Source organism: Uloborus diversus, chromosome 7, assembly GCF_026930045.1.
Source record: "Uloborus diversus isolate 005 chromosome 7, Udiv.v.3.1, whole genome shotgun sequence".
Classification (NCBI taxonomy): Eukaryota; Metazoa; Arthropoda; class Arachnida; order Araneae; family Uloboridae; genus Uloborus; species Uloborus diversus.
In genome coordinates this window covers 107458944-107583102 of record NC_072737.1, presented here as the reverse complement: position 1 = coordinate 107583102, position 124159 = coordinate 107458944, and the positions used below count along the sequence as shown (strand labels likewise).

The following is a 124159-nucleotide window of genomic DNA, read 5'->3' as shown; positions in this document are numbered from 1 at the left end:
CTACTGCATCAAACAAACCTTATTATGGAAATATCAATTACAAAATGGGCAGCAAAAGAGTATGCTAGTATACTTTAAAATCAACATACGCTGTTGCTGACCTTTTTTGTTTTATATGCTACACTGCATGCTGTGACTGGTAGGTGAGAATAGCTCTTGTCCAATGTAATTTCAATTATGGTGTTTTAATGTGCTACTATTAAATTAAGTTGTATTTGTGTGGAAAACGCCCAAGAACTGAACTGAACTGAGTAGTTAAGTTTAAATAAATTAGCCGGACTCGCGCACCTCGTAGCAGTTCTTATAGCAGTATGTAATATTCAAAATTCTGGAGATTTTATTTTCGAGAGAGTTCGTTGCCGATATCTTCATTATGTTGTGTTTATTAATTAACAAGTTTTTATTTGCAACTAACATTGTAGTTTATTGTGCTGTAATTAAATTTTTCTAAGTTAAAAATGTTCAAGTGTTTGTGTCACAATTTCTACACGAAGGAAATCTGAAGACTTCAGTACAAATGATTTCATTGCCCCGCGACTTTTGGAAGCGTTGAAGAAGTTAAATAGATGGTAAGAGTTTTTAAATTTAGAAACTTACTTTGACGCGCAACATGGCAGCCCTACCGGGACTGCAGTGAAGTTATTTGATTTGTATTTAAAAGTTAAGAACTTTGTTGAAATGTCTAAAACAAATGAAGATATTCAACCTAAAATGTCAAAAAGTGTAGAAAATTTATGTAAAAAGCGAGCTGTAATGCGAGCTGCTGTAACAAAAGCAGTAAATAAGCTAGAAACAGAATTGGCAAAGAGTGAGGTGGATGCAAACATCGTGGAAGAACTTGTAGAAATATTAACTTTAAAATTTGAAATGCTAAGCGCTGTAGATAGCGAACTAGAAGCTAATTTTGAACCGAACGAACTCGAAAAAGAAATTGAAACTTCGGAAGAATATCGCGAGAAAGTGACTGTTTGGAAGTTTCGAGCTACTAAACGAATTAATGAAATGCGTCAGAATTCGTTGGAAGTCAGTCGCATCAGCGAAAATCAAAATAGAAGCTTTGAAACAAGCAGCAACAGTACTATACGAGTTAAACTTCCGAAAACTTCCGAAATTGACTATCGCGAAGTTTTACGGAGATGTGAGTCAATGGTTAACATTCTGGAACAGTTTTGAATCTGCGATACATAAAAATGAACTTTTGAATAATGTTGACAAATTCAACTACCTAAAGGCATATTTAGGTGGAACTGCCATGAACACAGTTGAAGGATTTCCAATTACAGCTGAAAATTATGATAACGCGATAAGAGCATTGAAGGACCGATGTGCTGAAACTGACTTATTAATTAGTGCTCATATGAATAATATCATCAATATGCAACCTCTTAGAGACTCTAATGATGTTCGTGCATTTCGAAGATTTTATGACAACTGTACAACGCAAATACGGTGTTTAGAAGCATTAGGTTTGTCATCGGAAAATTACACTAGTGTATTATGCCCCCTGCTATTAAAAATCCTTCCTGCGGATTTAGTTTTAAATATAGCAAATTAGAAAGTAATACCCATTCAAATCTGACAAACTTACTTGATTTTTTGTCAAAATCTTTGATGTCGCGAGAAAGAGCAATGCATATTATGTCAGTTAACATAAATCAAATTTCCCCCAACGAGACTTTCGCGCCACATAGGCAAAACACTGTCGAAAACCGTGTTAGAAATGATTCAAGGAAGAATAGGAAACAAATCGCTACCGCGTCTGAACTGATTTCTACCGATGAGATAGAAAATCCCAGAAAAATTAAATGCGTATTTTGCGATTCATTTACCCATTTCAGTTCTGAATGTGAATCTGCCAGTAATTTATCGCTAGAAGAACGGAAAAATATCCTGATGAAAAAGGGAGCGTGTTTCAAGTGTTTAGAAATTAGGAAGCATATTTCTCGGTTTTGTAAAGCAAACGTAAATTGTAAGCATTGTAAGGGAAAACATTCTTCTTTAATGTGTTTTACTAAATATAAGCAGAAACTTAACGTAGATAAGAATGTCCCTCCTGAAAATTCCGTCCTCTCAAACCAATCTTCGTCGAATGAAGTTTATTTGCAAACTTTAATTGTGCGTATTCGAAATCAAGGTTTAGAACATTTACTGCGTGTAATTGTCGATTCAGGGTCACAAAAAAGTTACATTTCGGAATTTGCTGCAAATAAAATGGGGTTAAAGAGTTCGGGAACTGAAATTGTTAAGCATGGGCTTTTTGGAGGGATAGAAACTACAGAACAGCATAATCGTTATTCTGTGCTCTTGAGTAGTCTTGATCGGAAGCATAGTTTTCAAATTGAAGTAATGGATCAGAAGAAAATTTGCGCTTTTATTCCGAAGGCTAAGACAGGTCAGTGTATTAAAATTTTGAAGCGGGCTGGTATATTTTTGAGTGATATATCGTCAATGAGTAAAACATGTTTGTATGAAGAAAATAATAATGAAATACACATGTTGTTAGGAGCGGATATAGCGGATAAATTATACGCGAATGGAATCAGACATTTTTCGAACGGTTTAGTTGCTGTTAAAACTAAGTTGGGATGGACACTCATGGGAAAAGACTCAAATAAAGCTAACGTAGATAATTCACTGTTACTGTTATCTCTTCATGTTAATGACGCTAAAATAAATGATTTGTGGAATTTAGATTCTTTGGGAATTCTTGATCCAAGTGAGAAAATAAATAAAAAAGAAGCCCAAGAATTGGCGTTAAAGCATTTTAGAGATACAATAGGAAGGCAAGAGGATGGGAGATATATTGTTTCTTTACCGTGGGTAAAAGATCCTCATTTGCTAAATGATCATAAAAATTTGGCAGAAAAACGTTTGAAAAATACGGTAAAAAATCTTAAATATACAAGAAACTTAGGGGACTACGAAAATGTCTTTTGTGAATGGGAAACAGAGGGAATAATAGAAAAAATTCCAATTTCAGAAAATAAAACTGAAACTGCTTCTCATTATCTCCCACACAGAGCAGTAGTTAAGGAAAGTTCGACTACTAGAATTCGTCCAGTTTTTGACGGATCCGCTCATTTACCAGGAGGTTTATCTCTTAATGATTGCATCGAGAAAGGGCCTAATTTGATAGAATTGATCCCTACCATCTTGAACCGTTTCAGGATTGGAAAGTTTGGGGTGGTTGCTGATATTCGTCGAGCTTTTTTACAGATAGCTTTGCAATCAGCCGATAGGGATTTTTTGCGTTTTTTGTGGTGGGCAGAGGGCAATCCAGAAAAGACACTAATTTATCGCCACGCTCGTGTCGTTTTTGGCGTAAGTTGCAGCCCTTTTCTTCTGGCCGGTACACTTGCTTACCATCTCGATCAAGCCCCAGATGAACTTAAAGAAACTGCGCAAAAACTTAGAGATTCTCTTTATGTGGATAATTGTGTGGCTAGCGTAGACAGCGTAGCAGAATTAGAAAATTTCCGTGAACATTCTTGTAGGCTTTTATCATCCGCAAAATTTGATCTTAGAGGTTGGCAGAGTAATGCATTAATTCCTGAAATCGCTAACTTGGAAAAAAGTGAACCGGTGTCGGTTTTAGGACTTTTGTGGAACACCGCTGAAGACACGCTGTCGTGCGATGTCAGAAAAATAACAATAGATGGACCAATCACAAAAAGAACTATTTTGTCCGTTACACATCAAATTTTCGATCCGATTGGTTTTACTTGCCCAATAACTTTGATACCCAAAATAATTTTACAAGAATGTTGGAAAATCAAAGCTTCGTGGGATTCTCGGCTTCCCGATGAATTAGTGAAGCGTTTCGAAAAGTGGAAAAATGAGATTGCAAAATTGTACAGTCTAAAAATATCCCGACGTTTATCCAAATTGCCATTTACTCTTAAAGACATAACTTTACACATTTTTTGTGATGCTTGCAAGACATCTTATGCTACGTGCATATATTTTAGAGTGGAACAGGTTGGATCCCCAGTAACTTGTCATTTGATTGCCGCTAGAGCTAGAGTTGCTCCTTTAAAAAAGATTACGATTCCTCGTCTTGAACTTTTAGCTTGTTCGATTGGAGCTAGATTAGCAAACACCATCATATGCGACTTACGTCTCGAAGCCGTAAAAACTGTCTTTTGGTCAGATTCTATGGATGTGCTATTTTGGATAAAAAAGGAAGGCCCGTGGGCAACATTCGTAGAAAATCGTGTTCAAGAAATCAGAAGACTGACAAAAATTGAACAGTGGAGATTCGTACCAGGAGTAATGAACGTAGCTGACATTCCGTCCCGAGGATGTACCTTAGGAAAGCTATTGCGTACGGAATGGCTGTGCGGACCGGACTGGTTGAAGAGATCTGCCGAATATTGGCCGAAAGACGAATTTCTGCCTGCCATGGAAGTAGTGAACGCAGAAAAGAAGAAAGTTATAATCACAGCTACTAACTCCGAAGATAAGGGAAAATACTACTACAGATATTCTTCTTACGTTAAACTACTACGAATCACCGCGTGGATTTACAGATTTGTAGAAAATTGTAAAAAATCCAAAAAAGATAGACGATTTGGTATTCTTGACAGTAAAGAGCTTCAAAAGGCTGAACAAGTAATTTTAAAGCAAATTCAATCAGAAGCTTTTGGAAGAAATCCTGACGCAAGATTAAGATCGATCAATACAATCGTAGGCGACGATGCCTTGATTCGAGTGAAAACGAAGATATTTTTTAGAGATGATGACATGCATTTTCGGCTTCCAGTTGTACTTCCCTCCGAACACCCGGTTGTCCTTAGTCTCATTCGGTGGAAACATAAAGAGTTAGGACATTGTGGCGTACAACTGCTTATGTCAGCGCTTCGAGAAAAGTACTGGATTTTGAAGAGCCGGAAAACCATTAAGAAGGCAATCAAGTCCTGTATTGTGTGTCGAAGATTCAACTCTAAACCGCCCGAAGTTCAGGAAAGTGTTTTACCGGAAAATCGTGTAAAAGATGCATCAGTTTTCGAAATTCTAGGAATAGATCTAGCAGGACCCTTGATCCTCAAAGATAACTCAAAAGTTTGGATTTTGATTTTCACCTGTGCTGTTTTTAGAGCTGTTCATGTTGAGATGTTGACTTCAGTGTCTACAGATAACTTTCTTTTGGGGTTGAGGAGATTCATCGCGAGAAGAGGCAGACCGTCAATTATCTATTCCGATAACGGAAAGAACTTCGTTGGCGCAAAAAACCAATTAAGCAAGATTGATTGGAAAAAGATTCAAGATGAAACTACTGCTTCTTCTATTGCTTGGATTTTTATCCCCCCTTCTGCTCCCTGGTGGGGAGGATTTTGGGAAAGGTTAGTAGGAGTTTTGAAGAGAATTTTAAGAAAAGTTTTGGGTCAAACATCGTTGGATTATGAAGAGATGTTAACAGTCCTCTGCGACTGTGAGAGTATCATAAATTCGCGACCGTTGACTTACGTTAGTGATGACGTTCAAGATCTTACCCCGATTACACCTTCTATGTTTTTGCAAGAGATTAGAGAAATCGGTGTTCCAGACTTAGATGTGCTGGATCATCAGAAATTAAATAAACGTCACGCGTATACACAGAAAATACGAAAAGATCTCCGTTCGAGATTTCGAGTGGAATATCTCGGACAGTTGCGACCACCTGTGACTAATAGAAATAATTCTCCAGTTCTAAAAGTTGGTGACTTAGTTATCGTGTGGACAGATAACTGTAAAAGAATTGACTGGCCACTCGGAAGAGTTCTAGAAGTGTTCACAAGTAAGGATGGATGTGTGCGAGTTGCTAAAGTCAAGACAAAAACGGGTGTCTTCATTCGTCCTGTTAAAAAGTTGTGTTCTCTGGAGTTGGGAGCGGTGTCATCTTGTGAGCTTCAAAAGTTAAAACCCCCTCCTGTGACTGTTCTTGAGGATTTGTGTTGCACCACCCACCACCAGTTCATCACCTAGCCTGACAGCATTGAAGTTGAGTTCCGGAGTCCCGAGCCCTGAACTCAAGGTGGGGAGTGTGGAAAACGCCCAAGAACTGAACTGAACTGAGTAGTTAAGTTTAAATAAATTAGCCGGACTCGCGCACCTCGTAGCAGTTCTTATAGCAGTATGTAATATTCAAAATTCTGGAGATTTTATTTTCGAGAGAGTTCGTTGCCGATATCTTCATTATGTTGTGTTTATTAATTAACAAGTTTTTATTTGCAACTAACATTGTAGTTTATTGTGCTGTAATTAAATTTTTCTAAGTTAAAAATGTTCAAGTGTTTGTGTCACAATTTCTACACGAAGGAAATCTGAAGACTTCAGTACAAATGATTTCATTGCCCCGCGACTTTTGGAAGCGTTGAAGAAGTTAAATAGATGGTAAGAGTTTTTAAATTTAGAAACTTACTTTGACGCGCAACAATTTGTTTGCGTAATGTAATGATTAGGATATCTTGATATTGTTTGCTGTTTTGGTAAAAAAAACTCCATTAACGAATGAAATTACTTGTTTTCAGTTGCATGTTTCACTCTTTAAAGCCGATGAATTTCATTGGAAATTAAGAACAACAATTTTAAGTGCCACCTCAAGCAGGGCAAGATAGCATTAAAACTATTTGCAAACTCAAATAATATCTTTAAAATTTTCTGCAAAAAACCACTGTACTTCTCCCAAGTCTTATATTGTGGGCCAATGCAAGAATATCAAGTTGAAAGTGAATAGAGTTCCGCAATGAGTCCAGCATGTTATTATTAATTGAGGGAAAACTCGAAATTTGCATCCAACATTTGTTGCTTATCATAAAAGTGTAGTAACTAGTGTTACATAAATTTGTTTCAAATATAACAATTGTCTGTAAACTTTAAAAATGTTTCTGTCAACGACGTTCACCTGTTCGTCTATACCAGCATTTCTTAATTTCTTTGATCAGTGTAACATTTTAAACGCTCATTTTTTCATAGAACCCTCAGCTTTTTTTAATAGTTTGCAGTAGCGTATGGTTTTGTTTGAGAGAGAGCCCAGGTTCTTATCTCAAAGAGACTGTCCCATTAACTATTTGTCGTTAAATTGATCATTAAATAGACTTCATTATAGACCATGGTAATTATGGACTTAAATTGGTCCTCGTTAATGTTAAAAATGCGCTTTCAACTGCCATAGATACTGGGAGAGTGGCTAGTATTAATAGTAGAATATTTGAAATTTAGTTCAAAAATCGTAATTTTAGGCAATATTTGATAATGATGCAGGAAAGGGAATTTGAAATGTCATTCCATAAGTTTTCAACATTGAAGTCACTTTTAAACTATCTTTGGTGATAGGGGTCAGTTGCTTCTTCCAGAATTTTTTCAAAATTGAAGTGTTTAAAAGCAGTGGTGTTCCCATTGGGTATACTCCATACATGGCGTATACTCTCAAACATTTTTTAGAAATATAGCGTATACCCTCAAGCTTCAAAATTTTTCATATAAATGACATGTTATGTAGTATATGATCTCCATGCACATATTATGCATAACTGATTACTAGGAGTATACCCTCAGACAGACTTGGATAAAATGAAAAGCTTTCTGCGAACACAAATCCTAACTGGAAAATTTTCCTCAAATAATTATTTTGCCTAACTCACCCTTGAATAGAAAATTAAATTTATTTTATATTCAAATATAAAAGAGACAATAAAAAAAGGCTTTAAATCATTTATTTTATTTATTTATTTATTTATTTATTTTTTTGCAATAACATATACAGTCGGACCTTCATATATAGAAATAGCAAATTTCCGGAAAAAAAATTCGATATATAGAAATTTCGATACATAGAAACGATCTTATTTTATCATAAAAATCTCTTAAAACATTAAAATTAAAGCTAATTTTCGTGCATGAAACCCAATTTCTAATGTAATACGAGCATCGGATTAAACGAAAGTTAATAACTGGAAAATTAACAGAAATTACATTTTTGTGCATTCATACATCTTCATTCTTCGGCAGTTCAACTTGATTCGCAACAAGAGGGGATTTTCGTTTTGACAATGTAATCGAGAGAAAAGTAAAAAATCAATCTACTTAACTTGAATGATTTTACAGAAGCTAAAAAGACTAAGAAAGATAATCAACAGACAAAAAGAATAACTTGAAACTGATTTTACAGTGTTATTGGTTACAACTTAGATTTGAAATAAACTTGAGGGAATTTAAGAACTCCAGAACGGAACAACGATCTATCTACACACCCCTCAAACCATGATTTCTTATGAGTTTCTTAGCAACCTTTAGTAAACATAATTTTCTCCCGTAACCTTCATTTTTCAATGAGACAAACAATCTAAAGTGGAAAAAAAAAAATCTACGAATGTCTCGAAATTTTTTTTTCGATATATAGAGATTTTTTCGATATATAGAAACAATTTTTCTATGTAATGAACATAGAAATTTGCTGGGATTTCGATATATAGAAAATTTCGATATGTGGAAGTTCGATATATGGAGGCTCGACTGTAGTTTGCTTATTTCTCACCAACTGAAGAAAACTACCAAAACCATTTTTTTTTACACATGTGCTTTAAAAGGCTCTTTTGGAGAAAGACTTTAACAGAAAGAAACTCTAGGATTTTCTTAAAAAATCCCTTTAAAAAAAATTGTTTTTTTTTTTTTTTTTCTTCTTTTTTATATCAACGTTAGCAGTTTGAAAAAAAATTTCTGCAGAGCCAAATATTTTCTGCGAACGCCGTTCGCGCGTTCGTCTATATTATGCAAGACTGCCCTCAGAAAAATTGATGAGAACATCACTGTTTAAAAGTCAGAAAGAGGTGCTTTATGCCTGATCTTGGAAAAATTTCGAAGTTGAATCTTAAAGGCACAATTTCAAGCGACAAATAAATTATTCCTATAGTGGCTAACCCTGATGGGTAAAACAGCTAGTTTAGTATACGAAAATAAAAGGAAAGTTGTTTTTAATTTTGGGAAAGTGTTTTTATCGATTTTTTAAGTGACAAGTTTGAAAGATGTGGAATGAAAACATATAAGTTTCATGGAACCCCTGAGGGAACTTCATGGAACCCTGTGGTTCCGGGGAACACAATTTCAGAAACCTGGTTTGGGTCTAACCAAATTATCCAAAACTCTTTTATATCAAACCTCATTTTCCTTGAGTTTTACTTAGGTATTGTTTAATACACTTGATAATTCTGATTATAGGAAAATAGACTGATAATGAAATCAATGAGTTAGATGAAGAGTGCCACTCGATGATTAGCCAGATTCTACAAACGCTCAAATGAGAAATGCATTGAGTGCTGAAACATACTCTCAGTGGCAGATAAAAGGGGAAGGTCATGGGCCTCATGACCCCCCCCCCCTAAACTGTCCATATTGTGTTCAAACACTGAATAAAATGTAAACGATATCAGTTGTCTTTTCAATTCATTAAATATTCTTGAAATTTCCCTTTTCAGTGCTTCTGATATTAATTTGCAACGTTTAGGCTGATTAGGAGCTCTATTTCTGACCGATTTCATGCTTTTTATCAATACCAATGCATTTGAAGAAATTTTTCGTGCCCAAAACTGTAGATCGTTCTCCGTAAAATGGTAATCTGTATAAACCCCTGCATAGACTACAGCAATATTCTGATGACATAAAAAACTATGAGTAATTTATAAAGGAGTTTCTGAAAAATTCTAGACAACATTTGATGATTTTTTAAAAATTATGTTTGTTTTTAATATTTTACAGGTAATATTCTAAACATAAGATGAGCTTCCTCATTTTATTTTGAAAAACTAGTGTTAAATCTTAAAAAGGCAATTGATTTAAAATGTGAATTTTAGTGATTTCATGATACGTTTCATATTAATCGGTTATTTTTCCAAGTCATTGTCTAAGTAATTGCATTAAGTGGAGACTACTGTATGTGTATACGTGTACACTAACATGCATCTTGTTTTGTGATTTATAAATGACAGAAGAGTAGGGGAGAGGGGGGCACATGTGAACAAAAATGACATTTTTCTATATTTTTCATTATTGATTTGAGATAGAAAAGAAAAAGATGCTAAATAAGATAAATCAAACATTTGCTAATATTTTCATGCAGTTATCCCCCTTCTACAAGAGGAAATTAAAAGCTAAAAATTAATTCTAAAATATGTTACATTTTGTTCACATCTGCCCCGGTGGGGGGGCAGTTGTAAACACACCTGGGGCACAAGTGAACAGATACATAAATGGTATAAAATGCACCTAAGCATATCTTTAAGTACTCTTTATTACACATTAATAAACACAATGAAAATATAAATATTGAGTACATAATAAATTAACTTGATTCAACGAACATTATAGACTTCAAGTTTTACAGAAAAAGAAACTTAAGAAGCAGCTCGATATGTGCTACCTAAAATTGTATGTGGGGGTAATTTTAGCAGAATATGATCAGTGTTTACCATCGATGTATCATCTGTTTCAGGAAATACAAAGGTTTCATTCTTCTGCTTCCTCATGAATTTAACATTTACTTCATCACTCTCCATTTTCTCGATACGGCCAACATAGTGAATTTTTGTCTTTTTTGTAGTGAATTCTACGAGGACAAAGTCATTCACAGCTAAATTTTCTGGTGCAAGGTTGACTTCAGCACAAATTTCTTGATGGCTACTCTCTTCAAAGCTAATGTTGGACTCTGAGTCATTGACTACAACCTTTGACTGCTCCTTTTTCAACAGTTCAGCAAGTTCTAACTTTCTTTTCTTTGCAGCTCTTTCACATTTTATCTTCATTTTCTCTGCCTTTTCTTCCATAGCTTTGACAACAGTGTCTTTTTCGGGGGTGTCTGTCAAAATTCTTGATTTTCTTTTTTGACGCTGCTTACTTTTCCCTAGAGTAGAATCGTGAAATTCTATTCTAGGCAATGGTCTAACACATTCTGGGGTAGGACTTGAATGTGAATTGCAGCTGGTGGACGCATCCTCAGGATTAACTGGCATTAAGCTTGTTATTTGAATTGGGATGAAATCAGCGCCAGTAAAAGCAAGCCGAGATAACGGCCAAATTCCTGGTTTAGAAAAGCCTGATTTAATATTTTTGGATGTAAAGGCTGCTGGGAAAGCTGGTGAAGAACACTGACCAATTTCATATATAGTTATTCTTTTTCCTGGGTGTAATGTCAACCAGTCATTGAAAGAAGTTTTCAGTGCAGATTTAAAGGGGCCATAAACACCTACATCCAAAGGCTGTAAGCGATGTGAACAATGAGGGGGGAATGTAAGGAGTACTATTCCATTCTCACAACAAAATAATATTATATCCAAACTGATATGACTTTCATGATTATCAAGTAGAAGCAAAACAGGATTTGCTGCGGTACAGCGGGAGTACTTTTAGAAGTGTTTTACAACTTCTAGGAAGATATCTGAACCCTAAGCTTTCTGATGGTGCTCAATTTAAGAAAATATCTTTGTATCTTTTTCTTGGGAATACAAAAACAGGAGCTACAGTGTTTCCCATTGTATTAACTATACCACAAAATGATACAAGTTCACCTCTCTCGCCTGAAACATTTTGTCCAACTTGTTTCTCTCCACAAATTGCGATCACTTTTGGAGCCTCCAACACAGTCGCGCTACAGCTGATACTAACTTCAATTATTAAAATTTTTAATTATTCAATGTTTCTTAATTAGCCTAATCAAATAAAAAAATTAAACAATTTTTGAAATTGAAATAACTAAAAAAAAACAATATGGGGCACATATAAACAGTTCACAACTGCCCCTACATAGTGTGTTCACATGTGCCCCATATAACAACTTAAGCCTAATCTGATGAAAAACAATATTTCTTTCAAATTTTTTTAAAAAAATCGAGTACAAAAACTTACTTTATAAATCCCACTTCAAAATGAATAAAGTTCAAATCACAATAAAGATAGTGTTGAATGTGTTTTTACTCTGAGAACTGGAACATGAAAGTTTACTGGCACCTCCCAAAACAGAAGTTATTATGATAACTAAAAAACAAAATGGTTGAGATCTTTGAAATTTCAGGCAGTATACAGTACTACTGCTGCCATCAACATGAATTTTTTTCAGATTTTTTTCCTCATGTTATCTGGGTAAAATATGGTTTGTTCACATCTGCCCCATGTTTACATGTGCCCCCTCTCCCCTACTGTATACTGCCTGAAATTTCAAAGATCTCAACCATTTTGTTTTTTGTTGTTTATCATAATAACTTCTGTTTTGGGAGGCGCCAGTAAACTTTCATGTTCCAGTTCTCAGAGTAAAAACACATTCAACACTATCTTTATTGTGATTTGAACTTTATTCATTTTGAAGTGGGATTAATAAAGGAAGTTTTTGTACTCGATTATTTTTAAAAAAATTTGAAAGAAATATTGTTTTTCATCAGATTAGGCTTAAGTTGTTATATGGGGCACATGTGAACACACTATGTAGGGGCAGGTGTGAACTGTTTACATGTGCCCCATATTGTTTTTTTTTAGTTATTTCAATTTCAAAAATTGTTTAATTTTTTTATTTGATTAGGCTAATTAAGAAACATTGAATAATTAAAAATTTTAATAATTGAAGTTAGTATCAGCTGTAGCGCGACTGTGTTGGAGGCTCCAAAAGTGATCGCAATTTGTGGAGAGAAACAAGTTGGACAAAATGTTTCAGGCGAGAGAGGTGAACTTGTATCATTTTGTGGTATAGTTAATACAATGGGAAACACTGTAGCTCCTGTTTTTGTATTCCCAAGAAAAAGATACAAAGATATTTTTTTAAATGGAGCACCATCAGAAAGCTTAGGGTTCAGATATCTTCCTAGAAGTTGTAAAACACTTCTAAAAGTACTCCCGCTGTACCGCAGCAAATCCTGTTTTGCTTCTACTTGATAATCATGAAAGTCATATCAGTTTGGATATAATATTATTTTGTTGTGAGAATGGAATAGTACTCCTTACATTCCCCCCTCATTGTTCACATCGCTTACAGCCTTTGGATGTAGGTGTTTATGGCCCCTTTAAATCTGCACTGAAAACTTCTTTCAATGACTGGTTGACATTACACCCAGGAAAAAGAATAACTATATATGAAATTGGTCAGTGTTCTTCACCAGCTTTCCCAGCAGCCTTTACATCCAAAAATATTAAATCAGGCTTTTCTAAACCAGGAATTTGGCCGTTATCTCGGCTTGCTTTTACTGGCGCTGATTTCATCCCAATTCAAATAACAAGCTTAATGCCAGTTAATCCTGAGGATGCGTCCACCAGCTGCAATTCACATTCAAGTCCTACCCCAGAATGTGTTAGACCATTGCCTAGAATAGAATTTCACGATTCTACTCTAGGGAAAAGTAAGCAGCGTCAAAAAAGAAAATCAAGAATTTTGACAGACACCCCCGAAAAAGACACTGTTGTCAAAGCTATGGAAGAAAAGGCAGAGAAAATGAAGATAAAATGTGAAAGAGCTGCAAAGAAAAGAAAGTTAGAACTTGCTGAACTGTTGAAAAAGGAGCAGTCAAAGGTTGTAGTCAATGACTCAGAGTCCAACATTAGCTTTGAAGAGAGTAGCCATCAAGAAATTTGTGCTGAAGTCAACCTTGCACCAGAAAATTTAGCTATGAATGACTTTGTCCTCGTAGAATTCACTACAAAAAAGACAAAAATTCACTATGTTGGCCGTATCGAGAAAATGGAGAGTGATGAAGTAAATGTTAAATTCATGAGGAAGCAGAAGAATGAAACCTTTGTATTTCCAGAAACAGATGATACATCGATGGTAAACACTGATCATATTCTGCTAAAATTACCCCCACCTACAATTTTAGGTAGCACATATCGAGCTGCTTCTTAAGTTTCTTTTTCTGTAAAACTTGAAGTCTATAATGTTCGTTGAATCAAGTTAATTTATTATGTACTCAATATTTATATTTTCATTGTGTTTATTAATGTGTAATAAAGAGTACTTAAAGATATGCTTAGGTGCATTTTATACCATTTATGTATCTGTTCACTTGTGCCCCAGGTGTGTTTACAACTGCTCCCCCACCGGGGCAGATGTGAACAAAATGTAACATATTTTAGAATTAATTTTTAGCTTTTAATATCCTCTTGTAGAAGGGGGATAACTGCATGAAAATATTAGCAAATGTTTGATTTATCTTATTTAGCATCTTTTTCTTTTCTATCTCAAATCAATAATGAAAAATATAGAAAAATGTCATTTTTGTTCACATGTGCCCCCCTCTCCCCTACTACTGCTGCCATCAACATGAATTTTTTTCAGATTTTTTTCCTCATGTTATCTGGGTAAAATATGGTTTGTTCACATCTGCCCCATGTTTACATGTGCCCCCCTCTCCCCTACTATGCATTTCAAAATTGAATTGATGAACTGGTATTTGAAAACTCCAAGCTTTTTTTATTATATGCTATACATAAACATATATAACTGAGCTCCAATTATCCCAACTTCAAATTACCGATTCGCTTTAAGAATTTGAGCAAAAAATTTCAAGGAGTTTATTAAAGCACTTGTTACAATTCACAAAATAATGATTTTGACGAGGCATGCAATATCCTGCCATTCTGGAAAGCACTTGTTGGTACGCTTAGCATAAAAAGCCCTGCCTTTCTACTGGATTAATTGAAAACTCTTTTTTTTTTTTCTTCCCATTTTCAACATTCATACAGTATTGATTAAAATATACCCCCTTTTTCAGAAACGTCTAGTTATCTGAAAGGGGTCCCTTCCCAATCAATTCTGATAATTGGAGATTCTCTCCAATTTTTAAAAAATTAAAATGAAGTGTCCTATAATGTTGCGACCCCACCTTTTGAGGTCACGACCCACAGGTTGGGAACCCCTGTTTTAAATAAAGTATATGTCCTTATTTATTGTATCAAACACTTTAAACATAGCATATTTCTAATTACTAGAAAAGTTTCAAAGAAATCTTGACTATAAAATCAAAATATAATATTGTAAAATGTAAAGGATGGTACAGTTTTAACTTTAAGTAAAACTTGGTTTGCTACAACGTGCATAGTAACGAATTGGTTGTCCAGCAGATGTGTCCTTGGTTACACTAAAAGTATATTTAAGGGTGCTAGCTTTACATCTAAGTGATAGAAATCTGGCTTTTGAAAATATCCAAAGATGGAAGCAGGACTAAGAAAATTACTCTTGCCGAGGGAAAAAAATTAGGTGGTTAGTGGATTAATTTGAGAGTTAATACATGTCACAGGTTCATTTTCAGATATAATTGCAAAATGAAATGAAAGCAAATTCGTCTATGAGAATAACTGGGCAAACTATCAAATAGCTGGTATTTTTTGCTAAATAAACAATGTGCAATGCTGGCATACATTCAAGTACACTGCGGTGTGCAGGTAAAGGGTAGTAACTGCAAATTTTTCAGTTTTTTGCATTTTTGTCCATTATCTACAAGCTCGCTTACTTGGTTTCCGATGAAAAAAACACCTAATTCCAACAATTTCCTATTGTTTGTATTGAATCCACCACACATTCCTTCAAATGTCTCGAAAACTCATTTCTGCAGATACTGCCGTTTACCTGCACACGGCAGTACAGTAGTTTATGTACCTGGGTTCAATTTATGGGTTGTTTTGTTTAATCGGTACTTGCATTAATTTGGATTAAAGAGGTTCTACTGTTTAAAGCCATAAATAAAGGGTGGCAAAATATTTAACATCAGCGACTTAACAATAAACTTCTGAAGAAGTTGAATATTGACTTAACAGCTAATTTTTGTAGAAGTTGGGGATGTGGAAATGATTTTCGCTGTTTCTTAAAATGCTGCTCTCGCTCATTTTCATTCAATTGAAAGTATATTGACTTTCAAGAAAAATAAACAGCAATAGATTGAATTTGTCTTGGGGCAAAGGTCCCAGCTTGTTCCCCCATGATCCGGCACTTCTGTATGTATATTCATATAGAAGTGGATGTTTAGGGGCGTAGTTCCCCTACTTTTTTAATATTTCATTAACTAGCATCCCCCACCTTTTTCCAGGACTATTAAATGCAGGAATCAAAATATGATTTTAACGGAATTTCACCAAACTTTTCAAGTTTTGTTTTGCACAAACATTAATTAATATTTCCATTTAAAAGAGTAAAATGTGTTACATTTTTTTTTTTTTTTTATTAGGACATTGTGAATCCTTAACTATCTCCCCAGTCAGATCAGCAGAGTAGGTTCGTCATTGAGAGGTTTGGCTATTGCATTGTGTGTTGTTTGTGCCCCTACCCTAATGTGACCAGACGTCCCGCTTTTTGTCTCACTGTCCCTCCAAAGTGTCCCGCTTTGTCGAAAAAGTCCCGCTTTTTTTGTTTAAATTCCGTCACACAAGAAATATAACATACAATCTAGATTTTTTAAATGCGTTTTCGATTTTTTGCTGTGAGCAAACGTAAGAATGCCATGTAAAATGTTATTCTTTAATGATTAATACGCTGAACTACCTCCATCATGATTTGGATTGAAGAGGAGGAGCTGTTCTTTATTGGTACATTTGAGTTATTTCTTGGCATTTTTCTGTTGCTTAAAATATTAAGCCTGTGGGGAAAAAAAAACAACTCTACTCCCCCCCTCCCGTCATGTGTCCTGATTTTTAGCTTCAAAAATCTGGTCATATTTCCGTACCCTCTGTTAAAAATTTGTCACTCGACTGCATGACATGCAAGTCAAATATCCATTTTTTACCAAAACTTCTTTTATTTTTATTTGCTGCGAAGAAGATAAGTGAGATGATAGTACACATTAGTACAGCACTGAGTACTTGGTATATACTCGGTACTCGGACCAATTTTGACTCTTTATTCTGCCAATATCAAGTAGTTAAAATTTAATATGAGTATGTCTGAAAACAATGAGAGTTTCAATTGCAGAAAAGTATTCAACTATAGTTACTGCTACTTTAATCATAGAATCTGGATATTTTGTGTAGGGATTATCAACCAGCAAATGAACACCATCCAGTGAATAAACACCTCAGACGTTTTGTAAAAAAAAAATAAGGTTTTAAAACTTTTTTTAAGTGAATTGGCAGAAGTAAATTTCTTTTACCCATCTCCAGAAAGAAAAAGATCTTAACAGTTTTTGTTCTTTGGTACTCTGGTTGACAAAACAATGCTGCGTTTGTCCACTGGTTGGGGTGTTCATTCTCTGGATCGGAATTTTTTTTTCTCTCCCCCCCCCCCGAAAAAAAAACCTTGATGCAGAAGCATAAAAATTCTCACATTTTTAAAAAAAAAATAAATACATCATTTGATGCGATTTTATTGTCAGGGTGGCTAATACATTGCAATTCCGTTACATTGAACTTTAAAGGACCCTAAATAGTATTCGTTGTAATGGAATTCTAGTAATAAGGACTGCAAATGTATTTTGTTGAAATGATTATTTCATTGTAGTGGCATTCGTTGTAACGGAATTTCACGGCACTACATTTTTTACAAAATATAAATACATCATTTGATATGATTTTTCTGTCATGTGGCTAATACAGTGAAATCCCATTACATTAAACTTTAAAGGACCCAAAATAATATTGGTTGTATGGGTAATTTTGTTTTTATTGAATTCTAGTAATGTAATGGCAATTAAATGAGGACTGAAAATGTATTTTGTTGAAAAGAGTATTTCATTGTAGTGGTATTCGTTTCACTGTACGACAATTTTTAACAATGCTATGGATTTTTCAAAATTAAAATTCGTTTAAGTGTTCATTCACTGATCCGTCTACCCTATGTTACGGCCAGAGCCCTCGATTGGCCAGTTCAAGTTTAAAATAAGCTTATATAAGAAGATTTTACCTTTCGTATGAAACTTTTTTTTATAAATTATTTCACGACATATCTACTGATGGGAAAATTATAAAACAAAACAATTACATCTGTGAAATTTATTGAAAGCCTGTAGGTATATATTGTACTTTTATATATAAAGTAATGTTGAATGAACATTACATATTTGATTGAGATTGAGATGAAGTTTGGAAACTTAGCAATTACAGGTTGAAAAAAATAAATAAATAGAAACACTAAATGGTAGCATTTTTCAAAAGTTGGCTGAATCATTTATCACTTCAACTGCATCAAGTCAATAAAGTCACTATTTCTTATCTTTCATTCAAATTTAGCAGTATTGTTTTCATTTGCATCACCGTCCATTCATAGTTTTTTTAATGCAAGTTTCACAAATACATAGTAACCAGCTTTTGTGGCTGGATAATCAGTTCTTCTTCTAGGTCTTCACAATTATTTTGAATTTCATGATAAACATTTCTTGGTCAGAGTTGCTTTTCATTATAAAATAATCACCCTTAGGAGAGGACCTGCTTATCTTTGCAAAATACCATTGCAGTACGTACTTTAGGCTAAACTGCACGAAAAAAATTTCAATGAACATGAAAAAAATAATTAAAATTAACCAAGAAACATAGAAAAATGTGTTCTTGGATCCGCTAAAAATTATTTTGAGTTAAGTTCTAAGACACAGAAAAAAGTTCCACGAAGTTCAAATTTATGCAAAACCATCAATCATTGTGATGAAATGTGACATGATCAGTGTTACATATTTTCTAATCCACCAGTAAGTTCATTGTACCATTCTTCCCAACTATTTTAATACTTTCGCGACTGATTCGAAAGTGACATCTGAAGTCTGTATTCAGCATTTCAGGAAATTTTCTCGCAGTAGCCCTGAACTCTGGGGACGTCAGTTCTTCTGCTTGATGCATGTATAATTACAATTTCATCCTCAGTCGATAAGCTTTCTTCAGAATCGCTATTATCTTCTAGTAATTACAGCGCTATCAACATAACCTAATTTCCCTTCGATGTCCGCCATGTTGTTTTCACCCAAGTGGCCCAAGCGCTGTCCAGAGCACAACTGCTCGGGCTCTGCCCCTTACGATTTTTATGACGTCATGGCTCGGACACTTGGTCGCCTCGTGCCGTTACTCTGAACGCACCCTATAGTTCGGTACAATCCAAACGGTTGCGAGTTCAAGTCGTACTTAACTGTTAAAAAAAATGAAATGAAGGAAAAAGCTCTAAAAACTTGGTAGTGAAATAAATTATTGCAAAATAACCAATTTTATAGTTTTAATCAGTCTTATTAAGATTTTAAAGATGAGTATAAGCATTGAACAGCCGTTCCTAAAAGTAAAAATTAAGCTAAGAGGTTTTGGCAACAGTTTTCGCCATGTGCTTTCAAAACAATTTTAATGTTTACACTTTTGCTTTGTGAAAAGTCTTGAACGTTAATGATTTAAAAGGTTTTTCTTTCAATTTAACTTCACCAAAATGGTAAATATATGTGTTAGTAACAGTGTCGTTGTTGTTCGTGAAAATTATAGCTGTTCTTTTATTTATTTACTCAAGTTTTGCGTAAATGGAGGTCGATGTTTCAAACCAGTGTTACATTCTTCTTCTCTATCTTGAGGTATATGCTTCACTCTAACCCAGTGGCTTCACCTCTATTGCTCTAAAAATTGTCCCGTTTCTACTAGAAACACAAATGGAAGGACGGGCTTCAGTAAACAGATAATTCGACAAAACAATAAAGAACGAGAGGCTGAGAGCAGAGGGCAAGGAAAATACAAAATAAAGAACAAAGCTTAACCCCAACTAGGGGAAAGCCTACGCAGGAGAACACCAAACGGGAAAGGAAATTACGAATTAATAGTCTTGAGCAAATCTATGAGAAGGGACATAAGCGGCGAGAAGCATGAGCGGCCGAGAAAACAAGAGAAAAGGACAAGGGGACACATCCCATACAGGCACGAATTCTGTCTCTTTCCTTAATAAATTTATTGCAGACTAGGATGGCATGATCTACTGTGTCAGGAGTTTTACAAGTTAAGAACAGAGGGGAGTTACTATGTTTGATACGGTGCTGGTTGAATTGAGTGAGAGTGGTACGGGTCTGAGCTCTTGATAGCAGGACATCTTCATATCGATTTTTTGTTAAATTGTGTTTGCTGTTTCCTTGACCATTTAAGTGGCTGTATCCGGTAGAGTATTTTGATCTATTCCAGGAGGTTTTAGCTTTATCTCTGTATTTTTGTTTCAGATTTTGTATAATGTCTTCAGGGACCATCAAATGGAGAATGATATTTTCCCCGTGTCCCATGCTAGCCAATCTGTCTGCCGTTTCATTTGCTTTGATACCTACATGAGCAGGGGTTCAAGCAAATTCGAGTAGATGACCGTTAGAAGTGTAATTGGCTATACTTTTTATAATCATCGTGATGATATGGGGAGACTTATTGTTCGCTCTTTTGAGGGCAGAAAGGACGGACAGACTGTCGGAGCAGAACACTATCTTTGGTCCTGTGTTTCCGAAACCAACAACGGCGAACCAAAGAGCGAGCCCTTCAGCGGTAAAGATAGAGTTCATGTTTGATATTTTCCCCTTTATATTTTCGTTTGAACTCGAATTGTGGACCCCTATTGCTGTAGAGTATTGAGTTTCAGATGCATCAGTTGCAATAATATGGCAGTGTTTCCAGTGGGTGGCACTGTAGTCGTCGAAAGCTCTGCTAATTAAATCCCTTGGAATGTCTTCTTTTTGGAAAGGAAGAGACTTGAGGGAAATTGTAGTTCTGTTTGGATTAATATTTGAAGAAACACAAATAGGTATGCATTGACTGGGATAGATGTTTAAGTCGGTCAATAAATTTTTTTTCCGAATTCCTAAAGGAGTTTTTTCTGATATGGTAGGGATTTTTTTAATCTCATAAGAGAAAAGCATTTTCCTGATTGGCGAGAGCTTGCCCAAGGCGACTTGTCTGATAAAAAACATCTCAGATTTAAGATCATGTGCTTGGCTACAGGAAGTCTCATTTGCTTCTCTATGCAGGATAGGGATAGGGGTGAATTTTGGAAGACCAGTACCTACTCGTAGAGCAGCATGGTATATTATTTCAATTTTATTTTTATTTGTCTGGGAAGAGGATAAGTAGCTGACTGCTAAAATTAATCTTGCTCTTGATGCAACTGTTTGTAATGTTTAGAAGATCTTTTGTTCTTGCTCCCCATCTGTTCGAGGCAACAACTTTTAGAATGTTGGTATATTTAAAGACTTTTGGGTTAAATAATTTATGTGTGATTTGAAGGTGAGGTTATTAAAATAGATGCCTAATATTCTGATATCTTCCCTCCATTCGATGGTATCTTGTTTTATAGATAACTTTCGATCTGTTCTTACTTTTACTTGAAAAATTAACTGCCACACATTTCTCCGGTACAATCGTCATGTGCCCAGTTTTACACCAGGAATAAACTTTATTTAGCAAATTTTGAATATCATTAAGTGTGTTGTCAATGTCCACACCTGAGCCTAAGAGAAAAATATCATCGGCGTAAGTGATTATTTTTACATTTTTAAGATATAGGAGGCAAAGATCTTTAATGTAAATTTGGAAAAGAAACAGGCTCAATACTGCACCTTGGGGGATTTCTCTTTGTGATGTAATTTTAGTTGAGAAATGTTCTCTCCATCTGACCTGGGCAGTTCTGTGGCTGATGAAATTGTGAATCCATTGTGCGGTTTTGCCTTGTATTCCGTTTTGTAGCAATTTCCATATTAGACCGTCGTGCCAAATTGCATCATAGGCTCCCTTGAGATCCAATGCGACAAGGAAAGTGAACCGACCTTCATTTCTTGCTCGGAACAACTCATGATGGTTTTCTGCCAAAATCACGTTGCAGCCCCTAAATGGTATAAAGCCGTATTGATTGGGAGGGAAAAGATTCTGTTGAATACTATGGTTTGTCAGCCTGGTTAAGATCATGCGTTCGACAGTTTTAGCAAGAGTAGATGTGGGTGAAATTGGTCTGTATGAGTTAATATCTTCTTTATGCTTCCCTTTTTTGTGAATTGGAACTATATAAGTGTTTTTGAAGGAATTTGGGATCTCTCCGTTGTTCCAGAGATGGTTAATCGTATTAAGAATTTTATTCAGGTTAGCTGCTGAAATACTTTATAATGGTTTTGCAGAAATTTTATCTGGTCCGGGGGCAGAATTCCTGTTTTTATTGATAGCATCCTTTAGATCCAGTAAATTACCGCACATTAGCCAGGGCTAAAGCAGAAATACGTGAAATACACCGCCAGCTCAGTCATTTCCAGCCGAGGACTGCAGTTTCGTGCTTATTAGCACTCATCAGCCCGGCATAGGAAAGTGACTGAGCTGGAGATGGAAAAACCTCTTATGGAAGCCAAAAGTGCGAAACAAACTGGTAGCTAATATAGAATTAGCAGACCAGACGAGTGACCGAAGCAATGGTTCGGTTCAACTCGAAGATTGAACGCGAGGCAAGGTATATTCAGTAAATTACCGCCACTCGTCTGGTCTGCTAATTCTATATTAGCTGCCAGTTTGTTTCGCACTCTTGGCTTTCATAAGAGGTTTTTCCATCTCCAGCTCAGTCACTTTCCTATGCCGGGCTGATGAGTGCTAATAAGCACGAAACTGCAGTCCTCGGCTGGAAATGACTGATCTGGTGGTGTATTTCACGTATCCTTTAGATCTTTTAAAGTGAAGGGCGCATCTAAATCAGTTTCCACTGAGATCTAGGGGAATAAATGCGTTGATTTTTGATGCATAGAAAATTTACCGAGCGCATTCGCTTGGGCAATATGTGTATGTAGCTCTCCCGCAGGCGTACTAAGAATAAAGTGAGATTTTGTATCTTCATACGTTCCGTTATTAAGACTCTTTGGAATTTTATATATGCTGTGGTTTTCCTTTGCTATGTTCATGGTCTTATTCCAAAAATTTCTTCTTAAGCAATTACATAATCTTCTCAATTTTGCCCCTATTTGTTTGTATTTTTTCCATGCATCACGGTCCAGAGAGTTTCTAGAAAGTCGATGATATTTTCTTTTTTGGCCAAGGAGAAAGTTGCATTCCCTGTTCCAACAGGGATTATTGCCACTTGTTTTTATATGTTCAATCTTGCTGTTTTTAAAAAGGGTTTTTTCTATGGTATTATTAAATTCTTTAATATTAATGTTGTTGGCATCATTAAGGTATTTGTTTAAGTCGAAGTTGAAATTCTTCCAGTTAATTTTCCATCTATTTTGGTAATGACTCCCAAAATGTGGAATATTTATTTTGATAGGGTGATGGTCGCTGTCAAAGGTATCTGAAATTACTTCGTATTAGTGATGTGGATCGGGTAAATACCCAGTGGGTAGGTAAATATTTTTTGGGTATTTATCCAAGGCCTGGGTAAATACCCAAAAACTGGGTATTTTACAAAAAAATGCAAAAAGCGAGTCTGAATTTTTTTTTTAAATCTAAGTATGAAATAACTGGTAAAACTGATACAGTAAAGCCTCTAAAGTTGACCACCCTTGTAAGTTGACCACCCGTCTATGTTGACCACTTTTGTCAGGAACGGAATTAGTCCTATCTCATATAATGAAGGAAAACCTCTGTAACTTGACCACCTCTCTATTAGTGATGGGCATAATCGAGATCTTTTGATAATCGAGATCTCGGGAATCGAGTACTTCTGATAATCGAGTGATTGATAATCGAGAACTTTTCAAGTCGATCACTCGAGTGATTGATAATTGAGATCTTTTGAAATCAAGAACTCGAGCGATTGATTATCCATAGCGCAGCCTGCGAAACTGAAATTTTTAGAAGTGAATTTTGAGAGATTTTTAAATCTCATTTCGGGAGTTGGGGGGAGCTCTTTCTAGACGGATGCCCCGTAACATTTGATAGGGTGCGCCATATCGCCCAGCGAAAGGGGGTGGGGGGATACCCTTAACTTTTGGAACAGTTGAATTCCCGAGTTGTTTTGGCAGGGTTACGCTCGAAATAGGAATGTGCCATTAAGTCTATCGATTATGGGTATAGTAAGGGGCGAACCCTCCTGGCTTTTAGAAGTTATTGTATTCGGGGCATTCTAAGGTATTTTTGACATTTATGTAGAGTCCGTAACGTGACCTTTTTTGCCATAACTTTTTAGTTTACTGTTTGATTAGCATATTATTTTATTTTGATCTTTTCCTACCAACACACCAGCTCAAATTAAAATAATTTGCAAATCAAATGGTAAATTAAAAAGTTATGGCAAAAAAAGGTCACGTTACGGACTCTACATAATTTTAAAAATACCGTGGAATGCCCCATTCATTGCTTGTCAACACTACTTACAGCTTATCAGAAACTAGGAGCTCGGCATTTGGACGACCCGGCTTGGAGTAGTATAAACTTTTATAAGTTTATGTTTGGCGGCTAAAAAACTGGCAACGGGCCCTTGACTCTTGGTGGCCTTCAGGGGATTCCCCGGAGTGATTGAAATGATACGCTATCACCCCCTCACCCTTCCATCTCAATTTGTGTAACGGGTTGATTTCTCGATTTTCAATTTTTTTACATTCATTTTGAGTGATTTATTCGAACGACTATGCATTTAAAGTAATGATTCTCAGATATCACGTGATTATTTCGAACGGTTTCGATCTCTCAAACATGAAGTTAATAATGTAAACAAGTAGGGGAATCGTTGCTCTGCGCAAAAGGACTCATTTATTCTTGTTTATTGCTTTTGCTTTTTTGTGTGTGTGTTCTTGTTAGTAGAATTATATTAATCTGACTGGTACATGAGGTGGGAGGGTAAAATATTTCTGGCTGCGTTTTCCAGAAGATTGGGATTCCCGGCGCATTGAAAGTTACAAGTGTGGCTTGAAGTGCATTGAAGTTCATGATTTTTTTTTTCTTTCTTGATTCGCTCTTTTTTATTTTTCATTCGCTGACTTAAATATGTAATTAAAAGTGCAGGGAGTGAAGTTGAAATGTTTCTGAATGCATTAAAAAGAAATATTTAAGATTGTCGTGTGGGATTAGTTTTAACTTCCACTCTTTGACCCATTTTTTTTAATAAAAATTATATTTTATACAGATTATTGTTTTTGTTTTTTTTTAATTCCACACGCAAGATATTTGTGACTTCTTGTGTGCATAGCATTTATTTTTGCGTGTGTAGTTGAATTTAAATGTTTTTCTTGTTTTACTCGCTTCTGTTTATGTCATATTCCTTATATTTTTAATGTCATATTCCTTATATTTTCACAAATGTTGATTAGTATATTATTTACTCAACTTAAAAATTTGGAGTCAATTAACGTGCTGATTTTATGAGTTTTTTTTTTTTTCTTGTAAAGTGTGTTGAGGCAAAACTACTGAAAATGCTTTGGCTCGCGACAATCCATTTCGGAATTTAAGGTTTCGTAGCTGCGCTTCATTTTCCGTGCGCTGGTCCTCAAAAAGGACAAATTGATTACCAAGTTTCTCTGAAAAGCAGATTACGTATTGGATTTTCAAATTATCCGAGACGCTCGATAACCGAACATTCGACAACAAGCAATATATTATACAAGGGTTCCCACGAGAGGGAGGGCGGGGGGGGGGGGGGGCTGGGAGGATCCATGGCGTAGACCGCGCAATTGAAGTTTTGAAGAGGAGAGGATAACTTATAAGAGGGTTTTCGTCTTATTTTAGGGTGCTCTAGTTCTGGGGGTTCTTCGTCGCATTTGAGGGTTGATTGTCATCGCCGGGGGGGGGGGGGATGGGCACCACTGCATTATAAACACATTGGGTTAAAACGTTTCCCAAACGTTTTGACATGGTTGTCACAGCGTTAACAATTGTTTTAAAACCTTTATCTCAACGAAGTGTGCTCTCTGAGTAACCCCATCCGAAAAAAATAAAAGCGCTTTAGAAGCAATTATTTGATTCTGAAACTTTATAGAATGACAGAGGTGTTCGTCTGTTCCTGTGAGCAATGGCGCGCCTCTTATGACAATTCCATCTCCCCCTCCTCCTTAGAAACAATGATCCGAAAAAGAGCTAAGACCACCTTAAATTCTAAATTACACAGTTTGTGCAATACTAGTTCAATATATTTTTAAGTTTAACAACTCTCAAGTTTAAACCTGCTAGTGTCGCCCAAAGACCCGCCCATATTTTCATCATCACTCACTTTTTAATAAAAATTGTACATATTTAATCTTAATAACTGTCAAGTTCAAAACAGTATGGAAAGCATTTCTCTACCCTTTGTTTCAAGATTTCACCGCCGAATCACACCAGGGGCAGATACAGAAAACCGTTATGGGGGGGGGGGTCGTGTTGAAGAAAGTCCCCCCCCACCCCCATGAACGAAATTCCCGTTTTCGATACGAAAAATGTCTGAACATGTTTGGGACTCAATAAAAAGCATCAAATCGATCAGGAATAAGGCACCTAATTGGAGATAAACGTTGCAAATTAATTTCATGAGCAATGAAACGAAGTAGTAGTTCAAATATTTACATTGAAAAACTATTCATGAAATGAAAAGATACTGTCATCGTTTACATTTTATGCATGAAGTGTTTGAACACTATGTGTACAGATACTGTAGGTTTAGGGTGGGACGGAGGGGGGTCGTGACCCCCATGACCCTCCCGTTGTATCCGCCAGTCACACAATGCATGCCCCTCCAAAAATCCGCTCATATGATAATTAACAATTTTCGTTCGAAAAATATCGTTCGATTATTATGAAATCTCTCAATTATCGAAAATTCGACGCCAAAAATTCAACTATAACCCCATTCGAATAAAGCAAGCGAAAAGCAATCATTCGATTTTAAAATCATTCCAAATAAGAGCGAAGGCACAACACCTATGAAGCTCTTCCCCAAGAGCAATACCCCCAAAAGAGACAAAATCTCCTAAAAATTACAATTCCACAGTTTTGTGTCAAAACTTATTTGCACCCATAGGAAGGAATTACAGTTAGAAATTACAGAAGTAAAACTTGTTTTATTAAGAAATAAATAAATACCTTTGTGCCGAGAAGTAACATGAAATAACAAACGTTTTGTAACCCAAATATACAGAGTACTGCAGAAACATTGTTTTGGAGTTTTAAGGTGCTCTTTTTTCAACAAAATAGTAAGCTTTTGCATGTAAGGGGCCATTCATTAGTTACGTAAGGATGATTTTGGCAATTTTTGACCCTCCTCCCCCCATGTAAGGGTACGGAAGATTTTTCAAACCCCTCCCCCTATTCTTACGTAAGATTCCATTTCGTTTTCCAAAATAATAAAATAACGAGTCTAACATCACTGGAATCGAAATTAAATTTACTATTATTAAACTTTTTTGTGTAATTAAATATTTACTAGAAAGTAAAAATTTAGACTGAATGTTTTTTCGACATTTTTTTTTGTATATGATGCGATACTAATTAAAAATAAAACATGCCATGCATAGTGCGATTCTTTTATTATGTTTAACATTATTCATTCTTTGTAAAACAAATTAAAAACAGCTTATCCTAATACGTTATTTATTTTCCAGACGCAAATGAAATGTGTATAATCCCTGTCAAATCACTTGACCACGCAATTTCAAATGTAAAACATCGACTTGGAAAATATTGCAAAAGAATGGGTTTGAACCCCCCCCCCCAAATATATAGATATTTTTCCAACCCCCTCCCCCTTAGGACCCTTACGTAATTAATGAATGTTCCCTAAAGACATCCAGTAATGTCCCTACATCAACAATCTCACTATTTTGCGTTGAAAAAAAAAGGATTCCTTGAAACCCCGAAACACGTGTCTGCAGTAATGTGTATATTTGGACTCTAAAACGTTTGTTAACACCTGTTACACTTGTTCATTACCTAATGGTATAGTCGAAGGTGGACATAAGGGGGAAGACGTCCCCTCAGGTTTTCAACTTAAGTATTCCGCTTTTTACCTGAAATGTAATTTTAATTTTAATGCCTCTCAAGTTAGAACCTTATTAGTGCCCCCAACCTTCACTTCCACCAAACATATCATTAGACTACCAAAGCATCCCAAGAGAGACAATTATTTGATAATAACACCATTTAGATCGCAAGGGTATCTATTCCTCAAGTGTGCTGGCACACCTTTTAAAATCAGGACCCCCCCCCCCCCCCCAAGATGGATATTCCCTAAAAAGACTAACGTCCACTAAGAATTTCAATGGCGTAGTCTGTGCCATGACCCACCTCCCCTGTGGGCACCTCAGCGCAGCCCGTCACTCACTCCAAATTTTTCTGGGTGAAGGGTTCAATGCAAATTTTTTCGGAAGACAACAAAAACCATGCGCATTCATAAGTAAAATCATTAACTTTTCAAAGCCAGCCCTCTGACCCCCTAAATGGCGGATAAGCCCCTGCAATTGAAACACTTCAGAAGCAGGGGTATCCACCCGCCCTGAGGTCAAGGGCACCCCCCTCAATATCGCAGAGACCTCCTCCCCCCCTAAAAAAAGAAAAAAATACCCCTCAAAGCACCCTCTCCCCTTAAGAAGGATATTCCCTAAAAAAGGCTAACATCCATTAAGAATTTCAGTGGCGCAGTCTGCACTATGAACCACCTTTCCTGTGGGCACCTCAGCGCAGCCCGTCAGTCACTCCAAATTTTTCTGGGGGAAGGGTTCAATGCAAATTTTTTCGGAAGACAACAAAAACCATGCCCATTCATAAGTAAAATCATTAACTTTTCAAAGCCAGCCCTCTGACCTCCTAAATGACGGATCCGCCCCTGCAACTGAAACACTTCAGAAGCAGGGGTACCCCCCCTGAGGTCAAAGACGCACCCCCCTCAATATCGCAGAGTGCCCCAAGAAATGAAAAATACCCCTTAAAACACCGCGCCTAAAAATGGCACAGGCTACGCCATGACCCCCCCCCTCCCTTTCTAGGTGGGCATCCTTATTAGAAGTCAATTATACTGAGAGGTTCATTCGATTATCAAATCGGTCGAAAAATACATTGTTGGAGTGATTGACATCTCGAGAACTCAACATCTCGAGAACTCAAGATCTCGAGAAGTTCAAAGCGAGAACTCGAGCAGTTGATCGCTCGAGCATTCGGAAAGTGACAATCGAGAACTCGAGCAGTTGATCGCTCGATTACTCGGAAAGTGATATTCGAGAACTCGAGCAGTCCATCGTTCGAGAACTCGGAAAATGATAATCGAGAACTCGGGAAGTTCATCGCTCGAGAACTCGAAAAGTGGTAATCGAGAACTCGAGAAGTTCATCGCTCGAGAACTCGTGGTAATCGAGTTCTCGAATGATCTTGAATAATCGAGTGATTCGATTATGAGAACTCCATTATGCCCATGACTACTCTCTATCTTGACCACTAATGTTCGCAAAATTTGGTTAGGAGTATTGTAAAAAACCCTTTGTAAGTTGACCACTTGGTGTTTTTTTTTTTTTTAACTTTCTTCAGCAAATTATTTTATTTCATTATTTATTTATTTTTTATTATTATTATTTTTCATATCTTTCTAAGAATGTTTTTAATGCTTTGATGACGGAACAGTATTTTACTAACTAAACAGCAGCATAAAGCTTAACGTTGCTCTTTATTCTCCAAACTTGTTTTTCATTTGTTGTTCTATTTCAGATAGCTTTTTGTACTCTGTTCAATGAAAACAGGTGTCAGTAGTAAAGTTCAAAGTCTTTTCTTTCAGTTGCAATTGTTGTGACAACACAGGAACTGTGCTAAAAAGAGAAGGCCTGGATCTATACTTTTTGATTCCCCTGCAACAAAATATGTAGGGCCTATACCTACAGGCCAGCAGTATCTGTTAGTAAAGTGAATAAGTCTTAGTACTAGTTTTTTTTTTTTCTATTTTTTCTTCAATTTCTAAGGTCGTTAGCCCTTTAAAGACGCGGGCCTCTCGCACTGCGGGTACGCAGATCTGGGTTAGCTAATGAGTAAAGTTACATGTTTCTGGTGCAAGGGATTAAGAGATAGGACATTATGATTTTGCCTTTATGAACTGGGAGAGTCGAGCTTGTTGCTCTTTGTGCTATAAGTTTTACATAAAAAGGCTTCAAAAAGAAAATTAGCTGAACTTGAAATTAATAAAAAGTATGAAATATTAAAATTAACTGAAAATGGGAAAAACCAGAGAATATTAGCTGGCATATAAGGAATTTCTAAAACTAAAGTGTCTAATATAGTTAAAAACAAGGAAAAACTAACAAAATTATTTGAATAGTATTTTTAATTGTTTCACTTTTAATAATATTAAACAATGAAAATGAGTTGAACAGAAAGAGTAAGGGTGAATTCCTCAAAAAATGAATACATAGTGCAAGTAATGACAAAAAAAAAAAAAAAAAGTATTACCGCCCTTTATAAGTTGACCACCTGTCTAAGTTGACCGCCAAAGTACTGCACCACGAGTGGTCAACTTACACAGGTTTCACTGTACATGCATATGTATTACACAGTTTATAATATTTTTTTATTGGAAGACTTGATGAAATTATGGAAGAAACATATTGTGAACCAAAGAATCTTTCTTTTCAATGTCATAATTGGACAAGTATAAGCAATTCAATGATGAACTTCAGGATTTCAAAATCACAATCTAGGTTAGTCATATCCAAAATGAAAAAAAATTAAGCATGAGGGATGCTTGGAAGAATTTACTGAGAAGTTATTAAGACTATGATGTTATCTATTTATTTATTTTATTGCTGTTTAAGTGGTAACATGGCAAATATAGAAACAATTTTCACATTAATAAGCAAAAAGAAAATATACAAAATATTGTTTTCTGTTGCCTTGCTCATTTGCATTTGCTCCCCAGTATTTCATGATGAAAATTTATTCAAACTATTTTTAATACACTTAGTGATGTTGGGTGGGAAGGTAAATATTTTTTTGGGTATTTATCCTAAGGCAGGGTAAACCCCCTAGTAATTGCGCATTTTGCCAAAAAAAAACTTTAGGTGGTATCAAAAGGTGATGATTTTCTTTTTAAAACATAAACTAAAATGAAAGATTAAAAATATAAAAATTCGTATATTATAATTTCTTTAATTAAAGGCGTAATGAAATCTTACCAAAAAAAACTGTCAGAATTTAGAATAAACTATTCTAAAACTTAAATAGGATAGCAGGATAATTTAATTTTTATGGGGTAAAGCAAAGGGATATAAGTTTAATTTTGTCACATAGATGGCACTAGCACAACTTTTCGTTGATTTTTCATAATATCATGCTTTCTCGGATGACTTTTCATCCAGAAGCTCACATTTCTTTGCATTGAAAAAGGTGTTCCTTGTAACACCAAAACACGTGTCTGCAATATTTTGCAATTTTTGTGCTTTATGACGTTGGATAACTGATTTTTTGAATCTTCAGCACAAAGGTATTTATTTGTTATCATGCTACTGGTTAGTTTTGGCTTCGAGTTGTAATCAGTTTGTCCAAAGCCTCCTAAATATTAAATGCCTATCACATTTGCTTTAAAAGTGATCCTCTGCCGGTACACAAACAACGCTACTACCTGACGGCAATACATGTGTTGCTATGACGATGGATCCAAACAATTCAAATCAAATTGTTAATTGGTTAATTTTAAAATTTAAATTTAGAAGTTAACCAATTGTTTTCTCAGCTTTTAATTTCTAATGCTTTCAACCTTCGATAGTTGGCAGTACCCAGAAGACCAAAAATATGCTTACTGGGATCATTTTGCTCTATGTTAAAAGGGAGAACGCAATAGGCATTTAGTATTTAGGAGGCATTAGGTTCACTTACTTTCTATTTGTACTGGTAAAACTTTAAATTTTGCTTTGAAAAGTGAAAAACAAAAAAGAAAAATGGGGACATTGATTAGGCATATCCAACACATTTAATTAATGATTGTGAATATATTAGATTACTAAGTTGTTTCACATAATAATTCTTTAAATATGTGATCAAAAATACAATTTTTGGGCAAAAAATTTATTTTGTATATGGTTGGTTATATACATATAGTGAAATACAGACAGAAAAGTATTTTGGTTGAATATAAATTTTTGAAATAAATACCCAGGTAGATACCCATTTTGGGTATTTACCCGGGTATATACCAGGGTATTTACCCCTAAAAATAAATACCCCAGTATTTTACATCACTACTTCGTATGAAAGGTGGTTGTAAAGGTCCAATGATGTGATTGTTAAGTCCAGAAGAGCAGGTTTATTGTTGTTTGAGTAATAAGTGGGAGTGCTACAGTTCAAAAGAGCCAGGTTGTTGTTAATTATCTAGTCGATTACTGTTTCAACATCCCGAGAGTCATTATTACTGCCAAGGGAGGTGTGGTGAATATTGAAGTCCCCCATTGTTAAAGATGGAGGGATCAAATATTATTGAAAGGCAGAGAGCCAGTTTTTATTCCATGAACCGGATGGAGAGTAAATATTAAAAAATTTTAGGTTTTTTTTCTTTATAAAAAATTTCAATTCCGAGTACTTCAATATTGGATATAGGTAGGGTGATATTGATAATTTTAGCAGAATATTTTGCATTGACAGTGGTAATTAACCCGCCCCCAGGACAGTTTCCCCTATCCTTATGAAAGATGATATTTTCTTTTAGATTAAAATTAATTTGATTATTTAAAAAAGTTTCTTGAAAGGCGATAGCATCAGCGTCCAAAAAAAAATTCTGTGTTAAGCCAGGTGCGCTTGTTAGTGATGCTTCTAGCATTCCACTGTAAGAAGTAGCAACCTGCCATGGGAAAACAGGACGAAAAAAGAAATAAGCACAAGCGCACCAGAAAGCGGCTGAGAGAACTAACATTCCACAAGAGCAGACACAGCAGGGACCGGCCCGAGGGCCTTGTGATCCATCTGATTTTCATCTTCCAAACAAGCCGTGTCTCCACTTTGCCTCTTAAAGGCGTTTCAGTCCATCTTGGAGTCCGTGTTTTGAAAGGATATTTTTTTTATTACCAGAGTTGGTAACTAGATTTTGTAGCATTTTCGCCACGTTGGTGTTTATTTGAAGTATACAATTTTTCATCACCATTTCAATTGATGTTTGTAGCTGGCTGATTTGGCTGATGAATTCAGCCCTGATTTTGGATTCGAATTTTTCCATTCTTTCTTGAATGGCTTTGTCCATAACCTCTTTGGTTACAAATTTATTTTCCTCGCCCTTAGCAGTAATCTTAGCATAAGTGGTATTGTTGCTTTTAATTCTTCCTCTAGCTTCACTTAAACTTAAGTGATTGACACATTTGAATTCCATGATTTCAGCTTCTTTTATCCTCTTTGAGCATAGATTGAAGTTGGCTGGATGTGCATTTTCGCAATTGATACATTTTGGAGGGAAAGTACATATCTCTTTGTGTCTTTCGCCGCAATTTATGCACTTACTTACCTCTGTGCATTTGCTGGTGATATGGAAGAAAGAGAAACAGTTGCTACACTGTCTTGGCTTATCAATGAATAGAGATACTTTTTTTCTCATCATGAACAATTTTACATACTCAGGCACTTTGTGCCCAATGATTGTGATTAATATCATTTCTGTCGGTATCTGCCCCTGAGGGGTATTTTTTTGAAATCGACGTGCTTCCAATATGATAATTTTATTTTCAAGTTCCAGTTCAGATGTCAGGTCAGTTAGTCCTATGTCATTATTGATGTCCCTAAGGAGGAAGCGTGAGGTGTAGTTTTCAAGGATTAGATGGGCTAGGACTTTTATATTAAGTATGGTGGTTATGGATGTGATTTCTTTAGCACATTCAAAACTATCAGTGATAATCAAAAGGCTATCTGTTCTGGTGAAGTTGATACTAGTTATCTCATTGGAGCATTTAATTTTTGCCATTAATTCAGCCTTGATAAGCTTCGGTTTGTTACGGGGAATTTTTTCTGTGTCGATACCCGATAAAAATATGGGGAACATAGTGAGACCATTTTCAAATGCTGTTTTTACAATGTCCTCATTTGGTACTTCTTTAGTGTACTTGTGAGGCTCCATGAGGATGGGAGAGCATGCATAAAAAAGGAGAAAGCAAGCAAAAGACTCCTTACCTAGGAGACGAAAACATGAAGCGGCAAACTCACCACCGAAAAGAGACTTGCTTGCTCCCCTTAGCAAGTAGAAAATTCATTCGTGAGAAACAATCCTGTACTCAAGAACTGCAAAGCCAATAGGAGAGAAAGGCCAGGGCTGAGCAGAGTCTAAAACATTATAGGCGGACATACAACGAGACCACCTCGCTCAGCAGCCAATCGACTAACGAAATTTCCGAGTTAGGCCTAACTCGAACGCATTCCAAAGTCCAGAGTGTTATATAACCAAATGAACTAGTAGACAAAATCCGAAAACCAAAAGAAAATGGAGCAAGGAAGTACACTCGCACTCCTAAAACCTAATTCACGTAACTTTCTCACTCATTTTTGCTCCTCACCAAGACCACTGCACCTCCAACACTGAATCCAATTCCGTGTTACATTAATTCTTAATTACACAATGTTTAAGAAATGAGAAGTGAAATGTTTAGATATAACATTAAAGATGCTAATATATAATGAGCGTCCTACTTTCTAAGATTTTGTAAGAACTTTTAAAACTGTTTATGGATGCAAAAAAAAATTGCTCAAAGTGGATCGTTTTTTCCTACAAAACCTTTTTTTTAATTTTTTTTACTGCAATTTAGTTTTAATCCCATTGGCTACTAAGTCCAAAACCAGACCCCTTTCTCTGTCTCCATTTTCCTCCACAAAACGAAAATTTCGAAGGGCTTTTTGGAGATAGGTTTCCAAAGCCAAAAATTGTAATACAGGGCAGGCTTCTAAAGGGGGGAGGAGGTTCCCTAAAAGAGGGATGCAGTCTAAATAATCAGATTTACACAACCTTAAGTGTAATGTCACATTTTCCTCACTCATACTCATGAAGAAAAAGGAATATGCAACAAGCATATAAGTACAAATACAAACTAATTTACCACTGTACAGTTGTAAATAAGTTTGTTGAACTGTAATTTTTTACCACTGTGCAGTTGTGTTTCTTTGTGAATATTATAGTGAGAAAAGTTCTAATACAATACTCTGATGTAGTGAGCATTCATTTTTCGTCTAATTAACCCCTTTTTTTTGAGATGCATTTGAATGTAATAAATTTTGAGTCCTGGTTTCATTGTATTGTCTGAATTTTATTAGTATACAGTGAAATTCCTGTTACTACGAATATCATTTTTTGCCCCCTCAAGTTCGCTGTAACAATATTTTACTTTTAAAAGATATTGTAAGGGAAGGTGGAACACTTTTTAGATAATGATTTTTAGAAATTTTATTTTCAAACCAGTTTCACCAAACTTAGCTGAACATGCAATTTAGATATTTTTGCTTCAATTAAAATTTATTTTACTCCATTATTTCATCAAATTAAATTTTCATTAAAAAATTAAAAATTCATCACAACGTCCCAACCTGCCCCACTTGGTGGGGCACCTTGGGACACCACAATAATCCTGATAATTATCATCTTAAATAATGGAAATCTTATTACTTGTAACTAGTGATGTGGATCGGGTAAATACCCAGTGGGTAGGTAAATATTTTTTGGGTATTTACCCGGGTATTTACCCAAGGCCTGGGTAAATACCCAAAAACTGGGTATTTTACAAAAAATGCAAAAAAGTGAATGGGATTTTTTTTTTAAATCTAAATTTGAAATAATTGGTAAAACTGATATATACATATGTATTACACAGTTTATAATATTTTTTATTGAAAGACTTGATGAAATCATGAAAGAAACATATTGTGAACCAAAGAATCTTTCTTTTCAATGTCATAATTGGAGAAGTATAAGCAATTCATTATGAACTTCAGGATTTCAAAATCACAATCTAGGTTAGTCATATCCAAAATGAAAAAAAAAAAAAAGGAAGCATGAGGGATGTTTGGAAGAATAAACTGAGAAGTTATTAAGACTATGGTGTTATTTATTTTATTGATATTTAAGTGATAACATGGAAAATATAGAAACAGTTTTCACATTAATAAGCAAAAAAAAAAAGCAAAATATTCTATTCTGTTGCCTTGCTCATTTGCATTTGCTCCCCTGTAGGGTGGGAAGGTAAATATTTTTTTGGGTATTTATCCAAAGGCAGGGTAAATCCCCTAGTAATTGCACATTTTGAAAAAAATTTTTAGGTAGTATTAAAAGGTGACTATTTTCTTTTTTAAACATAAACCCTAAAATAAAAGATTAAAAATTTTAAATGAATTTTAAATGTTTATGTATATTATGTGTGCGTGTGTGTGTGTGATACAAAATACACCTGAACAATTGAACTAAGTGTGGTGCAAGGGCGGATCCAGAAAATGTTCAAGGAGGGGGCGATTGTTTTCACTCTTTACTCTTTAGAACTTCAATTTCTAAAAATTTTCGAAGGAGTGCATTGAATTCCTCGTTTACCTATCCCTAATATCATCTATCGTCTAAAATTGAGATTTCGGAACTTCAATTTCAAAAATATTCCTGTAGAAAGTTCGTGCCCCTATCCCCAGAGTAATAAGAGATGTGCTACCATTGCGCTTTAAAGACTTCAATTCCGGAAGAATTCCTGGAAAGAGTTCCCTTTCTTCTAACACCATCGAATATTATGTAAAATTACGGTTTTGAAACTTCAGTATTGAAAATATACATGAAGAAATTTCCTGTCTCTCGGCTCAAAGAGGGGGCGATCGCCCCCATCGCCCCTCCCTTGTATCCGTCCGTGGTGTGGAGGAAATTTCTGCATAAGATATAGGTAAATAAATAGTAATAATAAATTGAGCGACATTTTGTTACATTTTGATGTCATGCCGGGACATATTACTGGGTTATAAAAGACTAGGACCTTAAAAAATTGATGTTTGCTTTTTTTTTGTAACCAGTTAAGCTTTTTACTTTTTGATGAATGGCTTTTTATATCTGAAATTTGGCTATCAACATTGATAAGGCATATCCAACACAATTAATGTGAATATCATATTAGATTGCTAAGCTGTTTCACACAATAATTCTTTAAATATGTGATCAAAATACAATTTTTGGGCAAAAATTTATTGTTTTGTATATGGTTGGTTGTATATATACATAATGGAGGACATACAGAAAAGTATTAGTTGAATATAAATTTTTGAAATAAATACCCGGGTATTTACCCATTTTGGGTATTTACCCGGGTATATACCCTGGGTATTTACCCCTAAAAATATATACCCGGGTATTTTACATCACTACTTGTAACATTTTCTGCTGCTGTTTCAACTACAGAGACATCAACAGCAGCGAAATCCTATTTTTTTTCTAGATCTCACCATTTCTGTTATTTTAGTACTTTACTTAGAAAGAAAAATCAATTTTTTGTAAAACAGTAGCAATTTTCTCAATTTTAGTGCATTTAAACTCATGATATTTATTAAGTACGATGAAATTGACCTTTTTCTGCACTGTACATTGGCAGAGCAGCTTGGGATAGTGTCCCAACCTGCCCTCACCACTGTGTGTCCCAATCTGCCCCACTTAGATTGTTATTATATATTGACTTTTTAAAAGTTAGATGTAGCAGCACAATACATTTTTTAACCTTTAAATTATTATGAAAGGATATTTCATTTCCTACTTAAGGGTAATTCCACAATATTCACATGTTACGTACGGGACATTTCACATCAAAAGATAATAGTAGTTTTTTCATTGACAACAATTAAAGTAGGTACTTTGTAACTATTTTTTATGCATTATATACAACTTCAACTAGGTGTCTAAAATATCTTTTTATTTTAGCTATTTGTTATTTTTTAAAAAAATAATAAAGTTTTGTTACGTACGGGACATCACAATATTTTTTTTTTTAAACCTTCAGTCAATTGGACTTTGCTCTGAATTTATCAAATATTTTTACAAATAAATATAGTGAGTGAAAGCAGAAATATACCTGCTAACAATTACCTCTTTAGTTATTTCTGAAAAATGTCTCATTAATTAATAAAACTAATTATTTTTGTTACGTACAGGACAAGGCTGTTTGTTACGTACAGGACAAATGAATTGAGATCTCAGTTCTATGAAGAATTTTTATCTAAAATGAGCATAAATCTTGTGAACTTAATAAATTTATTATTTAACTAGTTTAAATAAAAATAAATAAAATTTTCTTGAATATTTTAATTGTTTTTCTGTTTAAATTAATAAATTCTAGTCTACATTTGAAAAAGAAGAAACATTAAAAAATAAACCAGTACATTTACACAGTATAAATTACTGCAGATCTGAAACATTTTTTTATATTAGTCCTAAGACATTAATAATGTGTTCAATCATTTTGACCTCTTCTACTGGTAATGAAAAATGTCCGCGGCTATTAATTGGACTAGGTGCATTTCTAAGTTTTGCCAAAATAATTTTTTTAAAGATTCTATCCTTTTCTGGAACTTGTGGCCAGAAAAATTTGTTGTGTCCCGCAGGTTTCATGAAGGATACATACAAATACTGGTTGTCTATATCTTCTACCACCCCTGGCCACCAATTATCATCATATAAGACTGACACCCAGTCTGACTTTTCAATTAACACAGAAACGCTCTGTGCAACTGATCTAGATTCTACCGGAACCAAAATTTTGATTTCTTCATCAGAATTTTTTTTATGGGAAAAAGAAGAATTTATCCAAATGCCAAGAATGTCTGAGCTAATTAGTTGGGCGAAATGAATTTGGTGAATTCCCGATATTGAGGTGGCCATTTCCCACTTTTCACGTAAACCATTCTTTACAATGCACCTTTGAATATCATCTTCACTTATGTATTTGATATTTATATGGGGTGTCTCCTTTTTGGCAGCTTCAAAAAATTCCATTGCTGTATTTATTATATATTGCTTCCGTAATATGCCGTGCCAAATGCCCCTAAACCATCCACTGCACCTTTTCCATGTGCAGTTCCAAAAAAGTTCCAGTCTGCTGAAACACCATAATAATGCATGCGGAGCATTAAATTTTGCATATTATATCTGTTTTTAAATTGCGCCCCACAGCCATCGGACCAGAAATGAATATGACTAAATGTCAGGGTCCGTTTAATATCTTCAATTATTGTATAATTGAAAGCAAATACTGCATCCTTAGTGTGGTTTAAATCATCAGAAACAACATAGTTTTTATGTTCCAGCTCCAGAGTTTCGCTGTTTTTATAGTATATAATACACGTGAATATAGTTACTTGGGATGAGTTCCAATGAGCTGCCATAATCTCCCCTTGTTGCTTCAAAGTAAAATTTTCAGCAAAGTCTTCATGAATAATTATATTTTGAGCTTTAAGATTTTCTTTTATATATTTGAATGCTGCTTTTGGGCAGTATAAACATGCATGGCAAAAGGTTTTAAAAGGCTAACCAGTTCTTCTTTTGCCTGGAGTAAGTCACAAACAACTAGTTCTTTTTTCATTTTTCCTTCAATTCGCTTCCATTGATAAAATTGGATATCCATTTCTTTGTCCAAGTTATCACAATTTATTGTCTTGCTTGTCCAAGAGTCCACACTACATTCTTTGCAATTTCTACTGCAACAATTTAATGATTTGCTGTCATTTAAGTTGAAGCAGCATATTGTTTCTTTCACTGCAGTTTCTGCATTAGTTGGTAATTTTATTGAGGCAATTTTATTGAGACCTTCTAACAGCATCTCAACATTTTCATGTTGCATGCACATACAAACTTCGTGATCTCTCTGGGATACTGGAAATACTTCAGCAAGACGAAGTTCCGCAAATGTACTAAACCCTATGGATAAATTGGCTTCTTCTTTAAACAGTTGATGTGCTTCCTTTAGTTTCATCATTAATATTCGTTTTTGATACTTGGTTCTTTTGCCTGAAACAAGGTCTTTTACAGAAACGTATTCTTTTTTTCCTGGCAAGATTCTACTTATGGAATCTTGTCTGTAAAAATCTATCACTTCCTGTTTTTGGTTTTTGGTAAGTGCATCTGTCCTTTTTTTTCTAACATCCTTCTCTTTATTAACTCCCTCAAGACATTTAATATTAATTTCCTTTGAAAGTACCTTAATTTTTCCTGGTGACAAATTTTTTATAACATTTTTAAGAATTGGTATTTGTTTGGTTGGTGTTGATGGTAATACACTTTTGGCACGCTTTAAAGCTTTACCTAAAACTTGTGGTGTCATCCTCATAGAATTTGAAGGTTGTTCTTCATGTACAGTCATATTTTAACATCTCTTGCTTCTTTCTTTTTTTTTTTTTTGAGCTCTTTGTGTTCTTTTTCTTTCAGTTTCATATTTCCTTTGTTGATAAAATTCTTTTTTAGTCATAGTGGCCTTTTTCTTCTCCCTGTATCTTCTAATTCTTTCCCTTTCTTTGATTTTATCAGCCAAACAGTTATCTACATCATTTTTTCTTTTCAGTCTGTGTTTTCTAACTCTCTCTTTGGAAGTAGGAGCCATAATTAACTTTTATAAATTATAATTATTCTAATATACTTTATATTAAAATCAAAAATATAATCAAAATGTATTTAAATACCTATTGTGTAATAAATAATCATACATATATAACTTTTTGAAGTTAAATGACTGATCAGTTATGATTCCTAAGTTTCTTTTCCAATTTTTCAAGCATTCTATATTCCAACCAATGGTAGCTCTAGTTAACCACATGTGTTCATTTATACACTGGTTATAGCTGGTTCTGCCATCTATGAAGCAATGTTCCAAAATATATCTAAAAATTATATTTTATCCAAATTTGAAATTAAAATTCTGCTTTTTGTCCCGTACATAACACACTTTTAATTATTATCTCCTGGTTCTAAATTAACAGTTAGAACATTTTAATTGAATAAACTAAGAAGTTGGTTCAATAGTTGAAGAGAAAACAAAAAACTGTTTTGTTGTCATCAGTATTATTGGTAATAAGATTAAAAATAAGCTTAAAATTGTTACACACCGGACAAAAAGAAAAAAAATATTGAAAATTTATAACTAAACATTTTTTAAATATGTTTCTTATTACTTCATTTAATGCTACTATTGTAGAGGTTTAATAAATTATAGGAACTTTGAATTAAAATAAAATATTTTTTGAGTTATGGTTAAAAATAAAATGTCCCATATGTAACAGACTTTTCAACAAGTCCATAATAAAAGCTCAGTAAGTTTTTTGGGGGTAAAAATAATGATATTATTTTAATAAAATTTAAATGTAGAGATTTTAAGCTTTAAAATAATGTATAACACTTCAGTAAAAGTTAAAAAAAATTTTTTGAAGCTCTGAAGCCAAATACTGTGGAATGACCCTTAAAAATTTTAAGAATGAAACCACCTGTTATTGTAACTCCAAACCTTTCAAAACAAAGAAAATTATATTAGTCTTTTCCTGTCCATGTGAGAAATTCCTAAGTACACTGAAGAAAAGATCCTGTTGTCACCGATGATGTCCGAAGAGCAGACACGCTACTTTTTCGTGGAAACGCAGATTTCCGCTTTTTTCACCTTCAATTTCATTATTCCTGAGAATGATGCAGATTTGCATTAATACTTTCATAGGGGGAGGGAGGAAGGGCATTTTTTTCTGAGTAATGAAAAAAAAACTCTTTAAACAAAAGTTTGATTGTATTTATGACTGTGGGTCCATTACCATCTGAAGTTTCTAAAATCTTTGAAAAAATAAAATTGGGAAAAAATTGAATTTGAAAGAATCAATGTAAAAAAAATATAAAAACAATATTATTTGAGCTCCCTGTTTAAAAGTATATTAATTACTCTCAAATGTTAATTTTTAATGTTTTATTTTTATGTGTAAAGTTCAGGTTTTTTCTTCATCAAGTATAGCATGTCTGTAAGAGAACTAATTTCTGTTTACAAAATTAAAGCTGAAATTTATGGTGTCCCAAGGTAGGCCATATCCCAAGGTGCCCACTTTTCCCTACTGCTTCACCAGCCATTGAGAAAATCAGAATGATTGAAGTTATTTTAATGAGTTATTGATAAACAATTTGACGCTTAAATTGAGCAGAAATAGAATTAAACCTTAGATCTGGGACAAACTAAAATCTTAATCAATCTTATCTTTATAAGCAAAAAAAGGACTGGCTTTTATTGTAATGCAAGAATTACTCTAATGTACTGTTGAAAGAAAAAACTTTTTTTTTTCAAAACATAATTCTTTTCAAGTTTTTTTTTTTTTTTTTTTTTTTTTTGTGTGTGTGTCTTCTAGCTGTGTTAAATTCTATCTGACTTATATTTGTTGAATTGATAGCTACAATGAACTTTGCTTTAACTACTAGAACATAACACGAACAAACACAAAGACATAATGCTTTAAGCAATTTTTGTATTTGATAATTTATTTAAAAAGATCCACTATGTAATGTATAGTGGGCTGCAAAATGGCATAGCAGAGTACATAAGGATTATGCTATTTGGTAATTTTTGATTTTGTTTCTTGACTTAAAATGAAGTTGAAATTAAATTCCCAGATGCATTCCTTATCCGTACAAAACTTGGCATATGACTTCCATGGGTTAAGCCAACTGTACCTTGCAATGTTACTATTGATAAAATTTCTGATTTCTAGAAATTGAGGAAGAATTTCCTCAATTCTCTTAAAGAAGTGAAGCATGATTTTAGATTCCTTCAGGTGCACAACAAAGGGCCTCCTTACAACTTAACTACTTTTGGATTCCTGTATTTTAAATTTTTACCGTTTCCTTTTTTGCAATTTTTGATATTTTTTCTACCTAATTCATAAAATAAAAAGGATTATATTTGAAATAGGTATGCATAATTCAGAATTATTTATTTAGCTTAAAAATTTTAAATATTACGTAATACCTACTCTTTCTTATCTTTTCTAACTGGCACATTCAATTTTTAAAAAAATAATGACAAAATTAAATAGGAATTTTTTTTAGCTGGGTACAAAATGCTCATTTTGTTCACTGATAAATATAGTCTTAATTTATATGAGAAAATATGAATAATACAGTCACAATATTAAATGTTTGATAAACATCCACTCTTCAATTTACAACACTTTTTTTTTCTTGGGGGTAATAGGACATTCATGATTTTACTGCATCTTTGAATCACCAATTGACTAAACCAGACAACAAAAATTTATTTCAGAATGCATTGCTAGGGTCATAATTTATGTTATACATTTTTTAATACCAATTTTTGTTCATGTTGTAGCTAAGAAGACAAGCCAGATTAAGGCGTGAATTTTTATATGGAAAGTCTGTAGAACATAAACAAGCTGCAATTCTAGAAAAGAAAAAGCAAGTTAAAAAGTCACTTGAAGGCATGTAATTCTATTGTTTTGAACAAAGTGCTTATTAAAAGATCGTTTTGCTCATTTTTTTCTGTGTATGTGTGCATTGATCCGTATCCATAAGTTTATAAACATATTTATATAATCTATACATATATCTACATTTTTTTTCCATTTTTCAGAAAATAAGGTGTTACCTACAACAGTTAGAAATCAAGCACTAAGATTCCAAGATTCATTAGAGTGGGATGATAATACTGAAGGTAATTACCGGAAACTAATATTATTTACTGCTGCAAGCAGTGCATTTTTAGTTCTCCAATTTTTTTTTAACTCTTTATTTTGTATTAAATCATTTATCTTTTGTTTCATTTGTTTTTAACTTTTTTCAAAAGTGATATTTATTGCAATTATATTTCTTTTTTTTGTTGGTTTTCAAGAGGTTGGTGTTAAAAATCTGTTTATGTTCTCATGGCACAGTTCAATCTAAATGTTAAAATGTCACTGCAGCCTTTGAATGGCATTACTGCGCTATTGCTATATTTTTTCTAGTTCTGCCTTAGCCCTGTTTTAGGGACGGTTAACTTACTGTTTAATAACCCAAGCTTTGCCTTCAATTCATAGGCAGCTTGTGTGTGTGGGGGGGGGGGATGCGCCCTCACTTTCAAAAGTAAAAGGGGCCTCCCCTCTCACTTTTCAGAGTTAAGAATTTAAAATTGATTGAAAAAGATTTTTGTAAGGTGGATTCATTTTTTACCCGACTTCACGTGTGCGACGCAAAGGAGGGTAATGTGTTTACTAGTCTATGTATGTACGTCTGTTCCTATGTGGCGTTCTAGGGGCTAAATGCCTTGGTCAATTTTGGTAATTCTTACATCAATCGATTTGTCTTAACCTTGGAAGTGTCACTAAACACATGACAGTAATCAAAATTCACCATATCAACAAGCAGTTGCCATATTTTGTCAGTTTGGGATCGGCGCACGTTTGATGTTGCACACTGTGTCTCACGCTACTTGCGTGTGACAAATGCAGGTAGTTTTCGCTGCCTGAATCTTTTTGTTTACTAAGTCTACTAATTGGGATCTCGGTGGCCGAGTGGTCAAAGCGATTGCTTCTCCCGCTTAAGGTGGTGGGTCAAGACACCCTCGCTCCGGATATACTTTCCCTTCTTTCTGATGTAAATTCTTTCATATGTTCTTTATTTGTATTCTGTACTGTAATAAAAAGTTTATTATGGGTAACGAAGGCAAGACACTCAGATTGTAGTCCTCATCAAAATAAACCCATGCAATAAGCACCAAAAGAAAGTCGACTAATTCAGTTTTCATCTCTAACATGTTGCATTTGTTTTTGCCTTGATTCGAGGGACTGAGTTTCGCGACGTGTACTTTCTCGACAGGCTTTTTTAGTTTTGCAAGAAAGATTTGACTGACGGGACATTTCAGATTTCGCGTCATCATGAGTTATACAGACTGTTTATATAGCTGTGCTGTGGTTGACTTAAGTTCATGCATTTTTGCCGAAGGTCAAGCACATGTAGCTTTAAGCGGAGTTAGGTCCCTAGAGATACTATTATCAGTAGTTTAGACCATCGCAAGTTACTTAATAGGCCTCACGATACAAACAAACTCTCTTAATGAAATGACAAGATTGCGAAATGTACCGTATCATAATCATAATAACTATACAATGAAAATTAACTAAAAAGTGTCAAATAAAAAATTATTAAATGAAACCAAAAAACTTTTCTGCTTGAAAACCAAAAAAACTAAAAAGAAAAATGTATAAGCCCAGTAGTTTGGAATGTTATTAAGTACTACTGGGCACATTCCTTTCTGATTCAAGGAACCCTGTAAAATTTGAATGGGCCCCGACTGTTGATCCTTCTTTTCTGCTTTTGAATTTATGATTTGTCTTATCTGTGTAGAGTAATAAAACTATTTCAACAGTGTAGTTATTCAGTAGTACTTAATAACATTCTAAACTACTGGGCTTATACATTTTTCTTCTTAGTTTTTTTGGTTTTTACGCAGTTGGGTTTTTTGTTTTTATTTAATAATTTTTTATTTATCAAAGTAAAAACAAAAAATTCCAAAGAAGGTGGTCCTCTGTCCTGATTTTTAAGGTCGTATTCCTCATTTTTTTGGGGTCATAAAATCAGAAATGTTAAAAGCCATTAATGTAACCTGATTCTTTAAAATTTTTTAAAAAAAAAACAGCTTTTGGCACCATGCCCCCTAATGCTACGCACTTTTTTATTGTACCAGTCGCCTACTACCTAATGGTGTGCTTCAATTGACAGTTGGAACCACACCATTGCTGTGAACTCTCATTGGGGGATGTGCTAAATTAGCTATAGCTGCAAATTTGTTGGCATGTAAGGATGAAACTGCAGTCTCTAGGTTTTTTGGGGTCATAAAATCAGAAATGTTAAAAGCCATTAATGTAACCTGATTCTTTAAAAAATTTTTTTTAATTTCAGCTTTTGGCACCATGCCCCCTAATGCTACGCACTTTTTTATTGTACCAGTCGCCTACTACCTAATGGTGTGCTTCAATTGACAGTCGGAACCACACCATTGCTGTGAACTCTCATTGGGGGATGTGCTAAATTAGCTATAGCTGCAAATTTGTTGGCATGTAAGTTTGAAACTGCAGTCTCTAGGTGGCATCACTGGGCTGCCTTTGCTCAGTTTTGCTTTATTTCTGGTTTAGGGGCGATAACTTACTGCGTAATACTCAAACTTTGCCTTCAATTGATGAGTTGAACCGCCCCATTGCTGAAGACTCACTGGTGGGCTAAATTAGCTTTAGCTGCAAATTTGTTGACATGTAAAGATGAAACTGCAGTCTCTGGGTGGCATCATCAGGCTGCCTTTGCTCAGTTTTGCTTTAGCCCTGGTTTAGGGGCGATAACTTACTGCGTAATACTCAAACTTTGCCTTCAATTGATGAGTTGAACCGCCCCATTGCTGAAGATTCACTGGTGGGCTAAATTAGCTTTAGCTGCAAATTTGTTGACATGTAAAGATGAAACTGCAGTCTCTGGGTGGCGTCATCAGGCTGCCTTTGCTGAGTTCTGCTTCAGCCCTGGTTTAGGGGTGGTAACTTACTGTGCAATACTTAAACTTTGGCTTCAGTTGATGAGTTGAATCACATCATTGCTGAAGACTCACTGGTAGGCTAAATACCCTTTTGCTACAGATTTGTTGGTGCTCTCAGCTTCTGTTTGGAAAATAATTTCCATTTATTTTTGACTTTATTCTTGAGTTTAATCATTTAGAATCTGTTGGCTTGTTGAAGGTAATGCTTGGACTTTTATTTTCTTTAAATGACTCCTACAGTTCTTCTAATGCTCGTAGAAACTTCGAACAGACTTCTTACTCAAAAAACTTTAAACTTTCAAATGATCTAAAACTTAAAAATGTGAATGAAATATTTCTCTCGCATATTATCAAATTTATGTGGAAAATCGGCTTAAAATTGGTATAGAAAAAGAACAAAATCGAATTTTCAAAAAATTACTTCAAGGTGTGTATCTCTATGCCACGAGCTGATTTTGTGCCAAATTTCATGAAAATCCGCCAATTGGTCTAGATGCTATGCCTGTAACAGATATCCAAAGGTCCAGACTTTAAGCTTTATTAGTAGTGAAGATTTTGTTTCACTGTTGTTGCTCAGGCAAACTTTGTTGCTGAAGAGAAGAAAAGCTCAGATTTTCTTTCTGATAATATGCTTTTTGTTCTTACCAGGAAACATCACAATCAAGGAAATTCAAAAAAATTCCAAATTGGTGGCATTCGAAAGTGCATTGGAAAACATGTTTCTGGCACTGAAACTACGTGCCCTCGTGACCACGTTATCGAAATATGATGTCTTAAAAATTGCCGAAATTTTTAGTAAAGTCGCCAAATTTAGCGAGTTTTGTTCAGAAATGGAAGGTACGGCGCGAATTCAACATCTGCATCTGACAAGACATTTCACTTCCATATTTGGTCACCACCAAAGCGCGTGAGAAATATCGCATTAATTCTTTACTCGGGGTGACTACCATGGCGCGGGGTGTCGTGGCACAGACTGCGGCATTGAAATTTTTAGGGGCTTGTGTTTCGGGATATTAACGTGCAACTGTATAGGGGAAAACGCCACAGCCCGAAATATTTGTTTTATTTTATTGTAAAAACAATGGAATTTTTTGTTATTCTTAAGACTGTCTGTTAAAAAACTGATGTTTAAAACTTTTATGCTTCTGCGGGTGAAATATTTCCACTGAAAGAGTTTATTCGATGATGAAACTGTTTTGAAAAAAATATGATAACCGTAGAGAAACGGTAAACACACTTTAAAGTCTTTTTTTTTTTAAAGTCGTAAATCTGAAGTCTTCAACAGTATCTAAATACGAAGAAAACGACATTTTAAAAGATTTCAAACCATGTTCTCAAATTAAAAAAAAAACAATTTCTGTCAGTTATTTCCAGTGTGTTTTTCGTTATGTGTATCGTTTTCAAGTTATGTGTAAACCCTCTAACAAGTCAAATAAAAAAATAAAACTGTATTAATGTTTATTTTGCTCGTATTTGAATTCCCTTTTAACGTGAAACATAATTGGTAAAAGTGACTTCAGTATTTTTAAAAATGACTAAATAACATGCAATATGATGTGCATTTACGTTATAGCGACTGTCAGTTGCAGTGACAGACTTTTTCGAACTACAGGGGTTGTTGTAATGAACGTCGACTGTAAAATTTTTGATAAGAATCTGTTATGAAGTAATTTCCGACATCGTTAGTTTTGCTGTGCAAATTTTTGACATTTACTATCCGTTGTTTTCCTTTTTTTTAATTATTATTTTTTTCGATTTTAAATTAAACATTTTCGCTTGCAGTGGTCAGACAATAAAACTTCATGAATGATAATAACTTTTGAAAAAATAAATAAGAGCTGGGATACTACAATCCATGATCATGTTCTTTCAACATCAAAAACTATCCATTTTATTTTCAATATATAAGCTTTAATAAGCATGTTTTTTTTACTTATTCATATTAATTCTCGTACATAATTATTAATTACTTACAACACATTTCATTACAAGAGTACAAACTTAAATTAGTTAAGTAAAACACACTTGAAATGCACTTAAATTCTGAAATGCATTATTATCACGATTACAAAGTTAAATCCTACGTTCAATTTCGTTTTAAAGTTGTAGCTCCTCTAGATAAAGCTCTCTAGTTTCCATTTCACAGGCTTCATAGTTACTTTTTAATTTTACCCACACAAGTAAAGGGTTAATTCGAAACATCGTTTACGCGCTTTGCAGATGACCAGAAATGGAAATGAGAGTCTTGCTAGACGCAGGCGATGAAATCACGTGGTATTTTCCATTTCTTGCCAAGTCTTTAAATTTGGCGAATTTTCGTTAGATTTCGACAGACTTTGACCCCCCATATCTCAAAAACAAAAGGACGAGGGCACACAATATTTGGGTCAAATTTTTTTCTAAAGATACTCTTTGGAATGCGACCATTTTTAACATTTTTCATGATTACTGAACTCGTGATGTTTCCTGGTTAGTAAGGAAAGTTTTCGTGCTCTGCATAATAGTTTTAATGTGTGGTATGTAAAAGAACTAAGTTCTTTCGTTCATACCAAATTTAATTTTGGATCAGTGGGGCTGTTGTATGTTTTAGTTCCCAGTTTTTGTTTGTATGTTTTAATGAACCAAAATTTCAGAGATTAGAATTTGCTCCTTAAAACATGATTTCGATACAATATCATATCCAATGCTTGATTTGCATTATTTTGAAGTCTCATATAACACGGTTTCGATATATCACAAAACAAGTTTTGATACAACATGGACCTGATTTATGTTATGTACAATGATTAATTAATTTAAAAAATAAGTTTGAAAAATTTTTTTAAAAATTTTCGTATGACTCGGTTTTGATACTACTCGGTGAGAATTAACTGTGTTATATGGAGGACACCTGTACTGTACAATATTCAGCACCACACTAAAGGTTAAGATTCAGAAAATTTCTAAGTGACCAGTGGCCACTAGACCCAAAAAACACTGTCGCCGAGTGTTGAAGTACAAAATGAGAGAGGAGTTTTTACTACTTTCATGAAAAACAAATAAATAGAACTTTATAGAATTACATTTTAAAAGCTATAAACATGCATTTTTTTTCCAAACTAAATAGATAAATAAATCCAGCCGTGGATCTGCATACCCGCAGACCCTGCAATGCGGCAGTGACCACATCCTTAAGGGGGCCAACAGCTCAAGAAATTGAAGACAAAATTAAACAAACCCACACTATGCTTATTAACGTTACAACTAGATACTGCCGGCCTCTGGGGAGGGGCCCTTGAGATTTTGTTGCAAGGGACCCAAAGTTTATAGATCCGGCCAGAATAAATCAATGAAAAGTCGGCAGAAAACTGCATTTCAGATGAAATTTACAAAAAATACAATTTTGCTGATAAAATTTCACTTTTCCAAAAAATAACTAATTTAAAAAAAAAGAAAAAACATAATTTTTGGCCCTTTTTATGTTATTTTCAGTAGTTTGCACTGAGATAGGCACCCAATTCTGTTTTTGAAAACATAGACAGTTAAATAATCTGGTCTGCTTCCATCTTGCGAATGACCAAACGTGGCGACTACGCGAAAAATTTAACATATGAAAGTAATTTTAATAATTAAAACCCCCTCAAAAAACAATTTAGATGAAAGAATCAGTTTCTAGCTCATTAGCGTCAAAGCAATATGGATAAATAATATTCTGAAGATCAAATTTGAAAGAAAAAAAATTTCATTTTTCAAGAAAATAACTAATTATCCAGGAAAAAAAAATGGCACATTTTGCTTAATGTTCAATAGTTTCGCATTGTGTTGCAATAGACATCCAATTCTATTTTTAGAAACTTAGGCACTTAAAGAATCTTGTCTACTTCCATCTTAGTAGTGACCAAATATGGCAACTGCACTAAAAATTAAGATTTAGCATTTTGAATTTGTAGTATAAAAATAATTATAAAATGTAAAATCCTCATTAAACATCAATTTAATTGAACTGTTACAGCTTTTAGCACATTAGCCTCCAATGCAATAAGGATAAGATGAAACTTTAAATATAAAATTTTTCATTTATCAACAAAACTTTTAAATAATAAAAAAACAAATATATAAATAAATAAAATGCTTTACAGCACATTTTGTGTTATTTTCATTAGTTTTCATTTGAATAAACATTAAATTCTGCTTTGTTTTTGCAAACTTAAGTACTTTGCTTACTTCCATTTTGTGAGTGACCAAATATGGCGTGTATGTTTCACACATAACTGTATTGCCGTTCTGGTTAAAAACGATCTCCCTTGATGTGTTTATCCTTCGGTGTATGCTTCCAAAGTGATTTATTTTCCTCCACCCTCTTGAATTTGTGCATAATTCCTGTTCATCCCAAGATTTTTTTACTAGGAACAATAGGAGGAGGGGGGGGGAATGGCGACTGAGGACGTTTTTTTAGGTTTCCGCTTTTTCAAACTAGGTCTCCACATGGAGAGTGGCGACTGTGAATCTTGACCTTTACACCACACCTACCACGATCCATTTCACTTCTTATCAGGAGTCAACAAGACAGTCCTCCGCCCTCCAGGGCCGCTGAGAGCTCAACCCGGGCCTCGGGGCAAAATAGTGACTTGCGGCCCCCCCCCCCCTCCAACCACTAAAAAAAATCTTGTTGATTGCCCTCCCCTCTTAATGTGCCTTCAACACCGCAACATCTGCTTCATAGTAATCTTAGGCAGCATACCTTGAGTCAGTGTGCAGTGGAGGACCAGAATCGTATTTGGCAGTTTTCTTCGTAAAAAGTATAAAAAAAGCTGGTTAAATAAGAAAGGTTAACCACTATAAATGTTAATCAAACACATCGACACAAGTTAATCAATTTATTTTCATATATAAATGACAAGAGAGAGAAAGGGTCTACATTTTTGTTACGAGGGAAGGGGGAGACTGTCATTACTAGTATCGTACAATCAAATTTAGAGAATTGCGTTAAGCGGGGAAAGAGAAATAACCATATAAACCTACTGTCATAAGGTCCTCCTCCCCCGGAAAATGTTTGAAACTATAGTTCTAAAATTGCAGTTTACACAAACACTGGTAATGTTCGGAGGAGGAGAGGTTCAGGGACTTAATGAAGGGTTAAAACTCGTAGAATCTGCTTTTGAAATTTTTCGAAATTGAAGTCCTAAAAGTGAAGTGTTTGAAGATTTTTAACCAGAGGGGAAGGGGGGGAGAGAGGAGGAGGATCAGGGATGCTCTCTAGTTTTTAAAAAAGAGAAATGAATATCCTAAAAATGCTAAGTTGCAAACCATCTTTGTTAAAGTTTTGGAAACAGCAGAGGTTCGAGCAACCTTTCCCTGTACAAAATTTTAATTATAGGTCCAAAAAACATAGTTATAAGCCTTCTTTGTAAACATTAGGGGAAAGGTTTGGATTCAAAGGCCCTCCGCCGTAAGTTTTTCAGGATTGAAAATTCAAAAATGAAATCTTAGACGAGTTTTTATTATGTGGAGGCAGAAAGGATTGGAAGTATTCTCAAGGAATTTTTTGGAAATTTATGTTCCAAAAACAGAATAGTAAATTATCTTTGATGAGAAGGAGAAAAGTTCGAGAACCTTCCCTAGAATTTCTTTTGAAATTTAAATCCTAAAAACGAAGTTTTATATAATCTTTAATTATGTGAAGAGGACAATAAGCACACTTCTGAAATTGTTTTCTGATTTTGAAATACTTAAAACCCATTTTTCGGCAATTTTTGATGAAGTTAGGAGATGGGATGGGATTTAGGACTCTTTCTGGGGGGGGAGCAGTCCCAAAATTAAGTCCTAAAAATGCAATTACAAGACATCTTTCAGAATAAGAGCTGGGATCTGGGGTTAGAGAATCTTTCACAGAAATTATTCGAAATTGAAGTTCCAAAAACGGAATCTTAGACGATTTTATATGATGTTAGAGGGAGGTGAATTTGGCACTCTTTCGAGGAAATTTGTAGGGATGGATGTCCCTAAACCAAAATAAAAGATTTTCTTAGAGGATGTTGTGGGATCAGGTACTCTGGTCATGCTGTAATATAATAGCTTTTCCTTGGATTCAACACCACGCCCAAGTATTGATACTACTCTAAAATGTTATTTTCCCCCATGTATTTTAATTTTTAAACTATGCTTTGACATATTTTTAAATGTAGGGATAATGTCACGACCCCATAAGAAATGTTTGGGGGTCAGGACCCAATGTTTAGGAACCCCTACCTTGATGTCACCCAACCGTGTTCCGGGCCCAGGGAAAAGGAGGAAAGCGTGCGCTGTTTGTCATGGTGTTCCCACTACTGGTCGTTTTCCTTCCCAATTCCCCCCTGTGCAAGACAGCCCCATTAGGAACTGGTTCACAAGCACTTGATGTTGTGAATATGCATATGTTGAATAATGGGTTAAAATGTTAAATCAGAGATGTTTTTGCTCTTCCAATACCAAATAGAAGGTCAGTTAGCAGCATATACTCTGAAAAAAAATTTTTCTCTTTGAGGAGGCACCCGGGCCCCCTCTCGGGCTAGGGCCTGGGGATTTTGGCGCTGCTGCCCCCTCTCGGCGGCTTTGCCACCCTCTAGCTTCTAGTTTTTGTTCTCTTCACTTTATAAGTGCAAAATGATGCCTTGTATGTAATGGGTCTCATAAACCCCAAGTTAACTTATTTGCTTTTTCAGCTGAAAGAAAATCGGTCTTCACGCAACAAATTTTCTGAAGAGTAACTAAGGGATGTTTAAATCTTGTTTTATACGAACCAACAATACATCCTAATGGTTTTGATTTTAAAAGTAAATCAAGGCAAAATTTTCAAATACAGTAAACTCTCGATTATCCGCTGGTCTTTTCAATTTTTTTTCTTAATGGTCATTAAATGTTTTTAAAAACTTCTGATTATAATGTTCCTTTTTAGCTTTTAACATATATTTTTCATATTCAATGTTATTAGATGCTATGTAGCAATGTTTTTAGCTATAATTTTAATGTATTTGTTAGTGTTATTCATATTTTTTAGCTATTGTATACTCTAGTATTGTTTTTTTTAACCTATTGTTCGGATTATCCGCGTTTTTCACTTATCCAGCTGTTACCGTGCCAACCTATTCCATGGATGATCAGGAGTTTACTGTATATTGCTATGTTTTCAACATTAAAAGCTTTGTGAGATTCAGGATTCCAAATTTTCTTGGTGTTCTGGTTGTCTCTATCAATGAGGTTGCCATAACCAATTCATCAATACATTGCACTTGATTCTTATCTTCTGTCATTGTTCTACTTATTTTATTTATTTATTTTTTTTCCTCATGCTCAGATGTCACAACTCATGAAGATAATGAATATCGCTGGGCAGGAGTGGAGGATCCAAAAATTGTAATCACTACTAGTCATGATCCCAGTGTGAAGTTGAAACAGTTTGCTAAAGTAAGTCTTTATTTTCAGTAATAAGGAAAAAAACATTCATTTCGATTAAACACATATTTTGAAATAAACAGTTACATGGCTATGAATTTTAAAATGGGACTATCTCCTTTTTTTTCTGTTCATCAAGGACTCAATTTCAAATTTTAATTGCAGTGAAGACTACCTCCACTGCTACTTGCTACTTTCGTAAAGGAAAAAAGTAGTTTTTTTTTTTAAAAAGCTATCTCAACCTCTTGTTTTATTTTCACTTTTGCATTTCATATCTTGCTTGATTTTTCCTTAACTGTATCAAAATTTTGAACAGTTGCTTAAAATACCTAACCTTCTAAAATTTCATGATCCTTTCAAATCCTATTGTCGTGCATTTGTTACTTACATCTGTTAAATGTAGGCGTCAAACTAAAATTTTTAGTTCCAAAATATGACTAACGACTGTTTATTTCTAACAGTGGCATAATGCCTTAGGTTTACCATGTAGAGAGACCCAGTGACAAAAATTACTTTATTAAAAAGAAATTGCTAAAAAGCTTTATGTTTGTTTTAATGCTATAGTATCAGCCAAGTAAAAAAAAGGAACCTGATGTTTCAATCTGTTAGTCATAAGTCAGGGCTTCGCAACCGGTGTGCCGCGATAAGGAAACCGGTGTGGCGCAGTATTTTTGTAGGTAGAAAAAGAAAGAGCATTGATGTATTTTATTTTAAAGATATGACCAAATAGCGTTTGTATCGTTCCATAACTTCTCAACTCACCCTGTGGATCATGTGCAATAATACATACCCAAGAAGGGGAGAGGGGAGGATTTGCTGCCCCACCTCTTTTAAACTTCTCGTGATCCTATTACTTTCAAATTTTGAAAATGGATTCTAATTTTCACGAAACCAACTAACTATACAGAATTTTTTACAAATCTTTCGCAAACGGGAGTATATTGCCAACTCTCCCAGGCAGGGATCGTGCCTTCCCGCCCAGAATTTGTTTTCTTAACTTTTGTTTTCCTCTTTTCCAGTTCTGATACTAATTTCATTGGTATACGCCCAAAATGTCGCGGGATAAAATGTCGCGGCCCAAAATGTCACCGGTCTACAATGTCGCTGGCCCACAATGTCGCCGGCCCAAAATGTTGCCAGTCCAAAATGTCGGCGGGCCAAAATGTCGCCGGCCCAAAATGTCGCCGGTCCAAAATGTCGCGGGTCCACAATGTCGCCGTCCCAAAATGTCGCCGTCCCAAAATGTCGCCGGTCCAAAATGTCGCCGGCCCAAAATGTCGCCAGTCCAAAATGTCGACGGCCTAAAATTCGCTAGTGTACGAAAAATTTAAATGTACGTCGATGCTTTCCAGCATAAAAGTTGCGAAAGAATATTAATTGCCTTTCAAAGTAAGTTCCTTCAAAAATGCCAAACATTTTCTCCTGTCTTAATTCGTAAACATCAGATTAATTCCAGAAAATTAATAGTTTTCAGAAAAACATACGTTTTTCTGTATACTATAACAAACGTAAACATGTGAAAGGCTGCTGCAACGGAATTCTCTTTCTCGTTTAATCTGATTAATAATAATACTCAAGATGTAACATAAAGGATCAGGATGTAACGCAAGGATTCAGACAAAAAATTGGTATGGAAGTAAAACTAAACTGTTCTAAACGTGAATGAAAGAATAGTGAGGCGCAATTTGAATATGGCGAGAGAATAGGCGGTTTGTATTTTTTGGCGTAATGAAGTAAAAACAAATAACTCCTTCACTCTAGCATATTATTACGGTAGCGACAGGTCAGTCATTTAGGGGATCAGGCGGAATGGCCCTCGACTTTGAATTTTTTTTTATATACAAGTGGGAGTGGTTTTTATAGCAATCCTATGAAATTTACATTGGTTATACATACGCCCGTTATAATCCCTCTCCCCTTTCACTGGAAAAATTCGAAATCACGGGCCAGGGTGGAAATAAAGTAGAAAAGTATCTTAATGAAATTTAATTTTCTCATAGATTTATCAACATTACCCTAAGAACTGTAAAAAAAAAAAAAACCTACGTTTTCAGTGAGATATACGTTGGTTAAAGTAAGATCAAAACTGCCGTGGGAACTCCCATCTCTTATGAGTAAAATTCTGAAATTACGTCGAAATGTTCACCGTCAAATCTTTTGAAATCAATGAAACCCGTAACTGCTAAAACAGGTGTCTTTCACTCAGATTTTTGAAAAACGACTCTACGCGATGACAAATATTTTCAATTCTCAACATTCATGAAATTTATATATTCGATAGAACATCAAGGGACAATTTCAGAACAGCTATTTTATTGAAGGTTTTCAAGAGGATACTTTCATGCATGCGAAGTAGCGCTTGTCAGCTAATCACATTTTCCAATTTTAAATAGAAAAGAAAAAATTTCATAATGTAGGGTGAAATAACTGATATCAATGAGATTGAAATACACAGCCAGCTCAGACAATTCCAGCCGAGGACTGCAGTTTCGTGCTTATCAGCACTCATCAGCCCGGCATAGGAAACTGACTGAGCTGGAGATGGAAAACCTCTTAAGGAAGCCAAGAGTGCCAAACAAACTGGTAGCTAATATAGAATTAGCAGACCAGCCGAGTGACCGAAGCAATGGTTCGGTTCAACTCGAAAATTGATGGCAAGATGGCTAATGGGCGGTAATTTACTGAATATCAATGTGATTATTCAGATCAATTTTGACCTAGACTTATTTTTAAAATGGGTTTCAAAAAGTAATAGTTCCAGCTCAATATAGCTTGGTAATTCAGAAAGAAAAGAATATTGATAATAATAATAATAAACAAATAAGTTTTTCTCTCTCAGAAAAATTTGCTGTTTTAATTAGTGAATTTTTACTACGCAAATTATATAAGAATGCAAACTCAGTTTTTATTTAACACTCACGCTATTTAAAGTGCTACAAAAATGAGAGGAATACACGCCTAATTTAAATTTTATTGATATCATGCTCAACCTCTCATATATAAATTCAGTATATTTTTCATTGTTTATTTAATTACACTGACTCACGTAAACGATTACGAAACTCAACTTAGAACGAAAATAAGGCTTGTTTTCGTTTAATTTCACTTGTATACTACATTTTTGTATGAATCCTCGCATTACTTCTTGAGATATAGCAGTCACATAAAACGATAAAAATTATTCTGTGATCCATTCTTTTGGGATGACTGAAGCCAAAAATAAATGAGCAACTCGCCCTTTAATATATACCTGTAGACCAAATTTTGTCTTAACCCTTGTACAGTAGACCCTCGTTTTACGCGGGGGTTATGTTCCACGGAAATGCTGCGTAATTTGAGACCTAATATTAGTGTCAAAATAGGAATTAGGAAAAATACTTCATTCTAGTGATGACTAATTGTGTAATAAGTTTAATGTGTACTTATATCAATTTTTATGCACAATATGCATAAAGAAAACAAACTAATTTCGTGTTCTGTTTATGAAGAAGAGCTGACTATGATAGTTTTTTGGTAGTCATTAAGAATTTTTCCTCCAATTCTTTGCTTAGCATTAACTCATCCATGATCACTTGCGTCATTTCCATGATAGAATCTTCTTTCACTAACAAATCAGAAAGATCATTCCTATTGTCTACGGATGGTTCGAAAATTTTCAATGTGAGCGTTTTTGGTTGTGTGTCACCGGAGTCGGTATCCGCGTTGGTTTTGACCTCCTTTGTCACTCCTAAAAGCTCTTCTTCCAGTGAGTTCTGAACTGTGTGAGTTTAATCACTTTACTTCTGATGGAAAAAGCTCTGGAACCAATCGCATAAAATGTCTCCAAGGACCCAAGTTCGATTATTAGCACGCCAAAATGCAGTTAGTTACGTGTAATCTGCAATCTTTAGGAGCTTGGGTTTTGAAAGAGAGGAAAATGTTACCTGTTTGCATTGCCGCATCTGCGTAAAACCGAAACTCATCCGCGTAAATAAAATAAAGGTGTCAAATCTTCAACCGCGTATAATCGAAACCACGTAAAATAAACCTACTGAAAACGAGGGTCTACTGTATTACTTTTTGAGATATATCAATCACAGATAATAAAAAAGAAAGGAAAAAACATTCGATTGCTCCACCCTCTGGTGTTATTGAGCCCAAAATCTGTCCCCCTGCTGCTTCCTAACATTTTATTTGATTCCATTCATCATTTTTTGAGCAATGACAGTCACGCATATCGATGAAAACGTTCAGTTACTGAACTATCTTGAACGAATTGACGCAAAAAGCCACGCAGCCCTAAATCATATATGGGTACTTGAGGGTATCGTTCAAATTCTTACTACAGGTTTTGACGTAGAATGGCCCCAAAAAAATCGGTCACATACAAACGCACACTATTCTTGAAGAAAAGTTTAAAATAATTTAGCGAACATCAGAACTGAACGCCGTCAGAAGGTTTTACAGTTGGTAGATAGCGAGTCACAAGAAATAAGATAACGTAACGCTTGTATTCTATTTGTTTGCTGAAAAACAGCCGAGAGTTGCGAATCAAAACGGAATAATCTTTTTAGAATTTATCATGAAACTCAGTTAGTCCAGTCCCATTTTTAACGAAGACATTCATTAAAGGCAGTAACCATTTTTTCTGCAAATTTGGTGTTAAACATCATTTTGTACATTTAAATTTTTCTTACCAACTGAATAAACGAATTTTGGATCTACGACATTTTGGACAGGCGACATTTTGGCCTGACGACATTTTGGACAGGCGACGTTTTAGCCCGGCGACATTTTGGATCAGCAATATTTTGGCCCGGCGACATTTTGGACCGACGACATTTTGACCGCCGACATTTTGGACCGCCGACATTTTGGGCCGGCGACATTTTGGACAGGCGACATTTTGGCCCGGCGACATTTTGGAACGGCGACATTTTGTCCCGCGACATTTCGGTGGCGACATTTTGACCCCAAACCATTTCATTTTATCCTAGTTTCTCAAGGCTCGGTTCTGAGACTTAGCAAACTAGCTAGACTTAGCTTTGGCTTAAGTCGTGAAAATTGTGAATTTCATAAAATTGAGCCACTCAATTCTCGCCTTTTCTCCGGATACTTTGTGAAGAACTATGGGCAGATCACTACTCCCAAATTCTTCATACAGAGATTTGCTGGCTTTCATATGGTAAGGTACCAACAAGAATTTTTGAATTGAGGGACGAGGTACGACAGTTTTTGATTTTAAAAAACGAAATGCAGTACGCCAGTTTGTTGCAAAGCAAATATTGGCTGGCAAAACTAGCTTACATGGCTGACATTTTTATACACCTTAATGAATTGAATCGGAAAACAAGGACAAGGAAAGAATTTGGGTTACATGTATGGACAAGCTAAATGGGTTCAAATCAAAAATTCAGCTGTGGAGAGGAGGAGTAGATGGTAACTCATTGGACATGTTCAAACAGACCTTCAACATGGTATGTGAAGGAAATAGTATGGAAGAAAAGCTGCTTAATGTAGTGGCAGGGCATTTAATCATACTTCAGGACAAGCACTATTTCAAGAATACTGACATAGAACAGTAAGACTGGATTCGCGATCCATTCTCTTCATCTCGAATGCATTAAAGACTTTTCTTTGAAGGCGCGAGAAGAATTTATGGACCTCAAGAGTGACAATATTCTTAAACTTAAGTTGAGCGAAGTGCCTCTGGACTAATTTTGGTTGCTGGTTAAAAATGAGTATCCCACTATCTCTTGTGTTGCTATTGATGTGCTGCTATCATTTTCAACTACATATCTTTGCGAACTCAGCTTCTCAGCCCTCACACTTATAAAAAACAGCAAGAGATCATCTCTAAAGAGCCTGGATCAAGAACTTCGGTAGCTCTTTCCAGCATAGAGCTGAACATCAAACGTCTTTGCTCCTCAAGGCAGACTCGTGTATCTCATTAGTGTCAAACGGAAGTTAGGTGCTAGGTTTTAATTTCTTGCTTGCTTCTTTCTTGGAACATTATTTGATAAATCGTTTAACTGCAGTGTGCACTTTAATGACATGTTTGACAGAAATGCTTTGAAATATATGAAGCATAATTTTCTGTTAAGCCTGATAAGGGTAGTTTTGTTGTTTATTATCAACCTCAATACATTTGACATATTTCTACTTTTTGAATAAATTTAAATGCACTAAGTTAGTTATAATTCAGGGGTCTGGCCAGAGGATATTTGGGTCCGTTAACGGACCCTTCACAAAAATCCGATCAACCAAAACGGACCTTTCACAAAATCCCGATCAAACAAAACGGACCTTTCACAAAATCCCGATTAAACCAAACGGACCCTTCACAAAATTCTGATAAACAAGATCGGATCTGTCAAATTGTTTATTGAAAGAGCAAATCTGAAAGCAAAATAACGCATATTTCTGTGTATAAACCGATAATTTTTGGAACCTTTTTTTAAGTAAAATTAGAGGGATCAGCTTATACAAAATCGGCTAATTTTGAAAAAAAAAAAAAAAAAATCGGCACTCTTGGGATGCTCCTGCAAGCGATAAATAATTGCTACTGCCAAATAAATATAATGGTTGTTTGTTTTATCACAGCTAATTAGCAGCGGTGTTTTTGTAAACTTTTCTGAAAAGGCATTGGTAAGCATTTTTCTCCCGCTCATGATTTAATAAACAATAATAATATATATCTGCGAAATGAACTTAGAACTGCAAAGGGATAGTAAGGGTGAGGAAAAAATATGATTGCTTCAGATAGTGTTACCAACTTCAAAATTATCACCACTTAGCGTCTGGCGTTGAACCTTTATAATGACTTGATTAGAAAATATTCTCATCATTTTGCCAGCTTGTCAATATTTGCGTTTTTACGGTGCAGTGCGATGTTTAATTGTTATTTTGTGAGAAAATTATATGGGTTTTGATTTTTCGATGCTGAAAAGGATGATTAACTTTAAATAAACTCTTTTGATTACAGTTTTTTTTTCTTTAGATGTCTACATTTTGAAAAATGCAATCTTTTAACATCCGATATGAGAATCATATTTTGTTCTTTTTTCAAGCTAACTTTGCTTTATTAGGATTCAAATAAGTGAAAAGTCTCTTTATTTCTGTTAGAATTCTCATTTCAAGTTTTTAAAGCAAAATTCCATTTTCTGTTATGAGTCAAAAATTAAAATGCTAAATAGATGGTTGATTTTATTTTATTTTTTGGGTCAACTGTGTCCACAGATATTAATGATATGTTTATCATAGGACTCTAAAATGCAATTTTAAAATAATTTTATCAAAAATATTTCTTTTACAAGCCGTTTTTATACTTTTGATGCCTTCACTTTGAGATTTGCGATCTCTTTGCATCCGCTATGGGAATCCGATTTTTCGAATTTTTAATGATTATTACGCTTTGTTAAGAGGTAAACAATTGAAATATCTTTTTATTTTTGTTAAAATCACGGAATTTATAAGTTTTAAACGAAATTCTGTGCTTTTTAAGAGTGTCTTGGGTCAAAAAGTTCAATGCTGAACCCTATTCTGAATTTTATTTTATTTATTTATATTTTTGTTATACAATTATTTTAAGTAGTTTACAGAAATATATCTAGTATAATTTAACATAATGCAAAATGGTATATAAATATTGATACTTGAAAGAGCGATGCCCCCCCCCCCTGCCAAATATCAGAAAAAAAATCCAGAATGATTTTCTCGAAGTAGAAGAAGAAAACACTCAACGTTAAGTTTAATTGATGCAGTTTGTGCCATCTCTAAATTCTAAAATTTCGTTTGAACAAAAAAATTTTTTTTTTTGCAAAATTTTTTGATTTTTCACAAAATTAATTCATTTTTCACAAAATTATTTGATTTTTCACAAAAAACGGACCCTGTGAAAAATCCTGGACAGACCCCTGTAATTGTTTTATTCATATGAAAAAAGTCCCCCCTACCTCCACGTCATTTTATCAGTGAATGATAAAAAGATTTCTATGTTACCATTGCGAAATTAAGTTCGGTGTGCCCCATTGATCTAGAATTTTCTTAAGTGTGCCGCAAAATGAAGAAGGTTGAGAAGCACTGTCATAAATATTTCTGAAGCAAAAATTTTAGATAGATAAAAAATTCCTCGAGTTGGTCACTATTTTAGACTGCAAACAATAGCTTCTTTAGCCTTTATAAGAGAAACTTGCTCCAGATACAAAACATTACAAATATAGGGAAATTTAAGTTAAAGACAATCAGTTTTATTAGACATAGGTTTTTAAATGTGAGAATTGCACACACAAATTTTTCGTACCTGAGGAAAGGAGTTCAGGAAGTCCTTAAAAATTTTCCACTAGATACTTTACAAACCTTGAAAAGTTCTTAAAAACTTTTGTGACCTCCGAGTAGGAGTCCTGTAGATAAGTATGTATGTATAAAGTTATCGAAAGTTTGAAAAATGCTCCTGAGTAAAATTGTATGCTCTTGTTTTTCTCCATTGTTCTAAGCAGCTTTATACAGTATGAAAAGTAGTTATATTTTTTTAGAGGAAGATAACACTAAAAGCAAAGTTTATTTTGCATGCTTAAACCATGAAATATGATTTTGATTAGTGTGTTTCATGTTTCCATTAGGAATTAAGGCTTGTTTTTCCTAATGCACAACGTTTGAACAGAGGAAACTATGACTTAAAGCATTTAATTGATGCTTGTAGAGCTAATGATGTCACAGATTTCATAATTGTCCATGAAACTAGAGGAAAACCAGGTAAAATCTTTGTTTTTTAAAGTGATAATTTTTTGCATTTTTAAGATTATTTTTTAAAAAATACATCTATTTTGTAATTTTGCTTCTAAAAAACTGCACATAATGCAATAAATTCATGTGTTGATGTAACAAAAATGTAATATATTTCTTAAAGAGAAATAGTTATTTCATTTCAACAAATTATGCATTGCATTAATCTTCTGTAAATTTGTTCTTAGTGTCTTGCTTTTTTTTTGAGCAATCACGATTGCTTATTCCTTTCATTTGACTGTTTTTGATGTCCTATCATATTTCCCACCGCCACCCTCCACAGCATCACCGTCGACCGGGTCCTCACGATGCTGCACCTCTAGCGAAAACCGTCTCCAGGTTTCGTCAATATCCTACACTTACACGCATAAATACACGCACCTACACACATATACATATATACACCTGCACACATACACACACAAACACACACACATACTCACATACACACAACTACCCACACACTCATGCCTGCACACAGACACAAACACGTATGCCTACACGCACATACACATACCCCCACACACACATACACACAACTGCCCACACACTCATGCTTGCACACAGACACAAACACACATGCCTACACACACACACACACACACATACCCTCCACACACAAACACACACGCTTACATATACACACACTTGTGATTGCGAAAAACATAATTTGAATTCAAGATGACAAAATTCAAATTAATTTTTTTTTTTTTTTTGCGGCAATGTTTAGACTCTTCCCATTTGTTGTGTTGACATTATTTTCCATTTATTTGTCTGCTAATACTTTTCAAAGATTTGATTGTAACTGTCAACTTGAACGGTGAAGGTGAAGTTGTTGCCAAATGTAAGGAAGGTTACACCTTATGTAATGTTTATTAAGCAATAACTAGCAGCAGTCTTTGACTAGCTGTTTAAGTTTCATGCCATTAATTTCATTTAAAATTTTTCTTGCTTTAAAAATGAATACATTCCCAAATCGTTGTAAATACAAGCTCAAGGAAATAAATAAAAAATTTTATTTTTTGACAAAATTTTAAAATTTTGCTCTGTTTGTTTACTCTACTGTTTTTTTTTTTTTTTTTTTTTTTTTTTTTTAAGACAGTTTTGTAAATTAAGAATATCTCTTAATCTTGTGGCAAAGAACACTAAAAAATGTTTTTTATTTTTTACCTTTGTTAATGGAGTTAAAGTACTGTACATTTCCATAAAGCTACATGTTTTAAACTGCATCAGTAATAATTATTTCCAATGAAAATGTGCTTTTTATTTTTTTTAAATTTATTTAAATGATTAAAAATCATAACCAATTACTCCAACAGCATGTAACGGTATAATTGTTTCAACAAAAATAATGAATAAGGGAAAAACTCCAAAAATATTTTAGGGAAAACGTTCATGCTTCATCTGTGAGTTAATAACTTTGAATTGAATCAATAATAAAATGCCAAAAAATGCCCTACTGAATTTAAATTTACTACTGTGAAATTTTGAATGTAAATTATTCATGGGGCTAATTAAACTATCCCCCCCCCCCTTTCCAACCTTTCTCGTTTTTTTAAAGGATATTTTTATACGTATAAACTCTCCCACTGCTACGGAATTTACTTTGTTTCTTTGGAAAATTGTCCAGTTAATTCAAAGTAAATAAATATTTAAAATATATTGAAAATACCAACACTGAAATAGTTTAAATTTTATAACTTAATTTGTAAGTTTTTTTTATAATTACAGTGAAGCATCATTAGATGTTTCTCTTTTATACATTTTTATCAATTATGTATTTTTTAAATTGGTCCCTGCAGAGTCGAATACACATTAACCCAAAGGTTCCCAAAATACAGACCTCCGCGAACCCCCCCCCCCCCCCACCCCCTTCCCTGGTGCATGCGCTAAAAAAAGAAAAAGAAAACAAATTTTTGACACAGTTATAGGGTTTGTACGCTCCAGGAAAACCTGGAATTGTCAGGAAAATAACATAGTTAAAAATGTCAGGGAAATTTCCAATTTTGCCCCCGAAATTTTTTTTTCCAATTTTTTCCCAGGGAATTTTGTACCATGAGATGTAATCTTCGTTCTATCGATGTTTGCTGAAAAAAATTGTAGAACTTTTGAGGCAAAATGACGCTGGCAATTTAAAAAAAAAAAAAATGGCAACACAAAAAAAACTTCCGCGGACGCCATTTTTGCCCATCAATAGTTTCCAAGAAAAAAAATTCCTGAGGGTGAACAGGAATTATGCACAAACTCAAAGGGGAGAAAAAAATTTACTGTTTCAGAAGCACAAGCCTGTGGATGGTAGGGTCGATCGGGAAAGTCTTTTTTTTTTTTGTCGAAAAGTCTTTTCAGCTATGGGTGAAACATGGTAGCCATTTTTGGTTATTCACAAGATGGAAGTAGACACAATCCTTAAATGCTTAAGTTTCCAAAAACAAAGCAGAATTAAATGTTTTCTTTTACTGCAAACTAAAGAAAATAACACAAAATGTGCTGCAATTTTTTTTTTATTTATTTATTTAAATTTTGTTTTAAACATGTAATTTTCTTGAGAAATAAAAAATTTTGTTTTCAAATCTTAATCTTATCCTCATTGCCTTGGACGTAAATGTGCTAAAAACTTTTCAACTGAATTGTAGTTTCACAAAGATTTATTATTTTTAAATTGTTTTCATGCTTCAATAATTCAAAAAATTATTTCTTAATTTTTATCGTAACTGCCATATTTGGTCATTCCCAGTATGGCAGTACATAAAACTTTTTAAGTGCCTAAGTTTGCGAGAAATGGCATTGGATGTTTATTGTAATGCAAAATATTGATAACAACACAAAATGTGCCCTTTTTCTGGATAATTAATAATTATTTTCTGGAAAAATGCAAAATTTTTATCTCCAGAACATTTTTTCATTCTAAATGATTTAGACGCTTATGTGCTAAAAATTGACTATTTTGTCTTAATTGTAGTTTTTTAAGGATTATTAGTTATTTATAACTACTTTTATGCTACAAAGTCAAAAGTCTACTTATTATATTAATTTTTTTACTTAGTCACCATCTTTGGTCTTTTGCAAGATGGAAGTAGACATAAATTTACAAAAACATTATTGGATGTTTATCTCAATGTAAACTACTGAAAGTAAATGTGCAGTTAATTATGAATTTTTGAAAATTAATTATTTTCTAGAAAAGAAAATTTTTTATTTTAATGTAAACATCCTTTATGCAAAAGAAAAAAAACTGATAATTATTTGCATCGGCCTATGATTGACGGATGTTGATTTTTGTTATTATGCACTATATGATATGCCCATCGATGCAACAAGTTAATCATATTATACTGAAAAATAGCTTTTTACTTTGCTCAATATGTTTTGTGTTACATACTAATAAGAAAAAAAAAAGAATTGTAAATCTAAAGCAGAGAAAGATTGCTGCACAATTACAGCAATATGCTAATATGCATGACATGTGGCATCAAAAATAAGTGTAAAGTACTTTGTTTTCAACAAGTAGTAAACAAATGAAAGTAATTTTAAACAAAATGTTTTTTTTTTAAACTTAAATTGTGAGAAATTTTTTTTAAAAAAATCCCAAGATTCTTTTTTATATCTACAAGTGGAAAAGTTTCAGTTCTTACGCATTGCTACTTTAAACAATCTTGATTATTTTGAAAAATATTGTTGCTTGAACTTAATTTTGAATGAAGCAAGTAACCTGGAATTTCCTAAAAAATAACCTGGAAAACCTGGAAAAGTCAGGGAATTTATTTTAACCACAAGTGTATGAACCCTGTCAGTTAAATCTTTTTTTTTTTTTTTTTTTTTTTGCTAGTATATTTTTCAGAGCTTTTGTATTGATGTGAACTTGGTACTTGGTCATGTAAATGAAATTAATTAATGTGTAGTGTGCTTTATTTCTAAGGGGAGGGGGCTGTTGCATTCTGCATAGACTTAAGCAAGAACTTTTTTATTCTACATAAATGTGCTTTCTTTATTAATTAAAATATCGTTACTCGGCCTTCAACCTCAATTAAATTTAACAATTTAGCTGGATAGCACCGCAGACCCCTAGCATGGACTCATGGACCCCCAGAGGCCCCGCAGACCACAGTTTGGGAAACTCTGCATTTACCTATACCTAATATACATTTTTTCATTTGTACGCTTTTTTCATACATATATCATGTTGGTCAGTGAGTATTACCGATGACTGGGTGGTCATTCTCGGACAGTTTGTACGAATAATAATTTTTAGTGAAAGAAATTAGAAATATCAAAATTTTTATATACAGTCGGGCTCTGATTTAACAAACCTCTATTTAATGAATTTTACGATTTAGCGATTTTTTCCCCTGAATAAAATGAAGACAAACCCCCCCTATTTAATGAATAATAAACCCCAAAGGAACAAATTATTTGAACAGCCGATTTTTTTTTTTTAATTTGAGTTAGGACATACTGGATTGTTTTCCAAATGACATATCCATATTGTCCTAAGCAGAAAATTTTTTTTATTGGAATCTGCAATTTTTTACAGGCAAGGAGCAACCAACAAATAGCGATTCTGATGCAGAAAGCGAAAATGAAACTCCCATTAAAACTTACTTTTTCAAATGCCTTACATGGCCTGGAAACTAAAAACGTCTCATGCTTCATGCAGCAGGCTGTAAATGACACAGTATTTTCTTCTCTCCATAAAGTCGAAAGAGTACTATTTCAAGTCAAGTATCAAAGAAATTGTCAAACATCTACTACTCAATACTTTAAAATTTCAAATTAACTAGTGTGTAATAGTTCGCGGAATTCTGAACTAAAATTGTACACTTTCTTATTTTGGATATTTATGCACAGTTGCTTATTAAGGCTTTCAGATAAAGTAAGTGTATTTTTTCTTTTCACACCCCGATATTACAAATAACACCAATTTAACATATAAAAGTTTCGATCCTGATGAATTTGTTGAAACAAGGTCCAACTGTAGTATTAAAATTCATTTAGCTTTGCAGGTTAAGTTGCATTCTCCTCCATTCTAACTTGTTTTTTTTTTTGTTTTATTCTTTTTAGAGCTCTAATTATATCCCTTACATAAGGTTCTGTAGTATTTATTAATTCACAGAGCAAGGTTATTGTGAAAAATAATTTTAGAGCAATCTGCTCATGTGCAGTGTTTTTCTAAGCAAACTATTCTTGTTTCATGTCCTAACCTTTTTCTCAATTACAGACAGTCTTATCATCAGCCATTTACCCCATGGACCAACAGCACGTTTTACAATTGTAAATACCATCATGAGACATGATATTAAGGATGTTGAAACAATGCCTCAGGAATATCCTCATCTCATATTCCATAATTTCAAAACTAAACTGGGCCAAAGGGTAAGCATGTTAATGCATTATATTGTGGGAAGTTATTTTGCTTTTATTATACAGGGATGAAATTTTTTTGCGAATTCACAATTTTCCAATTTTTGTATTTTTTCCATTTCTTGGCCAAGCGTTTTCAAGCAATTGATCGTGATCTTCCGAACTTTCCATCCCGTCAGGTTTTTGCTGACTCACATGTTCTTTCTGAGGTAGAAAGAAGAGAGGAGCTTCGTTCCGTGAGTGGGGCAAAGCAAGCATGAGTGGTGACATAGCAAGCATCGGCTTTTATGTGTTTTCGAAATCCGATTACATCCACTACCATAACACTCTCTCATTTCTGTCTACTATGCCATCCCACCATTTAGACATTTATAACTTTTTGTACACTATTATTTTCAACCCTTCTAGTATTTTATTTTTTGCTGAAAACTTATATACGCATGGTTTTGTTTGAGACCCTCACCTCCCTTCTGCCCCAACCTTCCCAATTGGAAATTTTGATGAGGCAAACATTCTTTCATTGGTAGAAAGAAGGAAAAAAACTTGCTGGTGGGGAGAGGGAAATGCTGGAAAGTGACGGTGCAATCAAATCGAATCCCAAACGTTAGATGTAGCTTTTGAAATTCGATTGCATCTGCTTCTTGAACACTCTCATTTTTACCTGCTATGCCATTCTACTGCTTAGACATTAATCCCTTTTTGTAGACTATTATTTTCAACCCTTCTTACATATATATTTTTTCCTGAAGACTACCACCACCTCATCAGTCAACATCATTCGTCAAATTTAGTTTTAATGCTTACCAGGCTTACCAGAGATATAGCTCTTGAAGATTTTAATGATTTCTAATTTATTTTAATTGTATTAGTGCTATTTTATTATAAAAAACATTTAAATGTAGGAAATTTAAGATATGTATACTCATCAAGCATGACATAGTGTTTAAAGATGTTCTATTGCTTTTAAAATATTTTTTATGCTAGTACTTAACATGACCATCAAAGCTCAGAAACAGTGTTAGATAAGTTTTAGTTTTTTTTAAAATTGATTTTTGCAATGTACCCAGCTGCTTCACAAAATTTCAAAATGCTTCTCAAAATCACCACAAATGCTCCTCAAATTGTGTCTTCAAGGTTGGCAACACTGATAATGTCATTTTGTAATTATGGTGTCTAATGATTCAGCTTTGAGTGTTTAATTATAAGGAGAAGTTTTATAGCATTAGACGACACATTATAAAATTTTAATTTCACCTTATTTGTGTGCTGTGGGAAACTGAAAGTGGTAAATGGAATTGAAATATCTGTTAAATAAATGCAAGCTTATTTTATTAACATGCTAACATTTCTACAAGTAAAAAAGAATAAAACAAATTTTTTTCTATTAATATTTAAAAGACAGCATAGTATCAATATATATAATTTTGCCTAATATTTTTAAAAAATCGAAATTTTAAGCAGCGCAATGTTTTTTCTTTTTCATCCCTGATTATGTAACTGAAATATAGCTGGCACTGTCAGCTGCTTACTTTTGGAATACACATATTGTGGTCTGTCCATTATTTTTTAAAATTACTTGAATGAATAATTCTTTTTTCAGGTTGTCAACATTTTAAAGCATTTATTTCCTGTACCTAAGGATGAAAGCAAACGTGTAGTCACATGTATAAACCATGAAGATTTCATATTATTTAGGTAAAACCACTTAGAATATTCTTTATTTGAAAATGCACATTTCTTATTCAATTAGATCAGATGCGTTTTTTACAAGCTTCTTAATCAGGGTTCGTACGCTCCGGGAATTCCGGGAAAACCGGGAATTGTCAGGGAAAATTACACTGTCAAAAATGTCAGGGAAAAGTCAGGGAGTTTTCAAATTTTGTCCTCCAAAATTTTTTTTCCTTTTTTTTCCCAAGGAATTAAGTACCATGAGATCTAGTCTTCGTTTTTAATGTGATTTCACGAAAAAAATTGTAAATTTTTATCTAAACTGACGCTGGCACTTAAAAACAGCAATAGAAAAATGAACGTTTTTTTTTCACAACGAAAAATGCACCAAAAGAAGGGAAGATTTTCTTGCATGGAGTCAGTGTGGGGAACGCATTTCTTTCTACTGCCTAAAGGTTTAGATGGGTTGCCACAACATTCTGTTCGTTTCAGGGTTCGTACGCTCCGGAAAAACTTGGAATTATCAGGGAAAATGACAAAGTCAAAAATATTAGGGAATTTTCCAAATGTGTCCCCAAAATTTTTCTTTTCCCAATTTTTTCCCAGGGAATTTTGTTTTATGAGATCTAATCTTCATTTTTATCGATGTATTTAAAACAAATTGTAACAATTTTAAAGCAATGAAAAAAGTGGCGACCCAAAAAATCTTCAGCAGCCGCCATTTTTGACTCTCAGTAGTTCCCAAGGAAAAAAAAATCAGGTGAACAGGAATTATGCACAAACTCAACAGGAGAGAAGACAATTTACTGCTTCGGAAGCACAACCTGTAGATGGGAGGGTCAATCGGGGAAAATCGTTTTTTTTTTTTTTTTTTTTTTTTTGATCGGAAAATCATTTCAGCTACGTGTGAAACGTAGTCGCCATCTTTGGTCATTCACAAGATGGAAGTAGATACGATCCTAAAATGCCTAAGTTTCTAAAAGCAAAGCAGAATTGGATGTTTTCTTTAATTGAAAACTGATGAAAGTAACAAAAAATGGTCTGCAAATTGTTTTTCTATTATTATTATTATTTAAAATAATTTTCTTGAGAAATGAAAAATTTGTTCTTAAAACAGAAGGATAAGATTATATCCTCACTGCCTTGGACGCAAATGTGATAAAAACTTTTCAATGAATTGTAGTTTCATGAAGATTTATTATTTTTTAATTGTCTTCATGCGACAAATTAAAAAAGTTATTTATTATTTTTGGGCATAGCCGCCATATTTGGTCATTCCCAAGATGGAAGTACACAAAACTTTCTAAGTGCCTAAGTTCCCGAAAAGGGCATTGGATGTTAATTGCAATGCAAACTATTGAAAACAACACAAATTGTGCTTTTTTTTTCGGATAATTTGTAATTATTTTCTGGAAAAATACAAAATTTAATCTTCATAACATTTTTTGTTTTAATTGATTTAGACTCTTATGTGCTAAATACTGACTATTTTGCTTTTATTGTAGTTTTTAAGGATTATTAATTATTTATTACTACTTTTATACTACAAATCCAAATTATTTTAAATTTTTCACTTTGTCGCCATATTTGATCGTTTTCGCAATGGAAGTAGACTTAAACTTCCAGAAACAGAATTGGATGTTTATATCAATATGAACTATTGAAAATAACATTAAATGTGCAAAAAGTTATGAATTTTTGTTAATTAACTATTACTTTCTGGAGAAGAAAATTTGAAATTTTAATGTAAGCGTCCTTTAATATGTGAAAAAAAAAAAAAAAAAAAGATTATTGGCATTGGCCTATGATCGGCGGATGTTGATTTTTGTTACTATGCATTACATGGTATGCCGATCGATGCAATGAAGTTAATCATATATATACTGAAATTTAGTTTTGCATTTTGCTCAATATGTTTTGTGTAACCTACTAATGAGAAAATAAAAGAAGTATTGTAAACCAAAAGTGGATGCTAAAAGATTGCTGCAGGACTACAGCAAAACGCTATAATATTACGCGTGACATCAAAGAAACGCTAAAATAAGGTGAAAGTACTCTGTTTTCAACAAATAGTAAACAAATTAAAACAATTTTGAACAAAATGTTTAAAAAAAACTTAAAATTTTGACAGAGAAAACTAAGGAAAAAAATTCCAAGGTTTTTTTTTTTTTTTTAAATCTAAGTTTCAGTTCTTCTGCATTGCTACTTTAAACAATTTTAATTATTTTGAAAATATTACTATTTAAACTTAAATTTTGAATGAAGCGAGTAACCTGGAATTTTCTAAAAAACAACCTGGAAAACCTGGAAAAGTCAGGGAACTTTTTTTAACCAAAAGTGTATGAACCCTGTTAATTATAATTTAGCATTATTTATAAAGCTATTTTGAATGTACTTCTATGCAGGGGAGCCCTTGAGGGGGGTTCATAGCACAGACCACACCAATAAAATTGTTATGGTGGCATGTGTTTTGAGGGTTGTTCTTGGAAAAAGCTCTAATATTTGGAGGGAGAGTGTGCCATCACTCTTGGGGGAAGTGCGGGCGCTGCTTTTAACTTCTGAATTTGTAGTTTAAATATGGGGAAATCATTTTTTTTAAAACTTTTTAGCATATCAAATGTGCATTAAAACTTGATGAGGACTCAGCTTATGACTGATGAGTTGCTTGCTAATGTAAAGAGCTTCAAAAAAAAGTATGGAGAAAGTTGGGAAAATTTATAGAATGTCATAAAAACCAAAAATGTAATTTGTGATGTCTTACTGCCATTGATTACTGAAGAGAACATAGTCAAAAACTTAATTAAATAACATGACCTAATCATTTATGTTTTGTTTTTAGAAATGATGCACTATGTTTTTAAATGTTGTTATTTCTGGCACTATAAATATTTCTAGTGTGAATATTAAAGTGTTTTGATATTTATTTTAATATTCATAGAAACAATTTTAGGTTTGTTAAGATACTCTTTGTCTTGTTGCTCTTTTTAGCCTACTTTCCCAGTAAAAGTCAGAAAAAGAAGAAAAAAGCATGAAAGAAGGCTTAATGCATCCTAAAAATATCGCAAAAAACAAAAAAAAAGTCAAAAATAAATAAAATAATTAAATAAATAACGAAAAATTAAAAATTGGAAAGTAGGGTATTGAGATGGGGAAAAATGTCTGTCGGTCTGTCTGTCTGTCCCCCCCCCCCCTAATAACTTCTGAATGAATAGTCCAATTCTAACTTTTTTTTGTTCGAAAGATCTCGGCGAGGACACCTCATTCCCATATTTCACTTTTTGATTTGAACTATTTTTTGTTCAATTTTGAACAGTTCAAAACGGGGAAATTCAAGGCAATTCCGAACTGTGAGGCGAATTTACTTGAAACAAACTTTGTAGGAAAAAGCGTTTGATGAAAAACTTGTATATAAAATATCTTTTTGATTTGAACAATTTTCCGTTCAATTTTGAACAGTTCAAATCCCTTAACATTAACTCCTATGGGGAAACTGAAAGTCAATGTAGATTCGGTACTTGAAGGTGGATTTACTTCAAACAAATTTTGTTGGAAATAGCTCTTGACGCCAAACTCCAGACTTCAACTCCGAGAATTTAGGGGCACTTTGACTCCGACTCCTGTGCCCGACAATTAATCGGACTCCGACTCCCCGACTTCGACTCTGACTTCGTAGCTTTGGCAAAAATTTATACACGGAGGACAAATGACCGACTCAGATTTTTGGATATTCGACTCTGACTCCTTTACCCCAAAATGAGGCCGACTTCGACTCCGCAGCTATTGACTGTGAAATAATTATTGTTGATTCGACTTGTTTTTATTTTTACACTAAAGTTTTAATTTAGGTATTCAATTTTCGGCGAATAAACTCGAAGTCATTTATGCTTCTACATAAAGATATGCGCAGACTATTTTTTTTTTTTTTTGACAATGAAAATTATTTCTTTAAGTTGACATTTTATTGTTTTTATTTATTCTGGTAAGTGCATTAATTCATTTAAAAAATAGTTTTTGGCAACATGGGACAAAGAAACGATTTTTTTTATATGATGTATTTATTTTAATGAGATTATTAATTTTAATCATTATTTTTTCGTTTTGAAAGCCGTGAAAGAATTTTTTAATGGAAAAAAGTGTATTAGCTGCTTTATTTTATTACTAGAAATCAGCTTAAAGTATTTTAAAAATATGTTTGAAAAAATTTGGGATTTTAGCTATTTTTGAGAATATTGATCAGGTAGTATGGGTATACGGGAAAGTAGGCTCGTCTAGTACTAGACAGAACTTCTTGTTAAACTTTTAATTTATACGCATGCTGAATTTGTTGATAAAAGTTAACTCTCAATGGTTACAGAATACAAACATTGTGACTAATACCAAAATGTTTATTTCTAAAGAAAATTTTGATTTTGATATTTATGATTTTTTATCTGTTTAAATTATTTTAATGAATTTTTGTTGTTGCAATTAAGTAATATATTGTGCGTTTATGCTAGTTTACACCATAATATGAATATTAGTTATGTCAGTTTTTTCTGCTTAAGTTGTGGTTCACATTTAAAGTAAGGTTTTAATTTAAAGACGTGTATGAGGTGCAATATATAAAAAATAATGTTCCATTTGTTTTTTTTAACAAACATTTGCTTTTTGTTTTATATATAATCAAAATCTTGTTCTGAAGGGGTTTTTTTTTTTTTTTTTTTTTTTTCTTTAAAGCATTAAAAGGTACTTGTTAGCAGTTTACTGTAAAAATTTTGCCTCACATTTTTTTTTAAATTTATTTTAAAGAAAATTAAGTTATCTTTTTTATTTTACAAAAAAAATATTAGTTTAGCAGCTGTGGTTGTTCTTTGTTTGTGGTTAAAATTTCAATAAAAATGTTTGAATTTCAAAAATGTTTTTCTTTTATCAGGCACCATCAGTATTACAAAGAAGATAATAAAGTTCTCTTACGTGAATTGGGTCCAAGATTTGAACTGAAGTGTAAGTTGGTCCAGTTTTTTAAGTTGAAAATTCTTAAAAATGGTTCTTTAAAGTCGATTTTAAAGCAATATTCATTTTTATTGAAATGCATTCAGTCAAACCAAAATGATTTATTTTAAATAAATCATTAATCTCTCCAAATTACTGACAAAGCACTTTGTCAATGAATCTTCACTAACATCAAAATATGATGAAGATTCAGCCGTTATGAATACTTAAAAAAGGTCTATTTAAAATACTTAAACATAGATAATTATACAAAAAAAAGATTAGTATTAAAATTTTATAGGAATGGAGATTTGATGTTACTTGGAAGTCAATTAACTCATTTTAGAAAAATGCTTTGCAATAATAAATGTTGATCTACTATTCTAGTTGCAAATGCTCAGGATTTTTAGTAGCGAAAGTCATTTTGGTACCTTTCACAAGATGTAGGATCAGTTGAAAGAGGTTTCCCTCGCAAAAAGAAAGATACTGACATAAGAAAGATCATCTTAAAGCATTGACACTATAATGAGAATTTTAAGGTTAATAAGATGCTGCAATTGGGAAAGCAATAATCCATATTGCTACAATTTATCTTGGTGCTAAATACAAAAAGCAATGAAAAAATCTCATTGAGATGCATAATAATCAGAGGCAAAAGAAAAGGTTGGTGTACGTTCAAAAAAAGAAAAAATAGTGAAACTTAAAGAAAAAATTAATTCCGCTCAGATTGATTCATGTAGGCAGTTAAGGCATAGAAAATGGCCTCAAACATAAATATATATAAAATAAAAACTTCGCTAACTCTTATTGATGCTGGTAATAAAAATATTAAATTTGCAAAAGATGAAATGCAGAAAAAGGTTAGGCAAAGGCTATTCTAAAATATAAATAATCAATGATTGTAAATAGTTGTATTAAATATAAATAGATGTCAGATTGTTTAAATTTATTTTAAAATATTTTTTGTTCATAAGTGAACTTTTTTTTCTTATTACATTATTCTTTCAGGAACAGGAAACTCATTCTAACTCTAACTTTTACTTGGGTTTTTAGACTGTATACCGTATGATTCATTGAAATCATTGATAATAATTGGTGCAAAAATAATTAGATTATATAAACTATGTATTGTTTATTTTTTCACAGCAAAATTATTCATAAAACATGTCCTATATTTTTCGGGGGAAATGTCCTATATATTACAAATTGACCACTTCTACCTCCTGTATTCATAAACATCCTCTGGCCAAAATTTAATACTCAAGGGAACTCAGTACTGCTATAGTAATGTAGTGTGTTTGAATGTTTATAGCCATTATGTAACTTGAAATCTGGATAGTCAATAAAATTTTTTCTTCTTCTTGAGTTAAAAACATTAAACATTTTTTCAAAAGCAAAAACAGCATTATAAGATAAAAGCTCAAGAAAGCGTACCTCTCTTTGTACCCCAACGCGTCTGCAATTGTAATCATAATTTGTCCATGCTTAACCTTGTCATAATGTTTTAAACATTTCCCACAAAGTTAAATGTTTTAACTGTACTTATGAAGTTATGGCAAATGCCTCTTGCATGTACATTTCAAAAAAAAAAAAAAAAAGTGATGTGCTATAAAAAAGATAAGAAATTAATCATTGTTTAAAAGTTTTCAAAATTAATGTATAGAACTGATTTTTTCGTTGACGGTTGTTCTCAAAAACACATGCATTAAAAGAAAAATATATTTGTGGATAGTTCTCTTTCATGCTAATATAATAAATGTTTAGAACATAATAAAAAATGATTAAGCTTTATTATTTTCCCTTTAATGTGTAAGAAGTTTTCTCACACACATTTTATGCAATCATATTTTTCAATACCAATTCTGAAAAGTGTGCAATGTGTAAACAGTCCTTTTGAAATGTTTAGTCCTCATTGTTTTAGATTTCTTGTGAGAAAAATTTCACACTATGTTTGAACATTTTCCAAAAATTGGAATGATTGAACTCGAGGATACATAAATGTCACTTCATGATTTGAAAAGCATGTGTCAATAAATGATGACAATAGTGCTATATGAAGTGCATACAATGAATGATGTTTGTAAAGTAAAGGATCATAATGAAGAAATCAGTGAAAATGAGGAGGAAGACTATATTCAATGTTGAGAAATTGTTTTATGTTGTTAAAAGAATTATTCAAGTTAACACCTTGCAGTTTAAAGGATTGAAGTTCTTACATGCTTCACTCATCTACCTAAATGATAATTTTTTTCAGAGAACAATGATTGCTCTATAGTTTTTGTGAATGTAGCTTTGGGTACAAAAGAGGCCAATTTTCTTGCTTTGTCTCACAAATTTTAATCAAAACGTTTATATTTCTCCTTACTACCAAACGGAACGACCTTGAGGGGCACAGATCTGGAAGAAATTCTGTTTTTAGGCCAATTTGCTTTAGATATGAACAGAGGTAAAGCGATTTGACTGCATAGGCCCTAGTTCCACTGTAACAGGGGTCCAAAGTTGCAAGTTGAGTTCAGAAAAGCAATGGTGTTTCATTTGAAATAAAATTTTTTTTAAAACCTTTTCTTGCAATTGCATTGCAGTATGAGCCAACTGAATGCATTGACAATATATGTTATCCCCCCCCCCCCCCGTCCGGGAGAGGCTCATTGTACAGACGAGATTCTGAATATTTTGGGAGGGTAGTTTCTATATTAAAGTTTCAAATCCCAGTGAAACCCCCATTGCAATTCTGCAGTCCTGGAACTCAATCTAGTTCATACGGCAAAACTTGAGGGCCATGAATCTGAATAAACTTCTGGATTTGGGTCAGTTTGTGCTAGATATGAGCACAGGTAAAATATTTTAAGTGCATAGGCTTAAGTTTAACAGCATGAAGGGGGTCTGAATTTGCTCGTTTGGCTCCAGAACTGTGATAATGTTTCCCGTGGAATTTGAAGCTTTGACACAATATTTGCTCTCCTAACATTATTTGCATGTCTTGTTAGTACAATGAAGGAGAAAGGGAATTTATTCTATATTGTGAACGCATTCAGTAGGGTGATACTTCAAGAAAATGGTAAAAAGTTTAATTACAAAGGAAAAATCATTGCTTTTCTGAGCTGAACGAGCAACTTTGGACCCCCGTTGCAATCGAACCAGGCCTATGCAGTCAAACCCCTTAACTTGGATTCATATCTAAAGCAAATTCACCTAAATCAAGAATTTTGTCCAGATCCGTGACCCTCAAGGGCGTGCTGTTTGGTAGTTAGCCAAGACTATGAGCACTACTAATTAACTATTGCAAAAGTTTAGTATTTATGTCTTGTATGCGATACAAAATGGTTATAAATACTGATAAATGAGAAAGTCTTCAAATCAAATGTTGTTGTTAACAGCCAAATACTTCCTGATTTGACTGCATGCAAACAACTTTGCAATTTCATCAGTTCGTATAAAATTATTACTAATAAATTCTTTTTTCATCGTCTATTTTGAAATTACTGCTGAATGTTAAAAAATGCTCAGAAAATAATAAACTATGAAAGCTCTCCATGAGATCTGAAAGCAACAATATATTTCTGCATTAAAATATACTAAAAGTGAACTTGTTCATATAATTATATTCCATTTTTTAGCCTACTTTCCCAGTAAAAGTCAGAGAAAGAAGAAAAAAAGCATGAAAGAAGGCTTAATGCATCTTAAAAATAATGCAAAAAATAAAAAAAGTCATAAATAATAAAATAATTAAATAAAAATCAAAAAATTAAAAATTGGTAAATAGGATATTGAGATGGGGAAAATGTTTATCTGTCTGCCCCCCCCCCCCCCCAATAACTTTTGAAAGAATAGTCAGATTCAAACAATTTGTTTTTGTTAAGAAGGTCTCGGAGAGACCAGTTCATTCCCACATTTAATTTTTTTATTTGAACAGTTCAAAAAAACTTAACATTAGCACCCTACGGGTAAAGTTCAAGGCAAATATAAATGCTGTACTAAAGAGGCGAATTCGCTTCAAACCAACTTTGCAGAAAAGTTTTTGAAGAGCATGTATGGAAAATATCTTTTTGAGTTGAACAATTTCCGTTCAATTTCGGACAGTTCAAATCCCTTAACATTAGCGCCTACGGCGAAACTAAAAGTCAATATAGATCTCGAACTTAAAGGCAGATTTACTTCAAACAAATTTTATTGGAAATTGCTCTAAATATTTAATTTCTAGTTTTTTCTAGTTAATGATTAATAAGATTAAATTCAAAAATAACTACAGTCAGAACTCCAAATATCGAAGTAGCAAATTGCCAAAAAAAAAAAGGTATATGATTATGGTTGCATTCTTTTAGAAAAGTATCCTTCAAAGTCTTGCTGAACAGTCAAGTCTGCAGACAAGTCTTTCTTTCTTCGATGGTTTAGAAATGTGTGCAGATTCTCATATAAACTAAGCAGATTTAGGAGTGTGGGGAAACCACCAACTAAAAGAAATAATTAAACATTTTTTTACAGGACAGGTCACAGCTTAAATGTGGGATTAGTGATCATAGCTGAACTTCTTTTTCTATTAACCTTAATTTTCGTGAGGTTAACAGTCTAATATTGAATAATAATTTTCAATACAATTTTTAAAATATGTAGATTTATAGCGATTTTTTCAAAAAAGAGAAACAGTTTTGCCAACGTAATGAGTATGGATTCTTGCTGAAAATTTTTCTATGAGGAAGTGTGCTAAATGGAGGTTTGACTATTTATTTTCAAATTAAATTTTGTGAATATGTATGCTGAGAGGAAATCAATTAAGTATTTATTTATAAAATTACTTTAAATTTTTTTTTTTTTTTCAGTGTATGAAATTAAATTGGGCACTTTGGATCAGGATGCAGTTGCCGATGTCGAATGGTCTCTACGTCCGTACACAAACACAGCAAGGAAACAAAGATTTCTTAGTAAAGATGCTTTGTAAATTCAGTCTTTTGCACATTGATGATTCAAAATTTTAATAATATTGTTGTTTATAAGGTTGTGTTTATTATTTTAATATGTGTTTTGTATGTTTCCATATGCACTAGTGATATTCAAACTTTTAAAAAATACTTTAAAGTACTTCCAAATTGTACTGAGTTTATATGTAAGTGGTAGAATTTGGGAAAATCATACATTTTTTTAAATTTTAGTCATTAGTTCTTCAATTACGTAACTAAATTAAAATTTTCCATTTAATCAGATTTTCACTTTTGTTATCCTCCTATTGAGCCCATAGTCGCTATATGTAATTATGGAGCATAATAGTACACAAAAACATTTGTTTTGTTTTTTATCAAGCGCATTGTGTTTATGACTTTTGCATACCATAACAAATTTTAGACTAACATGGAACTCTGCATCTTTTTTTTTTTTTTTTTCTGAAGTGAAAACTCATTCCCATAATAGCAAAGTGATAGTTCATGAATCAATGCATCGTCCGTATTCTAAAACTTATGTTCCGCCAAACTGCCGTCTACATTTGAATACGTGCAATAATCTAAAAGGTTTGTTAACACAAAGTACCAGAAGAGTACTATTATAGTGGAAAAAATAAAAATGAACTAAGAAAACTAATAAAATTTTTAATATAATTCTCATACCTTTAAATACAAAATGCATAGAAAAATACATTAATCATAAAAACAAGCATGATCCCGATGTCAAAAAACTTTATAGCACATTGTCAAGATTTAGCAATTTAAAGTTATATTACATAGATTTGTGTTAAATGTAGAGAAGCATAAATATTTTAAGTGGAATTGAATTGCAATAATGGATTATATTTAACATATTTGAAGAGTTTTACCACATAAATATATGTGCAAAAGAAGTATTTAATTTACACATAAAAGTTTTAACAGATCACAAATACCCACTTGCACAAAATAAAACTATTCAAAGCTTTTGTTAAGTTTCAGTACAATAAATTAATATGGGACTTTTTATTCTTCAGCAGTTTCTGGATGAGCATTTTGTTTTGATATTCATCTATAAGTAGCAAGTCCCTTTATATGGACAGTTATATACAGTATAACCTCAATTTAACGATTGTCAAAGTGCTGAAAAAGGTTATTGTTAAATCGAGGAGCATAGAATGCTGCCAAATCTGAACCAGTAAAATGTTATTTTAGTTGAGGAAATCGTCAAATTGAAATTATGCAATAATTAATTCAAAACTAAAGCTCTAGGTTGTCAAAAAGCCTGCACACCATCTACAAACAATACTAAGCATTGCATTAAAAAATTAAAAGTTAAGTATTGGTAATATAAAGGAACCAAAAATTAAGTAATTTTACAAGTAGGGGAATGTGTGGCAAAGTGAAATGGTGAAATATTTATTCTGCTTTTAGTGCTAGCTATCTAGTAATATTTTAACTACATAGTAACACAGATGTAACTGTTAGATGTGATATAGTAACATTCACTGTTTTACTCACTTAACTATAACCAGTCAAGAAAACATTACCTCTGAAAATCAAAAAAATATGATAGCATAAGTAATGTTCAAAAATTGATGATCTTACTGTATTATTTTGTTGTAAGTCAAAAATTATTTTTATTATCAAATGATAAAGTTCTTGTAATTGACATTTGAAATATTAATTGAGACCTTCTAGTATTCGGTGCAGTATTTATTTAGTTAATATTAAGCTGATCTGCATTTTAAATATATTGTACAATTAGACAAGTACAAGCAGGGCAAAGTGATTCTTATTTATTCATTCATTCACTCTTTTACTCACTCATTTATTTGTCCACATAAGTATTAATTAATGCATTTAATTAATTTTTTTTCAGCATATTTTCATTTAGTCATTCAACTTTTTATTTACTGAATAGAATCATTTGATTAAAAATAACTTTTATAATGGAATAGAAAATATTTCATTACAAAAATATTTAATTTTTCACTTTGCCCCATGAAAAAAAAAGAACATTTTCTACCGGTTTTTGGAGGTACAAAGTACTGCTAAAAATAAAGTTTCAGGGTAAGTTTTATTATAAAATATATTGTTCTTGCTTTATGTACTTTAATCTTCAGAAAAAATTTGCAATGTGTTCATTTTGAAAAAGCTCAGTCTCCTTAACTGTTTAACTTTGCCTCACATTCCCCTACTACTAAGTATTTTTCCTGTTGCTAATGATATTTAATTTTAAACATTTTTGAAAGGAATCCAGAGATTTTTTCCTGTATTGTAGCATAAAAAACCAAAGTTCCGCTCTGCGCTCAAATCAACTTATACAACATTTTTAGAAGTACGAGGTTTGTCTGGAAAATACGTATAAATAAGTTGGGGTGACGTATCACAGTGCTCAGTTTGATTCAGCGCGCTCTTCGTGTTAGTAGGAGGGTGTGGCTGCTTGTTTAAAGTTACCCTTTTTCACCTGCCGTCGGCATGGATCTCTCTCGAATTGAAGAACAGTGCATCAACATCAAGTTTCTTGAGAAGTTAGGCAAGAATGGCTGTGAGATTTTTGAGTGTTTGAAACAAGTTTACGGAGACAATTCCCTGGCGGAACCAACTGTGAACAAGTGGTTAAAAAGGTTCCAGGAAGGTTGAGAAGATGTGAAGGGAGACCCTTGCCCAGGATGCTGCTCGAGCAATCGAGTTCTGATGAAAAATGTTAAGTGAATTTGAGCTTGTGTTCTTAAAGACCATAGATTGACATGTAGCTGATGAACTGTCAATCCTCAAAGCAATTGTTCACAAAATTCTGACACAAAAACTTGAAATGAAGAAATTGTACACGAAAATCTTACCGAAGCTCAATCACTATGACAGACCTCCCGATTTAGCCTCTTGTGAATTCTTCCTGTTCCCGAAATGCAAAATGGTGCTTCGGGGGTGGCACTTGGGAGATTTGGAAGCCATCAAGGCAGAAACGACACAACAACTGAACAACATCACAACTGAAAACTTTCAGAACTGTTATCAACAGTAGAAATAGCATTGGCAAAAGTGCATCTTAGGGAGAGTACTTTGAAGGAGACCATATTGCAATGCCTGAATAATTGTAAATAAAGTTATTCAACTTTTATACGTATTTTACGAACAGATCTCTTATAACAGTGCAAGAAATATTATAATGCACAATTTTATTAAAAATATGACAAATTATTTTGAGCTCTAAATATTTTCATCCCGGCTGCTGCATTAAGTAAAATCATACAATGTCCTAATCAATACTTAACTACATTATGCAAATTTAAAATCCTCAAAGGGCATTTGATACCATTTATTTCAAATTATCTTAATGTCGTACAAATACATACTGCAGTCATAATTTAATGCTTTAAAAAACATTCAGAAACATTCTATTGATTAGATATGTTCATGATCATTCAATCCTTTGCGCTTAAAGACATTATTCAATTTTCAGCACAAATTCATTTCATTTAATCAAAATTTATATTTTCTGAAAGAATTGAAATAAGTTAATCTCAGGGAATTACTAAAAAGCTTTAGTGTTCCCTCGGAAGGGAGATCCAAGTGGTATGTTAGAATTACCATGTCCCTTTCGAAGGACCAAGGAGCGTAAAGTGTAGAACAGCATGAATGTAAGAAATTATTAAAATAAACCTTACAAAATTCCAAAAGTAACATTCATACCTCCTTAAGAGATCGGATATAAAATAACATATAAGGGAGAAAAAAACTTTTACCAAACAGTTTTGGTTACCAAAAATTTAGTTTAAAAAAAAATAAGTTTCAATGTCTATTAGTATATTACAACCTTGTGTTTCTAATGAAAATTTTTTGAAAAAACCCAAGTAGCAACTTACATTTTAAAACAACTCTTGCAATTATTAATTTTTGTAAACATAAAGGAAAAAACAAAGATTAATTTAGGTCAATAGTTAATACATTAAACAATTTCATCAATAAAGTTATATAAAGCACTCTAAATAGCAATTCTTTTGAAAACTAACAAAAAGCATTTTAATTCAATTGAACAATTAAGTACTGGAAAATTAAAAATCAACAAAATACAAGGAACAGTAGTATTTTAAAATGTTATTAAAAGAAAAATATGGCAAAATGAACTGGTAAATAGTTAAAACGTATGGCACTATTTTGTTAAAACATATGCAATTTAACTATGTTAATACGATCACGGTTAATACGAAATCATGACTAAAATGAACATTTTGTTAATTAAGTTTGGTTTATTATTGAACTACATTAAAAATCACAGATATTATGGAGAAGGAAAAAAAAGTTTCGGTTAAGATGAACAAACTTCTGATCTCTTCATGGAAAAATTTCCTTATTGAACCAACATGCGTTGGATTGCATTGGGCTCCGGACTGATTGGGGTGGGCTATTGTTAGAACCAAGGCATTTTTCTCCGCCTATTGCTGTTCTGAGAATAAAAGAGTAAACTCATACTGTTGCTGTTTTTCCTTGTGAAAAGGTAGGTATGCGCACGGTGTACTTAGGAATAAAACAGTCAATCTTTTCATTTGGGTATTGCTCCACCTATTCCTGTCCCTTTCTCATTTAACTTTTAGTTCAATGCCCTTTCCATGCTCCATTATCACCTTTCTTCGCGAATATAGGTTCTTCAGTTATTCCTAATACAATTTAGCACAATAAAAATGTAAATGCTTATCTTACATATTTTATTCTCCCCTAGAACATCAATAAAAAGCAGGTTATTTCATGTCGTAACTTAGCTTATCTTTTCTGGTTCATGAAAGAAAAAAATCCGTAGTATTTATTCTGACAGTCTATGATTTTTATAAATTCAACTCTGCTTTTTTCCAGTAACTCCTTAAAAAACAATGGTGGGCAGCATAAAAAGAAAAGCACTATCAGCTTGTGAAATGTTTGACACATAAATGACTAGCAGTGTATTACGTTATATAACTTACAGATATACATTATTTCTTCCCCATTTTAGATATTCACGTTTGTTATGAATAATGATTAATATGAATAAATTCGTGTTGTATTAACCAAGTTGAACTGTATTTGAAATATATATTACAGTAACTAATACATTTTTATACACATGCTTTTACTTATATATTTGTTAATATCATAACTGAGATTGCAATCCTATTAAATGCAAACATATTTAAGACAACAATCAGATTTTGATCACATAAAATCAGTCATTATTAAAATAACTAAATACTTTCCATCATTCCTACCAAAAAAAAAAAATCATTTAAGTGATTGGAGACTTCCTTTTACTTTGAGAAAAAGTAATTGCTTCTACAACTTAAAAAAATTAATTTAAATAATTTAAAACATATATATATTCTTTTATGAACATAAACTAAAAACTAAATTAAATACATATGAATTGTTCTTTAATTTTGTTCAAAGAATTCATCTAATGTCGTGACTTAGGTCAGAAAATTTCGTGTCAAGACAATGAACTCTTTTTACATCAGATCTTGTTCCAAACTGGTTGATATTTTCATGAAAACACAAATTTTAACAAAGCTTTTAATTATTACTGTTATATCATTTAATTTAAATTTTTTATGCGAGTTTCTGCATTTTTTTGTGTAGTGGTAAAATTAGACATTATTCTTCTTATTATTATTTTTAATTAAAACTACTCCAGTGAAACCTAGCTTAGTGAGCATTTAAAATTTTGGCACTTATGCAGGTCATCTAACATTATTTACCCATTGCAAAATTACTTTTAAAAATGTTACTCATTTTGTTGTGACATTTGTCTTAGCATTGTATAAAATTAATATTAAATTTACATAAAAAGGTTGAAATGCAGTTATTTAAAAATAAAATCAACAATTTCTTATAACAACTGGAAAATTAGTTAGAACCAAAGGCGCCTCCAACTTTACCTTTTTGGCTGGGGGAAATTCTCTGTGTACATAATGTAAGTCCGACTTTTGCTAAAGGTTATAATATACGAGCATGCACACATAGCAAGAGACATGAGGAGTTAAAGAAAAAATTGTAATATTGTAATAATGACTCGGAATCTGCTTTCTGAATCATCAGACAAAAATTGCCGAATAAAGATGTTTTTTGGAAGGTCAAATGACCTCAAATGTGGGCGCCTCTGGTTGGAACAATATGGCTAAAATTTATCACACAAACAAAACAAGATAAATCAAGTTTTTTTAATAGGAAACTTGATTGACAAGTATTCAGTAAAAAAGGATAACATAAATAGGAACATTTTTATAGCATAAAATTAAAGAAATACTGCAAAGAAAATGAAGTAATATTTAGTCTTACTTCTCAATTACTCATTCAACTAAGCGAAAGTGGGGAGTTTTTGTTTAACTTCAAAGTTTACTTGCTAATAGCAATATTAAGTTGATAAGTAAATGCCTTATTTAAACAACTAATATTGCCTCAAAACTTTGCTCTGGTAAGACATTCAGCTTGGATAAGCTCTAGTTAACTTATTAAAAAAATGTAACATTTTAATATAATTTCAAAAATTCATTTTTGATCAGAACAATTCCTAAAGAACTTTTCTTCACAATATTCAAACAAAACCCCATGCAAAGAGAAACCACAAATGAATGATTTTAAAAATTTAAGTAACCACCATAACCCTAAATCCACACCAACATCCATCCTTACACCAAGTAAAATGTTGCACTAAGGAAGTGTTTAAGGCACTGTTGTTGAAAGTGATTGATCTGTGGAGGGAAAAAAACATATAAACATTTTTTTTTTTTTTTTTTGCATCAAAATTTACGAAATTGTTCTCAAATCAAAGCTTATCAATACAGAGGGGATAAATTATACATTTAAATGAAAAAAAAATTAATGCTTACATTAAAAACTAGTTTTAAAACATCTTATAAACATAGAAAAGCACATTTAAGTATGCATTCAATGCTGCATTTAACCTTTTGATATTTTCATTTTTAATGAAAATAAGAAACAAACAACCATTCATTTTGCAGCTTAAGGCATAATTTTAAATTTATTCGGTCAGACCACGCTAATAGATTACCCTACATATAAGGTCACTTTTTTGCAATCCTCGGTTCATTGAATAGAAATTCTATGTTAGCATTATCTGATATATGTGAGGCATTAAATAGGGGAAAGTGGGGACCTTGGGATACTTTTCATATTTTAATTTTTAACATCAATTATTTAAATCAAATTTTAAACCTAAAAGTCACATTAAAATACCTCAACATATTTCTATGCAATGTATTTTTTTTTTTTTAATTCACAGTTAGAAAATAAAATATGGCCAGCTATTTAAAGTAAAAGTTCCAAGCTGTCCCAAGGTACAACATCCTATTGTACCTTGGGGCTCATCCTGTTGTACTATGGGAAAACCTTCCTGATTCAGGAAACAGCCATATATTTAAACCAATTTTGTGCCAAAAAACAAAACCAAAAAGAAAAAAAAAATCTAATTTGAATTCTGAAACTTTGAATTCAAATTATGTTTTTCGCAATCACGAGTTGCGACAAGACCCTACTCATTAGAGTTATTGTTTCTAGAAATGGCTCCCCCCCCCAAGCATGTCCCTCCTCCTGGGTGGTTATGTGTGTATAGTTGTGTGTGTGTAGGCTTAAGTGTGTGCACGTAGGCCTGTGTATGTGTGTAAAGGCGCTCACGCGTTGGCGAGTGTGTATGAGCATGCGTGTGAAGGACATGGACGCCACCACCCAGCAGAAGTGGATTCCGGGGGACAGTGCTCAGGAATAGAGCAGCCACGCCGGTGGGCGGTGGTGCTGCTGGTCCAAGCTGAAAAATAATCCCAACGTCAAGGACTGTCAAATGAGAACAATAAGCAATCGTGATTGCTCAAAAAATTTGAATTTTGACATCTTGAATTCAAATTATGTTTTTCGCAATCACGAGTGTGTGTATGTAGGCATGTGTGTGTTTGTGTGTGGGGGGTATGTGTATGTGGGCATGTGTGTTTGTGTCTGTGTGCTGTCATAAAAGTGTGGGTAGTTGTGTGTATGAATGTGTGTGCGTGGGGGTGGGGTATGTGTGTGTAGGCATATGTGTTTGTGTCTGTGTGCAGGCATGAATGTGTGAGTAGTTGTGTTATGTGTGTGTAGGTGTATGTGTTTGTGTGTGTGTGTGTGTGTGCGTGCATGCATGTGTATGTATACGCGTGTGTGTAGGACATTGATGCACCTTGGAGACGACTTTCGCTATAGGAGCAGCATCGTGAGGACCCGGTCGACGGTGAGGGTGCGGTGGGAAAATAAAATGATAGGACATCACAAAACAGTCAAATGAGAACAATAAGCAATCGTGATTGCTCAAAAAAATTTTTTTTTTCATGGTAGTAAATTAAATCATGAATAATGAATTATTTCCCAACATTAAATGTGTTAAAAAGACTACATAAGATTAGAATATTGTTCCATGTTCCTAAACATATCTTAATTATTAAGAACCATGCATATGTTTTACCTTGAAACGTGTCCCTAAGGTACAATATGTTTGGCTGTCCCAAGATATGATCACCACATGATTTAAGGAAACCCAAAATAATGGTCAATCTAGATGCACTACCATTATTTTCTCGTAACCAAAATATTTAAAATACTTCTCTTTTATTATTAAACACTTTTATTATACTTGGCCTCATTGTCACGGAAAAAATCTGAGGCCTGCTTTTGCTTATATCTCAACATCTAGACCACTTAGAGACTTCTGAATTTCACTAAATGATTTGTTTAATCTTAAGGTACAACTTAACGCTAAAACATTCAATTCTAAAATAAAATAATTATTTCAGTTAGGATGGGAAACAGCAAATTTCATGTAATTTCCCCATTAAATGCTTAAATATGAAACCCATTGTTACAAATTTTGTTGTTTCACAACAGCAATATATAGTAATCATAATAAAAATTTTGAATCAAGGCTTCTCTGGAGCAAGCATGAAGTTTATCCACTAGCATTGCTTTCTTAAGATTTTCATCCTCATCTATGCCAATAATCAACTAGTATGTTGTGGCCATCACGAAACTTTCTTCTATATTTTTCCTTTTTCTGATCCCTCCCCATGCTTGACGAGGAAGCAATATTCCTAACAAAAACAAAATGACACGTGCAAAAACTTGACGACCATCCCAATGTCTGAATTATTGTGAAAACAAAACAAAGAGCGAAAATTGAAAGTTACTTTAAAAGCCTTACTTGAATTAATTACAAATATTTTATTTATTAACAAACATAAGATGGCAACAGTTAAAAATTTTAAATCATTGAGATAATATTTCCGATCATTTTCATACAATTAAAATCACGAGAAATACGCAGACGACAATCTATTACGATTTATCTTTCTTATTGTTGCATTAATAAAACTATTTTTATTCGCAAAAAAAAAAAAAAAAAATCAACACCTCTTGGAGCGATTGGAGTAAAAATTGAAAAAAGCCTGTTTATGTATGGATTCACATATATTCCAAATTTCAACCAGAACGTAGCATTACTTCTTGAGATAGGGCACTCACAATAGAAAAAAAGAACGGGCGATTGCGCTACCCCCCTTTTTAGCTGTTGACACCAAAATAAAATCAGCTCTTATACCCACTAAGGGCTACTTGTCAAAAAATTTTTGTTTGATTCCGTTCGTTATTTCTTGAGATACAGCAGTCACAATTGACGACAAAAAACGTTCTATAACTCAACCCCCGTTTGAGCTATTGACACCAAAATTGAATCAGCACCTGCTCCTGTTAGGGGCAACATATGGGCCAAATTTTGTTTGATTCCGCCGGTTACTTCCTGAGGAATAGCAAGCACGCGTAACTCAAAAAACGTCCCATTGCTCCACCCCCCTTGGAGGAATTCATGCCAAAAACCAATGGGCACAAGTTCACATAGGGGCACATATGTGTACCAAATTTCGTTCAATTTCATGCGGTAGTTTTTGCTGTAGAGCGGCCACAAAAAACTGGTCACACACAGACGTGACACACATACGCACACACAGACAGACAGACATTTTCCAAAAATAGTCGAAATGGACTCAGCACACCTCAAAACGTTCGAATCCGTCGAAATTCGAAAATTTGCACGAATCCAATACTTTCTTCTATATATTAGATATAGAAGAAAGTAAAAACGGGGCTAAGACACATATTAGGATCTTTATCACGAGTTACTTGTATGTTGTGAAACATGAATTAGTTTTGCAAACCTTTAAATTTAAATGGTTATAATTAAATTAGCATACAAACAAATCCAAGAGGGGAACAAAGATTAATTTTCAGTATCAAATGCTTAAAGCTTTAGACACGTATGTAGTTATTTTTCCTTTTAGTATGAAGCATTTATATGAAAAAAAGGTGAAATTTCGTGATGGTAACATCATTCTATTTCTGAAGTACATTTACCCTCAAAAGAACAACGTAATTTTTTACAAAGATACTAATCACTTTTCAAAATGCACTCAAAAGGACAAAATAACTTTTCTGAGTCAGAAAGGACAATATTTAAGTATTCCTGTAGTTTTCAATTATTCCAAGAAAATGACTCCACAAACGAGGAAAAGTGTGGCTCAAATCATTTTAAACCAAACTTTCCCAGAAAAATATGTATGTTTCTACACTCAAATTTAAGACAGAAGGTTAGATAATGATAGGAAATTCTGACTTGAGCCGCACTTTTCCTCCTTTGTGGAGTCATTTTCTAGAAATAATTGAAAACTACAGGAATACTTAAATACTGCAAAAAAGCTATTTTGTTCTTTTGAGTGCATTATGAAAAGTGCTTAGTATTTTTTTTTTTTTTTAATTATGTCATAACAAAATGAAATTCAGTTCATTAGTTTTACAAAAACAGAAAATGAAATAAAAATAAAGAACATATTTACTTAGGAGTGATAAAATTTTCTTTCTCAGAAAATTGTCAATTTTGCTCATTTGATGTTTTTTACTAATGGCACCATTTAGTGGTGAAGGTTTCTATTAGAGATTACAAAAACATGGCTGCTAAAAATAGATTCTTAGAAATTAGCAGTTTCCCAAGGTACAAATGTCGCAAGGTATAACATTCTCCCCTAATGTTCTCGCTCATTAGGTTACTTTTGTCAGAGTTTGATTTATTAATTTCAGTATTACACAGATTCAATTTCAAGAATTAGCCATGGTAATCTTTCAACTACAAAAGGTCATTTCACCAGGGGGTGATAGTGGATTCAAGTAAAATTTTCTGAAGACTGGAATTTTGAGAAACTGGGGAAGCTAGAGCCCTCCCCCTCCCCCCTGTAAATTTCCCCTCCCAAATTTTTAAGTTTAAGGCCCAGCAGTTGGGGTAGAGAAGTTGACACCTTGTCCTGAGTATTAACTTCTGAAAGGGGTGCCTTCTTTCTGTCTTTATCATTGAAATTCTATGTAAAAACTTGAAGATGGTTAAGGGCACCAGTTTCAAGATTTGTCCTGCCTGAGAAAAATTGAAGCCTACTACATCACTAAATAGGACAAGTACATCAAGAGAAATCAAGGTGCTACACCTTCATTGCACTCTAAATCAAAATGAGTTCTTCTGACTTTTGGAGTCAACTTTGTAGGAATTGAAAGAAAAAGTAAGAGTTTTCAATTTTACTTGTGAGTTTTCATTCTTTTTGCTATCAAATTTAAATTTTTTTTTTAAAAAAAACTTGGAGTTGAAAGAATGAACTTCAAGATATAGAGGATAATTAACATTAAATTGGAGACAATGGGGTCTGGACCTTATAAAAAAAAATAGAGTTACAGTAATATTCCAATCATCATGAATTGACTGTATTTGTATTATATTTTGATATTTACTGTTTTGTGCATAAATAATTAAACAAAATGCACTTACCAAAATTTAACTATGTTACGCATCTGCTACATTTCTGTTTTGTATTCGACTAGTTTTCACTCCTATTGTTTCCACATGAAATCCAATTTTCTGAAGGTTTTCAATAGAAAGCATTTTTCTTCCATCAAATAGAAATGCTGGTTTAAACATGCTGTCATATATTTTTTTGTAATCTAATCCCTGTAACGGCAAAGAAATATTTAAACGTGGAGACTTCACAAATAAAAAAAATAATTAATACAACTGCTTCCTAACTACAGTAAGCAAAGAAAGTGATGTATGATATCAAAAGTTATTGTAATGAGGATAGAATATGAAAAAAATTTAGTATTTGAGACCATAAATATCTAAACCTTTCTATATCATTAAAATATAAATTATTAGGTTATCATTTTTCTCTCTATATAGCTACATTATTAGGTATTAGGGCATTTCATAGCACCAAGAGCAGTTGAATAACATAAGTTTCTGAGAATTTGGTATTTCAGTCTAAAGTATCCTGAGTTTTTGTAGGAAAAATTTAAACTGATAATATGAAGGTTAAAAAACATAAAAGTCTAATTTATGTAAAAGGAGATGGTTTAGTAGATGTTCATGTTATTGCAGTTCAAGATTTCGATTTATAAAAACTAGGATATTTTGCATGCATTGACAGATTTATACTGTTTTCAAGAGAGCATTCCAAGATTAAAAATCAAACACTAGCAATGGCGGCGAGTATTTTAAAGGTGATATTCAAAGAAAAGTTTTTTTTTTTAAATCTTTTTTTTCCTCTCAAAATAATTTCGGGAATCATGAAGAGTAATACCTATTATTGTCTTGAAAGTAATGACTTAATTTTTATAACCATTAGAACAATTTTTATATGATTTTATACTGCAAAAGTAATATATTTTATACATTACAAAATGCTTTTATTACACTGAAAAACAATTAAATTGGAGCACTTAATACAAATTGGTATGTTTTCAAGAAATGTAACAAGTAAATTAGCAAAGCAATGAAGTATACAAAAGGAGATAGAGCTGATAACCTAAACTGGCTGATATAAAGATACAAACTGGTTTTCTATAGGAAAAGGAAAAAAAAAACATTCAACATATATAAAATTGCATCATACCAGAAATTCATCCCATTCTGTACAAAGTACAATTGCATGAGTATTAACAGCTGCACTGTATGGATCAGTACATACTGTCACCTGCTGATCCACTAAAGAGAAAAATATCTTGATTAGGAAAAAAAAGAAACAATACAATTGAAAGTAGTAAATAAAAAATAACAACAATCAACAGCAAAAAAAGAGAGAGAGACATTTAATCTATTTTAACATAACTGTTCATAAAACTTGATTGTAAATAACTAGGGGAAAAACAGTTTTCAAGAAATTCCACAGTTCAGATTTCAAAAGATCATTATAGGTTTTGATAAACAAGAAAAAATAAGCCATTTTTTTCCTTTCCATTTTTTAAATGTTAACTAAATTTTAAGATAGTTTTATCTTTTCTATTATGAAATCTCTTCAGTCATGATGCAATATCTGCAACTTTTTAAGTTTTCTGAAATTCCTTAATTTTTAAGCGTCAAGACATTTTCTAATAATTTGAAACTTTCTGAAGCATATATTAGGTTAAAATTTTGTTATTGTTAAGGATTAATTTAATGTTTTATCTAGACAAATGATTAAAATTCATGCCTGAAATTCTCACACAACAAGTATTATGTACAGGGATGTGAAAAGAGGGGGGGAGAGCGAGAAGGGACATCTGTTGGCTTAGGCCCAAGCCTGAAGGGGGCCCAATATTTTAAAAACTTGGCTTGAAAGATAGAGGTAAACAAAATAGGGAGGGTGCGGAAAAGTTATTTGACGGGCCCCAAAATTTCTCTGCAAGCCCCTGATTATGTTTCACATAAACCTATAGTTGGGGCAAACCTAACCTAGCAGCATTGTGAAGGCTACACAGATCCTAGTCATGGCATTACAAGGCTAGGTTTGTCCCAACTATAGAATACTTATCTATCAATTACGTAGATATTGATTTTGAAATTTTATAACATTTGAAAATTCTATTTTCAAAGTTATTCCTCAACTTATTATGAAAACATGAAAAAATTACCTAAATTTTGTTCCCCCTCCCCCATTTAGAAAGAAATACTAGCGCAATGTCAAGTATAAATTGCAACTACAATAACATTTTTGTTTCAATGACAAATATTGAATAGATATGAAATGATTATTAATTAATAACTTTACATCACATCGTTTACACAAAAAAGGGGTATTTATTATAGCAAACTTTGGCTTCTTAAAATTTAATTTAAAAATCCATTTTATTTGAATTTCTGAACAGTATATTTTCTTGGCTGTTTTTTACTTTCATAATATAAAATTTCCTTATTTTTTTAATAGTTACACAGCATTTTCACTTTTTCAGAAAAAAAATTTAGTTTGAGTGTTAGAGATAAAAATGTAGTAAATTCAAAATTTTCTTCCCAATAGTTGATATAAAAAGCCACTGACCTTTAAAACAATCTTCAATTCCTTCAGAATAGGTTAAATCACTGAAACAGTATTTTTAAAAACATGGATTACTTTAAAAGGCAAAGCAGGTTACATTTTTTTTACATCCATTATCATCTGCATTACTTTACAGAAATGACATAATACAGAATGTATGTCTTATTTAAAATAAAACCAAATAAATAACTTTTGCTTTTATTTTTAAATTGACAAATAATTATGTACTTATTGTTCAACTGTATCACGCAATATTTGGAAACTGACATTTTCAAATAATAATAACAATTATAAAAATAAATAAACGAAAAGATAAAGAAATAAGAATAATAATAAAATAAAAATATATAATTATATTAAATAACTGTTGGTCCTCAATGAGTTGCAACAATGTTAGATGTGTACTTCAAAGACCGACTGGAAGGACAACTATTACACCAGCTCAGATCTTCGGTAATCACCCCTTTTGTGACCGGTTAATTTCAAGGATGTCAGGGTAGATTTTTCTTGACAGTTTTCCTCTGTTTCAATTGTACCCAAATTGAACTGGGTAGTTTTCCTCTTACGAGAATCATACAAATGCTTAAAGCTTTTTGAAAAGCCCATTTTTTTTTTCTTTTCCTTTGGTATTTGTTTTTTAAATATTTATTGCATAAAACATTTTGCTTAGATCGTCAACAGACAGCTCAAAAAATATGGTGTTGCAGTGAATTAGCTATGTTAATGTAATAAACCAAACTCTGAATAATATACTGAAACTGGATCATCATTTAAGCACTAATTTTTGTGCACTTAGAATTCCTAACCAGAAGATACTTACATCCTAATCTGCTGTTCTGGCACTTTAGGATCATACACATGTAAATTTGCACCTTCTTCCAATAAATGCTTGCAAATATAAATAGCTGGGGACTCCCTATAGTCAATAAATATAGTGTGTAAAAATACTATTTCATTCAAATTTAAAAACTAAACATTTAATTAACAAAATTACCTTGTATCTCCAGTATCTTTTTTAAATGCAAAACCAAACACAGCAATGTTTTTCCCGGCCACTGTATTGAACAATTTTTCGGTTATTCTACGAGCAAATCTAGTTCTTTGGAAGTTATTCATTTCAATAACCTATTTAACAAGTTAAAAATTTGTTCAAAATAATATGGTGCTTATTTTTAAAAATTAAGAGAACATATTGTCGATGACAATTATTTATTGAGAAATATTAACAAATGGCAGGTTAAACACGACAAAACATAGTTAACAAGAATGAATATAAGTTAATGCTACTGACTAATAAACTGAGACAATAATACTTAAATTTTATTTGAAAATCAAATTTAGTCCCTTTTCTCCATAGAGATGAAAAAATTTCCAGAAATTTTGAAGCTGTAGAAAAAAAGGTTCTTTTCCCTTTTTTACTTTCTTCTATATCTAATATATAGAAGAAAGTATTGGATTCGTGCAAATTTTCGAATTTCGAATTTTGACGGATTCGAACGTTTTGAGGTGTGCTGAGTCCATTTCGACCATTTTTGGAAAATGTCTGTCTGTCTGTGTGTGTGTATGTATGTGTGTGTGTCACGTCTGTGTGTGACCAGTTTTTTGTGGCCGCTCTACAGCAAAAACTACCGCATGAAATCGAACGAAATTTAGTACACATATGTGCCGCTATGTGAACTTGTGCCCATTGGTTTTTGGCGCGAATCCCTCCAAGGGGGGTGGAGCAATGGGACGTTTTTTGAGTTACGCGTGCTTGCTATTCCTCAGGAAGTAACTGGCGGAATCAAACAAAATTTGGTCCATATGTTGCCATTAACAGGAGCAGGTGCTGATTCAATTTTGGTGTCAATAACTCAAACGGGGGTTGAGCTATAGAACGTTTTTTGTCGTCAATTGTGACTGCTGTATCTCAAGAAATAATGAACGGAATGAAAGAAAAATTTATCGGCAAGTAGCCCTTAGTGGGTATAAGAGCTGATTTTATTTTGGTGTCAACAGCTAAAAAGGGGGTAGCGCAATCACCCGTTCTTTTTTTCCATTGTGAGTGCCCTATCTCAAGAAGTAATGCTGCGTTCTGGTTGAAATTTGGAATATATGTGAATCCATATGTAAACAGACTTCGGTTCAATTTGGACGCCAATCGCTCCAAGAGGTGTTGATTTATTTATTTATTTTTTTTTTGCGAATAAAAATAGCTTTATTAATGCAACAATAAGAAAGATAAATCGTAATAGATTGTCGTCTGCGTATTTCTCGTGATTTTAATTGTATGGAAATGATCGGAAATTTTATCTCAATGATTTAAAATGTTTAACTGTTGCCATCTTATGTTTGTTAATAAATAAAATATTTGTAATTAATTTAAGCAAGGCTTTTAAAGTAACTTTCATTTTTCGCTTTTTGCTTTGCTTTTGCAATAATTCAGACATTGGAATGGTCGTCAAGTCTTTTCATGTGAAATTTTGTTTTTGTTGGGAATATTGCTTCCTCATCAAGCATGGGGAGGGATCAGAAAAAAAAGAAAAATATAGAAGAAAGTTTCGTGATGGCCACAACATACTAGTTTTTTCTTGAAAAAGTGGAAAAATTGATTTTTAATGAATTAAAATAAAGTTTGTGATGGTTATATTTTCTAACTTTTCTATAAAAAAGCCTTTCTCTTTTCTAACAACCAATAGATTGCAAAGCTCAAAACATCAAAAATTATTCAAATTAGTCAAACCATTATTTGACAGTTAATTTTGAGTAAGGTATGACTTATATAAGTTTCTAAATGGCTTCTTTTCTTTTTTTTTTTTTTTTTTTTTTGTAAATTGTGAGAATTTGAACAGAAAGTTCTGTTGTCTCTAAAAAGTAAGTAATATGCATTTAGAAACATCTGTACAGATACACACACACACATTAAATGTAAATACAGTGAAGCACCGTTTATATGTTTCTCTTTTATACGTTTTAATCAATTATACATTTTTAAAGTTGGTCCCTGCGAAGTCTAATACACATTAACCTATACCTATTATACGTTTTTTCGTTTGTGTGCTTTTTTCATATAGTCCCTTCAAAAATGTAAAAACGGTGCTTCACTGTGTAAAATTTTAACTTGAATATTTCCACTAATTGATGTACATCCAAGTCTGTTATTATGCAGTTGATAGGGACCACATAAAAAAATGCGTTAAAAAAATGAATCGAAACTTAACGAGTAGGGGAGAGGAGGGAGGATTGGGACACTTTTCACATAAATGATTTTTATTCATAATCCTCTACTTATTCATTAATGCAAAAGCTCACACAATAAACTTGCATATTATAACTACATTTTAAAAATATACACAATGTTTAAACATTTTATTATTTTCACACTTGACTAATTACAAATTTCAAGAATTTCGTCCCATTCCTCCCTCCTGGGAGGGAGGAGTGGGACATGGGACACATTTGAAAATTACAGAAAAATTAGCGAGTGTTATAATTAGAAAGGTCCACATTAAAAGAAAAACAAGACTGTGCTCTACTGGTCAAACCAACCAATTGTGGTGGCGGTAATTTCATGATAATATTTGTTTTATCTATAATGCTACAGTCATCCTGTTGAGAAAAATTAAAATTTCATGTCCTTTCTCATAAATTTTGCATTGTAGCTTTCAGTATCATAAATGCTCTCCACCCTTGCAACATAGTTAGGAGGGGGAGTTAGCAATTTGCTTATTTTTGCTGACAATGGAAGGGGGGATGTTTGAGTGATGCTTACGTAAGACATTTTCAAAAATCTTAAATTGTAAAAAAAAAACTAGAAATCAATTTCAAATGGCTAAGTTCTTTTAAAATTGTGATCTAAGAGTTTTTCTTAAATAAGGAAATTAAACAAGCATTTTTTTAAAAATTAAGTCTCAATTTTTTTAAATTGAATTTTTACTGTTAAGAAAAGTGGGGGGGGGGTGCTATTAGCTTATGTTATTATTAAGGGGGTTTGCGATTTGCATATTTCTGCTGACAAGGGGGAGGAGAGGTCAAAAATTGATAAAAACATGCTTACGTAATATTTGAACAGCCCCTTCACAGAAGGGACATATTTATGGGGCATGTCCCATTCCTCCCTCTTCGGAGTGTCCCATTCCTCCCTATACACACTGCTTCTAAAAAATAACTTGTCGCATAAACCATGCTGGTTTTTAGGCTTAATTAAATTGCAGATAAGCATACATTATATACTTAAGATTACAACGATAATATATTATGTTAGTTTTACAAATTACATAAATAATGAAATAAAACTAAAAATAGATTAGAAACTTATTTTGGAGGTGAGAAATTTAACTTTTTCCAACTATTAACTGAAACTTCCTGCTGGATAAAATGCAAGTATGAAACAAAAGAAGCTATAAACAGGCCCTCTAGTGGTCAAACAGACAATAAAATAAAGTGATTTATTTTGCCATAATTTTAGCTGTCCCACTCCTCCCACTGTCCCATTCCTCCCTCCTCTCCCCTAGCTATAAAAAGTTGTTTTTGCAACAGTTTAAAAATATGTTTTTATGAGGTGGATAGGGACCGCATAAAAAAGTCTTACATAAAAAATAACACAAAAAGTTCTCTTGAAACGAAATCAAAATAAACCAAATAATGATAATTTTGCTGAATAGTCAAACAAAATTTCCCGAATAAGGAACTTTTTGGGAGGTCACAGTGATTTCACATTGGGATGTCCCTGTCGTCACTTGAAGATACTCCCTTGCGCTCGTTTTATAAATAATTTCCCCAATGGAGTCCAATCTGAGTGTAATTTTCATTTACCGCATGAAAACAGGTTTGGGTGTAATTGATATAATTCTGTTATTTGCATGCATTTACAGCTTTGGCGAGAAAAGTAGTACATATTTACATTGGTGAACAAGTGCATTAAATTACCCCAGTATCAAAACCCGTATTTTCATGTGAACTAGTGAATAGAAAAAATATTTAAAAAAAAAACTTTGGATTGTAAATATTAAACTTCTAAATACATATTTTATGTAAATAATTTCAAAATTTTCAATTTTTCCCCCCAAGTAGAAATAAACCTCTCTGGAGGAAAAAAGGCAAAATAAAGAAATATATGGGTTTTTTCAGGCAGTTTCTATCTTTACTCATGCATATGAGAAGTATTTAAGCAAGACCAGTTTTTGCAAATTGAATTGCTATTCAAATAATGAGACTGATTTTAGATTTCAAGAACTATTTTAGATCCAATGTCTTTAGTCTAAGGCATTGGATATATTAAATGCTCTCATTTATTTAACAAAATATAACTTATTATCTGCCTCTTCATTGTATTTATATTCTGAATTTTTAGTTCATGAGCCTAATTATCCACTTAATAATGCATTGTTGTTCTTTTACTCTGTACTTGAGACTTCCACAGCTGAAGAGATGAGTTTCAAGAAGCTTCCTCACATATTTATTTTTGACTTTTATTTTATTTTGAGAAATTATGTTTTTTTTTTTTTTTTGCACTTTACTTTTTTTTATCTGCTTGCTTTTTGACACTTAATGCTTCTTTGTTTTCATTTTATAACAACTTGTATGTTTTCTTTACTTAACATATTGCTGCTTTGCACATTTTTGGGTTAAAGATACAGTAACCCCTCGGTATATCGCGCCTCATTATATTGCTCATTCGGATATACCACGCTTCTCCTCTATCCTCTGAAAAATTAAACGTAACCAAAGTTCATTCTAAATTTGAGATCCACTTGACATTTTATTTCTCAGGAAAATTCTTTACTTCCTCATTTAGCTCATAAAGAGGTCAGAGATACATTTCATTTTTCTGACTTTGTTGCATCTTTAGTTATAAAATAGTTTATTCTTATTTCACCGTTGGAATATTACAAATTGTTTTTTATCCTTTTAAAAAGGGCAAATGGTACGATAATTTTTTTTTTGTTGCTTTTATTCAAAAGTTCGTCCTGATGTAAGAATAATATTTATTGTTGACGCAAATATCAGTTGCGTGAATGTTTGTTAAATTTTTAGTTTTAAAGACCTCGGTTATATCACGTTTTTAGATACTGTAGAAGCAGGTGACTATGGTACAGTTTTAGGACATTTCTGGTTGTAATTACTCAACATTCATTCAAAAAAAAAAATGAAATTTCGTTATTACTATATTTTAGGACCTTGGCTTTTGATTTTGACCCTGAAATAATTTGAAACTTTACCCACACCCCCTCTAGAGCAGTTTTTCTTTGTACTATTCTTACCCTCTCATTGCGGGTGAGAATGGTACAGCACATCATTCAACGTTTTCATATAAGTTTTGGTGGTTTATATCATACTCTATCTCTCTTACATTTTAACGGGAGAGTTGTAGATGTAAGTTATGCTGAAATTGAATTTTGGAAAGTCAGGTACATCATAGAATCAAGATCAAACAAAGGCTGTATTTTCTTCATAATTTTTGAAGATGGATACCAAATCTTATCTTTTTCAGGCCACTGCCAAAACTTTCCTCGCTTCAACATTGTTAAAACTTCAAACTCACTAGCATCTACACACATGATTTTCCCTGGGTCCTTTTTCCCCTGAAAACCCACTGCAACCTCCAAAATTTCGACTAATTACTGTACCACACGCACCTCCAAATTGTAAACTTTACACATTTATAACTACAGCAACATCAAAATATTTTATTTTTGAATGAAAATTGGAGGTAACTTTTTTTATGTAATATGAAAGCGAAAGTACTTACGAAATTGTGATTCCTTCTGCACTTAAAGTCCACCAACATGAATTTCCGAGCTATCTACAAACACATAGCACCAGCTGCTCACAACAAATAAAATCATAATCATCAGGTTATTCGTCTGGCGGGCTGTTTTCGCAGTGACAATAACTCTCTCATCACCAGAGAAGGTTGCACAATAGTTCCAATTGAAACTGAGCTAGCCCAGAATGCACTACAAACGCTTATTACATTAAAAATGAGGCTTGTATCATTCTCACCCTCCAAACCATTCTCACCCGCTTTTACGGTATATCGCGCTTTTTTATTATCTCCCGATAAGCAGGATATAACAAGGGGCTACTGTATTTTGATTCCTATTTGGTTTTTATTAGTATTAGAGAATTCTATCCAATTTATTTAGAGGTTATCAAAACATATTTTGGCGGTTCATACATTTGTGCATACATATTCCCGAATGGTATTACTGAAAGAATTAAAATGAAATTTGAGTGAGAGAAAAAAGTTACACAAATGCAATTCTCCCATTTTTCTTCAAACAAGGAACTAAAAACGAACAAACCTGATGCCAAAATGCTGCCACAGCTGGTAAATTAAGGCATTCAGATAAGTAGACAATGTTTAAAACATCTTTTTGGAAGCAGCTCCCTCCAAAACCTGTTATACAAACATAAAGAATCAAATCAAAACCAGAATTAAATTCAAAGCATCGAAGTTGATCAACAAATTATATCGTTAATCTTTTTCATTACTTAAAAAAAGCTGTTAATAAATGAATTTATTGAAAACCAATTTAACATGTTAATGAAACATATTTTGTTTCAGATTCAAAATATAAATTTCATTAGTTTTTTCAAAAAAAAAAAAAAAAGAGTTTGGCCTTTTTTTTTTACTAAAGTAACTTGAGCAAATTCAATAATTATGTTAAAATTTTCTACTTACTTTTACTCATATGAACATAGAAGTACTTTTTTAAATTATCTAACATACATGAAATTCTGACTTGCTTCTCAAACTACATAAAAAATTAAGAAGACTTGGCGATCGAAAAGCAATGACTTAGATGAAAAGTAAATGCTTTTAATAGTTGTTCAACAACTGTATTTGCAATTTACATATATATATATATATATATATGATAAACTAAATGCAAACTTTTTAAATTCAATAAAAGTTTCTGTTTCAATATCTTGGGAAATATTTTATGTAGTACAAAGCAGAGCAAAGACTAACAGTGCCCACTCATTTCATGCTAACATACTCAAAAGTAAAAATTGATTGGAACACAGAAATATTTCTTAAAGCTTATTTTTTATAGAATCTGAAAGTCACTGTTTTAAAATTTATAGAGCTATTGCAGTTCCCATTGCAAATTTCTATTGTGCATGCAGTTTTTGCTTACTGTCTAGTACAGTGTTTCATAAATTGTGTTCCGTGGAACCCCAGGGTTCCATGGAGATCAATCAAGGGTTTCACTTTCTTTATTTAAAGGCAAAATAGTCACTATTGAAATAAGTCCTCAGAGAAGCATCCAATCAGTACTTTCCGAATAGGCAGCAAAGGAAACGTCAAAATGAATTGCGGATTAAAAACTCAATTACTGTCATTCTATGACCTGCGACTATGCGACTATGCTAGTACCAGAACAAAAATACCAAAATTTTATTGAAATGACATCTAATTAAAATTTAAAAAATGTGCTATTTTTTGATGACAATATTTGGAATATAGAATTTAGAATATTTGGTTATTTGGAATATTTTTTTATAGCAACAAGTAAGCCATTTCTGAATGCTGCATTCAAACTATACTATTAAGATTAACCAGGAGTTCCTTGAAAATATGAATAATTTAAAAGGGTTCCACTTAACCAAGAAATTAATAAAATGCTAGACTAGTCAATTGTAAAAATAGAATGTTCAACAGAATAAAGATTTAAAAAAAAAATTATCTACCAAGCCACAAAATCTTAACACTGAGTTTTCTTGAAATGCTTGTTAAATAGTTCAGTTTAAGATGTTCAATTAAATGTAATATATCTAGCAAGCAAAAAATGTTTTCCATTTTTCTTATAACTTTAAAAGCTAACAATGTAAATAAATATCTTTTGAAACATTGCTAAAGCGAAAGAACTAGCTTTAAAAAAACATTTATTGTTTTGAATTAACAATGTATGAGTAGCTCACCAACACTTGCAGTAAGGAACTTTGGTCCTATCCTACTGTCAGTACCTATTCCATGCGCAACTTCAGTGATGTCTGCTCCAGTAGCTTCGCATATTGCAGAAATTGAATTTATAGCAGATATTCTTTGAGCTAAGAAAGCATTAGCAGCCTGAAAATATACAAAAGTTTGCTGTGTTTCTATTTAAAAATATGTTGCAGGTAAGTGATGCTACATTTAAAAAATGAGGATTACTAATATTTATGAAGAACAATAAGGTTAATACGTACAAGCATATCTTTAAATAGAAAACTTAAAATCATGCAATACATTTTGCTTATAACTTGAAATTAAAAAAACATCATAACACAAAATAAACAAAGTTGAATAAATACTTTTTTTTTTTTCATTTTTCTTAACAAAATAAACAGTTGTGCATGATCATGAATTGAAGTGCAGTTCATACAAATTTGAAAACAGTGATAATGTTCAACAAAGCATTAGTTTGAAAAAAGAAAGAAACTAGTTGAAGATAGTAATAGATATTTTTTTTTTTTTTTTTGTAATTCATTTTTGTATTTTTTTGTAATATAATTGTGTTTGTTGTTTGTTCATTAAAGACGTAACAAAAGCTGCTTGGAACTTTAGTTGACACTACTTAGAATAAGCACAGAATTCTTTTACAAAAATATCATCAGTTTTCCTTCAGCATTTAAAAATGATAAATAAAAGAAAAATATTCTGGCTGAGCCAGAAACTAGAAACAGAATGAATCTATTAGTATAGACAAACCAGTACTGAAAAATTGCTTTAGGAAAATAATATAGAAAACATATAGGCATAAGTAACAAATAAATCTCCCATATCAGGGCTCATTAAATTCGATTTTGTTTCATTCGAACGAATTCTATCTACCAGTATGCAGGCCCACTTCGCCAAGCCTGATTGACCCCATCGTGCAAATGTCTTTTCAGCGCCTTTATGCAGTGGTGTTCGAGAAAATTTAGTTACGACTTGGAGTGAGGTTTTGTAGTCAAATATAATGTAGAAAAAATTGGTTTGAAATTTAGTTTATTTAAAAAAAACGTGTAAATATTTAATTTTGGAATACAGTGTACGCTTCTCAAAGTCATTTCAAGTTCAGTAGCTGATCTAATACGTTTTGGAAAAAGAAAATATTCTAATTTTTAAGATAATGCTGCTCTAAATATATCTCTAATTTCTAATTGATAAATAACTGTTCAAACTTTTATGCCGCTCAAAGCATGACAACATAATACTGATTATATTTTTTAATTACAGCATAATAATGTAGATGATATACCACCTTTGAAACTGAAATTTAAATTATTTTTCTTGCAAAATAAGTAAAATTCTGAAAGTACGGAATCGTTAAAAAGGCATTGCATTTAATATCTAAAGCAAATACATTGTCCAAAGCTTTTTTTTTTTCAATATAATGCACAAATAGTTTAAGAAAAGGCTGGAGGAGGACAGAGAATCAGGTAATTATGGTCAAGTCGTTACTTTACCGAACTGAAAAGTTAACCTAAATGTTACGCACGAGCAAATAATAAGTATGCAATTGTGTTTACCATATTTTTAGGTATGATAACATGGAGCAATCGAATTGCCACGAACAATAGTTGAAAATCACAAAAATATGTATTGCACAAATTATAATTCAACATATTCACCACAAGCAGTGGTGTAGCCAAGAATGGATCCAGGGAGTTGGGACCCTTCCCGAAATGAGTAAGAAACTTCAAAAATGGAAAATATCAATTTTTTACACGTTTTTCTCCAGAACAGTACAAAAAAAAAAAAACCTTGCATTTAAGTGAATATAGTTCTATATATTTTCTCTACTTCTTATATAATGCAAGGATCAATCAAATTTTTAATCATACACTTTTTCCTCATTTTTTCATAAAAAAAAGGTAATGATTTCACAAAAAAATGATATTACGGCTAAAGGCACAAAAGAAATTTCTGGCTTTGCGATCGGTCGATACAATTGACTGTATTCAACTTCATCAAATTCTGTTAGAGCTGAATGAGCCCCTAATGTTGTTTTGTATTGTTTTTTTACCAGCTTTAACAGCTATGAAATTTATTATTTTAAATTAATGTATTTTAGCATTAAAAGTGTATTAAAGTGTAATGATACAAAGAGACATTGAATACTTTTGTCAACACCCCATATTTAATAACAGTATTTATCATTTAAATTTAGTAGTGAAATAGCTACATCAACTTTTTAAACAGAAACATGTTGTCCTGCATAAGCACATAACATTTCACTACAATCACTGCATTTCAGATTAAAAAATACATCGTTGCTTGAAAAACATAGTGACAACTCAAAAGATACAGAGAATGAAATTTTTAATTGATAATGCTTTGAAAAATTGATGTTTTATATGGAATAAACCAATAAGTCGTAGCTAGCAAAGTTGCCGGTGGATAGCAACTTTGATTAAAACCTAATTTGACATAAATTTGATTAAAATTTGTAGGAGCCCTAAAAGGCTAACGAAAAAACTGCATGAAAAAAACAAAAATAATAGTAGTAACCATTTTTAAGGGGCATTACAAAAATTAGGAACTGTTACATATGAAAGAACAACAGATTACAAATCCCAACAATTTAAAAAAAAATGGTCTCCTGAAAAAGTTGCTTTTTTGTGTTGATTCTTTTTAAGCTGCGATATTTAGAAAATGAACATGTTCTTTACAAACTACTGCTTTCATAAAAATGCCAAATCAAAAACAAAGCACCTTACCAGCTTTGTTAACTCAGAAGACCATGTGTTCATGGTCAAAATCTTTTCTTCGGGAATCCAATGCTTGTAAATACAACACAATTTTTGAACTGCTTCTCTTCCCTCCTCTGTCTGTTCACCACCAATAAGAATGCGATCTGGATGGAGCAAATCATTGATGGCAGATCCTTCTGCTAAAAACTCTGGATTTGATAAAACCTAAGCAAAAACGTTCTAATTATTGAAAAAAAGGAAAAAAGCATTTGAATATTGTTGATGCAAGAGTCTCAGTGATGCATAATACAACGGAACTATTTTTTGATATAATGTGCCTTAGGTTCAAATTCAATGTTTTTAATTTTGCTCTTTGAAAAGAAACAGTGATGCAGTTAAGGGAAAGATGGCATTCCAACTTGTTAATATTAGTTCACTTTTTAAATCAATACCTTTCAGTTCAACTGATCCTTATATTAGAATCTGCAAGTATACTCCCACTTTTCCCCAGAACTACAAAAGTACAAGAAACTCTCAGTTGAAATTGGACATTTAGAATAAGATACCAAGTTTTGTAAGACTGCTCCAAAAACATTCAAAATTGCTAGCCAATATTGTTTTAGAAGCAGGAGTCATAATCTTATTTCTGTGACATTATGTAAGAAAAATAACGACAACATCTAATATTCCACTTCTCTTAAGTACATGAATAGAGTTTTTAGGGAAAAGCTAGATGGAATTCGTGACATCACTGACAGAGAGAGGAAGTATTTGGGGTAGGGGACTATTTGGCATCTAAGTATTAAAGTTGGTAACATTCCAGGCAAATAGTGTTTTCTGATTTTTCTTTCTTATTTGAAGTATCACTGCAGTTAAGGCATTAATTTTATAATATCATACTCAATTTTGATAATAAAAATTAGACCACCACCAAGAAAAAAAAAGCTGATAATTTAAATTATTTTTACGTTACTTTATTTTTCTTGCATAAACCTCGAAAAACCAATAGAAATTACACAAATCTAACAGTAGGTAGAAGTGATGTTCTAATCATTTTTTCTGAGGGTATACTCTCAGTAATTCATTATGCACAATATGTGTATGCCTATGTGCGATCATACACATAACATGTCCAGGTAACCCAAGGGTGATAGAGTTCCAAATTTTCCAAGGAGAAGAAAAAACTGGTAAAATTCAAGCTTCATATTTTCCTTATGTTTTGAAAATTAACTACCATTGTACTCACTATTCCTCTTGATCGTCTAAAGATATGCAATTGATATAGTACTCCTTGCGTATTTCTAAAAGGCGTTTATTTATTACTAGTGGTACCTGCATGGCTTTCCCCGTAGCAGAAAATTAAAAGGTCATTTGGTTCGCCGGTACGCACAAATAATAGATGATGAATTTCTCGCCAATATGCTATGCTAATTTGCTTGCCCCTGTTATGGTAATTTGCTCGTCCACGTTATGGTAATTTGCTTGCCCACGTTATGAAAATTTGCTCAATAAAATATTCTTAAAATTGGGATAGAAAAAGAACAAAATAGGAATAACCCTGGTAGGTAGTTAGTTAGTTAGTTACGCATCTTCTCATGAAATGCATGTGTGAGATTATATATCTCCAACCTATTGGCCAAAATATTAGAGAAAAAAATCATTCCTCAATTTGAACTATATGAAAATCAACAATATGCTTACTGATTGTAAACGATGACTTACTTGGAAGGAAACGCCTGGTTTTGTGTTTGCTTTGAGAATATTATTTATGCTTTCTGCTGCTCGAACTGGCACAGTACTCTTTTCAACAACAATTTTGCTACTCTTGGCTACTTCAGCAATACGTCTACCAGCTGCTTCTATATAACGCAAATCCGCTGCTCTCCCCTTTATAGAAGAATGAAATAAATAGAAAAATATTTTTTTATATACTTGGAAAAAAATCCAAGCTAATATTCATTTAAAATATATGTCTGGTATATTACTTAAGCTTTATATTTTATGACTAAACTACTTTTGAATAATTATTTTAAAAGATAACATATAAAAACCAAGTTTATTAATTATAAAAAAATAAAAAAAAAGAATTTAAATTTTTTGGAAATTGTTAAAGCAGTGAAAAGAGATGAGTATCAAACTTAATGAAATTTGAAAGGACTATTTATATCATAAACATATCAGTGACTGAATTTCCTAAGAGCTTCCCTATGAACATGTATTTGACCCCTAGAGCAAAAAGGGCGGTATCTGCAGAAATAGGTTTTTTGAGTTGGTTGAAAGAAGGCATTTTGGATTTCATACTAACAATAGGAAAATTTTAAAATTTGATGCTTTTTTTGTGATTTATTTTCAGCCGAAACCAAATAAGCAAGCTCTAACAATAAAGCTAAAATACAACAGATGACAAAAATGCAAAAAAAATATAAAATGAAAAATTTGTAGATAACAACATTTGACCTTTCCAAGACAGTATTGTCAAGAATACTTTTAATTCATTCCCTATTCTAGAGCAAAAGAAGAATACAAATTTAACGAACTTTATAATTCTACGTTTCAATCCATAACTTTGATGTACAGGTGCAAATTTCCATTTTTTTAACAAAAAAAAAATTTTTTTTTAAGTGCAGATTTTATGTTTGCAATGCTTTTTTCTGCTACCTTCATGATTATTAAATCCTATCCCTTTTTAAAGGCTTCATATAGGTAACAAAAGACATTGTTAAGAGAAGATATGCAAGGCATCTGTATGTTGCCAAGATCAAATCTCATACATCCAGGGTCGCCGAGAGGCAAGGCGGGTCCCTTGTCAGCTTGGTCTCTGGGTCCCTCTTCCCCCATAAAACTTGTTAAATTTATACTACAGTCGTCCCTCGCTACTTCGCGCTTCGACTTTCGCGGCTTCACTACATCGCGGTTTTTTTCCAGTTTTTTTTCAAATATAGTAGTTCACCTTTTTTATGCACTGTGTAACTTTTTTTCTACAAAAGAATAACAAAGTATATGTCTTTTAAGTAAAAGGTCTGAGGGGCTAATTGTACTAGTTGAGGGAGTGGAGGTATAAAATCGCCTAAGCAAGTGTAGGGATTCGCTATCTCATTTAAACCATTAAGCACTAACTGGAAAGTATAAATCACTGTATTATTACTAGGGGATAAATACATCTGTAAATGGTGTTTAACAATGTACTTGTTTTTTAAATTGTATACGTAAATGTAGAGGAAGAACGGGGGCTCCTACGGTCACTAACAGGCAATTGATTCATCATCGAACAAGTTGAGGTTTTTCATAGACTAGTAGTAGTGTGTAAGTACTGCGTGTGTGTGTAGTTTATTTACCAATAATTGGCATCTATTACGTCTAACATATCTATTTTTCTCATATTTTGTGCAATATACTAAGTAATACAAATGTAATGGTGGCTAAGGGTGCTGTTTTATGTCTAGGGGGCTCTAACTATGATAAAAACCTATTTAAATTGCCATAAGTAAGTTTTCAGCACTCTAATTAGAAAAATATATACAGAATCCGACTTCGTGGAAATTCAGTTATTGCGGTAAAGTCTGGAACGAATTAATCGCAATAAACGAGGGTTGACTGTACTCCAATTCCAAGGGCCCCCTTCTCAAGGTATGGGCCTTTAGTTTTTGACTAGACTGAAATGGCCTCTTGTCAACCTTGCATATACCCCTTTAATGGTACATGTTTCTGAAAAAAAAAAAAGAAGTTGCAAAGAGGGTTATATAACATTAGATGCATCCAGGCTCAGATCAAGAGGGGAGGTTACTAGGGTCATGACCCCCTTAAACAACAAAATATAGCCTACATCTGCATTTTGGGGATTTATACTTTGAAAACTTCGCTCCAAACCTCTTCCCAGTAAGCAAAATATCTTGCCTCAGCATTGCATAAAGGTTGACATGCAAGAAAAATCATCTTGCATTAATGCTGCCTCAATGTTGTTATGTTACTCCCTTTATGCTGTCAGCAGGCTGCCACAATATTGTCTGACAAGGTGTATGCAGCATAATATCAGGAAAATATCAAGGTAGGCTGCTTTTGTAATATTGCATACATATTGATATAACAGGATAATATCAAGATGTTGTCATGACAGCATGAAATCAAGATGTATGCAAGATGATCTTGCTTTTGTAATCTTGCATACGTATTGATATGACAGGATAATATCAAGATGTTGTCATGACAGCATGAAATCAAGGTCTAGGCAAGATGATCTTGCTTTTGTAATATTGCATACGTATTGATATGACAGGAAAATGTCAGGATACATTGACATGACAGTATGAAATCAGCACGTTTTCAAGGTGTTTTATCCATTTATTTATTTGTGTTATTTTCACTTTAAACTGGAGACATTTCATTCTTTAATTATTTCTGTTATTCTTCAAGATAGTTTTCTAGCCTGAGAATATTTTCTTAAAGCTGACATCTGATTGAAAATTCATATAAAGGTATTAATAGTACTCGCAATTTAATTTAAAAAATGAAAGTTTCTTCGTTTTGCGTAATACTCGACTTATTTTTTAAATTCATGCTTCTAATTGTATTATAAAGACATAAAATGCCTAGTTAGGAATAATTGCGGAAGTTTTTATAGCATATTTAAGAGTAAAGATAGCAAAATAATAAATAAATAAATAAATAAATACAATAAAGTACATTTTCAAATGGATGTCAGCATTGAAAATATCCCATGGACAAAACATATGAATTTATCTTAAAGAATAACATAAATAACCATTAAATAAAATTAATCTTACGTGAGATTGAAGTGATAATACGAAATTCTGGGCTTCATGTCCTTTGTTTCAAAGTCTAGGGACGAAAAAAGTTATTTTCGGCCATTTCTAACATTGATTGCGCATCGTTTGCGATATGACTTGTTTAGTACTATATTAATAAACAAATGCAGTTATGAGTCATTCATAAGTTTTTCCTAAAACAATATTATTCCCCACTAATAACTAAGCAACCAACTTAACGAAGCCTAAAAGAATGCAACGCCACGTGCAACTCCTCTGAACCGACTGAATCAAAGGTCGAAGCAAGAAGATGTGCCAGCAATGCAAGGGACGCTGGGTAGAAAGAACTGTGCGCATGCTCAAGATCAAGTATCAACGAAGGTCCACCTGTTCTATTGTGTACTAATTACCTTGACGGCGACAGCATGAAATCAATATCATCTTGACGGCGTCAACATGTATGCAATGTTGTTATTGTAAGGTAATATCAATATTGATATTTTAAGATGTATGCAATGTTGCATACGTGTTGTTATTGTAATATTGCTTTTTAATCTTTATGCAAGCTTTATGCAGTATGAAGCAGGTCAATATTGACGCCGTCAGTATAATATCAAGATCTGTCAAGGTTGATGCAATAAATTTTGCTAGTAGGGTTATTAGTGCTCGAAAATAGCCCTTTCAATCCCTTCCGAAACCAAAAGCTGCATCGGCCCTTGCCTAAATCTGAATTTTGGGGATTTATATTTTGCAAACTTTGCTCCAGACCTCTTATCAGTGCTCAAAAATCACCTTTCAACCCCTTCTGAAACCAAAAGCTGGATCCGCTCTTAGATGCATCAAGTAAAAGTTAATTTAATAAAATTCCAAGAAAAACTCTACAATATGTTTTACTTAATTTCAGGACAAATCTATCCAAGAATGATGAATACATTGTGAATGAATCATTGAGCAGAATTTCAACTTAAAATACTTTACCGAATAAATCAGCTATTAGAAAAGATTTTTTTAAACTGAACGTGAGTCACCTACCTTCCCAAAACCAAAAGTTTTAGTCGGAGTATTGACAGAGATAAAAATCAAATCGGCTTCTTTAATTGCAGTATCAACATCGGTTGTGAAAAACAAATTACGACCTCGGCACTGCTTGACGACTTCATCTAAACCTGGCTATAAGAACAAAGAAATAAATTATAAAAAAAATAACCAAGAATTTCAATGCACAACTGACATACTGTCATATCAGAGCAACAGTAGGATATCCTACTATTATTCCTGGGGTTAGATTTTTTACTGTTCCTCTGAGGCAACAATGTATGTGAGCGTGTTGGAGTCATAAACATCATTTACTGCACTTAAATGCTTCTCATACCATATATGGTCATGTTCTAGCTCAGATTCAGTTTCCCTTAAAAAGTACCTACTTAACAATAATTTTCCCTCTAGACTTAAGCCAGCCTCCCTCTGTGATGTAAAGGCCGATAATGCTTGGTTAATTGCAATCTGTTTCTCCTATATAGATCACATGATCAAGGGATAACTACCTGCCATCTTTGATGACATTCTCCACATAAATACAGCTGCACAACTAAAAAAGAGAGTTAAGAGATAGTTCCATGTTGAAGGCTATGTGAAAATGAAGATGTTGTTGATAACCTAGCTCTGTTTCCTTCCTGCGTCACAGCCAGGGCTGGATACAGACTGCGGTTTTAAGGAGGGGGGGGGGGGCTGAGCTGAAAAAAAAAACCCGTTCCCAAATGAACCTAAGGTTTTGGGTATAAAAGATTTCCAAAAATGCTTAAGTGCCAATAAAGAGCGACAAATTGGCCAGGAGTAAGGCACCTTATATAGCATAATAAATGTTACAAAAGCAATGAAAAGATGTAGTATTTTAAATATTTACTTTCAAAAAATAGAAAATGAAATGAAAAGACTGCTTAAATCGTTTACATTTTATTCATAAAGTGTTTGAATACAATGTGGACCAATATTATAGTCGACGATTGAAAGGGAGGGGGAGGTCAGGATCCCTTTGACACCCTCCCTCCCATTATCCGCCACTGATCACAGCATAACACTTCAAAATGTAAGAATCAATTTTTGTAATAAGAACTGAAAGGCGGTTCATACACATATACATACATATGGCAAAGTTATTGGGATTGTAGAGAACGAAGAACAAATAAAACAGCTGTAAGAGGATTTAGATAACATCACAAAGTGTGCAGAGAAGTGGGGTATAGCAGTTAATATTGGGAAATGTCAAGTGCTACATTTAAGTAATGGAAATAAGTGCACATTATTATTTACAGGGTTCAGTCAGTAGTCAGGCAGAAAATGTTATTGATCTGGTTGAATTAATAAATCAGGACTTCAAGTTCAGTCAACAATGCAGTATTGTAAGTAAGAAGGCCAATATAATGCTTGGGTGTATCAATAGATTTATTTTAAACAAATTTGAGAAGATTCTTCTGTATTCCTTATATAGGTGGTTGATAAGACTTTATTTGGAGTATGCTGCTCAATTCTGGCCTAACTATCACAAGAAAGATATTTCTTTATTGGAATTCATTTTTAAGGGGCTCTGAAAAATGCATAACAATAACCCACCAGACCTGTAAAACTGCCACCGCAATACCGCATGAAGATTAAATATGCGAGTATCACATTAGAAATTGCTTATGTAAGTTCTAAGTATCAAGTCAAAAAAGGTACATTATGCATTAACAAAGAGCACATGATAAATACATACACACAGTGGCACACACAAGGAGAATCCAAGGGCCCAGAGAGACCTCTCCTATCACCCTTAAGTTTTTCTGATGAACTATAATGCTATGTATGTAAGTCAATGAAGTTTTGTTTGAAATATGCTTTTTGAACTATTTTGAAATGCAAAGACTGAAAAGCAATGATAATCGAATAAATAAAAAAGAGCTACTTGGATTTTTTCTCCTTGTAATTTTTGAAAAACTCAGTTGGTCTTCCCTTATTAACCTAGGTTTATTTATTAACCTAGGTTACATGAAATAATTCCAAGCAATAGTAACATTAATTTCAGACTTAACAAAGGGAATAATAATATGTTTTCCATTTTCTTCCCATGCAAAATCGAACTGTATGAGATCATAAATTTTTCTATAATGATGATTTTGCCTCATTGTTTTTATTTTTAATTATGGAAAAAAAATGTATTCATTCTTGTGTTTAATCTTTTTCTTTCTTGTGCTTAATAGTGTTGAGTATTTATCTTTAATACATTAATTTATTAACTAATGCTAAATAATTATTCAATATATATTTTCAAATGTTTTTTGCTCCCGACAATTGATAAAATCAAAAAAACTTATTTGAATGCGTGTTGGAATGATATGAGAATGGTGGACTTTTGATCTTGGATCCTTACTTTGAAAAATTCCTGTGTGTGCCACTGTACATACACAGGGACAGACTGGGTATCACTAGAGGGCTCCAACCTTGACCTCCAAAGGGCTCAAAAAAAGGTGAAAAAAAAAAAAAAGAAAGAAAACAATGGCACACATGTTTACGAGTTTGAAGAAAAGAAAAAAAAAACGAAGTGAAGTCGCACAGGTTTGTGAGCACAAATATATATATATATATATATATATATATATATATATATATATATATATATATATATAAGGAAGTTGGCCAAAAAAGTAAAAAAAAATTTAAAAAAATTCTAATTTAAAAAGTTTGGAAATTTGCACCAAAAAATAAAATAAATAAAAGAAAAAGTAAAATAAATAAAAAATGGTGTTCGGACTTGAGGGCACATCGCCCGCGAGCCAGTCCGCCCCTGCACACACACACATGTATATAGTTTCAAAGTTACCTCATAAACAGGGAGTCTGTCAGAATTCCAAGCTTGTATTCTACTTTCACTTTTATCCGTAACAACTACTTTAATATCAGGGCATTTCAATGCAATGACACTACAAGTTGGCCCTCCTACATAACCAGCACCAATACAGCAAATTTTTAACACCATTTTCAGACTAATAGATAAGGAAAATTCCACAGACAATCCTAAAAATTAAATGAATGAACAAAACATAGAACTTTGAATGTGTTACATACAAATTTTACATAAGTTGGATCTAAAATTCACTTCAAAATGAAAAAAAAAAAAAAAAGAAAGCAAAGCACTAGTTGTGAAAACTCTCATATATAATACCCATGGGTCGGAGTGTTTTCTTTCTTTTTAATAAACATTAATTTCTATTCTAATATTTCCAAACATTTTTTAGTCTAAGGGTGCAAAAATGAAGTGGACTTTGAAACAATAACACTAATGAGCAAAAAGAAAAAAAAAAGAGAGAAAAGAAATATATATAGCCTGGAGCAAAGGAGAGCCAGAGGGAACATGATTCAGTTAATTAAATTCATCAAAATGAAAAATGGTAATGGGTTAAACTTCTGCTTGGAAAGCAGAATAAGGGGTTATTGTTTTTAACTATACAAATCTCAGGCTAACTTGGAAATTAGGAAAAAGTATTACTTTAGTAGGGTTGCAGGCCCTTGAAACTAGTGATGTGCCGGACCGTTAAAAAAGTAGATCCGCGGATACGGATTATTAGTGTCAAGATCCGTGGATACGGATACAGATCTCAAATTGTTTTTACCCAAATCAACTACCCAAGTGTAGAATTTGCTACGGTAGGTATTCCCGTTAGGGTAATGGCACTGTTTCTTCAAAAAATGTCATCTACAGCGAAAATATAATCAAGACTAATTTACTCTTTAAAGAAATCTCCGTTAAAATTGAAGGGGAGTAAGCTTATTTCTAGATAGCTTTTGGTAGATGTAGGATACAGGAGCAAGGATGTAAAGCTGCTTCTGGACAGGCTAGAAATCATTTTTCGCATTTTATTTCAGCATAAATGCAGCGCTGACCCATTCCACCCGACTTACCCCTACTGACGAAATAGCAGAGCTGGGAACACCTTTACAAACAGTGAATAGAGAATTTAGTCTCACTTTTTTGAAGGATGCAAAGAAAAACCAAAAGGAAGAATAACATAACAACAATAACAAAAAACATTAAGTTAAAAATTAAAAAAAAAAAAACATATCCCAGAAGGCCGATCTTATATTGAGATGAATTTCGTGGGTCAGAACACACATTGCTGCAAATATAAACTGACAGCAGATAGAAATTTTTAATCATTGAGCTTTTTCTCCTTATCTTCCAACAATGAAATCGCTACCAGTCACGTGTATAAAGGTTTAGAATAGCATTTAAAATTTACTTAACAAGATTATAACTCTTACTGTATATAACTTGAGAGTTCCAAATAAATATAAAATGCAGAAAACTTCGTTTTTTTCAATTAGGGCCAATATTTTTACGTATGAGTAGCTTTTACTACAATAATTGTAAAATAAGTTAAGTCGGTTTTTAATTAATATCTCCAGTAATTAAAGTTCTACAAAAACGAGGCCAAGCTAAGAACACTTTCGAGCAAATCACCTTTTGAACGAAAATAGCAACTATCAAAATCGGTTCATCTCTTTAGGAGCTACGATGCCACAAAAATGCACACTTTTAAAACTTATTACCCCTTTCTTTTTGCGACGGGGGGTAGAAATTGGCTTCGGAAATGATCCCTTATAATTTAAATAGGGAATAAAACCTAATTTAAACGGAATAAGAGTGTTTTATTCAAATACTTAAAAATTTTTAGAATAGAAAAGATCCATTTAAGATCTGCCAAAATAGTAACGGATCTTTATTTTTCCCTCGGATATCCGGAACATCACTACTTGAAACAGCTTACTGGAAGAGGTGGTAATGAGCAATGGGGTTGAAAGCTTTAAGAGGGCTATTGATCTTCATTGGGGACTAATAAACTGGCTAGGACCAGCCCAGCTGAGCCTAGAGCTCATTGCTGATCGACACATTTGTATTTGTTTATGTTTTCTTATTTAAATATTGATTTAGATATTTAAATGCATTTTTCCTTTGAGAAAATCATCTAAAATGTAAGGGACCAATACTGATTAAAACAAATTGAATGAAAGACTCAAATGATGATTGTTTTTTGTCCAAACGAGATTTTTCTTGAATGACAGTAAAATATATCGCCAGCTCAGTCAATTCCAGCCGAGGACGGCAGTTTCGTGCTTATTAGCACTCATCAGCCCGGCATAGCTGGAGGTGGAAAACCTCTTAAGGAAGCCCAGAGTGCCAAACAAACTGGTAGCTAATGCAGAATTATCACTGACTAGATGAGTGACTGAAGCAATGAGTCGGTTCAACTTGAAGATTGAAGGCAAGGCAGGTATATTCAGTAAGTTACCGCCTTATAGCCAGGGCTAAGGCAATTCCAGACGAGGACTGCAGTTTCGTGCTTATTAGCACTCATCAGCCCTGCATAGGAGAAACTGAGCTAGAGGTGGAAAACCTCTTTAGGAAGCCAAGAGTGCCAAACAAACTGGTAGTTAATGCAGAATTAGCACTGACCAGTCGAGTGACCGAAGCAATGGGTCGGTTCAACTCGCAGATTGTAGGCAAGGCAGGTATATTCAGTAAAGACGGGGACTGAGACACCGGGATTTTGCCTAAAATACGGGACTGTCTTGGTCAAACCGGGACGTCTGGCAAGCCTATGTATGTGTATGCTCTTATTTATTTATTTTTAAGTAGCGAAGTAGCGACTACATTTCAAACGTAGTTTGTAGTTGTAGTTGAAGACATTTGTAATAAAGTTGTTGTAGTTTGCTACAAAAAAATACATAGTTTTTCCAACCACTGACTTATATCAATAATAAAAAGATTCAATCAACTTCCTTTTGAACAAAAATCCTGAATTTAAATCAGAACGAAATTTAAAAAACACTGATTGTCATCGATATAAAATTAAAGCAAAATAGCCCCTTGTGATAAAAATCTTTGAAACTGCTTACATTCCTCTAATATTTGAATCTCTCAAGCAAAATATATCAGAGAAAACTGCAGACATACTGCAGTGTCTTCAATTTACCTTTTAGTCTGCAGAATGATAATGCATACAAAAAAAAAAAAAACAGCACTAGAAAAATATTACATATAAAGGCTTTGCAGTACGAACTCTGCAGTGCACAAGAAAAGAAAGATGTTTTTGCACTTATGAATAGACTGTAGGATACAAACAAGAGGCAATCGGATCAGCTGCCGGGAAAAAATATATGAATATTATAATCATTTGAATACAGAACAATTTATTAATTCCATCAATTAAACCATTTCAATATCATATCCTTCAGCTGACTTTATGATGACCACAAATTATTGAAAGAACAATGCGTCGTGAGTATGTATATAATTGTATTTGAAATACAAGGCCATTACTTGCAAATTTTAATTTCCAGCAACTAATGAGATGCCGCCAGCAAGCTACAAACGTCAAAATTCCTTAGCAGACAGATTGCATGTATTTCTCTCGGTTACAGCTAACTATTACTTTAAAACTAATTACAAAAGATAACCAGAATTGTTCTCAACACACTACTAAAAGCTGCAAAAAAATATTTGTATGATTAGAAAATGCGGTCGAAACTACATTTGTATATTGAAAACACTTTTTACGAGCTTTATTTCAGGTTAAAAAATATATCAAAAATAAACTGTAACTGTAATGTTAAAGAAAAATATAAACATTGTGGACCGAAGTGACTCCGCTGCCGGCTGCCCGGACTCGAAAAATATAAACATTTCTTATGCTGCCGGCCGGTGATGTCATCTTATTCCTATACCCCCTATTTGCCGCTCAAGAATGGGATCGTCCAGCGTCCAACGTGCAACGTGGGTAATGGTCAGGTATGTTCTTTTGTTTTAACGCATTAATTGCTTATCTTTAATTATGCCTTTTTTGATTTCAGAATAAAAAGCTTCAACACTTTCTTTGCTGACTTAATTTGGGTGAGAAATCAATTTCTGAAATTTGTATTGTTAAAATATTCTTTATTTCCAGGTTACCCTCATCCCGATGTAACGAATACTGTGAAGTAAGAATTGCAATTCAAAAGAAAGAATCAAAATTTAAAGTGATACGAAGTAAGTCATTTTAATTCCTCTCATTAGCATCTCAAACGAAATTAATATGTGTAGAAAAAGTGTAAGATTTAGTAGTATCTGCATTTTAATGGCAGCCAATCCATATGAATTGTCTCGATATTATTGTTTTAATTATGTGTTTTAATAAGGAGAAATTTAAAATCCTGTAACCTAGGCGTGTGTGTTACTTTATAGACATTGTAGCTAATTAAACAAATTTTTTTAATTGGAATATTTGGGGGGGGGGGAATAATTTTGGAATGTGAGTTATGTAGTATGAACAATCGTGTGTACGTTATTAATTATTTTATCCTTGTTTTAATCATAATCCTTTACTTATGCTACCTTAATTTACTAAAATGTCGTTGGCTATAAAAAGCAAGTCTTCCTGAACATATGTGTATATATTTTATTGAAAAATACCTTTGATCTGTTAATAATATTTTCTATTCAATTTGTTTCTCTTGCTGTATTTTATAAATTATTCAACCTTCTTTAATGAGAAATTTGCTGCATTCTGTGAATAGTGATGTCATTTTGTAACTAATCTTGTACCTTGGATGTGCTCTTTTATGTACATTTGGCTAGTGCTGTTTGTTATGAAAATCAAGTCTCAGAAAATTGCTTTAGCAAAAGAATAATGTAATACAGAGGGTAAAGCAACTGGAAAAGTGAAATAAATAAAACAACCGGAAGTGAAAAGGATAAATTTTAGAAAGGGGGGATTTGTTTTCTGATAGTAACAGGTAGACAGACGTTACTTTTACAGACGTCCTAAAAAAACTTTTCAGTGGTTAGTCACATGTAAATGTTTATGGAAATGAAGTTGCTAATGGACTGGCCCATGAGGGGAGCCGAGGGGTTTCTCCTCGTAAAGGGTGCCTTTCTTCTTCAGAAATTGCAACCAGAGTCAAGCAAAATATCAGCTCCGCTTAGAGACGGGCTCCTGCACATGGGTAAAAAGCAACCCACCCTGTTTTTGCTTTACTTATGGCAATCAGCTGGGAAGATCAAATGGTACTAGCCTTACTACGAAGCGCACACAGTCAAGCACAGCAACATGTGGCAGGTATCAAAGGACCCTAAAATATGTACTGTGAACCCTTGATTATATAATGCAATGTATTGCTTCAAAATTATGTTTCTATGCTAGTTTATGTTGCTTTTATTTATAGGTGAAGTATGTTTTTTGTTCAGGAATCCAAATTTTTACTGAATAATTATATTATTTACTGAATTGAAAAACACCTTTGTTTTGTCCAACGTGCAATGTGGGTAGCGGCAAGGTACCTTCTTTTGTTTTAATGCATTAATTACTTATCTTTTATTATGCCTTTTATGATATCAGAAAAAAAAAACTTCATTGCTCTCTTTGCTGACTTGATTTAGGTGAGGAATCAATTTCTGGAATTTGTTTTGTTAAAATATTCTTTATTTCCAGGTACCGTTCCTGCCCGAACGACAGAAGTAAGAAATTGCTATTGGCAATTCAAGAAAGAATCAAAATGTAAAGTAATTCGAAGTAAGTTATTTTAATTACTTGCATTAACATCTCAAACAAATTTAATATGTGTAGAAAAAGTGAACTATTTAGTATCTGCATTTAAATAGAAGCCGATTTATATGAATTGTCTCAATTATTGTTTAATTATGTGTTTCAATGAAGAGAAATTTAAGATCCTGTAGCCTCTGTGTGTGCTACTTTATAGACATTACAGCTTAATGATAAATTTTCTTAATTGGAATATTTCTGTGGGAAATAATTTTGAAATGTGAATTATGTAGTATGAACGTTGAACAATTATGTGTAGTACATTAGTAATTAGTTTATCTTATGTGTAGTACATTAGTAATTAGTTTATCTTATGTGTAGTACATTAGTAATTACTTATGCTATATTAATTTACTAAAATGTCATTGATTATAAAAAGCAAGTCTTGCTGAAATTATGTGTATTTATTGTATTGAAATGTACTGTTGCTCTGTTAATGCTCTTTTCTATTCAATTTCTTAAGCGAAAGAATAATGAAAACTGAAATCAAAGTTCTGCAACATAAATGCAACTGGTATAGTGAAATAAATGAAACAAGGTTTGTTTTCTGATAGTGAGAGATACAAAAAACCTGATTGAACAAATTAAGAAACCATGTGTGTGTTTTTTTTTTCTTAATTATAAATTTTGACTTAATAGTGAATGCTTTTTTTCCTCTCCATGTTCCTGAAATACGTTTTTTGTGTCCTCTCCAAACTGAATGAAACACAGCAGGGGGATTTGGTTTCATTTTAGTTGCCATTTCCTCTGCTTGTTTTTTTCAGTGTTTTCTCATCCATGGATCGAGGTATTTTCTCTTGTTACCATCCATTCGTATATCGCTGCAATACCTCTGGGGGTGCTCGGCTCCTGGTCTGGATCAAAAAACGGCATTCTTCGGTGCTCTAAACTGTGGCACTTGGACCTTGGATTGTCATGTAATGTATTGCTTCAAAATTATATGCTCTGTGTTTCTAGTTTATATTTCTGTGTTGCTTTTATTTATTTTTGGAAAATGTTGTATGTTAAGATAATCAGGTTTCACTGAATGATATTTATATTGTTTATTGAATTCTCTAATACCTATGTTATGTTGCTATTCTTTTCGTTCTAATTTCTGTTGGTATATTTTATAAACTGCAGGTCTTTCAAGTATGGAGACAAGTAGCTCCAAGAGTTGCTTTTAACTCTAGTAAGAGGATCAGATTGAAAATTTGCAGAAACAGTAGTTAGGTACATATTGCTGAAAACTGCCTTAGCAGAAGAATCAACTGAAATCAAAGTTCTGCAACACAAGTACAGTGAAACCCCTCCTAACGGACACCCCTCTTATGCGGACAATTTTTAATTCCCCAGTTCCAATGCAAATAACATTATTAAACCCCTGTTCTGCGGACACCTCTCTACTGCGGACAAAAAAAAATTGTCCCGATAGTGTCCATATTAGAGGGATTTTACTGTACAACTGGTATCATCAAATAAAACAATTTCAAGAGAAGATAATGGATTGTTTTTATTTTAAAGGGTTTGTGTTATCTCATAGTGAGAGATACAAAAAACCTGATTGAACAAATTACGAAACCAAGTGTGTGTTTTTTTCTTGATTATAAATGTTGATTTATATTGAATGCTTTTTTTCCTCTCCAGGTTCCTGAAGTACGTTTTTTGTGTCCTCTCCAAACTGAATGAAACACAGCAGGGGGATTTGGTTTCATTTTAGTTGCCATTTCCTCTGCTTGTTTTTTTCAGTGTTTTCTCATCCATGGATCGAGGTATTTTCTCTTGTTACCATCCATTCGTATATCGCTGCAATACATCTGGGGGTGCTCGGCTCCTGGTCTGGATCAAAAAACGGCATTCTTCGGTGCCCTAAACTGTGGCACTTGGACCTTGGATTGTCATGTAATGTATTGCTTCAAAATTATATGCTGTGTTTCTAGTTTATATTTCTGTGTTGCTTTTATTTATTTTTGGAAAATGTTGTATGTTAAGAAAATCAGGTTTCACTGAATGATATTTATATTGTTTATTGAATTCCCTAATACCTTTGTTATGTTGCTATTCTTTTCGTTCTAATTTCTGTTGGTATATTTTATAAACTGCAGGTCTTTCAAGTATAGAGACAAGTAGCTCCAAGAGTTGATTTTTACTCTAGTAAGAGGATCAGATTGAAAATTTGCAGAAACAGTAGTTAGGTACATATTTTGCTGAAAACTGCCTTAGCAGAAGAATCAACTGAAGTTCTGCAACACAACTACAACTGGTATCATCAAATAAAACAATTTCAAGAGAAGAGAATGGATTGTTTTTATTTTAAAGGGTTTGTGTTATCTCATAGTGAGAGATACAAAAAACCCGATTGAACAAATTACGAAACCAAGTGTGTGTTTTTTCTTGATTATGACCCGTCATTCCGATGTAATGACTGAAGTAAGAAATTGATATTTGCAATTCAAGAATGAACCAGAATTTAAAGTTATTCGATGTAAGTCATTTTAATTGCTCTTATTAACATCTCAAACGAAATTAATATGTGTAAAAAGTGAAATATTTAGTAGTATCTGCATTTTAATGGAAGTCAATCCGTATGAATTGTCTCCATAATATTATTGTTTAATTATGTGTTTTAATAAGGAGAAATTTAAAATCCTGTAACCTACTTGTGTGTGTTACTTTATAGACATCGCAGCTTAATTAAACAAATTTTTTAATTGGAATATTTCTGGGGGAAATAGTTTTGAAATGTGAATTATATAGTATGAACAATTGTGTGTACATTAGTAATTATTTTATCCTTGTTTTAATACATAATCTTTACTTGTGCTACCTTAATTTACTAAAATGTCATTGATTATAAAAAGCAATTCTTCCTGAATACATGTGTATTTATTTTATTGGAAAATACATTTGTTCTGTTAATACTCTTTTCTTTTCAATTTGTTTCTCTTGCTGTATTTTGTAAATTCTTCAACTTTCTTTAATGAGAAATTTGCTGTATTCTGTGAATAGTGATGTCATTTTGTAACGGATCTTAAATGTGCTGTTTTTATATACATTTGGCTAGTGCTGTATGTTATGAAAATCTTTCTGATAGTAACAGGTAGACAGACATTACTTTTACAGACGTCCTAAAATTACTTTTCAGTGGATACCGTCACATGTAAATGTTTATGGAAATGAAGTTGCTGATGGACTGGCACATGAGGGGAGCCAAGGGGTTTCTCCTCGTAAAGGGTGCCTTTCTTCTTCAGAAAGTGCAACCCGAGTCAAACAAAATATCAGCTCCACTGGGGACTCAAGCACAGCAACATGTAGCAGGTCTCAAAGGGCCCTAAACCATATACAGTGGACCCTTGATTATAAAATGTAGTGTATTGCATCAAAATTGTATGATTCTTTGCTAGTTTGTGTTGCAACTACAGATCTTTCGAATCAAGTTTAAATTTTAGAATAGAAAAAAGTGGCTCAAAGAAGTGTTTCTAGGTCTAGGAAGAGTATCAGATTAAAAATTTGCAAAAGCATGAGTTAGGTGCAAATTACTGAAATTTTCTTAAGTAAAAGAATAATTGAAATCAAAGTAATGCAACATAATTCAACTGGTATAATGAAATAAATAAAACAACTGGAAGTGAAGAGAATGATTTTGTTTAAGGGTTTGTTTTCTGACATATATATTAGCAGATAAAAAAATATTTTATTGAAAAAGTTCTGTTTGTAAAAATTAAGATCAACTATACGTTATTGATTTGTATTTATCATGTATTTTAACTTAAAAATGAATGCTTTTTTCTACCCTCTAGGTTCCTGAAATTTGTGTCCGCTCAAAACTGAATGACACGTAGTGGAGAGACTTGGTTTCATTTTAGCTACCATTTCCTCTGCTTGTGTTTTTCAGTGCTTCCTCGTCGACGTATATTTTGTTGGTGCTATACATTCTTCTATTCTCTACCCCAGGGGTGCGCGGCTCTCGGTCTGGATCAAGGAACAGTGGTCTTCAGGGCCCTAAACCATGTACAGTGGACCCTTGACTACAAAATGTAATGCATTGCTTCAAAATTGTATCCTTCTATGCTAGTTTATGGTGCTGTGTTGCTTTCTTTTATAGGTGAAGTAAATTTTTTGTTCAGGAATCCAAGGTTTTACTGAATAATAATTATATTATTTACTGAATTGCATAACACCTTTGTTTTGTTGATATTGTTTCCATTCTAATTGCTCTTTGTGTATTTTTCAAACTACAGATCTTTCGAATCAATATTAAATTTTAGAAAAGGTTTGTTTTCTGATATTAGCAGATAAAAAACTATTTTAATGCAAAAACTACAAAAAAAATATTCTGGTTGAATAAATTAAGATCAACTATATGTTATTGATTTATATTTATTATATATTTTAACTGAAAAATGAATGCTTTCTTTT

General features: G+C 33.0%; 2 protein-coding genes across 3 annotated transcripts; one reads left to right on the top strand and one right to left on the bottom strand.

Annotated features, from left to right (window-relative positions):
- The first annotated feature begins 19175 nt into the window (after window positions 1-19175).
- LOC129225900 (U3 small nucleolar ribonucleoprotein protein IMP4-like) lies at window positions 19176-79382 on the top strand. Of its 2 annotated transcripts, none has more exons than XM_054860433.1 (9): window positions 19176-19333; window positions 43086-43194; window positions 43347-43427; window positions 53584-53693; window positions 62282-62414; window positions 67660-67814; window positions 69403-69497; window positions 74383-74453; window positions 79259-79382. In XM_054860433.1, the coding sequence occupies exons 1-9, from the start codon at window positions 19331-19333 to the stop codon at window positions 79375-79377; spliced, it is 876 nt and encodes a 291-aa protein (XP_054716408.1). In that variant the 5' UTR covers window positions 19176-19330; the 3' UTR covers window positions 79378-79382. The 2 variants fall into 2 exon arrangements, with proteins under 2 accessions (XP_054716408.1, XP_054716407.1); XM_054860432.1 differs by lacking the exon at window positions 19176-19333 and adding an exon at window positions 19364-19469.
- A 5374-nt stretch (window positions 79383-84756) lies between these two features.
- On the bottom strand, window positions 84757-117544 carry LOC129227060 (UDP-glucose 6-dehydrogenase-like). The gene is made up of 13 exons (XM_054861704.1): window positions 117505-117544; window positions 114007-114200; window positions 111183-111320; window positions 107110-107274; window positions 105415-105612; window positions 102652-102799; window positions 101028-101122; window positions 94736-94866; window positions 94562-94657; window positions 93745-93785; window positions 92344-92435; window positions 91224-91403; window positions 84757-86076 (listed from the first exon to the last, which is right to left on the bottom strand). Exons 2-12 carry the CDS (start codon window positions 114160-114162, stop codon window positions 91239-91241), a joined length of 1425 nt encoding a protein of 474 aa, XP_054717679.1. The 5' UTR covers window positions 114163-114200; window positions 117505-117544; the 3' UTR covers window positions 84757-86076; window positions 91224-91238.
- Window positions 117545-124159: the final 6615 nt, after the last annotated feature.

Coding starts and splice junctions, on each gene's coding strand:
- LOC129225900 (XM_054860432.1), top strand. CDS start 19,419: ATGGAGGTCGATGTTTCAAACCAGTGTTACATTCTTCTTCTCTATCTT. Junction 67,815..69,402: donor AAACTAAACTGGGCCAAAGG/GTAAGCATGTTA, acceptor TTCTTTTTTCAG/GTTGTCAACATTTTAAAGCA. Junction 69,498..74,382: donor GAAGATTTCATATTATTTAG/GTAAAACCACTT, acceptor TTCTTTTATCAG/GCACCATCAGTATTACAAAG.
- LOC129227060 (XM_054861704.1), bottom strand. CDS start 114,162: ATGGTGTTAAAAATTTGCTGTATTGGTGCTGGTTATGTAGGAGGGCCA. Junction 111,321..114,006: donor ACAGACTCCCTGTTTATGAG/GTAACTTTGAAA, acceptor TTGTTCTTATAG/CCAGGTTTAGATGAAGTCGT. Junction 107,275..111,182: donor AAACTTTTGGTTTTGGGAAG/GTAGGTGACTCA, acceptor TCTTCTATAAAG/GGGAGAGCAGCGGATTTGCG.